General features: G+C 43.0%; 2 protein-coding genes across 14 annotated transcripts; one reads left to right on the top strand and one right to left on the bottom strand.

The window, feature by feature from the left end:
* Positions 1–11,752: 11,752 nt before the first annotated feature.
* CELF3 (CUGBP Elav-like family member 3) lies at positions 11,753–29,645 on the top strand. Of its 12 annotated transcripts, none has more exons than XM_021005396.2 (13): positions 11,753–12,570; positions 13,871–13,953; positions 19,584–19,632; positions 20,073–20,201; positions 20,432–20,511; positions 22,140–22,283; positions 22,599–22,740; positions 23,170–23,319; positions 23,408–23,473; positions 23,777–23,893; positions 24,529–24,672; positions 26,762–26,899; positions 28,892–29,645. In XM_021005396.2, the coding sequence occupies exons 1-12, from the start codon at positions 12,426–12,428 to the stop codon at positions 26,887–26,889; spliced, it is 1,377 nt and encodes a 458-aa protein (XP_020861055.1). In that variant the 5' UTR covers positions 11,753–12,425; the 3' UTR covers positions 26,890–26,899; positions 28,892–29,645. The 12 variants fall into 12 exon arrangements, with proteins under 12 accessions (XP_020861055.1, XP_020861062.1, XP_020861065.1 ...); XM_021005403.2 differs by having other exon boundaries at positions 23,780–23,893; XM_021005406.2 differs by having other exon boundaries at positions 20,076–20,201.
* Positions 29,646–42,975: 13,330 nt separating this feature from the next.
* SNX27 (sorting nexin 27) lies at positions 42,976–116,699 on the bottom strand. 2 transcript variants are annotated; one of them, XM_021005271.2, is made up of 12 exons: positions 116,381–116,699; positions 94,156–94,387; positions 68,098–68,290; positions 66,449–66,513; positions 61,866–61,970; positions 60,706–60,784; positions 57,685–57,848; positions 52,315–52,404; positions 48,737–48,886; positions 48,260–48,388; positions 47,823–47,882; positions 42,976–45,186 (listed from the first exon to the last, which is right to left on the bottom strand). In XM_021005271.2, exons 1-12 carry the CDS (start codon positions 116,680–116,682, stop codon positions 45,109–45,111), a joined length of 1,647 nt encoding a protein of 548 aa, XP_020860930.1. In that variant the 5' UTR covers positions 116,683–116,699; the 3' UTR covers positions 42,976–45,108. The 2 variants fall into 2 exon arrangements, with proteins under 2 accessions (XP_020860930.1, XP_020860926.1); XM_021005267.2 differs by having other exon boundaries at positions 42,976–47,041.
* Between the last annotated feature and the right edge of the window lie 27,480 nt (positions 116,700–144,179).

The following is a 144,179-nucleotide window of genomic DNA, read 5'->3' on the forward strand; positions in this document are numbered from 1 at the left end:
GTTAAGTGACTTGACCAGGGTAACACAGCTAGTGAGTCTGAGGCAGATTTGAACTCAGGAATGAGTCTTCCATATTCTAAACCCTGATATGAGGTTGTACCTCATGGTTATTTTAATTTAGCTATATTAATATTAAGTATTTTTCAAATTATTATTAATAATTTGAATTTCCTCTTTTAAACATTGTCTATATTATTTGACCATTTAAGTGACTATATCTTCCTTATCATTGAATCTCTCTTTGCTTCAAGCATAATGCCTAGGATATAGTGGATGTTCAATAAATGTTTGTTAAATTAAATTGAGATAGCCCATTCTAATGGAGTATAGGTGATTTTTTAAGATAAAAAGAGGAGAAAGTATCCTTGCTAAGTGGAAGCTTTATTTCTTTTTGGATAAAGGCTATCTAGAGGTGTGGGAAAGTATTCTATATTGAGAAGGTATAACTGTGACAAAATGCAGAAACCAGAAGGGAAAAGCATTATAGAGAACGCTTGAGAGTAAAGATAAATTGAAGGAGAAAAAGATGTGAGTATTAGCCACCTAGGCAGAGGAAATAGATAAGGAATTAGGGAGATGAATTATAAGCCTAGTGCGAAAGCATGACATAGTATAGTAGAGATGGGGGACTCCGATTTTCCCGACATCTTTAATTATCTAGAAATAATTCTCCTCTTTCTCTCTTTCCTCTGAATCTCCCTCTCCCTGCTCCTCTCCAAACACAAAATAGCTTATAACTTCTTAACTTGTCTTAATGAAAATTTCAACCTTAAAAAACTGTGGAAAACACAAAGAGAAATTCTACTCTAGATCTGATTCTCACTAACAAGGAAGAATTGTTTACTAGAATGAAAATGATAGGCATACTGAGAAATGATCACTCCCTCCTAGAGTTTGTGGTAGAAGAAAGGAAAGCTAGACATAGTCTGATATGTAAATTATAGTCTAGGAAAGTAGATTTCAAAGGATTCAGGAGAAGTATAGATAAGATCCCATGTTCTAAAATTTTTACAAGAGAAATCATCCTAAGAGGGGTGGGAAATTCTCAAGAATGAACTTTTGAAGACACAAAGGGAAAATTACAGTACAGGGGTAAAACAGGAATTGTCTGAAGAAATAAATGTAGATGCACAGAGAACTCACCATCCAATCTAGATTTTTTTAAAAAGTGTGTGTGTAGGCAGCTAGATGGCACAGTAGATAGAGCACCAGCCCTGGAGTCAGGAGGACTTGAGTTCGAATCCGGCTTCAGGCACTTGACACTAGCTGTGTGACCCTGGGCAAGTCACTAAACCCCATTGCCTAACTCCCCCCCCCAAAAAAATAGTATCAGGATTTCAGAAGTTCAGAATGAGCTGAAGCTGGTGAGGGAAGCAAAGGACAACAACAATCCTTTTTAGCCATTTTTGGGAAAGTAAGAGGATCCTAGAAAAGATGACTTGCTCAGAGTGGACCCTTCTTCCAAACTTCCATGTTCCCGTTAAAGGCACCACCATGCTTCTAATAACCCAGGCTGCAACCTTGGCATTCTCTTCGGTTCCTCTTGCTGACTTCCCATATGCAGTCAGTTGCCAAATGTCATTGCGACCTCTGCAGCCTGTCTCCAGTCTGACCCCTTCTCATCACTCCCTCAGCCACCGCTTTAGTTCAAGCTGTCGGTGCCTTTCACCCACCATGGCACAAGTTTGTGCCTAATTGGTCCCCTGGTCTCAAGCCTCTTCCCATCTCAATCCATCCTCCACAAAGCTCCCAAAGTGATCTCCTGTAAGTATGGATCCAGCCATGTTACCTACTCGTTAAACTTCCCTTTGCTTCTAGGATAAAGTGTAAACCCTGTTGGGTGGCTAAAGCCCTTTTAACCTTATGTATGATTTCCCTTCCTATACTTTGAGGCCTCCTTGTGGTTCCTCACACGGACTCTCCCTCTCCCATCCAGGGCCTGTGTGCTGGCTCTTCCCCATGCCTGGAATGCCCTCCCATCTCACTTCGGCCTCTAAGAGCCTATTTTTAACTTCAAGACACAGCTCAGGCACGACTTTCCATATGAATCCTTTCCTGATCCCTCCAGCTACGAGAACCCTCCCTTCCAGACCTTTTTGTTGTTTTATTGTTGTTGTTCAGTCTTTTTCAGTCGTGTCCTACTCTTCGTGACCCCATTTGGGGTTTTCTTGGCAGAGATACTGGAGCGGTTTGCCATTTCCTCCTCCAGCTCATTTGACAAATGAAGAAACTGAGGCAAACAGGGTGAAGTGGCCTGCCCAGGGTCATACAGCTAGTAAGTGTCTGAGGCCAGATCTGAACTCAAGAAGGTGAGCCTTCCTGACTCCAGGCCAGGCATTCTATCTGCTGTACCACCTAGCTGATCTCTTCCAAACTACCTTGTATTTTTTTGTGTATCTTCTGTATATCCTTCTATGTGTACATTTCTCCTCTAATAGAATGTAAGCTCCCTGAGTAAAGGAACAGTTTCATTTTTTTTCTCTTTATAAGGATGACAGTAGATTGAGTCAATCAAATCACCTCATTCTGCTTAAAGTATCACAATACTATGCCCTGATACCTTATAAGAACACTTACCTATTAAATCAAGCAGTCATTGGCTTACAATAAGTTCAAAAGGGGCTGCTAGGTAGTACAGTGGATAGAGCACGGGCCCTGAAGTCAGGAGAACCTGAATTCAAATCCAGCCTCAGACCAAACACTTGACACTTACTAGCTGTGTGACCCTGGGCAAGTCACTTAACCCCAATTGCCTATGGGAAAAAAACAAAGAAAGAAAAGAAAAGAAAAATAAGTTCAAAAAAGTCCTTGATTAATTTAGAAGTCCTAAAAAGCCATTGGATGAACTGGTTGAGGAGGCTTAAAATGCCATCCTAGAGGGTTTATATTTGATCCTAAAAGAACTAAGGAGACACTGTAGTTAATTGCTTGGGGGGGGGAGGGTGACATACTCAGACCTATGCTTTAGGAAACATTTTGCCAGCTTGTGGAGAATGAATTGGAGCAAGGAGACCAATAAAGAAGCTGTTGTAATTGTCCAGGAAAGAGGGGAAAGGGTCTAAATAAAGGTGATAGCCATGTGAGTAGAGAGAAGGGGATGACTGCAAGAGATGTTGTGGAGGGAGAAATGTTCAGGTTTGTCAGCAGAGTGAATATGTGGGGTGATGGAGAGTGAAGAACTGAGGCTAATAAATACCATGGGTAACTGGAAAGATTTTATTACCCTTAATAGGAACAAGGAAGTTTGGTGGAGATGAGGAGAAAGAGAATCAGTTCTGTTTGAAACATGTTGACTTTGTGATGCCAATTGCACATACAACCTGAAAAGTCCGCTGGGCATTTGGAAGTGCATAACTGGAGTAAAGCAGAGAGTCTAGAATGGGTATCTACATCTAGGAGTCATGTACAGAGATGATAAGTGAACCATCAAATGAGAGAGAAGAGAAAGCGAGCCTGGGACAGACCTTTGGCGGCACCCATGGCTAGGAGAGAAGAGATGGACGATGAAACTAGTAAAACAGACCCAGACCAGCATGTGAAAAACCAGCAGTGAGCAGTGTCAGGAAGTGGAAGCAACAAGAGTAGAGACAGTCTCGGGGCACAGCAGGATCTAACAGCTGTTCCGTAAGGAGACTTGGACATCAGTGAAGGAAGCCGTGGACAGGGAGAGATTGAACATTAGAGAAAAAGGGAGATAACATAGGGGCCATCTGCCTGAAAAGAGGATGCAGTGGGATCAAAGGTACATAATAGAGAAGTGTCATCTTTTCATCAGAGACTGAAGTAAAGGAGAAAACGGAGGGTGATATCAAGGGGGTTTGAGATGTGGAAAGGAGGAGAAGAAGGAGGTCACAGCAAATTGTTTCTCTTTTTCTCAGCAAAATATGAGGTAAGATCTTCAGCTGAGAGGGTGGGGGAGTCTTGAATGGGAGACTTAAGGAGAAAAGAGAAGGTTTGCAACAGCCTCTGAAGGGAATGGACTAAAGAATCATTTAGGGACGAATAAAAGGATAGTGAGGACAAAGATGAGATTAGCTAACATAAATTTATAATGGACGACCCAGTCAAGTTGATTGTATGACTTCCTCCAGTTCTGTCCAACAGCAAAGGAGACATGGTTAGGGTGACCCAGGATTTTTGTTGTTGGTGTTCTGTCATTCAGCCATGTCCAACTCTCCATTACCCCATGGACCATAGGATACCAGGCCCTTCTGTCCTCCACTATCTCTCAAAGCCTGTCCAAGTTCATTGTTTCTATTACACTATCTATCATCTTATCTTCTTCTGTCCTCTTTGCTTTCAGTCTTTCCCATCATCAAGGTCTTTTCCAGTGAGTCCCATCTTCTTATTATATGTCCAGAATATTTAAGCTTCAGCTTCAGTGTTTGACCTTCCAGTGAATAGCCTGAATTAATTTCTTGAAGTACTTACTGATTTGATTTCCTTGCTGCTCAAGGGACTCCCAACAGTCTTTTCCAGCACCACACATTCGAAGACGTCGATTCTGTGGCATTCAGCTTTCTTTATAATCCAACTTTCACAGCCATATATTGCTACTGGAAACATCATAGTTTGGACTCTGCAGACCTTTGTCAGCAAGGTGATGTCTCTGCTTTTTAGTGTGCTGTTCAGATTTGCCATAGCATTTCTTCCAAGGAGCAAATGTCTCTCAATTTCCTGGCTGCAGCTGCCATCTGCAGTGATCTTTGAGCCCAAGAATATAAAATCAGACACTGCTTCCATTTCTTCTCCCTCTGTTTGCCAGGGATTGATGAAACTAATTGCCCAGATTTTAGTGTTTTTGGTGTTAAGCTTCAAGCCAGCTTTTACACCCTCATCAAGAGGCTTCTTAATTCCTCTCCACTTCTTGGCGTCAGAGTGGCATCGTCTGCATATCTGAGAATATTGATATTCCTTCCAGCAATCTTAATTCTGGCTTTTGATTCATCCAGCCTTGCATTTTGCATGATGTATTCTCCATATAAGTTAAATAAATAAGGCGACAACATACGGCCTTGTCGTACTCCTATTCCAATCTTAAGCCAATCAGTTGTCCAATGTTTGGTTTTAACTATTGCTGCTGCTTCTTTTTTTTTTTTTAGGCAATTGGGGTTAAGTGACTTGCCCAGGGTCACACAGCTAGTAAGTGTCAAGTGTTTGGTCTGAGACCGAATTTGAACTCAGGTCCTCCTGACTTCAGGGCCAGTGCTCTGTCCGCTGCGCCACCTAGCTGCCCCCTTAACTATTGCTTCTTGACCCACATACAGATTCTTCAGGAGACAAGTAAAATGATCTGGTACTCCCAGCTCTTTGAAGACTTGCCACATTTTGTTGTGATCCACACAGTCGATGGCTTTAGTGTACTCAATGAAGTAGAAGTAGATGTTTTTCTGGCGCTCCCTAGCTTTCTACACAATCCAGTGAATGGCGGCAATTTGGTCTCTAGTTCCTCTGCCTCTTCAAAAACCAGCCTGCTCCTCTGGGTAATTCTCAGTTCACATATTGCTGAAGCCTAGCATGTGGAATCTTAAGTATAACTTGGCTGGCATGTGAAATGAATGCAATTGTTTGATAATTTGAACATTCCTTCAAATTGCCTTTCTTTAGGATTAGGACATAAAATGATTGTTTCCAATGCAGTGGCCACTGCTGAGCTTTCTAAATTTGCTGGCATATCGAGTGCGGCACTTTAAAAGTGTCATCTTTTAGGATTTTAAATAGTTTGGCTATTTATCCATCAACTCCACTAACCCTATTGTTAGCAATGCTTCCTAAGGCCCACTTGATTTCATTCTCCAGCATGTCTGGCTCCAGATCAATAACCACACCTATTGTGGATGTTGGTGATGTTAAGAAGATCTTTCTTGTATCGTTCTTCTGTGCATTCTTGCCACCTCTTCTTAATCTCTGACAAAAGGTGATCCACTAGAGAAGGAAATGGCAAAGCACTCCAGTGTCTTTGCCAGGAAAACCCCCTAGACGGTACTAAAATAATAAAAGAAATGGCATTGGAAGATGAGCCCCTCAGGTGCAAAGGTGTCCAGTACACTACTTTGGAAGAGCAGAAAAGAGCTACAAGTAGCTGCAGTACTAATGAAGTGGCTGGGCCAAAGCCAAAAGGAAGCTCAGCTGTGGGTGTGGCTGGTGGTGAAAGGAAAGTCAGGTCAGTATTGCATAGGAACCGGGAATATACGATCTGTGAACCGAAATACGTTCGATGTGATCAGACAAGAGATGGAAAGGTTAAACATCAATATCTTGGGTGTCAGTGAACTTAAATGGATGGATTTAATCCAGGTTATCACTGCATAGACCGTTGTGGGCAAGAATGTCTTAGAAGGTGTGGAGGAGCCCTCAGAGTCAATAAAAGACTGAGGAAAAGCAGGAGTGGAGGTATCACCTCCAAAGACAGAATGATATCTGTTTTAATCCAGGGTTGGGGTTTGGCAGAATGTAAGAGAATAATTATAAAAGAGAATTGAACTCATTAATTATAGGATAGAGATCAGGAAGGAAGAAGGTGAAATTAGAGGGTGGGTGGTAGCCCAGGAAAATCTTAAGGGAATGAACGGATTGGAGATCCCAGGGAGAATGAAGAATAGGTTTAGAAGTTTTAAGGTGTATAAAGAGATGGAATTATAGGAAGTTATGACCTGATAAAGGAATTGTACAGTTTTTTGGTCATGGGAGTGGAACACTTATGGTTGATGATCGAACAAAAACATGCCAGCTAAAGTTGTGGAGGGAGTAGGTCATGGGTGTTAAGAAAATGGTGGAACTTGGAGGTTCAGATATTTGAGGGGACACATCAGTATTAATAAGTCCCTACTATAAAAGCAAAAGTTGGTATGGAGAAGGTCATGGTGAAGCAAGAATCTAAATTCCCTGAGAAAAGAAAGCTAATGACCTGGAGGCTGGTAGACAGCACTAGAATCTGATACAAAGCCAGCTGGTATAGCTAACATAGTGGATGACAACGAGGATCCAGAAAGATTTTCACTGACTTGAGCATTGGCTTGAGTTTGGTAAGATGAAATTCACCAGTGGATAAATGTAAAATCCTTGGGATTCAGAAAATCAACTTCAGCATTCACGGTTGAAGGAGGCATTTCAAGGAGGCTTGAAAAATATGTGGAGGTTTATTTAATGTACTGCAAGTCCAACATAGTGCACTGGGGGCACCAAAAGAAAGCTAATGTGTTTTTCGGGTTGCATTAAAGGAGGCATAAGGAGCTGATCGTTTTGCTGTCCCCTATCTTGGTCAAACCATATCCAGACCGTTGTGTTCCATTCTGGGAGCCATGGAAGGGTATTGAAAAGCTGGAAAGCGCCCAGAGCGTGGAAGGCTCTTGAGTGTTTCTCACACAAAGAACTGAGCGGATTTAGACTGGAGAGGCGAAGACTCCGAGGGAACATGATCTCTGGGTGTGAAGGGTTGCCCTATGGGAGAGGTGTTCCATTTGTTCAATCTGGCCCCAGAAGGCAGGGCCAGGACGGATATGAGTTAAGGGGAAATGGAAAATGTAGGATTGGTGCCAGGAGCAACTTCCCTCCCAGCTGTACAGAAGCTGAATAGACTCCTTCAGTGGCTCTCCAGCAGAGGCTGAGTGACCACTTGTTGGGCATGTTAGAGTGGGGCGTCTTCTCTAGGTAGGGAATGGAGGTTGGCTGCTGAGACCCCTTCCAATTCTAAAATTTGGTGAGTCTGTGCTCCTCTGCTTTCTAACAGTCCTCTAAGTTCCTTAGAGGAAAGACTCCTTAACTGAGGGACCATGAATTTGAATGGGAAAGCTTACATCTTTATTCTACCTAATTTTTTGCTGAAATTTAGCATTTCCTTCAGTTATTAATTTTTTTAAAAAATCATCTGAGGTGTCCAAAGTCTCCTCCAGCCTGCCAAAGATGGCCATGAGACAAAAAAGGTTAAAAACTGCCCTAGGGACTAACTCCTGTTAAAGTCCCTTCCTCCAGGGCCTAATATGTATGCCAGATATCTCTTCCACAGAGTCTTCCCTGATTTCCTAAGCACACCAGCACCAGCACCACCACCCCCTGGTGAAAGTTGTCTTTCCTTCCTCAGATTTCTCATAATACTTTGTTTGGCTTTCCTTGTATGAGACCTGAATGGCCCACATGAAAGTCTGGAGGTGAGAGATCTGTCTAGAACCCTCCCCTGGTCTTCCTTGCAAAGAAACCTTTCACAGGATGCCTTGGAAATGACAGGTATTTTAGCCAGCAGTTCACAAGAGGTAGAAGAAAGGTCAGGGATTTCTTCAAGGTCATCCAGTAAATAAGGACAATCCTGAACTAAATCCAATCCACATTGACTCCAAGCTTTTCTCTCCTAAAACCTTCCCCACAGACTGGAACATCTAATGACCTCTTTTGTGGACCTCAAACTAGAAACTAGTGGCTAGTCTGTCATCCTAGAGCTGCCTTCCCTATCCTGGTGACAAGGGTAGGGTTCATCATCGTAATTTTTTTGGTGAAACGTTTAATATCTCATTTAAAATGATTAGCAAAAAGTCTGTGTGAGTATCAGAGGGGCACATCTGTTGACAAGACCTCAATATTCCAACTGAGATCAGCAGAGTTTTGGGGTCCTCCTGGCCCCCATCCTAGGGGATGTGACCTGTTTGCTGTCTCCATGAATGAGAAGGTCAGAAGGCCAGATAGGTGGAGGTGGGGAGAATGGAAAGTTCCTTTCTTATCCTATTTCCACTTTCCATCTGCCTTTGTGCCCCTGGCCCTCTGTCTAGTCATGGTGCCTTGAATCACCAGCTCTGGCACAGAGGGTTTGGCAAAGACATCTTTCTGGTAATGAGTCTTAGGCAGAATGAGGCAATTAAGATTATAACACTTCCCCATACACACACCCATTCCAAATACCAATGCATGTTTCCCTTCCACGGAACACATGCTCCAAGGATTGGGTGTCAGAAAAAAGGGAAAGAGCATGGTTTCCCACTCTGTGGCGTGGGTGAAGGCTCCAGAGGGGCTCCACTGCCCGTGGCATGTCAGTTACAGTGCTGAGGCTACTGGAATTATGAGCATGGTTGGCAGCCAAAAGGAAAGGGGAACACATTTCGAGGAAACCGGCTTCGCTCCAGAGTAGGGAGAAGGGGGCAGGAGGGATGTGCATATCAAAAGCCTGGCTAGACTCTCAGTGGAAGGCAGGCAATGGTAACTGCTGCTGAGGGGTCTAAGGGTCCCAGGAGGACACCCGATTGTGGGGTGATAGGTGAGAAGCAGCTGGGAGCTCTTCGGAGGAGAACGAGGGGACTCCCCTTCCCTTCCTCTGCAGTGCACTTAGCACGTGTTAGCATCACCTGTCCTGAAGTCTGATCCCTCTGCTACAGCTGGAGCTCAAGAAGGCAGGGACATGGTCTTCTCTAAACTTGGCCTCTCACATCACATGGCACGATGTTCTGAACGCATAGTCTGCTTAATTAAGGTTTCATGTAATTAGATAATTCACATAGGGAAAGGGTCTAAGAGCTAGAGAACTGACCTGGCAGTCAGGAAGACCCAGGTTCCAATCCTGCCCGTGCGGGCTACTGGCCATGAGGCCCCAGGCAAGACACTCTCTTCAATGTTATGTTTCAGAGAAGGTGCTGGCTTGCAATGGTAGAAGCAGCTTCTTCACCTGGAACCAGTGAAACCACTGCCCTGACACACATATACTTAGCACTTTCCTCATAATTCTGTGGTGCAAGTGGTGCAAATATTGTTCTCTCCATTTTATACATAAAGAACCTGAGGCTTAGGGGAATTAAATGGCTCATTCAGGGTCATGGTGTCAGGACACATTAGAAAACAGGTCTTTCAGCTCTAGGTCCTTGAGGGCAAGAACTGTCTTTTGCCTTTCTTTTTATTCCCAGCTCTCAGCACATAGGTGCTTCTTATTGTTCAGTCACGTCTGACTCTTTGTGACCTATGGACTTGTTCTTGAGGTTTTCTTGGCAAAGATGCTGGAGTAGTCTGCCATTTCCTTCTCTAATGTGTCCTCATTTTTACAGATGAGGCAAATAGGGGTTAAGTGACTTGTTAAGTCACACAGGAGTAAATATCTGAGGCTGGATTTGAACTCAGATCTTCCCAAGTCTACACCCAGTGCCTAGACTTGTAGCACACTACAACTACTAGTACTTGTGCTTGTACTAGTACTAGTATGGTGTCTTCTGTACTAACTAGCTTAATAAATAGGTGCCTAATAAATGTTTATTAACTAAAATCAGTGCTCTTTTTACTATAGCTAAGCTGCCTCTCAGAATGAAAAGCCTTGAAATAGTCTAAAGTCATAGAAATCAGTCAGAGTGTTTGTGGGGGACAGGAGTGATCCCAAATTTATCTCCCACATACGTTTTTGTATCTGGAATGGAATAGCAGATTCAAAGAGGCTTAGCTTGTAGTCAGGAGAGTTAGTTGGATTCCAATCCTTGACTCTGATGCCCAGTAGCTATGTGACTCAGGGAAATCACAACCTCACTGCACCTTAGTTTTCTTATCTGTAAAACAGGAAAGTTATATTTGCACCATGTATTTTGTATTGTCGTTTGGATAGTACTTTGTAAACCTTACAACAGTATGTAAATGTAAGCTATTATTATTTGATTTAACTTGGGAGTCTCACTAGAAGAAACTTTTAAAAGGATAAAGTCAGTCGATCAATAAGCATGTATTAAGCACCAACTGTATGCTGGACATGCAAAGAAAGGTAAAAGACAGGATAAAGTAAAAAAAGGAGCAGATCAGTCTCTTCGCAAAAGCTTTCAGAACTGTTATCCTCCCCACCATCATAGGAGCCCCTCACCCAACTGCTTCTTCCCAGATCATTCATTCATTCATTCATTCCACAGATGTTTGGTGTGTGTGTGTATGTGCTAGGCACTGTGGGAAATACAAAGATGAATGAAATAATTCCATCCTTTAAGGAGCTTACAAGAATAACATTTAGAAAGCAGACAACTTTGGTTCTTCTGTCTCATTTACTAGTAAAATGCAATGCTTTTCCTGCTTTCTCTGATCTCCTGATTGTGCCTTCTCCCTCTCCCTAGATTTTCCCTTTCACCTCATTTTCTTCCTGTTTTCCCTAGTCCTTCTACTCTACTCCCTTGTCCCCACCCCCTTCCACTCCCCTTTGGCTTTCAGCCTACACTACTGCTACCCGGACCTTTTTCCTCTCCAAGATTTCCCTCCCTGGCCACCTCTCTGGTTCCTCTCTCTCCTGTTCCCTAGACTCCATGCTCCTCACTGTCTCTCTTCCCAGCTCCCCTCTCCAGGGCCTTCCTTTCCAGCACCAGGGACAGCTCCAGCCCCGGAACAATGGACCCTACCTTAGGGTTCCTCTGTAAACTCTCTTTCTTAGACAGACATCTAACTGCTGATGGGGAAGGAGAAGGAGGGGGTAATTGTCAGTAGGACCAGCTGCTCTGCTGGGGGTAGTTGGGAATAAGAGAGACTTGAGATAGAGGGAGGGTGTGGCTCATGCCTGATTATTCGTTCCTCTCCAGGGTAGAGAGTTTGTAGTCTGCCCCTGAGGCTGACATCACCGATGTCAGGGGAAGGGAGGTGGGAGTGGGGGGTGTGGAGGGGGAGGTTTTTTGTTGAGGAGAGAACAGCCGGGGAGCAGAGCTCCAGGACCCAGGTGACTGGGAAAGCGGGCAACCCCAGCGGCTGGAGCAGCCGGGAGCCCGCCTAGGCCCGGGGACTGGGGGTGGGGGTGGGGGGTGGGGTAGGGGCAGGACTGGGGGGAGGGACAGGGCAAAGTGACGCCCTGGAGTCCTGCCGCCATCAAAGATCAAGAATTGGGCATCAGGAATCATCGGACCCACCAGAAGGATCAGCCCACAGGGGAGCTGTCCGCCAGGGGGGAAGCTAAGGAAGGACCTGCCTATCCCAAATCAGGAATCCGGGGGTCTCCCCCACTGACACTCCAGGCAACCCAACAAGGCCTCCCGCTCCTTAAGCTCGAGGGCCCCCCTCCCCTCAGGCCCTCCTCCCCACAGCCAGCTCTTAGTCTCAGTCTCCAATTTCTAGCCCTCTCAAGCCCAAGCACTCAGTCTCAGCATCGTGCTGTCCAGTCTCAGTTCCCAGGTTCTGACCCACAAACACCACTACAACCACCAATCCTGGGACATCTGCCAAAATCTCTAGGAGGGAGATCAATCCTTTGGGCTATGCCCCCTGGCATAGCAGCGTGAGCCCAGACCCCTGACCCCTGGGCTCTCAGGATTCCTAGCCCTTTCAACCTCCTTTGTGTGAAGAACACCCCCTTCTCCCAGGAAGTGTGGTTGGGGGCCAAAGGGGGAGCCAGCCCCAGCTGTGCCCCCGGCCCCCACCACCTCCCTCCTCACCGGGAAGCACCCCTGGCCTTTGGGCCTCTCTCCCTGGCCCCCCTCGGCCCCTCCTCCTGGGCCGCCCCGATGAAGGAGCCAGATGCCATCAAGCTGTTTGTGGGGCAGATCCCAAGGCACCTGGAGGAGAAGGACCTGAAGCCAATTTTCGAGCAATTTGGCCGAATCTTCGAGTTGACCGTCATCAAGGACAAGTACACCGGGCTGCACAAGGGTGAGGGGCCGAGGGGCAAGCCTCGAGGGGAGGCATTAACTAGGGAGTATGTGGGGGATGAACTGGAAAAGCTGTGGGGGATGGGTCAAGGAAGATGGAAGGTGGGAGAGCGCCAAGCTGAGAATATTGAGGGATCAAAAAGGGAGACTTGGGGGTTAGAGACTGTAGACGGAAGCATGGAGTAGCCCAGAAAAACTCAGCTCTGGTCAGGGGTCCAGAGAGAGAGGCTGGAGGGTTACAGAGAATCAGGATCAGAGCTAGGGAGGGGGTCTGGGGAGCTGAGAAGATAAGAGGACAAGAGCAATGGTGCTAGGGAAGAGGATGAAGAGCAGCAGGGATGAGATCTGGTTTGGGAGGGGAGGAAGACTAGTGGAGGAAGAGAGAACAGAGGCAGCTTGAGAGTCTAGGAAATCCCAGAGTATTGGGGAGCAGGGAGAACGAGGGTCAGATCTGAATAACTGAGGTGAAGAGAAGGAGCTAGAGGGAGGGCCACCCAGATTAAGAAAGGAGAGCCTGGGGTTGGGCAGTGAGAACTGGGGGTATCCAGGACAGCTGGGAGAGTTGGGTGAGGGCAGAATGGTCTCCAGGCTCATCCAAGGGGAATCAGAGGCTGGGGAAAAGTTTGGAGGGCCAGGGCCTGAACCACAGTGAGCATCCAAGATCAGGGCTTGGCACCCTCTCTGGTGTCCCCAGGCCTGCCCTACGATGAGGTTCTTCCAGGCAACGGCTTCTTCCCTTCCTTAGTCCTCGGGTCCACTCTCCACCCACCCACATTTCTTTCCATGGGAGAGACAAAGAGGGATCTGAAGTTGGAAAGTAATTAGGAAATGAGGAAAATCTGAAGACAGTAGGATGGTGGCAACAAGAGAGAGATGAAGAGAGCTGGAGGAGACAGAAAAAGAAAGGGAAAGCTAAGGGAGGGGGAGAGCGACATTCACTTGTCTGGAAACTCCTCGCCCCTTCTTCTCCCGAATCCAAGGCCTCATCTCCCCTTTCTTAAGAGTTTTTCTTTCATCCCCACCTCCCTCCCTTTGGGGTCTCAGCCCTCTTCTCCACCCAGATCTGCAACATCCATCTCTCACAACTCCCTGGAAACTGAATGTGCCCCTCAGTCACCTCCCCATCGCACCACATCCCCAGCTAGCCAAAAGATGTCAAGAAGGAAAGGGAGGAACTTGCCCTGGCTGAGAGAAGGCCTCCTGCCCTCAGGACCCCGCACTGAGAAGCACTTGGGGAGGGGAGGGAGGAGAGGTCGGCTGACTCACCCCCCCCTATCTTTTTGCCAACACCCCACCCCCAGGATGTGCCTTCCTGACATATTGTGCCCGCGATTCAGCCCTGAAGGCGCAGAGCGCCCTGCACGAGCAGAAGACGCTTCCAGGGGTGAGTCCCAGCCTTGGCAGGGTCACTACTTGCAGAGCTGTAGCACTTGGAAGGAGTCGGGGGACTCCTGCCTCCCCTTGTCAGCACTCAGGAGCCAGCTGGTCACAAGGGGTACCCAATATCAGGCTTGTACAAAAGGTTTTTCTCATCCCCAGTTATCAGAAAGTCCTCCCTCTGTCGAGCCTCCATCCTTCCTATCATTCCCTTTCCTGCTCAGTTTAGTGATTCTCAGGGAAATAGGCTTGTCCTTCGAGAAAGAGAAGACCCAAGCTCTGTTTCCTACTTCCCAGTTCACGCAAAGGTTATCTCCCAGAGGCTTAGCTGATCCCAGACTGGAGGAAGGGAATGTTCAATTGCTAGGATTTGCTCTCTGAGTGCCAGTTGGAATAGGCAAGAGGCCCCCCAAGGGCGCTGTATCCATGGCTGAAAAAGAAGCAGTAGCCAGAGTGAGTGTGAGGCAGAGGGGATGGGCAGTTTCTATGGTGGCCTGAGAAACAGGTAGGGAGTGTCTGTTGGATTGGCATCTTGGGGCCCATTTCGGAGCTCAGACTGGCCCAGTTTGTGCCCCCGTGACAGGCGGAGGGGAGCTGACAGCCACAGAATGCTAAGATGGGTCAGGACATGGATAGAGTGAGCCGGGGAGGAGCCTTAGGTGGGAGGGGCAGACTTTAGTCTGATACCAGGCTCTTCTGCCATTCTGAGGAACTGGGCCTGGTTTGAGCAACTATGTCCGGGAAGGCCAAGAGGGTTCGCAAAGGGGAGGCCCTGCTTCCCACTGAACAGAGATTCTTTGTTCCTCATCTGCATCAGTCTGGTAGGTTATCATACAGGGCTGGGTTGGCAACTGAGGCCAAAAAGACAGACTCTGAGGTTCATTAGATTAGCCAGCTCCCTCCCACCCCCAGTCATCCCATCCCCCTATCACCCCTTCACTCCTGCCACCCAGACAAGTGATCTCTCCTGAGGGAAGGAAATGCCTCAGTCCCTCTTGCTATATACAGTATCCCCTTGTCTTCACCCTATGCCTGCCAGAAAGTCTTTCTTGAGACCTAACTTCTCCTCCATCTGCTTGGGCCACTGCCCCGTCTCTTTCTGGAGATGGCAAGTAGATCTTACTTTTTTTCCAAGAGAGAGTGTGACCCAGTGATGATAGGGAAAGAAAGCCAGGAGGATAGGCCTGGGGACTTGGGGGAACAGGGCCCTTCTAACAGCTCCCAACCCGAACTCCTTCACAGATGCTTAACTCTACACTCCTGCATCCTTTTAATCTCATTAGCACTGCCCAGGGAGAGGAGGAGTTCAGGAAGAAGGAAGCCAGCCTCTTAGACTTTTCCCATACTCCCACCCCTAACTCACAGAACGAGCCTTAGAATGGTCACGACTCCATGAAGTTAATGGACACGACTACATGGGGTACATGGGGTGTATGGGCTTATGGGTCTGTGTGCACACATCTACATAGATGTTGTATGCACTTGCATGTGTAAATACCGCTGTAGTAGTATGTTTTAGAGAGCACATGTAGATGGGGAAACTTCCTTTCTGTCTCTTGCATTTTTCCTTTCCTTCTTTTCTCAGTGGGTCTGAGATATGCTTCATATATGAGCAGCCTCCGTTTCTGTTTCTGCCTCTGTGTGTGTGTGTATCTCTTTTGTCTCTATTTCAGGAGTCAGAGAGTTTTGGGAGGGAGAGGAGAGGAAACTGAGGGAGGAAGTAAGACTGGCAGGTGCTAAGGTCTGGGTTCAGTGTGGACCAGCCAGCGTAGGAGGGTAGTGGGCATCTGTGCTGGATCCCTCCCCAGGTCTCTGAGACTGCTCAGGCAAGAAGGAAAGGTGGGGAAAGGAGAAGCAAATAGGGTGGGGGATGGCTTTCTAGGAAAGCTGGGGGCCAGGTTAATGATTGCCCAGCATAGGCCTAAAGCACCTAGCTGAAGTGCAGTTTACCACTTTAGCCTTCATGGGGAGCATAGTCCAGGGCTTCCAAAGACTTGAGGGGCAGGGCATGAGTTAAGCACCCCTGGGGTAAGCCTTGAAAGTAAATACCCCCAACCAGGGTATTTGAGGGGTACTGACAGGGGTTGGGGGAGCAGATGTCTGAGCCCAGGGCCCTGCCTGGGTCTTTGTGCCTCCCCCTCCCCCTCCCTCAGGTCTTTTCTCCTACCACCTGCCTTCCTTCCGAGCTTCATTGTTTCCCCACAGACAGCCTCTGTGTGTGTGTGTGTGTGTGCGCACACGCGTGTGTGTGTGTGTGTGTGTGTGTGTGTGTGCATGTGTGTGCATGCTCACACACAAGAGGAATTCTGTTGGAAAGTTCTTCCTAATGTCTCCCCACTATCCCCTCCCCTGGCAGGCCCCCTTTTATGAGTGTATTTGGTTCTCTGTCTTTTCACCCAAGAATCTGAAAGAAACCAATCTGATAGGAAGGAGCCACTCCCTAGGGGTGGGTCAGGATGAGACCCTAAAGTTCTATACTCTCCTTCCTCTTTGACACACCCCATAGGCCCGAGGATATCTCCTCAGTAGTGGGATGTGGTCTCATGATGGCATCTTCACCCTAGCTTTTAGTTTGACCTGAGACTCTACATTTGAAAAATAATCTCACACAATTAGTTCACTTGGGTTTATTATTGCTAACTGTTATTACCCATAATAGTTCATATATTCTCTACCTGAAGGGCCTGAGTTTGGGCTAGGACACTTGGGCATCAGTGGGGAAGCATTTCACCTTTTGGTGAATAGACTTAGGAATATCTTGGTGGAGGGGAGCCCTCAGCATAGCCTAAGCACAGGAAGGATTAAAAGCTTATGTTTTGGTGCTGAGACCTAAGCTGTACCTGCCTGAGGTATAAATAGCCCCTTCTTTTTGGGAAGCCCTATAGAAGGCCTGTCACCTGGCTGGGGTAGCTAGGGAACAGGGGCCCCAGTGGGTGCCTGGTTGCCAGGTAAACAGGGCACATCTGGACTCCGGGGAGGGGGGCAGGTGTGCCCAAGCTGAGCTAACAAAGCCAGAGCCTCCCACAGGAAGGACTGGGGCAAAGGAGAGAAGAGAGACTGGAAATGGGAGGTTTAGGGGCATGGAAGGGGGCTGGCAGTGGAGAGAATGAGAGCAGCCTTTCCAAATGTTGATACTTTGCACTGGGGTGTCTGGAAGCCTGTATTTGTACACTTGTGTGTACATACTTCTTTGTACTATATATTTATCGTTATCAGTAGATATTTATTGTGTCTGCGAGGCATGTGTGTATTTATGTTTTCGCTACCCTATGAGGAGAGGGGAAAGTGTCTTTATTTCCTGTTTTCAGGGGTTCTCTGGATGCCTGAGTTCCCTTCTCATTCCCTCCTGCTCTGGCCTTTTTTCTGAAGGCCTCAGTTTTCCTATCTACCATAAAAAGAGTCCTTAGTATCCTCCAGTGACGGGGGCTTTGAGCCAGGAACAGGAACTCCCAGGACTCCTATTTTTAATCCTAGATCTCTCTTGGGGATGAGTGGGAAGCCTAGCAGACTGGCAGGTCATGAGGGGATCTCCTGTTTGGCATTCCTTATGTTCAAGTGAAAAGGAAGGGAGAATGGTGGTGATACCCTGTCCACCACCCATCAAGAACCCTCCCCAACCACTCCACACCCAGTAGAGGCTAAACACAGACACACACTCCACCCTCACCTTCCTAAGCTGCTTTACATTGGATAGGATAATCCTGGATTGGCAGAGGACAGAGATTGCTTGGGAGGGAGCAGAGAGAGGATTTGGGTATTTTTTTCCTATCCCCCTCCACCTCCACCAGCTGCCCTCTGATCTGATGATCCATGAGGGGGCTGGGTCTCTCAACCTCTAGTTTAGGGATAAAATCACGGTAAGATATAGGTGTTATTAGAAGTTAGGAATGTGTAGGCGCATGGGAAAAAGACCCAAGGAGAGCCTAACCAGGTGGGTTTTTTCCCAGCTTAAACCTGAACAAACAATGGGAACACTGAAGGATATAGTCCAAGGAAAGGAGACAGATAAGGGGTGGGAGACATGAGCTGGTATGGCTTGCCTCTCTCTATCAAGTTAATAACACCTGAGAACACAGGATGAGGGGCTAGAGAGAGCTCAGAGGTGGTCTACTCCAACCTCCCCATTTTACAAATGAAGAAACTGAGGCCCAGAGGGAAAGACAAGGCTGCAGTGCCACAGTCTGCAACTGGCTGCTTTGTGACAAAACCAAGACTTAGAACCCAGGACACCCTCCTAGGGCTTTTCTCGCCTTCCCATGCTGTCTCTTCTCTTTCTAAGTCTGGGTCTCCTCCACCCTCCTCCCCTCACCCTATCCTCAAGAACTCCCAAGAGATGTGAAGTTAACATGCAATCCTATATATTTTCTCTTTGAATCAACCGTTGAGGTATTGTTTATAACAAAATAGCCACAGTGCTAAGGGAATAACAGATGGAAGGGGGGCTCTAGGTATGACTGGGTATGAGGTGGGAAGGCAGAGCAGGGTCCTCTCCATGGCCAGGCATTTCAGCTCCTCGGGTCTCTTTGCCTCCCCACTGCCTTCTGAGGTGCCTCATTCCCTGTTTAAGAAAGCATCCTGTAAAGGGCAGAGACTCACCAGGGTCAAGGGACTCAGGCAAGAGAGGAGAGGATGGCCCCCATTTCCACTGAGGATTGAACAAAGAGAGAGACCACCACCAGAGGTCGGGAGGTTAGCTTTCAGGAGAACTTACTAATAGGTGGGAGATATGCTAAGGGGAGGGCTTTGAGGGAGGCTGGGCCATCTTCAAAGATCATTCCATTTGGAAGAGATAACTGGGTGTTTGAACTGGAAGAGGGAAGGCAGGAGAATGGTTAGATTGACCCCCAAAAAGGGCCTTTGCTTGTCTTTTCCCTCTGGAATAAGGAAGGTTTCCTGGTCCTCTCCCCTGTGCCCACTGCCCAGCCCCCACAAAATTTTTCACCCCCAGCATCCCCCATTCTCCCCACCCCTTCTCTGGGCGTGTTGAGCACCAGAAGTGATGACGTCACTGGTCGCCGGGGCGACAGGGACGGATAAATCAGGCTGAGTGGGCGGTTGCCATGGCGTGCATTCTCCCGTTGCCACGGTGACTGGGCATCTGCTCCCTTTGTGCTGCCCAAGATCCTTCCCCCTGGGGTCAAGGGGTGTAGGGGGGATGGAGAGGAGGCAAAGAGACCCCCAAGGGCAAGGAGGAAGCTAAGGCATCTGTGGGCTTTCCATCAGTCCAAGACTTCAATCTGGGGTCCTCTGTGGGATTTCTCAATCTGGATAATTTGTGGGATGCCTCTCTGGTCCCTGCTTTTTCAAATTGAGATGGCCATGGTTGAAAACTATTCGGTTGGCTCTGTCCTACTCTACCAGCATCATCCCTGCTCGTGCTTTCCAAATCTTGATGCTGTGTCCCCCGGAAGAATCTCCTGCCCTCATCTCCTCTGTCTCCGTGCCCCTCCAATCTCCCCAGGTCCTAATCTCAAGGGAGGAGCACGACACCTTCCTCCCTTCTTCCTGACCGAGACTTATGGAGGTGGGGGACTGACCCGGACCGAGGGGTCAGCGTCCCTCCCCCCTCTCCAAAGGCCCAGCCTCAGGCTGACTGGAGAAGGGTCCCCAGCAGCTCCATCGTTTTTTCTCCTTCAGATGAACCGGCCTATCCAGGTGAAACCAGCAGACAGCGAGAACAGAGGAGGTAAGCTGTCTCCCTAGCTATGACCTTTCTTCCTCGCTCCTCCAGCTACCTCCCGTTGTCCTGGTTATCAGGTCACCCAGAGCCTAAAGGAGTGGATGGGACATCCCCTCTGAAGAAAAACCGGGATCTCCAAAAGGTTCCCAGACCACGGCAGGAGGAGTGGTGGTTGTCCTAATTGTGCGGTCAGGGAAATTGAGGTCCTAGCAGAGCTGAGATGAGCACCTTGTCTTGCAGTCCAGCTCTTCCTTTCCCTCACCTTGGTTTTTCCTCCATTTTACATCCCATGTGGGGGTGGGGATTGGCACACAGGATAGCCATGGGGCTTAGGATGGGTTGGAAATACCCCGCCTCCCCTCTCTTCCCACATTTCCATTACAGTGGGAGGAGGGCAAGGAAGAAAACTCTGAAGGTCTTTTTCTCTCCTCCTGCCCTACTCCCAGAAGACAGGAAGCTCTTTGTGGGGATGCTAGGAAAGCAGCAGACGGATGAAGACGTGAGGAAGATGTTCGAACCATTCGGGACCATTGACGAGTGCACCGTGCTCCGGGGGCCTGATGGGACCAGCAAAGGTAAGCGGTCCAGTTACTGAGGTGCTGGCTGTACCCCTATCTTTGTGTCACCTCTGCTGCTTTGTGACCCCACGGGGCCTTCAGCAAAGAGGGGGGACTGTGGGGAGGGTCAGAGGATTCTTCTCCAGCATCTTTCCTCTGATTGGGAGGGGGAAAAGTGATGATAGAGTCATATGTGGAAGGAAGGCAATTACCCCATTACATTCTCTCTTTTCTCTCCCCTCACCCAGGCTGTGCCTTTGTAAAGTTTCAGACCCATGCAGAGGCCCAGGCTGCCATCAACACCCTGCACAGCAGCCGGACTCTCCCGGTGAGAATCTTTCACCTTGCTGCGGGACCTACTTTCTGAGATTCCTGCCTAAGCTAAGTCCTCTCCCTGGCCATCTGTGCCAATGGGTAGAACATAGCTGCTCAGAACTGTAATGGCATGTCAAGTAGCCACACACCTCCTCATCCCTCACCCTGTGTGGCCTTGACTTGGCCAACACAAGGAAGCCTGTTGACTCTCAGTCTCCCTGCTGATGGAAGGCACCTGTGACACCTGTGAGGCTTTAAAAGGGCGGATTCTCCCCCTTCCAACAAAAAGAGTTTCTGTTTGCCTCAGGCTGATGCTTCCAGTCTGCCTTCCCTGAGTGCAGAGTTGGGGGGCAAAGAAGCAGCAGCCTCTGGGGGGGAGGGGCTGGGATTATAAACCTCTACCCCAGATAATCCACAAATCAGATCATCCAGAGTTGATGTGATGATGGTGATGGTAGTGATGATGGCCATGGTAATCCCTGGAATTTCAGTGACACTTTTACTTTTCTAGTGCCTTCAGGTCGGTTATCTCATTCTTAATGTCCTTTTGAGGGCCGGGGAAGGATAGCTAGTGTGTTAGGAGACTGCAGGGCACCATAGAGAATGAATAGGCTAGAGCATCAGGTCGAATCTTGTAAGACGAAATGGCATAGGGGTAAATGTAAAGTTTTACATTTGGGTTAAAAAAAAATTCAGCTTTTTGAGTACAAGATGGGGAGGCATAGGTAGATAGCACATCATCTGGAGGGTCTGGGCAGGGCTGGGAAGCCTGCAGCCTCGAGGCCACGTGTAGCCCTCTGGGGGTCTCAAGTGTGGCCCTTTGGCTGAAAGACCCTTTGACTGAAAGGGCCACACTTGAGGACCTAGAGGGCCATGCATGGCCTCAAGGCCGAAGATTCCCCAGAAGGCAGGTTCTGTTCAAATTAACAGGGTGGCACGCCGAAGAAGCTATGTCCAGATGTCCTCTGCCTGGGTCAGAACCCAGGAGGGCCAGGGTCAGTCTGTCAGGGACAGTGATGAGCAGAGAGTGTCCAGAGGGCACCTGGAGTCTGTGCCCGAGGAAGAACAGTTACAGCAGGCTGAGGGTGAGAGTGGAGGGAGGGGCGTGGTGTCCCAGGTGTTTGAAGAGAGGCGGGTGGTCTGTTTGACTGCAGAGGCAGAACCAGAACAATGTGTGGAAGCTGCAGTAGCAAACCAGGCTTGAGGTCAGGACAGACGTTCTAACAGTCGAGGGTTCAGCAACGGCCCCGCCCCTCCAGGCAGCAGGGGGCAGGGCAGATTCTTTTTGCTCTGGGGCATGGCTGCTGAGGTCCCGTCCAGCTCCGAAATTCTGTGATTCAGAGACAGTTTCCTCTATTTGGGGCCTCTTAGGGTCCCAAAGAGGTCTGCTTATTGATCGGTTGTTGGGTGATTAATTCCAAGAGCCATCGAGCAAATTGTTTGTGGGACTTTTCCTGAGTCTAGGCAGTCCTTACTGCCTAGTGAGGGGGAGCAGGGTGCTAGCCACTCAGTTATGGCACTGCCATCCTGCTATGCTCACTGGTGAGAAAAAGCCCCAGGCAGGAAGCTAGAGGCCTGCCTGTAGGAGAGGCAGGCCCTCTGACTCTTGTCATTTGACCGCTGCTGGGTCTTTGTTCCCAGGGTGCCTCATCCAGCCTTGTGGTAAAATTTGCTGACACAGAGAAGGAAAGAGGCCTTAGACGCATGCAGCAGGTGGCCACCCAACTGGGCATGTTCAGCCCCATTGCCCTCCAGTTTGGAGCCTACAGCGCCTACACCCAAGCTGTGAGCACCAACCTCAATCCTTCCCTCACTTCTCTGCCCCATCAAATATCTCCCACTCTCTTCCACATTCCTCCTTCTTGACCCTCAGTCTCATCTGCAGTCCTGCTCTCCCTGGCCCCTAGGCCCTCATCCCTAAGCTTTCCTTTCCAGTCTGTGCCCATTCCTCCAACCTTACCCTGTCTACCTTCCTTCCTCCATTCTTTTCCTCTTTTGGGAAAAGACCAAATGCAGGCCTGGTCAGGTGGGTGGGTGGGAAGGGGTTGGGGAGACATCCAGGAGCCCAGCCCCACTCATACCCTCTCCCCACCTTCCCAGCTGATGCAGCAGCAGGCGGCCCTGGTAGCAGCTCACAGTGCCTACCTCAACCCCATGGCCACTATGGCGGCTGTGCAGATGCAGCACATGGCTGCCATCAACGCCAACGGGCTGATTGCCACTCCCATTACCCCTTCCTCAGGTAGGAATGGGCTGGGAGATGGGACAGCCACAAGAGGGTCAAGGAGGACCAGGGATGGTGAGGGGACCTGCCATAGGCCTGAGCCAGGGGATGGTCAAGGTAGTCTGCGGCAGAACTAATGGGAGAGTGTGCCGTGGCCAAACCTTCAAGAAGCAGGGGGTGGAAAGGGAGGCGGTAACCTTAGGAGGGCCTGGATGAGCCTGGAAAGGCTCAGGATCAGTGATCCCCTTGGTCTGTGAACAAAAGAGAGGGGCATTTGCCTCCTTATCCTTCCCAGTAGGACTCTACGAAATTCCTCCTAAGACTCTCCATCTGTCTCTCCTTGTGCATGTACGTGTGCATGTGTATGTGTGCATGTATGCATCTGTCTCTCTACTTCTCTTTCTCTCTCTCTCTGTCTCTCTGTCTCTGTCCCTTTCTCCTCCTTAGGAACCAGCACCCCTCCTGCCATCGCTGCCACGCCTGTCTCTGCCATCCCTGCCGCCCTGGGTGTCAACGGCTACAGCCCTGTGCCCACTCAGCCCACCGGGCAGCCAGCCCCCGACACCCTCTATCCCAATGGTGTCCACCCCTATCCAGGTGGGCTAGGTCAGAGACGTGGCTGCTTGGGCTCTGCCTCTGGGCCTTCCCGTCCAGGCTCTCACTACCCCTCTGCTGTTCTCCCCAGCTCAGAGCCCAGCAGCCCCCGTGGACCCTCTCCAGCAGGCCTACGCAGGAATGCAGCACTACACTGGTGAGCTCCTGGCCAAGGGCCCTGGTGGGCCCCCGGGGAACCCAAGGGAAGGGACTAAGCAGCTTCTAGGTTGTGGCAATTTGGGGCATTATTGTCTGTTTCCACTGAAAAACTGAAACCCCAGCAGGAAGAAATGAGGCTAGACAGATATCTGACAGGGGTGAATGAACCGTGGAGACTGAAGACTGGCTCCTCACATCTTTCAGTTCTAGAGAGACTGGGGGGAAGTGGGGAGAAGGCTGGCTGTGGGTCAGGGAGAGCCCCATTGGCTCTCTCTCCCCTCCCCTTCCCCCTCCCCCCCAGCAGCCTACCCAGCAGCCTACAGCCTGGTCACGCCCGCCTTCCCTCAGCCTCCAGCCCTGGTCGCCCAGCAGCCCCCTCCACCCCCCCAGCAACAGCAGCAGCAGCAGCAGCGAGAAGGTATCTTTGGGTGGGGGGATTTGGGAGATAGGAATGTGTCAGGGCAGGGGGAGGGCCTGGACCATGGGGGCTTCAGGCAGAGGACCTTAGTGCTGGGGAATGGGGGCCCAGCTGTCTGGAAATGAGGAGGGGAGTGGGGAAAAGTGCTACTGAGATCCTGACCTGCATTAAGTTGGGGGGGAGGTGTTACCTTTAGGCTCTGACCTGCTTCAGCCATCTGTCATTTTTCTCTGCCTCTCATCTCTCTCTCTCTGTCTCTTGTCTCTGTCTCCCTCCCTTCTTCCCTCCCTCACTACCTCCTTATCTTTCTCCCTCTCTCTCTGTCTCTCTGTCTGTCTTTGGTCTCTTTCTGTCTCCCTTCCTTCTTCTCTCTTTATCTCTCTCTCTCTCTCTCTCTGTCTTTCTCTTGTCTCTGTCTCCCTCCCTTCTTCCCTCCTTATCTCTCTCTCTCTCTCTCTCTCTCTCTCTCTCTCTCTCTCTCTCTCTCTCTCTCTCTCTCTCTCTCTCTCTCTCTCTCCCCCCTCTCCCCCCCTCTCCCCCTCTCTCCCTCTGCCCCTCTCCTCTCTCCCTCTCCCCCTCTCCCCCCTCCCCCCCTTCATTGCCCTGTCACTGTCTCCCTCTCTCCAACTCCCCAGGCCCTGATGGCTGCAACATCTTCATCTATCATCTGCCCCAGGAGTTCACTGACTCTGAGATCCTACAGATGTTTGTTCCCTTTGGCCATGTCATATCTGCCAAGGTCTTTGTCGACCGGGCCACTAATCAGAGTAAATGTTTTGGTAAGGACCACTCTCCCTCCAGGATCTCCACCCCAAAGATCCTCCTGGCTCCATCTCCTGCTTGACATGTAGGGACCAGGCCTAGTTCATACAGGGGCTAAGCAGTCCTGCTGGGTGGGGGCACAGAAGCTGTGGAATGGGAGGAAGAGCTAAAAAAAGTGCCTGTGTTAGGCCTGAAGGAAAGAGTGAAGGCCGTGAGAGCTGCCTTCAAATACTTATTATACCTCCCATGGTATACTACACTGTTTGGTGGAATGAGTTGAACTGAAGGGCTGCTACGTGAGGGAGGCCTTCTTTGTTTCTTGTTGTTCTGGAGGAAGGCACAGTTTTGGCAGAGAAGAGGCAACTCATTTCTTTCTTTTCTTTTCTTTTTGGCAATCCATTTCTAATAGCAGCATGATATGATGGAAATAGCCGTGGCCTTGCAGCCAGGAGAGTTAGCTTCTGACTGTGGTGCTCAGCGCCTAGGGCAAATCCCTTCTTCTCTCTGGGCCTGGGGACCCTGTCTCTCATCCGCACAATGGGAAGAATAACGTGTTCATTACAGACCTCACTGGGTTGTTGTGCAGAAAGGGCTCTGCAAATATTTAAAAGTGTTCTATAAATGGAAGCTTATTTTAAAAAATAATAACAAAGAGTGGAATGGGCCGCCTGGAGAGTGTTAGCTCAGTGTTGTCAGAGGCAGTCGGGCTGAAAGATCTCTCAGGGTTACCGTAGAGGGAAGTTGCCTGTACCATGTCATAAGGTGGCCCAGATAAAGTCTAAGCTCCCTTCAGTTATGAATTTGCCTGTGTTGGGGGAGTAGGGTTAGTGATGCAGAGGAGGTCGGGCTTTCCCTTTCCTTTGAGATCCAAGAGGATTCCCTGGAGGAGGCAGTCTGGAGAGAGGAAACCAGGGAGCCAGCCAGCAGCGTTGCCTCCCTGCTTTAGGGCTCCAGCCAAAAGAGCTTTCTTCCTTCCCCAGATTTTCTGAGAGCACTTGGAATGTCTCTTGTGTCCTTAGATTTCTCCCTCATGCCTAAATCTTACTCTAGTGCCTCCTTGTGGCTGTGTCTCTGGAGGGCCTCCCAGTTAGGATAGGCTTCCATAGGCCTTAGGATCTGAGGACCAGCCTAGCCCGAGTGCTGGTCAGCCACAGTGAATCAATAAACATGTATTAAGTAACCATCAGGGGGCAGTCACTGTGCCTAGGCACTGGGATTACAAAGACAAAAATTATATTGTCCCTGGAAGACACGACACTTAGACATGTAGGTACATATCACGTATGTTCGAAATAAACACACAGAATTAATGAGGGAGGGTCAGGACAGACTTCATGGAAGAGGTGGGATGTGAGTGGAGTGTGGAGGCAGCCAGGAAGGCTGAGGCCAGCATGTGCAGAGCTCTTTCTAGACATGGGCCCCGTCACAGAGACAGAAAGACCAGTCTGGCCAGACTGTGGGTGCACAAAGGAGTAATGTGTAAAAAGGGCCAACAGGAGAGGTCTCTGAGGACCAGGCTGGGAAGGACTTGAATGCCAAACAGAGGGACTTGTATTTCGTCCCAGTGGTAATTGGCAGACGGGAGTAAATTGAGAAGTGAGGCTTGGCCAGATGGTGCATCACTTGGGCAGTTATGTGAGAGATGGATCGGAGAGGGCAGAGACTGGTCAGGAGGACTAGTTAGGAAGCTATGGGAGGGCCCACACTAGAAGAGTGGCACAATTAGACTTAGGGGTGGCCGCTGCTTAAATTGGAAGTGCCGAGGGCAGGGATGGGTTTGCATTTCTTTTTTGTCTGCCTGGGGTTTGACCCAGTCCCTTGGTCCAGATCTGTGCCTTCCTTGGTGGAGGGAATTCCTGATAAGGAAATCCTCTGGACCAAAGGCTTAGCAATCATTGTGTAACCTCTAGACTTAGAGAAGTGCCTGAGAAGGACACAGCTAGAATATATCAGAAGCGAGACGCGTATCCAAGTCTGCTTAACTAAGGCCATCTTTCTGTCCACAACTCTTTGCACATGCACGTAGTAGGGGCTTAATAAGCATTTGTTGAGTGGAATTTTTGGCTGAGTCTAAATGGCCTCAACCACCCCCATACCTCCCTTCAGGCTTTGTGAGTTTCGACAATCCAGCCAGCGCCCAGGCTGCCATTCAGGCCATGAATGGTTTCCAGATTGGCATGAAGCGCCTCAAAGTCCAGCTCAAGCGGCCCAAGGATGCCAACCGACCGTACTGAGGGGCAGCAGGTGGGTTCTTCTCCCTTCTTCACCCTTCTCTTCATTACTATGCCCTCCAGCCTCAGGGCCCATTGGCCATCACTTTCCTCCCTTCTCCATTTATCCTCTGTGCCCTTGCACTCCAGACCCCCAGGAGAGTGATAAGGGGCAGCTCCCCTTCATCTCCTTGGCTTCCTCCCATCCCCCCAAGCCTCTTAGCACAGTGTCCCCCAGCACGTGCCATTCTTCCCTCCCACACAAATAAATTGCTCCTGGGGCTGTGGCCTCCAGAGCTGTATCTGTCCTCGTCTTTGTGTCCTCCCTTGCCCCCTGGGTGTCTGGTCTCTGTGTGTCCGTGTGTCTGTGTGTGCCTCTCTCCTGGTTCTGCTTCGGATTGGAGAGGAGTAAGGGTGTCAGGACTTGGGGGTACAACCCCAGGCGGGCTCCAGGACATCCCCTCCCTTTCCCCTTCAGCGTCTCCCCTTTTCCCTATTCAGCAGGAGCCGGGGGGGGGGGGTGAAGGGTGGGGGGCGGGGTCAGAAGGGGAAGTGGGGAATCCGAAGGGAGTCGTGCAGAGAGAGGAGGCGGAGCCCCGACTCTCGGCGTCCTTGGGAACAGTTGTGGTTTAGATAGAGGAGGTTCACGGCTTGGATTTCCGTGGATTTCAGTTACCCGGGAGTCTCGGTTATCCCATCAGCAGCTCTCACCCCGACCTCAGGGTCCCAGGGACACGAGACTTACTTGTATTTTTTATTGTTTATCTCCCTTGGACGAAGTCCCCTAAAATGCACAACCCAAGAACGATACCCACACTTTCTGTTTTTCCCCCTTTCCCCCCACTCCCGGCTGCTTAACTTCCCCCCCACCCTGGGGGCCCCCAGCCCAGGGCCCGTGTCCAAAGTCGGCCGACGCCCCCATCCCGGACCCCTGCTCCGGGCCCCTGTAAGTCGCATGGAACAAGCGTGTTGTCTTTGGAGCCGAATGTTTGTTATTTTGGGGCGGGGCCGCGGAAGTGGGGGGAGGATGCCCCCCCAACCCCGTGCAAGGGCTGGGGGGCGGCACGCGGGCCGTGTTTGATCAGACAGTGGTGATCGTGGTCTGTGTTCTGTTCATTTCTCTCTTTCGCTGTGACTTCCTTTTGTAAAAACCAAGGAAACAAGCCGGGGAGCTGGGTCAGGAGTGTTTTCTCCCATGGAAACCCCTGCCCCAGCCCAGTTCCCCAGGACCCCCAACCCGGCCTCCTCCTGCTCCTCCCTCCAGCGCCAGCGGGCTTGCTCTCCCTCTGTGTCTTTCTGGTCTCTTCTGACTGCCCCAGAAACACAATCTTTTGTCTCTTCCGCTGCATCCCCCCATTGATTCCTGTCTCTCTCTGTCCTCCTGGCCCTTTGGCTCTCCTTTCCTTCTCTCCGATCCTCTACATTTCTCTCTCTCTCATCTCTCTCTCTCTCTCTCTCTCTCTCTCTCTCTCTCTCTCTCTCTCTCTCTCTCTCTCTCTCTCTCTCTCTCTCTCTCTCTCTCTCTCTCTCTCTTTCTCTCCCTCCCTCCCTCCCTCCCTCTCCCTCCCTCCCTCCCTCCTCCCTCCCTCTCTCTCTCTCTCTCTCTCTCTCTCTCTCTCTCTCTCTCTCTCTCTCTCTCTCTCTCTCTCTCTCTCTCTCTCCCCCTCCCCCCCTCCCTCCCTCTCTCCCTCTCTCTCTCCCTCCCTCTTTCTCTCTCCCTCTCTCCCTCTCTCTCTGCCCCGGACTCTCAGTCTTCCTCATTTGCTGTTTGAATGTGTTCTCACTAACCTCTTGTGGTTTCTTGTAGCTTCTTTTCCTTCATTTGGCTCCTTCCCTGCCCGGCACCCTAAACCTTCCCCTTGAGTCTAGACCCCTTTGGACTGAGAGTTCCCTTCCTCCCTTGGGTACCACAAATGTTGACCTTCCTTCATCCACTCCCATATGCCTCTCCACTCTCCTCACCCCACTCCCCTTTCATCCCTTCACCAGTCTTCTTCCCCCTCACAGATGTTTCCTTCATTCACAGGTCTGGAGATGCCAGAGGAAGGGGACGTTCCCCCAATCCCCTCCTCCCCCATTGACCACCCCCAAGCCCTCTCTGCACATCTGCTCTGGCCCTTGGCTGGGCCCCCTGGGGACACTGCTTCATGGGGCCTGGGGAAGCAGGACAGACACCTCCACTTAGCCTCACCCCTCCTCACAAACCAACTTTCTTCTCCCCCGATGGCCGCCACAGTCTCAAGGGGGATGACATGACTGAGGCCCTGTAGATCACTTGGGCCCCCACCTCCTCCCCGATACCTGCTGGACCTCACAAAGGCTGCAGAATGGGAACAAGGGGGCACAGCTCCCAGAATTCCAGGGCCTCTCTTTCTCCTACCAAGGGGTGGTACTTGTGCCCTGGCGCCTCCAATGCCCAGCCTTCTCCTCCCCACCTCTCCCCATTAGGGGGATACTTCTTCTATCTCTTGAACTGTGCAGACCTCCAGGAGGGGGACAAGGGACTCCGATCCCCCCATTCCTAGCCTCTCCTCCACAATGGGTGTCTCCCAGCAGCTCTCCCCCCTCACTCCTCTGCCCCTACTAGAGCTAGGACATTCCTGTACTTGGGCCATCAGGCCCTAAAGCTCACTGCCTCCCCAAGTCCCCTTCTGGGGCTGCCCATCTCCTGCTCAGCCACAGAGACCCTTCCCCAAGAGAAAAGACCTCCCCTCCCCCAAATAATGTTTACAGTCTCTGGTGATCCCTTTCCTGTAAATATCACATTGGTGCGGTAGCCAGCCAGGCCCGGACGCTGCCATCTTTCTTTCTGGGAGTTTAGACAATGTTCCCCATGGATTTTTTTCTTTCTTAATTTTTTCTCTTTGGTTTGAAGGTCAGGGGTGGGAAGGGGTGCGGGTGGGGAAAAGGGGGAGGGCTGGAGGGGTTTATTACCTGGTCATTTTCTTTAGGAAAAGGTTTTAGGGGAAGGGGTGCGGGTGGATTGGGGAGGGGATGGGAAGGGGAGCCTGGGGAGTCTAAATTTCAAACAGTTCTCAATGCTTAACTTATTTATTTATTGCGTTTTACTTTTAATAAGTTGATTTTTTCTGTCTAAATAAAGAAAAAAACTTTAAAAGTGTCCAAAAAGAGTAGTGCTTGGCAGGTCAGCAGTGGGGGAGACGAGGGATGGGAGAGAGGAGATTGAGGAGTATCGGGGGCTCCCCCACTTCTGGAGAGTTCTCAGTCCTTCGAGACTTCTCCAGCCTCTCCTCCCACTCATATTCCCTCTTTTGCCTATTCACCTCTCGTCAGGGTTCAAGGTGGAGCTCTCTGCCGAGCTGCGGAGAAGGGAAGAGTGTGGCAGAGTGAACAGACTCCAGTCCACTTGGGGGTTTGGAGTCATGAAGCCATGACTTCAAACCCCTCCTCAGACACTTATTGGCTGTGTGACCTTAGGCAAGTTACTTAACCTGTCAGCCCCATTTTCCTGTCTATGAAGTGGGGGTAATAAGAGCTACCCCACAAGGTTGTTATGAGGACCAGATGAGATACTATACAAAAACATTTTGCAAACCTTAAAGTGCTACAGAAATATTAGCTATTTCATCTCTACCCTAATGGACCCTGAGGGGCCTTGGCCTTTCTGGACTTCCATTTCCTGCAGTCAGAGGGATGAATTATCCCTGTTTTATTCTCAGGATGATGCTGGAGATGCTGTTGAGTCCTCTGAACAGAGGAGAGCAGTTCTGTTTTCTTTGTATTGTGACATTAGCATTTGGGGCCAGACGCAGGGTGGGAGTCAGGAGGGCTGAGCTCCAGAGGTAACCTGTGACATCAGAATAGGAGCAGTTGGCTTCCAGGTAGGAAAGCCTCCAAACCTGGCATCTCTGTCCTCCTCCCACCCCCCCACCGCACAGGCCCAGCCCCAAAGTAGCTGCCCTCCTGGCTTTGCCTAGTTAAGCCTCTGGCCTCTTTCCCCTCCACTCTGTCCTGGGGCCTTGGCTTGGGGTATGTAGCAGGGTCCAAAGGGAAAGTCACTCTCTAGGCCCCAGAGGGGACCATCTCCATCTCCCCTACTCTAGATACACTCCAAAATGAAAGGAAAGGGGTCTTTTCTTTTTGAGGGGAGAAGGATCAGAACAGGATGGGAGGGATAGGAGCCAGATGAGGGGCAAATTCAGAGACCTACCCTGGAGTCTGGGTATGAACTGTGTGAGTGTGTGTGTGTTTGTGTGTAGGTGTGTGAGATATCTGCTGAATTTGTGTGGTGTGTGAGACTCGATACTTGTGGGTAAGTACGTGGGTGGGTGTAGTGATGGATGGTCATGTGGGGTGTGAACTATGTGGGTACTGACCACGTGCCTAGGGCAGGAAAGAGAGAGGGGATGGCCAAGAGCTGAGCAAGGCCTTAATCACATTTGTATTGACCTAAGAAGTAGGAATAAGAAACAGCAAGGTATGATTAGGCATAGCTGCAGGCTTCATCAGCTGCTAGCATCAGTTGGTATTAGGGGTCCTGAAGCATCTGTGAGAATGGAAGATTCAGCGAGGCAGCAGCCTCAGAAGTGTGTGCAGAGAGATTCCACATATGAACATCGCTTCTTGGAAATACAGATATATCCTAAGAAAAGATGGGTCATGTTGGTATTCAGCCAGAACCTTAAATTAAATCCTAGGATGGGGAAGGTTAGAGGGAGGAAAGTATACTGTGTGAATGACCAGCAGAGCTGGTTGTATTCAGCAATGGCGTCCCGAAGAATGCACCCAATTTGGAATGGGGAAAATTGGGCTACACTCTTATGTGAATCCTGTATGTGAATCACTTGGGTCATCCTGACTAATTTACTTATTTCTCTGGGCTTCAGTTTTTTTCATCTGGACTAAACAATCTCAAAGTTCTTTAGAGTGAAAAAGTCCAGTAATATTTGAGATCAGAGACCCTCTGATGTTCTCAGGTGATGGGGATAGCACCTATTTGCATTTCCTGGCATCTTCCATGGTGGTGATATGAGGTGGGGTGGTGTCGGGGTAGGGAAAGGGTTGGTAAAGCCGGCAGACGATTATGCAAGAATATGGGTGGAGCCCGAAAAGCCTCCCCACAAGAAGGCAGCTTTGTCATTAGCTGAGAATGAGGCTTGGAGGTTGGATATGAAGGGGCAGTTCTTGTAGAGAGCCCTGTAGGTGAATCCTAAAGCCACGGGGCAAGAAGCTACATCTCTATCTGGAGGCCATGAGGAAAGCATTTTCTTTGTGTCTGGAGAGGATCATGGGCCAAATGAGGCTAGGAAATGATCTAAACAAAATAGCTTAGTCATTTACTATGGGCTGGGTAATTCTCTCCTGCATGGAGTTCTTATTACCTCACCCTACATAATAGAAACTTTGGATTGTTTTTCACTTTTTTTAGATTAATAAGTATTTATTTTCTGTTCTTCACACCTCCCCTCACCCACGGGGGTAAAAAAAGAAAAGAAGAAAAACCGCTGCAACAAATATGTGTGTTCAATCAAAATAAGTCCCCCCATTGGCTACGTCCCAAAATGTTTGTGTCAGAATCGACACGTGGACTCCATCACCTCTGTGTCAGGAGGTGGGTAGAATGCTTCCTCATCTGTCCTTAGGCCTTATGTTTGGTTACTACGTTAATCAGAGTTCAGTGCTTCCAAGCTGTCTGCCTTTACTGTCCTTATATAAATTGTCCTCTTGGTTCCTATTCACTTCACTCTGCATCAGTTCATTCAAGTCTTCTGTGAAACCATCCCCTGCTGTCAGCATCACAGTGTTCCATTAGATTCACGCAACCTAATTTGTTCAGTCATTCCCCAATCAATGGGCTCCCCCTCTTTAGTTTCCAGTTCTTTGCTATTACAGAGAATTAGACGTGTTAAATATTTTTGAATCCTCTCTGAATGTATATATTCTCCTTTCCCTTATAAATAGACCCTAGGAAGCAGGCAGCATGATGTCTTAGTGGGCAGAATGCTTGTCTTGGAGTTAGAAAGACATGTTCCAATCCATCTTGGACAGTTGCTACCTATGAGCGACTGGAGGCAAGGCACCTAACATCTGTGGGCCTCAGTTTTCTCAATTGTAAAATAAAGGGACTGGATTTAGTTTCTGCAGTCTCTTCTGGCTCTAAATCTGTGATCTTTTTATGACAAGAATTACAGGGGAAAGAGAAAATTTATTGATGCCAGAATGAGGAAACCAGCTATTATCATAAAAGCAATCAGTAATAGTAACTGACATTTATATAGCACCTAGTATGTGCCAGGCACTGTGCTAAGCACTTGACAATTATTAACTTATTTGATCCTCACAACAGCTCTGAGAAGGAGGGGCTACTATTATCCTCATTTTACAGAGGAGGAGACTGAAGCCGAAGGCGGTTAAGTGACCTGCCCAGGATCACACAGATATTAGGTGTCTAAGCTCAGACTTGAACATGGGTCTTTCTGGCTCCAGGTCCTGTGTTCTATCCACTGTACCAAATTAGGCACTGAGTGAAGCAGATTCAGAACCCAAGGGGTCATGCTGGTTCAGGGGCCATGAAGGTGTAGAAGTTTGGGTAAATGTGAAGTTCCCTGATCAGGGAAGGTTCAAACAGTAGCGAAAGCCCCAAGGCAGCTAGGTGGCACAGTTGTTAGAGCACTGGAGTCAGGAGGACCTGAGTTCAAATCTGGCCTCAGACACATAACACTTAACTGGCTGTGTGACTCTGGACAAGTCACTTAACCCCAATTGCCAAAAAAAAAAAAGTCCCCTGAGAAGCCTGAAGCCACAGGAAACTGGGATTGTTCAGTGAGCCCTAAGGCTCTGAAGGCAGCTAGGTGGTACCATAGTGCTGGACTTGGACTCAGGAAGACCTGTGGTTAAGTCCAGCCTCAGATACTTACTAGTGTGACCTTGGGCAAGTCATTAACCCTGTTGGCCTCAGTTTCCTCATCTGTCAAATGAGCTGGAGAACGAAATGGCAGACCACTCCAGTATCTTTGCCAAAAAACAAACAGACAAAAACAAAAACCCAAATGGGGCCACGAAGAGTCAGACATGACCGAAAAACCACTCAACAACACAACAAGGCTTTGGAAATTTTGTTGGGTCATTTTTTAAAAAAATTTTTTTAGGCAATTGGGGTTAAGTGACTTGCCCAGGGTCACACAGCTAGTAAGTGTCAAGTGTCTGATCTGAGGTCAGATTTGAACTCAGGTACTCCCAACTTCAGGGCCTGTGCTCTATCCACTGCGCCACCTAGCTGCCCCATTTGTGGGGTCATTCTTGATTAAATAGAGTAACTGGCTCTACAGCCTCATTGAGGTCCCAAAGCACCCCCCCTCACCCCTCCCTGCCTGCCCCAAGCTAGCAATGGAAAGCTGGGCATGTTGGCATTCGAGACAACAGGCAATTCTTGGGCTGAATCAGTGACTGAAAAGTTCTTCATTCAGGATGGAAGGGGGCAGGGAAGAAGGGAGACTGCATCTTGCCCCTTCTGATTGATTACACAGAGCGGCTTAAACCAGGCCCTGCTCTCTTACTGCTCTGATGAGAAGCAGACACCCCTTTCCAACGCTCAGTCCCCACAACCGCATAAAGTGAGATTTCTCATCCCATCACACATTGCTCTTTTCTCTGCACTGATGGCCAAAGGGAGAACTTACCCAAGGAGAGAATGGGCTGGAGAGATGGATCATTCATTCAACAAATTTGTGCCCAATGGGATAATCCCTCTAAGTCCCTGCCTCGCACTCGTGGGCATCCAATGAGATGAAGTGTGGGAAGCTCTCTGAAGACGCCAAGCAGCTGCATCAAATTATCACCGTCATTGCTCTTGGAACACAACACTTACAGCGTGTCAGGCTTCTCTGGTAGGCGACAAAGGAGGCCACGGCACAATCCTTTTTCCTCTGGGTGGGCTGTGGTGTGGTAGAGGGATAGGGCCATTTGTTGAGGAAAGAACCTGGCCTTGGAGGTCAGTCCGTCCACAAATAAAGTACTGAGCACCTACTGTGTGCCGGACAGTATACTAAGCACTGGGGACTCAAGGAAAGATCAAAGGCAGGCCCTTCTCACTAGGAGCCCACAGTCTAATAGTAGAGACAACATGCAAACAAATTTGTACAAACAAGCTACATACAGGATAAATTGGAAATAACCAGCAGAGGAAAGGCACTCGAATTAAGAAGGACTGGGACAGGGTGTCTGCGGAAGGTGGGATTTCAGCTAAAGTCGTGTAGAAAACTGGAGAAGCCAGAACGCCGAGCAGAGGAGGGGGAACGTTCTAGGCGTGGGGGAGAGCCAGAGAATAGGCCTGGAGTTGGTCTATGGAGCAGCCAGAAGGCCAGTGTCTCTGGATGGAAGGCAGAGGGGGAGGGGAGTGAGCTGCAAGAAGGAAAATGAGGGGGTTGAGCTGGGTGACAAGGGGACTCTGAACACCAAAGAGAGAGGGCTGTGCATTTGATCCTGGAGGTGTTAGGGAACCACTGGAGATTACTGAGGAGGTAACATGGTCAGAAATGTACTTAGGAAAATCACTTTAGGGGCAGCTAGGTGGCACAGTGGATAGAGCACTGGTCCTGGAGTCAGCAGGACCTGAGTTCAAATCCAGCCTCAGACACTTGACACTTACTAGCTGTGTGACCCTGGGCAAGTCACTTTTAACCCCATTGCCTAGCCAAAAAAAAACAAACAAAAAAAAGATAATCACTTTAGCAGCTAGATGGAGAATGTCTGCGAGCAGAGACTGGGGGCCAGCAGATCCACCCCTCAAGCTATTGCAATAGTCCAGACAGGAGGTGATAAAGGGTGGCAGTGTCGGGGGGAAGAATGGGGGTGTCTAGAGAGGGGGTGCTCCTTTGGGGCCTTCCGGTTCTGGACCTATGGTCCTAGGATGTATGGTTCCTCTAACTCTGGAGGTCCTAGAGCCTGGCTAGACAAGGGAAGCTTGAATAGGAAGGGATCAAATAATTTTTGTTCATAAATATCCATTTATTATTTTAATTTTTAGATTTGTATTAAACATTTTAAATTTTAAACAATGTAAAATAAACTTTATTTTTCTTTATAAATATCCATCTATTAAAAATCATAACTAGCATTTATGTAGCACTTTAAGGTATGCACAGCATTTTATGGATATCTCACTTTATCCTCACAACGACCTTATTAGGAAACTGAGGCAGAAAGATTTAAGAGCATGGTATCTGAGGTTAGACAGCGATATGGGTCTTCCAGGATTCCAGATCCAGCGCTCTGTGCGTTATGGCGCCACCTAGCGACCACTGCGTTACTTTTAAAAATCTGTCTTCAGCCGTCACCGTGTCACTGACACCCATTGCAGCCGGCACAGGAATAAAAGATTTCAAGAAATGGGAAGGGGGCCGGTACACCAAGAAAAAATAGTGTGCTGCCTTCCCCCAATTAGAGCTCAAAATGAATGCCCTCAACACAGTAGTTAATATCAATGATAGTATATAGAAGGATAGGAACTGAGTTTACCAAATGGATAATCATTCACATAAGTAAAAGAGAACAGGGTTTAGAATCACAGATTTGGAGGTGGAAGGGGCTTTAAAGGTCATAAAACCCAACCCCCTTAGGAATCCTTCTTTGGTCCTCCCTGAAAGACTTAACCAGCAGTGTGACCAATGGTTCAGTCTTTCCCAACTCCTGTGGACCACGGCACACCAATACCGTCCATGAGGTTTCCTTGGCAAAGACACTGGAGTGGTTTGCCATTTCCTTCTCCAATTCATTTGACAGATGAGGAAACTGAGGCCAGCAGAGTTAAGTGACTTGACTGGAGTCACACTGCTAGTAAGAGTCTGACGCTGGATTTGAACTCAGGTCTTCCTGACTCCAGGCCCAACACTGAGCTGCCTCCTTACCTAACCTAAATTCTTTTTTAAAAATTTTTAAAAATATTCTTTTAAAAAAAATTTTGAGTTCTAAATTGCCTCTCCCTCCCGCCACCCATCAAGAAGACAAGCAACATGATATCAATTATATATGTGAAGTTATACAAAGCATTTCCATATTAGCCATGTTGTAAAAAAAAAAACATAAAGTGAAAATGTATGCTTTAATTTGTACTCAGAGTTGATCAGTTCTCTGAGTGCGGACAACATTTTTCATCATGCTAACCTAAATTTTTTTTTTTTTGGTGAGGCGTTTGGAGTTAAGTGACTTGCCCAGAGTCACACAGCTATCTGAGGCTGGATTTGAATTCAGGTCTTCCTGACTCCAGGGCCAGTGCTCTGTCCACTGTGCCACCTAGCTGTCCCTTGCTAACCTAAATTCTTTAAAAAAAAAAAAACTTATTCATTTTGAACTTAAATACAAAAAGACAAAAAAAACATTTCCATGTACACAGCACAACATAAGAGGATTCAATATCAAACCATCAATTTCCATTTCAGTTTACTTTTTTTTTCTTTTTTATATGAGGCAATTGGGGTTAAGTGACTTGCCCAGAGTCACACAGCTAGTAAGTGCCAAGTGTCTGAGCCGCATTTGAACTCAGGTCCTCCTGACTCCAGGGCCATACTCTATCCACTACGCCACCTAGCTGCCCCTCAGTTTACTTAAAAAAAAAAACTAATAAATACTACACATTGTTTTCAGAGCTGCCCTGCTTTTCTGTGCTTCTTTCTAAGCTTTTTTTAAAATTCTCTGCTATACACTTTTAGCATCTTTCTTCATAGGTCCTTAGTAGTTGATTTGAGTATTTATAATATTCAATGATTTAGTTGCTCAAAGTTTTTCTTAGAACAATATTGCTGTTACTAACCTAAATTTCTTGGTGGTTTTTTTTTGTTATTTTGTTTTGTTTTTAGGCAACTGGGGTTAAGTGACTTGCCCAGGGTCACACAGCTAGTAAGTGTCAAGTATTTGGTCTGAGGCCGTATTTGAACTCAGGTTCTCCTGACTTCAGGGCCGGTGCTCTATCCACTGCGCCACCTAGCTGCCCCACTAACCTAAATTTCTTAATAATAATTGCACTACCTACCTCCTTGACTGTGGAGTGGAGAGTACTTTGCCAAACTTGAATGGCTATATAAATTGAGATAATCAGATATTTGTGTAATTTGAGATACTAATCACCTTTATATGTAGCCTTTTTAAGTTTTGCAAAATGCTTTGCTGACCACCCTAAGTGGATGATACAAGTGTTATCTCCAATTTATGGGTGAAGAAGCCAGGCAGTTCATCATTATTACTGAGGAGAATCAGGGCAGAGTCCACAGTGAAGAGGACTTCTCTACAGAATCTAGTAAGGGCCTCCAGAGACTCCTGTTTGTGGATGATACTGTGCTGGTGCGTCATTTCAAAATATCACAGTACTTCCTAGATGAAACTCATAACAATCCACAAGAGTTTGGACTAACCATCCAAACAGGAAAACCAACTGGATGAAAAATTACTTGTGCAGACTACGATGTGCAAGTAGAAGGACAATCTACAGAGCCTGCTTATCAGCACCTGAACAGATATATTGGTGAATGAGCTCTATCCCCTGTTCATCTAGTTCTGTGTATATTTATGTATGTGTGCATATTTGTGTATACGTATGTGTATGTATGTATGTATGTATGTATGTATGTATGTATGTATGTATGTATGTATGTATATACAGAGAGAGAGGGAGAGAGGGAGCTAGGTATCACAGGAGATAGGGTACTGAGCCTGGAGTCAGGAAGACATCTTTCCGAGTTCAAATCTGGCCTCAGACATTTACTGGCATTGTGACCCTGGGCAAGTCACTTCACCCTGTTTGCCTCAGTTTCCTCATCTGTCACATAAGCTGGAGAAGGAAATGGCAAACTACTCCAGTATCTTTGCCAAGAAAACCCCAAATGGGGGTCATGGAGAATCGGACATGACTGAAAACAACTAAACAGAAACAACTATACATACACACATACATACATATATGTGTGTGTATATATATATACTAATACATATACACATACATACACACACATGTATGACCAGCACTACAAATGGACCATTAAACAGAAGGAAAGAGTCAGGCAGATTATTTTAAGAAATTGCAAAACTTTTAATGACCTCAAACTTCTCACAGAAACAAAAGCCCATGTTTTTAATACCAATAATCCATCTATGCTGTTGTGTGGCCGTGTCAGAGAGCACTGGAGAGGCACATGCTAGGAAGGCTGAAGCAAATAACAAATAAGGAAATGGGGGTGGGCTGGTCACAAGGTAAGAACAAGGAAGCCCCAGCGCATAGCCAATGTGCTGCGCTGGTGTCTTTATAAGATTTGGAAAAACTGAGGAAAGCCAGCAGGATGTTGGGTAAATCCCCTGTAGCAAATTAGTGAAAAGGCACGAATAAGAGTTACCCAGGGTGGGGAGGTATGGATGGATCCTGGGTAGATCTGTAAATTGATAAATCAAGTCGTATAATCATTTTTACTACGTTGGTGCAGCCTAGCCATGAGCTCTGAGTATGTCTCCAATTATTTAAATTGCTCTTTGTAAATGTATCTGGAATGTGTCATTTTGTAGTTATTTGTTTGAGACTTATTGTTTTCTCCTGATCATGTTATTGATACACATTCTCTTATTTCCTTCTGATGCGTATTCTGTTGCTTTTGTGAGTTAATTTTGTACACTGCTTCTTTACTGAAGCGATTTCCTTAGTTTCTTTGCTGATTTTCTAAGCGAACCATCACATTACCAGCAAACAGGAATGGTTTTGTCTCTTTATTTCTATGCTTTTGATCTCTCTGTTTTATCAGCATTTCTAGAACACTGTCAAATAATCTCGGAGAAAGGAAGTATATTCTTGCATTACTCTGAATTTATTAGGAAAGCTTCTAGTGTTTCCCGTGGAATGTAATACTAGTTTTTTATTCTAGATGGACATTTTTATCGTTTTAAGAACAGTTCTTCTAGTCCTGTGCTTCGTATATTTTTAGCACAATGAGTGTTGTGCTTTGTCAAAGGCTTTTTTTGCATCTATTGATAAATTATGTGGCTTTAGATTTTTTTATATGATCATGTGTAAGTTTTCCTAAGGACCTAATGGTGAGGTGATAATCAAAACAAAAAGATGGTAAGAGAGCACTTAGCCACCCTTGATAAGTTCAAATCAATGCGCCTACATGAACTACATCCTTAAATGGCTAGCTGAAGGATTGCTGGGTTTTGTTATCTGATATTTGAAAAGACGTCAGAGAATGGGAGAAATACTGCAGGTCTGGAAAAAGGAAAATGTTTCCCAATTAAAAAAAAAAAAGAGAACAGAGTCTGTACCTTATAGGCCAGTGAGCTTGATTTTGATTACTGGCAAGATTCTAGGACAGATTATTAACCAGATTACTAGTAAAAATCTAGAAAAGGAAGCAATGATCACAGAGCAAGCATGGCTTCATCAAGAATACGTCATGCTAGGGGCAGCTAGGTGGTATAGAGCACTTGCCCTGAAGGCAGGAGGACCCAAGTTCAAATCTTGGCCTCAGATGCTAGCTGTGTGACCTTGGGCAAGTCACCTAACTCCTACTGTCTCAAAAAAAGGGGGGTGGGATGACAGGGCATGCTAGATGAACCTTATTTCCATTTTTGGACAGGGTTATAAACCTGGTGTATCAGGAAAATGCTGCAGATATCGTTTTCCTAGATTTCAGCCAAGTGTGTGATAAAGTATTTCACGCTTTTCTCATGCAAAAGGAGAAATGTGGACTAGCCACAATTAGATGATTTGGAATTGGTTGAATGGGTTATTAATGAGTTGATGTCAATCTGGAATGAGGTCCCCATCTGTGCATGGCTCTCTCCTGAATAACATTTTTATCAGTCAAAAAAGACATATTGATCAAATGTACAAAGCTGGGAGGGATAGCTAACACACAGGATGAATTACAATCCAAAAAATCTCGACAGGTTTGGGCACTCAGCTGAATCCAGTAAGATGAAATATAATAGGAATAAATGTAAACTCTTACTTTTGGGTACAAAAAAATGATTTTAGGAGTCCACAACAGAGAAGACATAATTAGACCAAAAATCTTGACTGTAACAGCCTACAAGGTAACTATGAGTCAACAACTAAGTCACAATGAGAGACAGAGCTTCCAGGAATAAGCCAGTAGTCCTGACAGCCTTCCCATGCCCTCATTGGACCACATCCCATGTCTTCTCTTCAGTCCTGGGGGCCACAGTTTAGGAAAAGGCATCGAAAGGCTGTAAGGGAGAGAGAACCTCCCTTTGCATCCTGATTCAGGCTTCTGGTAGCAGAGCTTGGTATGATCCATGTATGATAAAGAACCGAGGATATTTTAACCAGGTGAAGAAAAGGCTCAGAGGACAGGATGGCTGTCTTCAAGTATTTGAAGGGCTATTGTGAGGAAGAGGGATTGTTATTGTCCGGGACTGGAGGGAATAAATAGGAGCAAATTGGATGTTGCAGAGACAAATTTAGGAATCACCTCCTAACACTTAGAGCTGCTGAAAAACTGAATGGGAGACCTCAGGACACAGGGGCTTCCTCCCTCGCTGGACATTTCCAGGTAGATGATGGAGGCTGAGTTATATGTATGTCTTTTGGAGGACGGCAGGAGTACAAGGGCTACTCGGATCCATCCAGCTCTAAAATGATCTTGAGATTTTTTCCTCTTTTTTTTGGAGGTAACTGGGGTTAAGTGACTTGCCCAGGATCACACAGCTAGTAAGTGTCTGAGGCTGGATTTGAACTCAGGTCTTTCTCATTCCAGGGCTGGCGCTCTATGCTACCTAGCTGCCCCAAGATTCTTTTCCCTAGACCACTAGGACTCGCATCACTTGCACTTTGGACCGAGGGACTTCTCCTGGCCTTAACAATTCCAATTGTCTTATCAGAGACTATTTTGAATCCAACTGTAGCTCTGGAATTATAACCTTGATACTCCCATGTGCCACTGTCCACTTTGGTCCTCTTGTGGTTGAGGCCATCTTTGAAATTAACACTCCCTGCCCCACTTCCCCAGAATGACAATACTCATCAGATTTCAAACAAATGATGCTGAATTTCTCTTCTATATAGAAGATTACTCCTCCACAAACATGAAGAAAACATGAAACTAATATCCCTTTCCCCATTAAATTAAGCGGCAAAAACAAACAGGGTGTGGTGGTGAGGGGGAGGCCCCTGGATGGCTGTTTTACTCGTAAGCCCTTTGGGCTGGGGATGAACTTGAGCTGTCACTGAGGTCTAGTCGCTTTGGGTAGGTCCAGCCTCAATTCTGGGGCCCCTGGCATGAAAAGGCACCCTTAGAGAAAAGGCTTCAGGGCCCCCAACGGGTTGGTAACTAGGCCACAAGACCAGAGAGCCGCAGAGAAAAAAAAGACATGAATATTAAGTAACAAATGTCCTTTGAAAAGTATGACATAGCTAAAAACACTAGACAGTAGAAGCCATACCCCCTTTCAAGTTAGATCCCAAAGGGAATACTACACCCGTACAATCTCTCCACTCCTAATGCTGACTGGAAAATGGAAAGGGGTAGTGGGGGTATGTGTGAAAGCATGCCTAGGCAATGACGAGAGGGGGGTCGCCACTGCTTCACTGTGGGCCACTCCTAGGTCCAAATTGTGTGAGACTGAAGCAAACCCTAAACCCTTCTTCCGCACTTAAATCTCCTCCCCTCTTGCTTCTCTTATGTTTCCATCTTTGGATATCTCAAACTAAATTTCTGGCATGATTTCCACATAGATCTGCCTATAGGCAGGAACCTGGAACAGATAAGTTCTCCTACTAGCTCTAGAAAATTCCAGTGGGGAAAACGAATTCTCCAAAGGGAATTCCAATGGAGATGAGGCAGGGATTTTAGATGGCCCACAGCATTCAAAATGCTGCCCTGTTGGTCCTGATCAGAGGCACCTGAGAGTCACAAAGGGTCTCAGCCCATTCCTTGAGCTCTGAGGGTTTGTTTTTTTAAGGCAATTGGGGTTAAGTGATTTGCCCAGGGTCACACAACTAGTACTGTCAAGTGTTTGGTCTAAGCCACACTTGAACTCGGGTCCTCCTGACTTCCAGGACCGGTGCTCTATCCACTGTGCCACCTAGCTGCCTCACTGAGGTTCTTCTTTATCCCATATCCCAACTCCAAGAAGCAGCAGAAGGCTGAGCACTTTCATCAATAAATCAATTTATTTAAAAGAATATGTTACAATTAATTACACTAAGTGACATTACCAAACAATTTTAGAGTGGTTAGCTCTAGAACAAGGAATGAAAGAAACACTGTTAGCCATTGTGTGTTTTCTCTTCACATTTCTTAAATCACAAATAAAAAATACAAGATACTGCAGTGAAAATACAATTAGAGTTTCTCTCAAATAAATTAAAAGAGTGCATGGCCTGGGGAGAGCTGAAACCAGATCCTAAGCTGGAAAAGGGGAACATGATACAACATTGGTTTCCATGTCAGCAGTTGGCCCCAAACTTCCCACCCCACATTCTCCCTCTCTCCTTTTAGGGTTCCTTTCCATAGTTCTAACTGTCCATGCATTCCAAATTATTACTGTGGAGAGCAAGCCAATGCTGTCCTGGGATGAATGAGGCCTGAAGACATGCCTGGATCCGGGAGAGGATGGTGTGGAGGGACAGAGGAAGTGGTACAGGAAGACTGGAGGGAAAGGGGAGCTCAGTATATCCCCAACACCCACCACTAAGGTCAAAAATGTCCTCTTCCTATATGCACACCACATCTTCCTCATCCCCAAGATAAAGTGCCACTAAACATGGAAAGGAATACTAGGAGGGCATAATGAGATTCAACCATAGGGCCCTCACGTGCTAACAATCAAACTAGCCCACAGCCTTAGGGTGTGACAATCTCCTGAACAGAAGAGCAGCCACAGCAGGTCTACAAGTCACCCAGGACTGGGAACCCTTGGGGAAAAATGCTGCCCAAGAGCCAGGCCCCTAGGCTGATGGAGTCAGGGAATGGGACAGAAAAAGAAAGCCCTTCTGAGGGCCTCAGCCTGCTGTTCCAGATACTGAATCGGACCTAAAAGGTAAGCCTGTAAGTGGCTCACCTGGAGCAGTCAACAGAAGTTACTTAAGTAGGCCAGGGTTGGGGCTTTGGACCTTTGATTCTAATTTCTCCATGAGAGCTCAGGCCAAGAAGCTAACACGAGCACCCCTAGATCTGTACCGTAGCTGAGCCAATTCCCTATGGGATTTAGGAGTGAGGATAGGAAAAGCATGAGACCATTAAAAACCATCCGATGCTTAGGCAAAGAATAAAGTCAGAGACTAGCTAAAGATCATGGGCCTTGGGAGACGGGAGGCCTGGCCAAAGGGCACCTCCCTAAAGTGCAGGAGTGTGCTGAGGTCTGCTCTTTTCCTCTGTTTCCCCACAGCTCTCAGCACTTGTCTCAGAGAACAAAAACTACTCGGGAGCCAAACAGAGTGGGAGGAAGTGGGAGGGGACCGGGAAGACCCTGCTGGCTCTAGTTGGGGTACATATAGGCTGTGCCACCCTCAAGACGGAAAGCAGAGGGAACTACAAATGAGAGGGAGGATGTCAGGCCTAACACGGGCTCGTGGAGAGATGGGCTCATTTTCCTAACCTACAGGATCCTGGGGCCACGCTGACCTTTGCCACCAGAAACCTGAGGTACAGTGAGAGGGGGAAAGGTCAGCACAGCAGACAAGGTCTCTTCCTCTCCACTGCAAATGGGATGCTTTGTTCATGACGCAGCTTCAAGAGGGGACTGCCCACAGACCATCACATCCAGCCTTCCTGGCATCTTTCCCTAGGGCTCCATTCCCTGAATGCCCAAGCATAAAGGGATAAACATACAGTGTCAGGAAGGGACTATGGCAGCTGCAGCATACTGTAGAGATGGGGGGAACTCATACAGAGGGGAAACTGAAAAGAAAATCAAGAGTACATTATCTGGAAGGCATGGATACCTCACACTTCCTCCCCAATGTTGTCTTTATATTACCATGCAAAGAGGGCAGACAAATCCAAATGACATTAACTATGTCTCTCTCACTATTCTGCAGCCAGCAATTCTGCCATTCGAGGATTCTCTGGTTGGTCTGTCCCTCCCCACGACAGAGAGGGGCAGGTTTCAATCATCTTGAAATGTGAACAAAACTCTGGCCAAAAACCCCCTAGTGGCTTGGAGGAGGAGGCCAGCATATTCTCTTTCCAAAGCTTTTGGCTCAGTCCTAAGTTGGTTAAAAACCAAAATGAAAAAGACAATCTTGTATAAAAGCCTTCAAATGTGGATTCACTTCCTGCAACTTTAAACTTTCAGCACATTCTTGAGCTCTGCAAAGTCTGATTCCCAGTCCACCTGAGTTAGCAGTGATGGAGAGGCGTTCTATGCAGACCCAAATCACCAGGTGGGCAGATGCCAGGAAGACAGGGTGGGAAAGAGAGGAAGAAAAGTAGACTCACAACTTTCTGCAAATATATTTCTGGTTTTGAGATACAGATCACAAAAAAATAAATTTCAAACCCTTGGCAAGCCCTGCTCAAGAGAGACTAGGAGCCTCAATTTAGACTTACTTTCCATAAAGCTGACCAAGCCACCCTCATGACTTCAGAGTTTGTTTTTTTAGGAGGAGGAGAGAGACTGAGAAGTGTGTTAACAGTAGCACCCCATGCTACCCTATCCTAGTGTTTTTAATGTAGCCCACACAGAGCCCCTTTAAAAGCAGCTAGCTTGTCTCAAAGGTCTAACAAGTCAGAACAACAGGCTCTGTGGGTGGAAAAGGTTCCCCTTTTCACTGTGTCTCTCAATTCCAGTCATCCACCATTTCTGATAGAGCTCCTGCCTTGGATCTCAACTGATCTCCATGGTGAAGGTTGGGGTTAGTTAGCAGAGCAAAGGGCCAAGGATCTCAATTATTCATAAAACCACGAACAAATCCCTCCCCCTAACACTGCCGCCCTATGAAGCTATTTTAAAACCCATGACGGTGTTCTAGTTGGGTGAAGTGCTTATATATACACAGGGTATGACTTCCCTTTTCTTCCTCCATACAAAGCCAAGTTTCATGTCCAAAGCTGTCAGGTCTAGAACCATTCCTTATCACTAGTTCTGGAGAAAGTGATTCTGAGGGGTGGACAGAGGAACATGACCACCACAAGGCACGTCTGGGTTTTCTGGAGGAAATGGACCACACACAGAACAATCTCCAGTGCCCACCCCACATCTGTACTGCTTAACCCCAGGACACTGGTGAAGCCTGGGAGAGCTCCTCAGAGAAGCAGAGGCGTGAAGTGGAACAGGGCTGGGGAAAGGTGAGGAACGAGAAGGATATGGAAGCTGGGCATCTTTCTCAGAGCCAAGAGGCAGCCTTGACCAAGTCTTCTGGTTAAGCACACTACCCCTGCCAGACAAGAATCTTTTCCTCTCCCCAGCATCTCTGCCCTCCAGCCTCCTGGAAAGCAAAAGGAACCACGCTTCTTGCCTTTGAGGCTCCATGTCAACCTCTAGCCAGAATCCGCACCCAACACAAATAAAGGGAGAATAAAAACCCAAGCAGGTTGTAAACTTTTCAAGTCCTTCATGAGGAGAGGTATTTTCCCTGTAATTTTTTTCTTTTTTTTTTTTTAAAAGTTTGTTTCAAAGGAAAAAAAAGAACGAGAGAGAGATAAGAGTAATGAAACCTGGTGAAAGGTGTGTAAAAATGTAAGCTAAAAAAGGTACTGCCGTCAATATGAAATTTAAAAAGAAATATATATGTATATACGTGCAGCTAATTTGTGTATATATATATAATTCTTTTTACATACATACATATATACGTTTGAACAGTGCAAATGGATGGAGTCCATAGTTCCAGTTTTAAAAATAGAGTCCAAGGAGAGTCTGTTGGTGGGAGGCCTGGGCAAAAGACAAAGACCCCTCTAGCGGCTGGGCGGGGCGCATTGGCTTTCCAGGTGACCACTTGGTTGGCTTCTGGTGCTGACCATCCTATGTTTTCTACCAGCTCAATTCCAGACATGAAATTCACAAAGGGGATTACTAATATTCAGTTTAGGGCTTTTTTAATACAATGACTTTTTTTTTCCTTTTTCTCCTCTTTTGTAAGTGTTAATGGTTACTCTGACATAGGGAGTGGAAGGGGGGGAGAAAGAACATATGAAGGGGGAAGAGGGGAGGGAATGAGGGGGTGGGGCTAGGTGGCCATATCCCTCTGCTGTGACCTGGCCATCTGGAAAATGTTCTGAAAGGAAAAAAGAGAAAAAAAAAAAGCCTGGTTATGAGGGAGCCTTGGGAGCCCCACACACATTTCCAGTGTGGAAAACCCGAGACACAGAAGCTGTGCAGGTAACATTTGAGGGGGGGCAGCAGAGCATATCTCCTCCCCATGCCATCCACATAAATGCCCAGACCCAGGGCTAGGGCTGACATCTCCAGACGGCCTCTTTTGTTACATCAAAATGCCTCTTTTCATTCCATAGGCTGAGCTGTCCTTCCTAAAACCCTTTACGTTCTTTCTGAAGAGTAAGTGGCCAGCTACAAAAGCAGCTTCCTAGGAGATGATGCCCAGCACCGGCTCAGATAAGGACCGTGAGAGAGGCAGCAAAGCACCTGCCCACCCACGAGGGCAGAAAATCTTGACCAAGACTCTGTTCCCGATCAGTGCCCTGCTCAGAGCCACGTCCCAGAGCCAGCTCTTGTGGGCCCAGGGTCCTGATTCAGGCCTGCCATACTGGGAGGTAGGGGGCAGAGGGAGGAGAGAAGAGATCAGAAAAAAAGACAAGACAGCACAGGCTCTCAACAGCCACTGCTTGCTGGCTTAGCCCGATTCCCACCCAGCACATACCAAAGTGTCTCTTGGAATACTTTCCTGGGCTGTGTGTTGTCTGCAATGGAGACTCATGGGGGGGGGGGCGGGAAGAGCAGTGGGAAGGAAAGGAGGAGGCAACTGCAGGGAGCCAGGCCACTGGCCCAACATCCTCTGTTCAAAGAAGCAAAGACCAATGAGCAGAGCTCTGAGTTACCTCTTTCCTCCACTTGAGTTCGCAGAACACCCTCTCGAAGCACTCGTGCATGTAATTGAACTGAAAGAGAAGCAGCCGCACTCACCACCCCTTCACTGCCAGGCCCCCTCCCAGGGTCCACCCTTCCCCCAACTCCCTTAGGACAAGGATAAAGGGGGCACACAGGTGGAGAGCAGCCAATGGGAAGCCCTCCCCAGCTCATCCCCAGCTCTCTGGCTCCTCCTTGTGGCTGACTGAAAAGAGGACATGGCTCCATCTACCACCTTTTCGGGGCCAGAGGGACAAGGGGAGCTTGACTCTGAAGGACCAGCCTGGGGTTCTGCGCCCCAGACAGGTGCAGAAGACAAGAGTATTCCCACTGTGCTCCTCAGCTGGCTGACTCTCAGCTTTATGTCCATTGAGCTTTTCCAAAACATGCAACCCATGTGACCACTCACATAGGGTGTGAAGATTTTAACCCATCGAGGCTTCTTCTCTCCTCGCGCATATTCAAAACAGAAAGCCATTCCCTCTTCGTCAGTGTCCCATCGCTGCATCTCATCCCACTCAAAGGCTATTACCTGGTTCTGAACATCAGAGAGCAAAACATCAAGGGAGGGCTGAGGATGGGAGCTGGACGGGGTCTGGGTCAGCAGCAAGGGCAGAAGGGATGGAGAAGTGCAAGGCCAGGGCGGGCCAGGAAGGAAGAACAGAACAGCAGCTGGACAACGAAGATGGGAAGCAACAGAGCTCTACTGCCAGCTCGCCAGGCCCAGCCACACGGTTGTGCTTCGCTTCTCTTCCAAGGAGAAGGGCTCAACGTATGGCCAATGGCTTTGGCATCAAGTCCATACCAAACATACGTCTTCACTCTCGTGGAAGTCTCGCTAGTGATGTCTCCCCTCATTTCCCCCGGCCTTTGGCATGGCTCTCACCTCAAGCTGCCCTTCTTCCGTGCAGGCATGTAGCTTAAAGTGCGTGATGCTGATGGCTGTGATGACATGTCCCTTCCGCCTAGAGTCACAGGAACAGTGGGGGAAGATAATCTCATTGTAGCCCTCACAGGTCCTAAGCATGTTGAGGTACTGGGGAAAGGAAGGAGGAAAGCGGTATCACTAGGAAGTCAACTTCCTACAGAGAAGCTAGGAAGAAAGAAAAGCACAAGAGACAGAAAAGGTTATGGGGGGGGGGGGAAGAATGCCCCACCCCTCCAGCACCCAGAGACCTGCCTCTGCATCTCCACCTCTTAAAGGAGGGGAGAAACGACCGCCTCTCTCACTGCTCAGAAGGGGCAGGAGGGAGGACAGCAGAAGCCCTCACATCATTCATTCCTGTGCCTTCCTTTCACAGAGCCCAGACCCACAGGAATCTAGATACCCCTTTATTAAGGGGACCCAGGAAAGAGAGCTTGGCCGCCTCTCTCCCCTTTCCTTCTGCCTCAGGGAAGGTAGCAGTCTCATCCCAAGGAGGTAGGTGGTAAAGGTCTTCTCTACAGGAATTTCCTAAAAATACTTGGGATTAAAATTTAATGGATTGCAATAGACAGTAACGATCACTGACATTCAGACAGCACTTTTTAAGGTTCACACAGGACAAAGCCCTCTCACTTAAGCCTCACTGAGGTGCAGAGGTAAAAAGATCTGACCCCAGTCACACAGCTCCTGACTCCAGCACTGCCTACTACCCTGGGCTTCTTGGGATTCACACGTGGTGCCACTCATGAATCAGGGCAGGTCTCCTCTAGTTAAGGAGGGCCTATGGATCCTAACCTCAGGTGTTTCCCATGCCCTTTGAGTTTGCAGAGGAAGGTAAGGAGCGCTGTATGAAAATCCTGAAGAATGGCTTATGGATTCTGTCCTGAACTCCATAAGAGGCCTCCAGGAAACATTCCAATAGCCTTGAGCCTTCACACTCTCAATCACACGTCATCAAGGAGACAGGGAATATGGGGGGATGTTAACAGAGAGCCAAAGATAAAAGCACCCCCCCAACACACACACACCCCTTTTAAGTTCACTAGGCTGGCAACTAGAGTGGAATGTCCTGTGAAGCTGGCAGCTCGAGGGGAAAAAAGGAAACAACAACTCTAGAACGGTAGGAGGAAATTCCTGCTGGACTTTGAGGCCAACAAACGGTACCAGAGACAACAGATGCCACCAGGGTTTCCACTAAACAATAAGAGAGCCCTAGGCAAATCACCTAATGTGCTCCCTCCCCTCCCTTAACATTTCCATGCAGGTTAAAAAAAAAAAGCAAAAATTAATCATAAAGGCAGCCTTAGAGGGCAGAAGCAGCCCCGGGAGCAAAGGGCCCGGGAGGATCCCACACCCTCCCACCCAGCATTGGCTCTGGCTTCCACTCTCTTCCCCACCCCCCACCCTCCTCTGGTACCCACAGACACAGCTGAGCCTTGAATCTAGGGAGAAAGAGATTCAGCCTCTCAGCATGTTCATCGGAAGCTCTCCATGGGCTGAATCAAAAGCGGATTCAGCTAGAAAAATGCTTTGGTAAGATTTCTACAATTCTCAGAGCATTTTTGGAGCCTTAAAGCTGGTTCTTCCTGCCTTCTTTTGTCACTGAGAAATGCTCAGTACAAACAGGGACAGCCCTAGAGTCCGGAAAGACCCGAGGCCAAAGTCCCTTTGGATTCGTCCCAGTTGTGTGACCACAGAAGGGCCCATAACCTCCTCATCTGCAAAAGGACAAAGCTAATTAATCCTTGTATGCCCTACCTCAGAGGGCTATTGTAAGGAAAACGACTGTTCAACCTCAAAGTGCTCAATGAAAGGTGAGTTATCACCAGCAACAACCCTTTAGGAAGTAATAGGACTTAGGAAGACATTTTAGACCATAACCTAGATGAAAACCAAGATCACCCTGAGCTGGGTGAGGAGGCAAGGGGAAGTCTCAGGGGGTCAGTTTAAGGCCAGTGATCCCAATCATATTGATCTGAATCTCTCTTTTACGGGGTACATGTTTGAGGATAGGGAGAGAATGACCTGAAATTGATGGCATGTGATTTTTCATTAAAGTTAGAGAGGGAAGAGATGTGGGTTTGGTCAACGGATAAGAGGTTTAGAAATGAGACAAACCCAAAGTTCCCACACAACAAAAGTGGGACTTTGTTTACAACCATATCCAGGTTAAGAGTCATAGATGTACATTTACAACACATGGTTATGAGAGCGTTAGCCTAAGGCACTGAGAATGACATTCTTTGCCTTAAACACTATTTAAACAGGTGCCCCTATCAAACAAAACAATAATAGCAACTCACACGACTTACAAAGCACTTTCCTCAAGGTGAAAAGTATAGTAAGGGTCGTTTCAAGAGTGTTCAATATTCATCAAGGTAGGCAAATACAGAATTAGAGGAATTATTAAAGCAGGGACTCTGGGCTTAACAGAGCAGAACGCTTCTGGTGAGCACGACAAGGTGCACTTTGGAGGAATGTAAATTCCCCAAACAACTTGCCGAGGGTCAAACCAGGTATTAAAAGGTGCCCACTAAGCACATTCCCCCCATCTAACTCACAGACTGACATGGAAATCCCTGGTCTGTCAGCTCTGCAAAAGAACACGGAGTCATGGAAAAGCCCAGCATGCACAGATACCGTCTAGATGTGATTTCAGTCTCTGAGTGCAAGTCAGGAAGCAGAGCACTATCCCACATTCCACCTTCCTTTTTGTTGGTGGTGCTGGTGGTGAGGCAATTGGGGTTAAGTGACTTGCCCAGAGTCACACAGCTAGTGAGTGGCATGTGTCTGAGGCCGAATTTGAACTCAGGTCCTCCTGACTCTGGGGCCAGTGCTCTATCCACTGCGCCCCCCAGCTGCCCCTCCTGCATTCTACCTTCAACAGAAACTGAAATTCAGTCCAACTCAGAGAACTGGAAGGGGACAGGAAAGCAAACATGTATTTTTTTTTTTTTTGCTTTTTGGTGAGGCAATCGGGGTTAAGTGACTTGCCCAAGGTCACACAGCTAGTAAGTGTTAAGTGTCTGAGGCTGGATTTGAACTCAGGTCCTTCCGACTCCAAGGCCAGAGCTCTATTCACTGCGCCACCTAGCTGCCCCCCAAACACGTATTTTAATGCAAACCCTGGCAAGGATGTGAGCAGTCCTCTCGAGGTTTTTGGCCATCCCCTTATGCATTAAGTTTTAGGAAAGTGTCATAAAACCATACCACCTGACTGGAAGGACCCTATTACGATGCATAAGAAGAGATTTTTGGAACAGGAAGCGTCACTTATACAAAGCTTACTTTTTCCTGGCAGTCTGAATATCTCTACTGTGCAGAGGGACAACTCAAGCACACTGAGGGGGGGTCAATGAACTACCCCAAATCTTACAACAGATGAGGAGCAGGGTCAAGGCAGAAACCCAGCTCCCAACCCCCTTGTTTGAGCTGTGTCACCAGGACTGCATTACTCCCCTGCAAATGCGCTGGGGTGAGGGGGGTTTTTTTGCCATGAGGGAAGTTCAACCCCAGATTTAAGGGGAACACAAACCTACCATAACCATCTTCCTCTGTTCACACAGCTTCTGCAACTGGTATGATTTTTCCTCTGCTTTGATATAACCTTTTTTCACGTCATCAACAGCCTAATATCCAAACATAAGCAAAAAAGAGAGGGAAGGAAAAATGATTGTTAACATTAGGTCTTTAGAAAACTGGAGGAACAGATTAATTTCCAGAGTTATTCTATTCATTCTGACCATTATTTGCTTCATGAAAGACTGCTAGGTACACTGATTCAACAATCACCAGCTACTAGATAAAAACTCTCAACTTCTTAGCCTAACACTCAAGACCGTCCGTCATCTGGCCCCAGCCCATTTCTCCAGCTTTATCTCACACCACCCTCCATCACATTGTCTAAGCTTCAGGCAGGCTGAGCTATTACTCACCTTCTAAGGAACACGCCCCTCCTTCCCCATTATCTCCATCTATCAACATCATACCCAGTCTTCAAGGCCCAGCTCACCTCGCAGTGATCTCTTCATTATATGCTGCCCTAGAACTCTATGCTCCTCATATATTTATCACATTCTAATCTGCATTTTATTTATCTATGTGTATGAAATAATAATTAAATTCAGCAAACATATTATTAAGCACCTATTAAAACGCAAGGTACCATGTTAGTTGATGCAAATGCCAAGACAAGAAAGAAACAAGGAACTTAACAGTCTACTGGGAGGAAACAACATGCCTGCAGATAATCACATACAAAATAAACACATTTCTATTGCACTTTTAAAGCTTTATCAAGTTTTCTTCTTCCAAAACAACTGTATAAGGTCATTTCATAGACGGAAGAAACTGAAGCTCACAAATCATATGACTTGCCTCTGGTTTTACTGTTACTAAGTATTAGAATGCAAATTCAGGTCTTATGACTCTAAGTCCAATACTCTGTCCATGACATCATGGCTACCTCCTAACATATAAATTCACTCCTATAAGATTTTTTAAAAAAAATTTATCTGGCCTCTGAAATATCAATGTAGGTACTTCCTCTACCAAGCAGATCAGCATCTTTGTGCCTTTCAGTTGTAGAGAGCTGCCTGGGTCACTCAGAAGTTAAGTGACTTGCCCAAGTTCACAGAACCAGGCTGACACAGAGACCAAACCTGAACCCAGGTCCCCTGATTAAGAGTCTGGCTCTCTACCCTGTCATGCTGCCTTTAGAGATTGTAAACTTAACTGCAGAAACTGAGCATTGTATCTATCTCCCCACCACTCCCCAGCTGCAAAAGGCTTTGTTCTTCTACTTCAGTGGACAGATGAGCCAGGAATATGGTCCTGATGCAAATGGCCCCTCATCAAAACCAGCCTTTTCCACTTTTCTGATCTATGTCCATGTTTACCCAGAAATCCTCCACAGACCACCGACCCTCTAAATCTTTAATACTTTGTTGGTACAAATGGCTGTGCACACAACACCCAGGATTATCCACGGTGTTGCTCTCTCTTGCTGTATCCCCCACCTGCTTTTCCAGTTCTGTTCTGGCTCACACCACTGGTGGCAATATGCTGCCACCTGCTAACAACCATCACGTCTACTTCTTTTACCTCTTGGTCACCTGTAATTTTGATTCTTCTGGAACCATAGTGTTGCATCGCACAACCTTACGGTATCACTGAGCAAATACTGACGCTGAAAACATAAGCTTCTACGTCAGAGAAGAGCTTGGGATCGCTGAAACGGCACGGCTTCGGGTTTCATTAAAGAGATCTGCAGTATTCTAGTACTCTGTTATTCACAAAGGAGCATCTGCAATATCTCGCTGTTGAGAATGAATTCCTCTTTCTTTTTGACACTGTGCAAGATATCCTCAATAACAATGAAAAACATTTTTACCAAGCCTGTCTCTCCCTGATTTATACTTTGTTTGTAACATTGACAATTAAACGATCTTTAAAATTACATCTTACATTGTCTTTTTATATATATATATATGAAGGACACCTTGATGGAGAACAGTCTTTAATACTGTATTTTAGATTTAGTAAATCAAATACTTTTCTGTAATCAAACGATAGTTATAGTAGTATCTTATATCTCTACACTACTTAGTCAACTGTGAGACTAAAAACTGGTCTACTATAGAAAACTGGCTATGAAAGCCTGCTTCTTCTCTCTCATGTCTTCATCAAGGAAGCCCTCCATATGTGACTAGACCATTCTCACAAAATTTATATGGATGAGAAAGTAGTCATATGGGTTAACAGCTGCAAATGTCTTTTCATTTAATTTTATTTTGGTATTAATACCATCAGTAATCTTTTCTATTTTCACAGATATCTTGAAAGTCCATCCCCAAGTGCCTTCAGTCCACTGACCTAATATTTATCAAATCCACCTTTCTTATTCTAGTTTTGCTTGCCAGTACATTCAATCTTGACCTCTTGCTTTGCCACTGTTTTTCTGGCTAATTACCTTATCCCCACTGATCTTCCACCGTTTTAAACCTGTGAATCCATATATCCCTAGGTAACCCCTGCCACATGACTTCTCTCTTAACTCTCCAGGACTTAGCAGGAGAAAGTTGCAAAATTAAGCTGATTTCACGCACTAAAAAGCAATGGTGTATAACATCAGCTGGGGACTTGCTGATGCACAATACTTTTATTCTATCCTATCAACTCATCTCATTCCCCAGACTGAATGTCCCAGATCTTTTTTCTCTTTTATTGCAAGTAACTGCACTCCTACTTCACTGAAAAGATCCAGACAAAAGTTCTTAGCTGTCTGCCTTCATTCCTTAAATGTTTTTAGTATCATCACCCATTTTCTTCTTTTCCTTCCAGTCAAAAAAGAAAAGGTATTCTATTGCAAAGGCTAACCCTTAAGAACCTGCAACTGTAAACCTATTATCTCCATCCTCCTCCAAGAACCTAGCCTGGCAGCCACCTTTCTCTCTCACATGCACTTTCAGAATTTCTTTTCTCTGACTCTTTTCCAATTGCCTTCACACATGCTCAGGTCTCCCAAATATTTTTAAAGCCATCCTGTGACAATCTCACCAGCATGCTGCTAATGGAAGCCTTATGACTAACCTCCCTCAGCCTCTTCTCTCTTCTCATTAGAAGGCTTGGAAGGCAGAATACCAAACTCCTCCCAAATATTTTTAAAGCCTTCCTGTGACTATCCAGATAGTCTATTCCACTGCCACCCCATCTCTCCTCCCTTGCTACGCTCCTTAGAAAAGTCTTCTCTACTTTTTCTCTACCCACCTTCCCAACTCCAAACAATATGGTTCCAACTCTACCACTGTTCTGAAACCACTCTAAAATTAACAGTAGCTTCACAGTCAACCAAATAAAAAACTCATCAGCCCTCATTCTCCTTGACATCTCTGCAGCTTTCAACACTGGTGACCACGCCCCATCCCTACTAGTTAGTCTATACTTTTTGGGGACCAGTCATAGGATCACTGAATAACAGACCATAAAGAAAGGACCATAGAGACCATCTTAACCTATTCCTCTTATCTTACATTTGAGGAAACTGAGTCACCATTCTTCTAGCTTTCGCCTTTCCCTCTGAACTATTCCTTTTTCATCTCCCCCCGCCCTAGTCCTCATTTCCTCTTCCCAAACATTTAGTTAAGGTGTTCTCCGAGAGTCTGTCTTTGCCTGCCTTCTCTTTTCTATTTCTACTCTCTTAATAATCTTGTTCTGTGACATCAACCACAACCTCTATGCAGACAACTCAACTCTGTATTTATCTCTGAGATATCTCTCTTTTGTGCTCCAGATTCAAATCCAAAAGGCATCCAGATGCCTACCTGCCTACCAGCACCCCGAGTAAAATTCAACATGTCCAAACAGGCACTTTATTAATTAATCTCCCTCAACAGGTCTACTCTTCATCATAACTTCATTCATCACGTCAATGTCAACAGCACCGCATCTCATTTTAGTCCCCACTTTTGAGACCTGGGGATCACAGCTTCAACGCTTTCCTCTCCCTAACTGGTGATAAACTGTCAGCTACTAAGTCTTATCAACTCACAATAGCATCTTACTGCCCCCTCTCTGCTCCCGCTGGTACAACCTTAGTCCAGGGCTTTATCATCTGGGTACCTATCCGGACTGCTATAATAGCCTCGTAAAAAGTCTTTCAGCAAAAGACTTGCTTCCCCATCCAAACCTACCTTGCTACTGTTGCCAAAATAATCTTCTTTGTGAACAAATCTGGTTATGTCACACTTCTGTTCAAAGCCTTTCAACTGCTTATCAAGGAGACTTCAAACATTTTTGCCTGGCATTCAGGGTGTCACATTACCTATGTTTAACCCTGTACTTCTTAACACTTTTATCAAAGATTTTAATAAAGGCATAGATGCCAAGCTTCAGTCTTTATTACCAATTGCCTATTGGATATTGCAGGCCAAATGTCCCTGACAATCTTAAATGAGGCTCCCAAAATAAAGGTGATCAGTGGAATCTCTGCATCTGCTGCTCTGCCTGATGGAGCTGGTCTTAACTCCACAAACAAGATGCCCCTCCCAGGATAAGCTCATCACTTCTAATCTCACCATCATGCTGCTAATGGAAGCCTTATGACTCTCCCTCCCTCAGCTTCTTCTCTCCTGTGATTCAACAGCTTGGAAGGCAGAATACCAAGCTCCTCCCAATGCTTTCCTTTAGAGAGGGCAGAAAATTCACACTCTTCACCTCTTGCTCTGCCTGGTCTCTACTCCACGGAACAAGATGCCCCTGGTCCCCCCCGGTTTCTCCCCTGCCTCCTTACTGTATTGTTTCCCCCTCTCCCATTAGATTTTGAAGTTCTTTGAGGGAAGGGACTTTCTTTTTATTATATCTCCAACGCTTAGCATAGTTCCTGGCACATAGCAGGTGCTTAATAAATATTTATTAGATTGGATTCTAGACACTAAAAGTCTATTAATATAGCCAAAAATCAAAAATCAAAATTGGTTTTGTTTCTGCAACATCACACTGCTGACTCCATGAACTTGTAGTCAACTAAGCCTAAAAGTCTTTTTCACAAGATGTTTTCATCCATTCTTTCCCCACACAGTTGATATTAATTACTCTAACCTACTGAGACTGACCTGAAATCCTATTCTATCATGCAAAGTGTCACTAAATAAATTCACTCATCCCACAACATTTATTAAATACCTAAGGTGTGCAGATGTGCAAAGCACTAGGTCAGTTGATGGAGGAGATCTAAAATGTAGATAAGCCATGGTTCTGGCCCTCTGAACTTAGAGCCTAGCATTAGCTATCCTTTGTCATTTGCCAATTGTGATAAACAGGCTGTCAACTAGCCAAAAGACTGAAATTATTATCTACCAATTACAAACGAAAAGAAAGTCTGAGCCAGGCAAGAAGGCCAGTGTACCCACCTGATGGAAGAAGTAGGTAACTGCGAGGTCGTTATCATTCAGAAGAACCTCCTCTTCTGTAGTAAAGAGCCATTTTCGGATAGTCAGGCAGGTGCCTGGCACAGCTGATGTGTAGTTCTGGACATAGAGCTTGTGAGGGAATTCATTGGGAGCCAGCTTACGTACTACAAGGTAGAGAAAAAACACGAAGCTCATAGAACCAGGGGGAAAAGATATAAATTTTCCTGATTCAGACTGCACAGACCAAATTGGGAATGGCAAGCTATTACCCAAATGGGATTAGACTACCAGCACTTCAAGAGCATAAATAAGCATTTGCCTAGACAAATCTGTCTCTCTCATCCTTTCAACTCTTCACAAACTGACTGGCATTCCTTTCTCTGTCACCTGATCAACAGGTGACATGCTAATTAAGTTAACATGCCAATAGCAATAGCTGCCTCCAATTCCTCTCCAGCTAAAATATCTGACCGACTCTTTGGTCAATTACATCCCAGCTGCTGTCTACAGAACATATTTTAAAAAGGCTTTCCTTCATACAGCTAAGTATTTTCAAACTCTCAGGTTTCAATTCTCAACAAGTTATTTTCACTACAGATGGGTGAAAAGTTCTCTACCAAAGTGAATCCTAAAATGCACTCTTCAAAATTACATATCTTCTGAGAATTGCTAATTCCCATGCCTAATAGTATATAAGCAGGAACTGCAAAAACCACTTTTAGTTCCTACAGTGTCTTTCTAAAGAATAGCCAAGAAAATTCCTCCTCGTGATCTGCCTTCATCAAAAGATAAAGAATGAAGTTAAACCCTTTCTATCTGACAACATAAAAAAAGCAAAATCTGGAGAAGAAAAGTAATTTGCCTATAGGACAAAGGCAAGGTTGGGATTAGAATCCAAGTATCCTGGTGCCCCCTTTGGGAGTCTTTTCTTTTTCCCCTTTCAATTCAGTTTGTTTTATTTTCAGTTCCAAATTCTCTCCTTCCTTCTTCCCTCCGCCCTACTCATATTTAGAAGGTAACAAAAGCAAAACCCATTACAAATATGTATAACCACACACAAATTCCTACATCAGTCATGTCCAAAAAAAAGAAAGAAAAGGAAAAAAAAATGAAGACAAAAGAAAGAAAGAGAAAAGAAAAAAAAGATCCTTTAATATGCACTTGGGGTCCATCAATTCTCTATCTGGAGAACAGCAGAATGTTTCATTATGAGTCCCCTGGAATTGTGGTTGAACATTGCGTTGATCAGAGTTACTAAGTTTTGAAAAGCTGATTATCTTTACAATATTGTTGTTATTGTATAAATTGTTCTTCTGTTTCAGCTCACTGAATTTTGCATCAATTTATACAAGCCTTCCCAGGTTTCTCTGAAGTTATCCCCTTCATCATTTCTTACAGCACAATAGTATTCCATCACATTCATTTACTGTAACTTGTTTGGCCGTTCCCCAATTGATAGGCATCCCTTCAGTTTCTGAATCTTTGCCACCACAGAGATACTACAAGTATTTCTTGTACATATGGGTCCTTTTCTTCTTTCTTTGATCTCTTTGGGGTATAGACTTAGTACCTCTTGGGACCTCTTCCTGTCGTGGTGCCCTGCCTCACCCTTCTTTCAGTCTCTGGGCACTAGAATGCTACCTACTGCTGCTAAATTAGTCATGCCCACCATCCCCTCCCTCCCCACACTGATCACGGACCCTTCTGTCCACCTCAAAAGCTGCACTTGGCTAGAATAGTGAAGCTTCCGATCAGAATTCAGTCTGATGCATTTTCGAGATCTTTGTCAAACAGGCGTGTTCAGAGAGCTAAGCTAAAATGCTTCATCTCATACCACCCTGACTCCACCCCTTGGGAGTCTTCATCAAATGATTCTGTCTTCCTTTCTAATAATGCAAATAATTAATCCATGAGCTATCAACTTCCTTGTAATCTTATTCACATGTGTCTCTATAAGAAGTTCAATAGGTCAAACTGATCTAGGGACAGAAAGAGAACAAAATAGCAGGCGGAAAATAAACTTGTTCTAGCTCTGAGACTAGACCACAGGCCTATTTGTTGTTTGTCCTTTGTTCTCGAAGATAGGGAAGGTGATGCCATGATTTGCAAGTGAATTGGATTTCAGTGAGGGAGGGCTGCCAAAGTCACCAGCCTCAACTTTCTCTCCTCCAGAGCCGTCTGGGTCCAGCAGCCAGATACAGATCAGGATGACTGGGGATGGCCTCCACGGGCCTATGTAACTGAAGGATGAAGGATCTAATCAACCAACACCATCCATGCTCTTCCTATCCTCATTCCCGCAATTTCAGTGCTGACACAGAACAGGACCATGCTTAGTAAGAGATCAACGTCATGTAAGAGTGAATCCTCTGACTTCCTTTCCAATGAGTTACTGGGAACCCCTCTTCCCCATCCCATCATACCTTATTACCCACTGGAAGAATGTTTCTGAATGCCTGAACTTCTCAAGAACTTCTTAGGAGGGAGTTTAGGAATCAAGAGTGTTGATTCCTCCACTGCTGAAAAAGTCCCCCCTCCCCCATCCCAATTAAACTTTGTGGAAAAAGCATTTAGAATCCTAATTAAATTTAAAAATTTACTTCTTCTCAGGACTATTCCCATAGAAGAACAAAGATTTAAAATTTTAGTTTGGAGAAAAAAACTAAAGGTAGACACAATGTCCAAAACTGTGCCTAATTCACTCAGGAACAGCAGACAGCATGTAACTGTGCCAGAAAGAAATCAGGCATCTGCCCTAAGATGCTGTAGAATAATCTGTATTTTGAAAGAGGAAGGTAGCAGCAGTGACCTAACACTTCTGAAGCTGCTGCTGAATGACTAAGCCTCAAGGTCTACATGCCTGACAAAGAGGATTCCAAATGATGAGATTTCCTTTACTTTAGGGTCCCACCCCCCCCACTCCACCCCACCCCCTGCCCCAGTAGGTTATTCCAACCTGACAATTTACTAAAAGTTTTGAATCCCAAAGTAAAATACTTCAAAGCAGTTGCTGGTACTTACCAAAGGAGTGATTAATCACCTCAAACAAGGCAAAGTAATTCACGGTCGTGCTGTCCATGCCAACCTTTGCTGCGATAGCCTAAAGCACAAGTGGAAGGACAGGTCAACATGAGGGAAACTCAATCTGGCAATGCTTAGAGTGGGGGTAGGGAAAGCCCTCTGGCCAATACAAAAATTCACAGCTGGAAAAAATTAATTCCTAAACACTGAGGTCACAGAGTTAAGCTTTGTGTGAACACAAGCACAAAATTTTAGCCATTCAACACAAAGCACCTTTTGGCAATGATGATTGTGCTACTAAAACTGCTTTCTTGGTTTTCTAGGTGTCACAGAGTCCCCCAGCTCCCTCACCCCAGCCAGCCTGGCCAAAGTCACAGGTAAGTTCCCTAAGAAATCATCATCAAGCTCCTCATGAAAACGGCGAAATGCTAGGGGCAGGCCTCCTTCTCAGTCAACCTGAATCTGAGCAGAAGGCTAAGGGGGAGGATGTTGCACATCACACACACTGCCTCTCCCCACTCACTTGAACATTCACTCACACCGTTCACGTGCATTTCTAGCTGGGGTGGGGGTAAGGGTGGAATCCGTAACACCACCGAGCTGGCACACTAAGTCCAGGACTCAGGTACAAATGGCAGGGGCGCCATAGTGCTCAAAGTGACGGGCCTAGAGTCTGGAAGACCTGACTCGTACTAGCTGTGTGGCCCTGAGCAAGTCACTTCATCACCTGTTTGCCTCAGTTTTCTCAACTGTAAAAGGGAGATAATGGTACTGCCCTCCCAGAGTTGTTGGGAGGATCACATCAGATAATATTTCTAAAGTGCTTAGCACTAGAATTGGAACAGAGCAGGCACTTTATAAATGTGTATTCCTTCCCCCTCTTTTCCAAGGCTGGCTGTAAGCTGGGGGTCTCAGAAAACAAGGTCCTTGCAGGAGAAACAGTGAAAGAAAGCAAAAGACAGTCTGTAAAAGTGCATATTTGTTGCCGCCTCTTGTCCACAGTATAGGCACAGAACAAGTGTGGTCCCCCAGACAATGTCAGAGATAAAGCTCCTGCCACTAACAAGGTGGGTTCTGCACAACAGTCCCATTCTTACATCCCCAAGGACGGTCACAGGTGTCCTTGGACTGATCTCGGTAACAGCATGAGCTCCATTTACCTGATACACCTGGTCTGTGGTGCTGTTCTTTTTAACTCGGACCGTCACTGTGGTAGCATCTGGCAAAGCCACTCTCAGTTCGACATCAGAGACGCCATTGTAGTTCTGGGGGAAAACAGACAGAGAATGTGTAGCAGCACCATAACTCTCAGCCTGGAGCACGTGAGTTCAACGATAACCTGAACACGTGAGAAACAGTAAACCACCATTCTCCTACACAGAAATAAGGGAAGTCGTAAAGAGAGGAAATGAAGACATGCTAAAAATCAGTAAATGACAAGCCATGAAGGAGTGCCCTTCAAACTATGGCACAATTCAATCTCAAAGGTCCTTGGAGGAGGGGACCTTAAGGAGATAGGTCAGCATGTCTGCCTCCCTCTTAAGTCAGACTACTTGTAAGACCCACAGCCCCGGGGGGGGGGGGGTCTGTTTCCTTTTTCCAATCAGTTCAGAGCCCAACATTAAAGTAAAAAAACCTCCAGAGGGATTGCTTCAACAAATATTGCTGAAATGCCTGGGTGAGACTTGATGAACAGCTAGCCATATGAACCTGCTTGACCATTAAACAGTGGTTCTTTTAAGGGATTAAGAACTGATATTTGCACATCACAAAATGCTTTACAGTTCCCAAAATGCTTCTGTCCATATTATTCCGTTTAAGACTCACAAACAACCCCATGAGATGGATGGGCACTACAAATATTTTTATCTCAATCTGAAGAAACTAAGGAGATTAAGTGACTTACCCACAGACATATGGTTAATAAAGGTCAAAGGCAGGTTTTGAACCCAGTTCATCTCAACTCCAAGCCAAATAATCCATCCACTATTCCACATTGCCTCAAAAAGGTGAATGAACACTCAGAGATCTGAGCCCTTAAAACATCTGTTCTGACAAAGTGTGGGGAGGAATGACAGGGTGCTTGTGCTTGGACTCCAATTTCTCCCTGGCCCCAGAAACACTCTCTTTGGCAGTTTCCCTACATCCCAAACACCCTATCTTTGGCAATGACTCATAAGTAGGTCCATTGAGGCAAACCATCTCTCCCTGTTACAAGAACAAGGTGACCTCTATAGAATTTCCATTGCATTATCTTGTAAATCTTCCGTTGTACTATCGTGTACTGATTCCCACAGTTATCGTGTACAATCCAAGGGTCAAATTACAGACATCAACTCCTCAAGCTATCTTGTCACAGACATAACAGACCAAAAATATACCCCCTTAGGAATCCCCTCCCCAGTTTCCAGTAGTGAATGACGCAGTTGTAAGTTATCACCTAATTAGCATACTTGGCACATAATCTACTACTTTTCCCATTTAAGCTTTAACATCATTCTTGTTAAGTTGCAGGTTCCTTAAGAATCCTTGCCCAGTGAAAAGAGTAATAATAAACTTTTGCCAATTCAACTTAAAGATTGTTAGAGTTTGTAAATTCATTCCAGATGACCCCATCCTATACTCTGGTCCTTGAGGGGTCAAAATCTCTTGGACCTCAACACTATCTTACCCTCCTAAATTCAAAAGGGACCTTTCTCTACTATAGCTTTTAATGATAATCAACAAATTATTCTACAACTCCATCCTTTAGCTTTTTGTTTGTTTTTTGGGGGAAAACAAAGACGGTATGAGTTCCTTAGTGCTTTTTGTAGCATAAATTAATTTCCCTAGGCTTGGCCAGTAAGACTCATTAACTATTAACTCCTTATTTGTATACTATCAAAATGTAAGAGGTAGATTAAACAGAATTCACACTGTCTCACTCTTCCCCTAACAGAGGAACATGGGGAAGATGACACATAACTAATGGGAGGGACAGGAGAGGGGAGGAGGGGGGAGGGAGCAGTGAGTAAGATGGGAGATCACTGAGAGCTGGGGAGGAGAAAGGAAATGCAAGTCTCTTTCTGAAGTGCTCAGAAGGATTCCTTCTCTTCTGGTGCCTCTTCCCCTAACAAAGGCAATGAGGTTGTCCGTAGCCCCAGCTCTCAGAGTTGGCCAGCCCTTCCTAAAAAATGCTTGGAACAGCAAGAAGTAGAACATGCTGAGGCCCACAAGCATATTGTGGGGAATACCAGTACTTTGGAGGAAAAGGAGAAGCCCATTAATGACCAGCCAAAAAGGTCTACCAGCCCAAAGACACTAATATCCCAGTAAAGGGATCAGGCGATCCTTGGAAGCTGACGGTTTACAAGGCTGCAGATAAATGTGGGTACAAGAGGATGTCATGGCAGCCACAGTGGACAGCCGGGAATGACCTGATTTTCTTGCACTGCGATCCCCTTTGCTGGATCCACCCAACGGTCCTTGAACCCCATTCACTGATGCCCCCTACCCTTCCCTGTCAATGTGATTAACATACCAACAAGGGTTGTCCCAGGTCACTATAAAAGGAAAAGGAGGCGAGGCAGGAGGTGGGTTAAGGAACCCACAGAGTACGTAGAATAAAAAGATGGTGTCACTTGGGATGAAGCTAGTGACATCAATAACAGCTCACTATGCTCATTAATTTGGGCTTTCAAAATATAAATGGTAAAAGCCTTCCAAACATGAATACCTACATCACTGAAACAGCAAGTTGCATTTGAAACATAAAACTGATCTGGAGAGTAGATGGGGAAAAAACACTACAGCTTTCAAATAAAGTAAGGAAAATATTAGGAAAAGGGCCAGAAGCTCTTTCAGCTATCCCAATGGAACTAATCTACTGGTAAAATTAGACTAAAACCTTTAAATTCAAAAATTTTTATATTTCTACATTTAGTTTACCTTTTGCCTTCCATTTTTTTCCTTTAAAACCCCAATCCTGTATCAATTGAACTAAGGAAAGGTCTCCTATAAGACCAGGGGGGTCCGAGTCCTCCTAAAGTTAATGTGTGGAAGGGAGGAGCCATGGAAGAGGGGAAGATGTAAACTCTACAGCTACCTCCATCAGAACTGGGGCACAAGCCCCAGAAAGTGCAACCTCTGGTTAGGGAAAGCTGTGAAATGGCTGGAAATAGGGTTCTTCTCTTTTCACCTGTGGTATTCCCTTTTGGCTTCACTCACATTTAGTGAGTGCCTACCCTCAGTATTCTTGAAAAGAGTGCTGCTGGACTCAGAGTCTGGAGTTCACACTAGTTAAGTAAGCCAGGTCACTTACTAAGGATGTGGCCCCCTCAGCATGCTATGTAACCTCTCTGAGCATGTTTATTCATCTATAAAACGACAGAAGAAAGCATCTAATCTGCCTAACATACTACTGGGAAAAGCAAATGACAAAATATTTTGTCAACCTTACAATTTTAACAATTATTACATGAAAGGTATCAAGGTGTAGCAGAAAGGGCTCTGGTCTTGGAGCTCACTGAGTTCTGGATTCAAACCCACCGAACTGGGGATCTTGGGCAAGTCACTTAACACCTTAGAGTCTCTGTTTCCTACCTCAGACACCTGCCTCTCAGGGAAGTTGTGAGAAAAATGCTTTGACACCTTGAAACACTGTATGAAATGGAGTTATAATAGCTAGCGGAGTAGTATAATAGCTAGGAGAGTAGTAGTAAACCAAAAAGGATTGGAACATGACTACGTGCTTACCATTGCAGGAGAGGCCAAAGGAAAGCTTAAGCTACATCCCACACTCACCAACAAGAGCTAACAATCTTGTTGGAGAAATAAGACACATATGGACTTTTGAGGAGTTGGGGAGGGGAAGCACTAGATGAGGGATTATAAGACAATCCCAGTGAGGAAATCCCTCTACCTGGCAGATCAGCACTTGCTCTGCACCTGGGAGCCTCAGAGATTTGCCTGTGGGCATCGAGAGATTAAAGGACTTACCCAAGGACACACAGTCAACATGTGTCAGAGACTGGACTTGAACCTCAGGTCTTCCTGATTCCAAGACCGGCTCTCTATCCACTATGCCACAGCTGCCTCTTAATAAAATAATCAGAAAATATGGAATATACATTCTCCACTAAAATTCCACTCTAAGACTTCATTATGACAAAGGGATGATATTGATTTCAGTGTCTTAAAGGTAATGCCAGTAGAGCACAAGCTTTGGCAGCTATCACCAAGGTGAAAAAGATTTAGGTAGGGGTCATGTAAGGGACTGTGCTTTTGTTGTTCAAAGATCAGCCCAGCAAAGTTAAGACAAGCAAGTCACCAGAAGACTGGCCACCTGATTAATTTTTTGGGGGAGGAAACACAAAAATTCATAAAGGCTGTCTATTAAGAGTTCCATAGATGGATACCCTCACCAATAAAATTACAGGTCTGTTGAAGTACTGCGACGCATGCACAGTGGATGCTAATATACTAAAGTACTGATCAGTGTGGTGAAGAGGATGTCAGTAAAAAAACAAAGTATTGAGTGTGTGATACAGTCACAGAGAGAGGTCTATGTGGTCTACAGTTGTTAAGGAATGCTTCATGGGTGTGGGGCTTGAGGTGAGCCTTGAAGAACAAGCAGGAGACTGATAGCAAAGAGAGGAGACTGGAGTAGTCTGGGGTATTTTTATAGCAATTATTACAATCCAAAACTGTTATCATGAATTTTTTTTTAAAGAGTGGAGAGTCACTGGGGAGGTTGTCAACCTACCTCATCTGACTCCGAGAGGAACTCTTGCATGATGTCACTCTCACCAATGACTCGTATCGAACATACTATGGAACACAAAGACAGAGCTTGGCATGAGGCCCTGAATTCCAAGGGGAAAGAAACCAAGAAGGCACTTGGGTTTGGCTATGAGGCAGCTCTGGGAGCCCCACCTGGGCAGACAGAATTTTAGAGATGGATGTGGAGCTCCCGGTAGACAGAACATAAGCTTATCTATATGGCTTACAGTAGTCCTGAACATAGAGGAAATGAAATTAGCGAAGTCTAACTTTTCTATCCTTTGCTAGCTATTAGTGAGCTAAAACAACAGGGCTCAGAGAAGAGGAAAAACTAATTCAAGACAAAATTGAAAAAAGGAGGCGTGAAATTCAATTTCAGCTATGATCAGGCTGCAGCCAGAGAGCCCTGGGCATTCAGAGCTGCTTTGCACAAGCACACTGGCCGATTAGGTATGCTGTTGAACGTATCCTTTCACCTAACTTTCTCCTCAAAGCGGAAGGAAAATCACTCCATGATTTAAGGAAGATAATTTCCTGACTCACTCTCATGTGGCTGGTAAATTACCCTGATGATTTTATTCTGATTCGATTAGGAAACTGAATTTGCGAGGCTTTTCTATCAATTATAAGGCAGCTCTATGCCTCATTTTAACCCTTTCACATTTCCCAAGAACCTAGTTTAGAGGCTATTCCATTTTAGAAAAATGATAATGGTGACAGAAATTCACCACCTTCTACAGAGATTTTTCCTCTAGGATAACAATTCACTGTAGAAGTAAAAAAGAAAAACCCAAAAGAAAAAATCCCAACTAGGTCAGTTAGTTCTTATACAAGAATAAAAAAAACTACCATTTACTAAGTAAGACTATTATTCTAGCAATTCTTTAACTAATTTCAAAAGAAAATCCAGTACATAGCTAGCAAACTCTGCAACTCCATCTACCACAGTTGCGGGGGCGGGGGGGAGCAGACTGGGACACTAGGACAGGGTGGAAGTGAGGAGTAAAGGGAGGGACACGTTTAAAAAAAAAAAAAAAGCAAAGAACTGCTTTATATGTTGACTGAGGGCAACAAGGGTTCCTCTAACAGCGACCCAACAGTATCTCAAGGATAGCCACTTTTCCCTTGCAGAATCAAACTGTGTATCTGATTGCATGCATATGTGAGTGTTTGTTGGCAAATAATATAACAAAAGTCCTTCATGCATTAAAAACAAATGTGTGTTGTTGTTAAGTATTTGGCAAGCTAATAAAAACACACTATTAATCATACCACCGAGCAGACATTTCAGTCATACTTCAAAGCTCTCATCATTAAATTCAGTTTAGAAATGTGCTACAGCATATATAACCTATATCAAATTGCTTACCATTTTAGAAAGAGGGGAGGGAGGGAAGGAGAAAAATTTGGAACTCAAAATTTGTAAAAATAATGCTAAAAATTGTCTTTATGTACAGTTAGAAAAAAAATAAAATACTATTTAAAAATGTGCTACAGGCTCACATTCACTGGAGGCCACTGCCCACAGTCTAGGGAGCTAGTTATAGAAAGCTCAGCTGGGGTGCATGAAAGCATCAAGGTGACCCCAAGCTATGTGGAAGCTCCAGACGTTTGTCTTGAGAACCATCCTACCTTTCTCCAGGTACTCCTCTAACCCACGACGTCGGGCATCCAACTGCTGTTCTGATAATGAAAACGGCCACTTCCCTGGCAGGCGAGGAAAAGTAAAGTTGGCAAACTCTCGTTTAAGGTTCTGGTGCAGGATTGCAAACTCCCGGTACCGCTTAGAGCACAGCTGCCTTCCCGCCATGTAAACATTGTACACCTGGTCAGAGGAAAGCAAAGGAAAATGCATTTATCACAAAAGCAAAAAAACCAGTCATGTCAGAGTTAGATTGGTATTGGCTACATCCAGCCAACCTAGCACTAGTCACCAACAGCGCTTTCTTTATGAAAGGCAGGCTTCTCCATCCCTTTACAATATGGGAGCAGATCCAATAGCGACAACAAAACCCATGTCAGTGGTCTTTTCTCAGTCCTCGTTTTCCCAGCATTTGACGCTGCCTGACCACCTCCTTTTTGTTTTATTCTTTTTCATCTCTTGGTTTCACAGAATACTATGGGGTTGAGCCAGTACTTCTCAAAGACCATCTACTCCAACCTTTCTAGTAATACTTGTACTTTTCATGGTTCTTTTCCTAGCTCTGATTGTTCCATTTCAATCCCATCCTTTTCCTCCTATTCCCTTAATAAATATGGGCAACCTACAAGGGTCTGCCCTTGGGTCTGTGCTCTCCTAGCTCTAGTCCAACCTGATTGCCTTTACTTCTACAGCTTCAAATCACCTCCATGCACATGAACTTCAAAATCTGTATCCCCAACTTTTTATCTCCCATGAGAGATATACTCCCACATTTCCAACTTTACGCTGAACATCTCCACAAGAATGTGTGTCATGCTGGCAGCTCAAACTCAACACATACAAAACTGAATTCATCACATCCCCACCTATATTTGCTTCTTTTACCTTCTCTGTAGACTGTTGATAATGCCACTACTCTCCAGGTCACCCACACTTAAAACTCTGGAATCCTCTACCACTCTTCCTTCTCCCTAATTCCTCACACCCAATCAGTTCCCAAGTTCTATTAATTCTGATCCTGCAATCTCTCTCACAGTCTCTTCTCTCTTTTAATGCAGACCTTCATCATCTCTTGTCTAGGCCCCCTAACTGGTTTCCCTGCCTCCAGTTCTCTCCCATTCACCCACCCATTCACCCAAGAATCTCCTAAGACCCAGGCCCATAAACCTGGCTCACAGGCCTTCAATGGCTGCCCAAAAAAAACACACAAATGCTGCCAGGCATTTAAGGCTCTCCATAATCTAGCTCTGTTCTAGTCTCCCTGGCATATTTCACACTATTCCCTACAATTCCTCTATATGACTACTAGCCATTCTGATTTAGTCCTGTCCTTCCCCATTCCTCTGGGTTTGCAAAGGCCATTCATTCCTTGTGCTTGGAATGGACTTCCTAACACCTCGCTACCTGTTGAAATCCTTCTGTCCTTCAAGTTCAAATGCCAACTCCAAGATTTCACTGATCTCCCCCAGGCAGAAGTGATCATATCTTCTCTGCAATTTTTCATCCTTCTTGAACTCTTACACAACAATAACAGCTGGCATTTATACAGTGTTTTAAGGCTTATAAAGCATTTACACATACCATCTCAAAACAAAGCCTCCAAACAACCCTGAGAGGTAGATGCCATTATCCCCATTTTACAGATGAGGAAACTGAGGCAGAGGTTAAGTGACTTGTCCAGGGTCACACAGTAAGTGTCTGAGGTAGGATTTGAATTCAAGTTTTCCTGATACCATGTCCAGTGCTCTATCCACTGTGTTACCTCACTGTCTAATCTGTATCATAGATATCTGTCTTCTGTATACAGCTTATCCCTTCACTAGACTATAAGCAATCTGAAGGCAGGGTTATACCATTTCTTAGTATTCCCAAGGTCTACTACAGGGACCTGCATATAGTAGGTACTTAATAAACGTTCATTCTGTTAAATTATATAATACAACATTGCTGATTTTTTTTTTCGGTCTAGTTTGGATGTAATTGTTTTTGAGGCCGTGTTCATATTATGTAAGCTGGAAGAGCAGCAGCCACTCACAGGCCCATTCCAATGTGACTGGCCTGGAAGCTTTGCCATTCCTACTCCACTTCCAGTTCATCCCCCCTTGGGCAGCCCGGCTCCCAGGGCCAGTGTACTATACGGGTGCCAGACTTAGCACAGACACCTGACTGGCCTAGGCCACTACAACTTGGAACTCCCAAGCTCCACAAAATCCACAAGCCTTCATCTCCCCAGCAGCACAGATGAGATGTAACACCGGGCCTAGCATGCATGATTTTTTTAAACAAATATATCAGAATGTACACAACCAAATGAGTGTTACATTCTAGTATGCTACATACTTAACTCTAATCATTAAGGTTCTAAGGATGCCTTGATATTTTTTTAACTGCTTTTTTGAAACCACCAGTTGTGTAGCAGCTTGACTATCTCAAGCAACAGCAAATATTCATTCTTTGGAGGTAAACCCACTTTTTAGAAATGGCCAAGTCAGGTAAATAAAGGCAGGTTGTTCAAGGTTGATAATTCCGTTTTGAGTAAACAACACATTCCTTGAGTGCAAGGAACGTTTTGGTTTTTCCTAGTACCCCTAGCACCTAGCATAGTGCCTGCCACACAGCAGTTACTCAATAGATGCTTGAATTGAAATGACATAATAAGACTTATTTTGTTATATGGCTTATAAACTAGCGCTGGAGACAATTTCAAAAGTTTTAAAAAGTCTTGAGTAATGGCAACATGGTTAAGTATATCACCTCCCAAAACGACTTACTCTGAAAGACATATCTCATTTGGGCATTAAAGTTCTGGTACATTCTTCAAAAAGCCAGACCCATTATTTGATGGTCACAATTCATGTAATAAGAAAGAACTTAATGGTAGCCTGGGAATAGTTTTATCTGAAAGATCATGTAGGAATATTTAGTTCTACCACCTAATTCAATTACTTGAACAATTCTTGAAAATCTCAAAAGATTATACCAACTCCTTTATAGAAGACTATTCTAGAATTTTACAATCCCAACTTTAAACTATAAACTACTCTAATGCATTTCATTTATTAATCCAATCCTTATATGCTTAGTAAAATGTCACTGTGCCACATGTGTTAATGGATGATAAAGGTGGTAGCTATTAAGTTACTGATATTCAAGAAGGCGTAAGTCCTAAAGTCCTCCGTTCCCCAAGAGATTATGGGCATATTTTGGTCAAATTCAAAAAGCAAACCAAGCCTGCCAGTTTTGTCTGAGGGCTATAAGATATTTACTCACGAATCCTGACAAAAGACTTTCAAACAAGAATGCTCCTCAGTTTAAGGATTACCAACTAAGTCACTGAAAGAAGAGATGATCTGTCCTTTACAAAATAATGAGCGCAATCAGACCGAGCTGAGGCCACATCCAAAACCTGATCCTTACATTAGCCTTCTTCACAGCCAGTCCCCTAATGCAACACATACACTTCACAGGCCAGCTGACTACAGAAGGCAACTCAAGCCATCTTCTGTATGAGGCTGGATTCCTCCAGCTGCTAGGATCGTCCCCAAAGTTACCTGCTAATTGTTTTATATGTACCTACATATGAGAAAGTTAGCTTTACTGTTAAAACATAAGATCTTAGCGGAAGAAAATCTGTTTCACTTTTTTCTGTGTCCTCAGCACCTACCCCAGTGCCCAAGCATTTAATAAATGCTTGCTGACTAACATGGACCAAGGCCTCTGACTCCAAATCCAACGCTCTGGCCATTGCACATTTTCTTTCCTGTCTTTACTTTGCTCTAAAATAAAGAAGATGCAAATTGAGGCCTGTTATCAAGTGAACCATTTTTTTTAAAAGCCTTTCACATTTTCCCCTTTGTATCTACAGTACTTAGCACAGTGCATGACACACAATAGGTTGTTTTTGTTCAGGTGTGTCCAACTCCATGTGACCCTGCAGACTTTTTTCCATGGGGTTTTCTTGGCAAAGATACTGGAGTAGTTTGCCACATCCTTCTCCAGGGTGTCCCATTTTACACACTAGGAACTGAGGCAAATAGGGGTTAAGTGACTTGCCCAGGGTCACAGAGCTAGTCATTGTCTGAGGCCGGATTTGAACTCAAATCTTTCTTACTCCAGGACCAATGCTCTATCCACTGTAACACCAATTAATAATAAATGTTTACTGATTCATTCCTCCAATCACATCTTTGTTTCCATTTCCAAAACTAAAGTCAAGTCTAGTTAGCAGCTCTATGTGATGCCCACTTGCACCACTTTTGTAGTATTGGAAATTCTAGCAATTATAAGAAGACAGGAAAAAAAATTAGAGAAACTAATATTAGAAATAAAGAGGTCAAAATAGTAAATCAACTGCTTCAACCAAAAAAAAAATTAAGAGGTGGTGAGTCCAGCAAAATCAGAGGACACAAAGTTAGCCCACAAAATCATCTGCATCCCTACTTAGTAATAATTAAAAAATAATAGAAAAGAAACCCCACTTATAACAACAAAAACCATCAGATATTTGGGAATTAACCTACCTAGAAATATCTTCGTAAGGACAATTCTAAAACTACAATCACCAAAAAAGGGAAGACAAATAAATTCAATGCTTATAAATGGGTCTGATTAACATAGTAAAAATGACAATATTTCCTAAATTTATGTTTTTAATGCAACACCAATCAAGACATCAAATGGCTTTTTCATAGCACTAAATTAAAACATACTGAAATGTATATGGAAAAACAAGTGGAAAAGAAAATCATGGGCAAAATTAAGCAAAAAGCTGATGGAGATGATGTTGTGTTCTCCAGACTTCAAAACATACTACCAAACGAATTATCACAACCGGAAGTGTCAAACATAGCCCACAACATTCCCTAACACAGCTCAACTAGATTAAAATATAACTGGGAAACACTTAACAAAATAAATAAAAATAAAACAGACTATATTGATGTGCGGTTCTCTAGGTCAATCTGTAGCCCACAGGGATCCTTACACAGTTTTGGGTGGCCCCTATTTCTATTTGAACTTTGTATCACTGATCAAAACTATTTTTTTCTGTATCAAAAAAAAAAGGAATGGATATATGGACCAGGACAGATCCACCAAGCCACTAACTAAAGATATACAAAAGCTTGGTTGGCACCTCTCATCAGTGGTATAGAAAGCTGATGGGCAACGGATATAATTTGGGTCTCACAGACTTATGTGAAAAGGGTAGAAGGCAAACATCAAGTGCCTATGCACCATGCACTAGGCACTGTATTACATGCTTTACAAATTTTATCTAATTTGATCCTCACAATAATGCCACGAGGAAGGTGCTGTTATCCTCACATAACAGTTGAGGAAAGTGAGGCAGACAGAAATTGGGTGACTTGCCCAGGGTCATCGAGCTGGTTGGTGCCTGCTACAGGATTTGATCTCAGGTCTTCTGACTCCAGGCCCAGGACTCTGTGCACCATGGCGTCCCCTAGTGCCACTGAGAAGTTAGGACTCTTGCTCACAGGCAATGTGTACCAGAGGAGGACCTTAATCCTGCCTCATGTTCCTGGCTCACGACTGCCTTTCTATTCACTACCTCATCCTACTGCCTTTCTAAAAGAGATTAGAGAAAGTAATGAATCCTTTCTCCAGCTTCTATCTAATCAATATACTTATGGAAATTATTTAGCAAATTGGTGGGAAACAGACTCAGAGCTCCATCTTACACTACATACTCCCAATGAATTGCAGCGGGATGATAGACAAACATATAAAAAGGAAGTTACGAAAAAAGAGAAGAATACAGAACAAAACATTGCTCTTAACTGGAAAGTGGAACAAGTATTTTCAATTCAACAAACAGAATCATTAGGGAAAGATTGCTGACTTGATGAAAATAAAAAATTTCTCAACAAAAACAAAAGAAAAAAAATAAATTGGGGATAATATTTATAGCAAATAAGACAAGTAAATTTGATATCTAAAACATACATATGAGTATCTGTTAAAAAACTGTCAAAGGATATGGACATATACTTTAAGAGAAAACATTAATAAATCACCTGAAAGAATAGTCACCTTCCCTAATAATCAAAGAGATAAATTCAAACAATTCTCTGGTACCACTTCACACCCACCAAATTCACAAAAATAATTAAAAGCAATGCAACCATACTAACTAGTGGGATTGTAGGGGAACAGGTATATCCATTCATTTGCTGTTGAAATTGCAAATTTATAGGATCCTTTTGGAGAAAACTTGGCAGTACAAATAGTTACAAAAATAAACATGCCCCTTTACCCAACAAGCTTGGAAACGTGATTATGCTATCAAAAGCAAAAAGGGGGGAGGGGCCTTTCTGTTTAAAAAAATAATAGTAGCATTAATACGTGGAGATTATGTACTATGTATATTATTGCATATTATATAACATATTACTGTATATAATGACATATTATATATTATGTAATATATATATGAGAGGAAAAAAGTGTGTTTTTGTACAAAAGGTCCTTTTTTTTTTAAGTATTACACAGGTCAGACTCAGGCAAATGTCTCCATATGTACGGAATGGAATGAAGGTGGCCTCTAGAGAGTAGTTCGCTGTGACACAAGATAACAAGAACAGGCCATTGGTCAGCAAACATTACTTAAGCACTTAACTATGTCCCAGGCTGAATTTGGAAAGGGGAGAGAGGCTGCTCCCAATAGCAGTCACTTCCATGTCAAAGTTGCCTGGCAAGGTCAGTCTCCTATATCACATCTTTCCATGGGACACCTGAAATATCTTTGGCCCAAGCTGGGCCACGCAGCTATTGTTCATTTCACCAGCTCCACATTTTCTGGGTCGACATGTACAGAGCTTTGGCTGCTCAATGCCTCAACTCCATCCTCTTCCTTATTTTCAACCCTCCACAGAGGGATCAATCAGGTGTGTAACCTTAAGGCCTGTCCCAATGAGGTCAGCTCTCCTCCTCCTTTCTGCCCAGGTTCACAGGCTGGTATGAATCATCTGTTGGGCTACAATTGATGCTACAATTCCCTGTTCTCCTGTAAGGCCCTAAGGCCACCAGATCCTCATTCTGGTTTGGGAATATTAGTTCCATAATTTTTCTTTCTTAAATAGAAACTACTGATCTTCTGTTTTTACATCAGGAAAACTAATCGATACATCAAAATAGCCTGATGTTATTTGCAATATTTCACGTAGTTATCCCAAGTATATCTCTCTTTTCCCCTCCCCCTCCTAGAAAGCCATCCCATGTGACAAACTTTTTTGTGGACCTCCACAAAGGGAGTAGGTTGAAGGTGTCCTCTCATATCTTTTCATTCAAGACTTGCTTGATGTTTTTAATTTTGCAACATTCACTTTTGACTTTTTGGTGTGTCAATCTTTCCATTTACATTGTTAGAGTCACTGTGTATATTGTTTTCTTGGTTCTGCTTCTTCACTCTGCATTAGTTCATATAGATGTTCCCATGCTTCTCTGTATTCATCACACATTTCTTACAGTGTAGTAATATTCCATTATATTCATGTACCACAATTTGTTTAGCCATTCCCCAGTGAATGGTAATCTACTTTATTTCCAACTGTTTATCACAAAAAGTGCTGTTATGAATATCTTGGTGTATATAGGGACTGTCTTATCAATGGCTTCCTTGTGGTGTAAGCCAAGTAAAAGTCTGATTCAAAGGTCATGGACATTTTAGTCACTTTATTTGAATAATTTCAAATTGCTTTTCAAATCAGTCATATTATTTCACAGCTCCACAACCCCTTCAACATTGAGTATTACCATCTTTGCAAAATTGCAAGGCATGGGGTGAAATCTGAGGGTTGTTTGGACTTCCATTTTTCTTATTAGCGATTTGGGGCATTCTTTCAGATGGTTGTGAATACTTTGCAATTCTTTGGAGAAGTGTGTTCATATCCTTTGACCACTTATAGATTGGAAAATGACTTTTAGACTCATTTATTATTTATTCATTTTTTTTGTTTTTGTGTATCTTAGATACCAATCCCTTATCAGAGAGCTTTGATACAAAGATTCTTTCCCCCATTCAACCACTTTCCTTCTTATCCTAGGTATGTTAATTTTGTCTGTGCAGAATCTTTTTTATTTTCATGTAATCAGTTATCTATAAATTTTTTGTAATTTCCTCTATCTCTTGTTGGATTAAGAATATATGTCCTTCCCATAGAAGTGAGAAGTATTATGATGTTTCTCTTAATATTTTTACGGAATGATATTTAGGTCACATATCTACTTAGACTATATTGTGGAATATAGTGTAAGGTATTGATCTAAACCTAATTTCTTTAGTGTTCTCAGTTTTGTTAGCATATAGCTATTCATAATACGTTTTGATTACTCTTTCTATTCCTTGGTCATTTGTTATTTTACAGATAAATTTTTTTTTTGGTCCTTCAATCAGATTAGCTAAGAGTTTATCAATTTTATTAGTCTTTTCAAAAGACTAGTTTTGTTTTATTGTTTCCATGGGGTTTTTTTTTTTTGCTTTCAATTTACCTAATTCACGTCTAACTTTTAATCTCCTCTTTTGAGGTTATTTTAGGTTTGTTTATTGGCTTTCTAATTTTTTAGAATGCCCATTCAATTCATCAATCCTCTCTTTTTCTACTTCATTAATATGTTTGCAGGAATATGATTTTTCCCAAGGGTTGCTTTAGCTGTATCCCAGAAATTCTAGTATGTTGTTTCATCATTATCATTTTCTTTTACATAGTTATTGTTTCTATGATTTATTCTTTGGCCTACTCACTATTTAGAATTTCACTATTAAGTTTCTGTTTGGCTCTGTATCTTTTGTTTGTGGTCCCTGAACCCATTACTATTTTTATTATATTACAGTTTCTAAAGGATGTATTAACTATTTCTGCCTTTTTGCATTTGTCTGCTGTATCTCTGTGCCCTAAGTACATGGCCAGTTTTTGTAAAAGTTCCATGTGGTACTGAGGAAATGTGTATTTATTTCGCAGTCCTATTTAGAAGGCATCACAAGTCTTCAGCACTAGCTTCTACAGCAATTTGTTCAGCTCCATATCTCCTTTTGTTATATTTCAGTTAAATTTACCTAAAACTGAGACAGATATTGAAGTCTTCTGTCACTATTGTGTTACTGTCTATGTTTTCTTGTAGTTCAGACAGTACTTCCTTTTATGAATTTGGATGCCAAGACATTTGAAAGGTATGAGTTTAAAACTAACAGTGATTTGTCGTCTACGGTTCTTTACAGTAGTTTCCTTGTTTATTCCTTTTTAGTTTTTGAACATTTGCTCTTGCTTTATCAGATTGCATGACAGCAACTCTTGCTTTTTTGTATTTACCTGATGCACGGGAAAAAAAATTTTCCATCCCCTCAGTTTTATTTTGTGCATATCTTTGTTTTTTAAATATTTCTTATAAGCAACAGATCACAGGATTGTGTTTTCTCACCCAATGTCACTGTTTTTCATTTTATTGGATTATTTAATTCATTCACATTTGAAGCCATAAGAGTTTAGTTTATATTTCCTTCCATCTTTCTCTAATATTAGAGTTTTTTTAAGGTATGATATTTTTTCCCCTCTTCCACTGTAAATACAGTACTATGTTGCTTCAGTTACTCTACCTTAAGCTTTTTTAAGGTGGCCCTATTCCCACTGATTCTCTTCTTCCCCCATCCCTGATTCCCCTTCCTCTCGTTACCCCCTTCCCTTTGGGGTTTTGCTTATTAGTTCCTTTTCCTCTCCTGATTTTATCTGGTTATATAATTCTTTCCCCCTCTTTTTTCCTCTCAGTCCCCGTCCTCTTTTACCCTTGAGCTAGTCATTTCATTAGCTTTTTAAATTTCATTTCTGAGCCCCTTTTCAAAAAGAATTTCACTCTATTATCCATCCTTTCCATCTATTTCTAGATGGATACATCACTCTGTGATTTATGACTCCCATAATGAAGTCTCTGATTATGTATCCCACCCATGATCTATACTTTCCCCTGGTTACCTTTTCTTCCCCATTTGCCTCAAAATCTTCTCTTCTGGTGCCTGTCCTCCTAGTTGTCAGCTGTCCCCAAGAATTACCACTCTCTTCCTCCCAAGGTAGGTAAAGTGGACTTTTCAAACACCAAATGCCACCGACCACACCCAGCACAAGGTCCCAATCTCCCTTCACAGACAATCTCTCTTTACCCATAGCAGCATTCATCAGTGGAACTCTCCCATCACCAAGTCAGGCCTCCATCCTTATCTCCACCCCTTTTTCAATCCTTTCCCCTCCCTCCTCAACCTCCCCTGTAAGTTCATCTCTTACTGAGACCACAGGGGTCAACTTGCCCTCACTGTTAGCATTCAATTTGACCTCAGCACATTACACATTCCTCTCTATCCCCCTGTTCTTCTCCCATGTTATAACATAGTCCCACAAAAGGGAAAAAAAAACACATTAATTTACCTGTAGGCAAAGTGTCACCATGCTCTGTACTTAATGCCCCAGGCTCACCTCTTCACTGTTAAACTCCACCAGACTTCTGCCTTCACTCCTCTCTCCTCGAGCACATTTAGAAAGAAGTCTCTTACTGATCTCTCTGGTGTCATTCTGTGGCTGTTGCCAACCTTGGTTACTGCATTTATTTACTCCTGCATTTCTGTTGACTAGGGTGTTTGACAGGCAAGTAATCTCTTCAGTTTTTTATTACTGAGCATCCGTCTCTTCACATTTATAGTCAAGCTCAGGTTTGCAAAGTAGGTAACATCTGGCTGTATCCTGAGTTCCAGTGCTCTTCAGAACACATTCTTTCATTCCCTCCTATGTTTTCTAGTGGAAGCAGAATAGTCTCGTGTTATCTCAATTTCCTTTCCTTTGTATCTGAAGGTCTTTTTCCTGATCACTTGCAGAACTTGTTTCTGAACTGATTTGTTAAATTTAACCACTATTTATCTTGGAGTTAGCAGCCTTTTTTTCCCCTGGAGGTAATCTATTTTGGTATTTGTTTTTATGTTCAAAAACTCTGAACAATTCCCCTCCATTTTCTAGATTATAGTGTTATGGTCTTTTGTCCTATTGGGTTCTTCTGCGAGATCGTTAGGTTGTCTCTGTGTATCCTATCTTCAAGATCAGCATATTTTGCTTACATAGCCAGCATATTTTCTTTTAATGGTATTGTTTTTTGCTTCACTTCTTCTAGATTGTCCTTCATTTTTGTATATTTACATTCCTAATCTAGTGTTTTCTCTTTTTGTTTCTTTGGTGAACTTTGCCGTCACAAATTTTAGTTTTTTTCTTCCACTCATTATTTTTGCTGTACAGGTCATAAATTCTGCCTTCATGATTCTATTTATCTTTTGAACCACTCAGTTGTGTTTGTGCAGGCTGTGGTTCCATGTTCTCACGTTCCACAGGGTCCTCTCTTTCATCAAGTGCTCAATCATTTTCCTTTGTATTTCCTTTGCAGTATTTATTCACTGATATGTAAACTCACTGATTAGATCTGGAGGCCACATTTCCTTCTGCTGTTAATGTTTTCCTTGTTGGGCTCATCTGCAAGGTCTTCAAGTTTTCTTCTTGAGATCTTTGGTAATTTCAATTTTCCCCCCTTTTGCTCACTTTGCAACTATCTCCGTTTTGATGGTGGTTTCCTTGAAGGCTGGATCTCAAAACATCTCAACCTCCTCCGATGTTTGGCATTTCACAGTTGACCAGTCTAGGTCTCTGTCCCAAGTGACTTAAAGGAAAGAACCGGCCCTAGCTGGACACACTCCCTCCCTTCCTCAGTTCTGTGTCCTGGCACTGACAGTTCAGAAAGTTGCTGCCCTGGCTGCTATAGGGCTGTTTGCCCCAGCACTGGCAGTTCAGAGCTTTGCAGCAGTGCTGACTACCACTGCCTCCAGCAGTGATAGTCAGGAGAGCTGCCAGGATAGCTGGCTGTCACAGCCTGAGTAACTTCTTTCACCTGGAGCTTCTCCCCTTTTGTTCTGATCCTTCTTTTAGAACATGACTAATGTGGAAATGTTTAACATGACTGCACATGTATAACCTACATCAAATTGCTTGCTATCCTGGGGAAGGGAGAGGAGAGGAAGAAAAATTTGGAACTTAAAATTTTACAAAAACGCATGCTAAAAACTATCTTTATATGTAATCTGAAAAACAATAAAATACTATTACGGAAAGAAACTTCTACCTGGAGTTGGGGTCTCCATAGTACTGGAAAGTAGGGGAACCAGAGTGGGGGGTTAGGTTTTGCTGCAAGCTCATGTGTTGGGTCTTTATGTCTACTACTGCAGCCTTGGTGCCAAGTAGCATGAGAAGTTGGAGATAGGTACTCAGTGAGATGAAATTAGGTATCAATTCACACCTTTTTTTTTTAAACCTTCTTTTTGGATTCTAGGTATCTCAGACTATGGAGACAACTGAAGCTGTTTATCTTTGGCACATACTTTCTGTCCTGGAATGGTTCAAGAGGTGCTGAATCAGAGAAAATGTACAGTACGACAGCTTGTTGCTCAAATGACCAGTGGTTCCCTGTTTCACAAAGTCTAGTTTTTTTCATTTTTTTTATGGTGGCTGTCCTCCCCACTTACATCATTGTAGCCTTTGAAGACACACACCTATTTCCTAGCTCTACTGACTTTACTTTGTATCATTCTTACAAATCTTTCTACATTTTTTTATTTATCACTTATTTCTTAATACACAATCATTATTCCTTACTGCATAATAATATGCCACAACATTTACATAATTTGTTTGGCTACTCCCCAATTGACAGTTATCAACTTTATTTCCAGTTTGACCCTCAAAAGTGCTACTATACATATCTTTGCATCTACAAAACCTTTCTTTTTGTCAATGATCTCCCTGTAGCATTTTGAGGACCCATCTTTCTTTCCCCAGCACTACTGCTGCCATGCAGACAAAGTCTATAGGCAAACCTGTACCCTGACTTGCAAGGCCAGAATCATGGGATCCCATTCTATGCAACTGCAAAAGGTTAGAAACAATTTAGATGCTCAAAATTATGGTATAATGTACCGGAAAATTATAACGTAATTAATACAAGCAAACATAAGAAACAGGGAAAGAATTTTATGAAATAATACAAAGTGAAAAAAGCAGAATAAAAGGCACACTACTGTTACATAAAAGGAAAAGTTAATAAGAATGAAGAAATTAGGAAAAAATCCCAATAAAGAATTAGAAGTGCCTGAACAAAATTTACCGAAATGTGTACAGTTACTATGCAAGTTTAGTTGGTTATTCTGATGTTCATGGGTTGCATGATTAAAAATCTGCTCATGTGTTAAGAGTAAAGGATCATCACTGGGCAGCCTGACTGTTCCACAAAGTGTCAGGAAAACTGGAAGAAGGTCCCTGGCAAATTGGAAGGACCTCTTATGGTGACCTTACAGAAGGATATGGACAAAAGCAGCACAGGACTGCAAGTCATGGGTGTATTTGTGATCTACATCAACAGAGAGACTCCATACATCAATAAGATCACACATAAATTGGAGTACTTGAGTACTGATGTTCAATCTTGTTTTGGGGGGTCCAGATCTGTAACATATATATATTGTATGGAACTTCAAGTGTGGTAACTCCCTCCACTGATGTAGAGAGCTACCTGGGATAAGATCATGTCACCTTCCCACTGAAGTCAATATCCAGAGGCTCCTTATTAGTATCAAATACAAAATCCTCTCTGCCATTCAAGACCTTTCACAACTTATCCCCCCTTTAATCTTACCAGTCTTTCACCTCATACCCCCAAATTTGAGATGCAGTCACACTAGCCTCTTTCTTGTTCCTATACAAGTCTCCATCACCTGCCTCTAGGTATTTTCCCTGGCTATCTCCCATGCCTGGCCTTCTCTCCCTCCTGGCTTCCTTCAAAATCCACCTTCTACAAGAAGCTCTTCCTGACCCCTCTTAATTCTAGTACCTTTCCTCTACTGATTATTTCCTGTTCATCCTGCACACAGCTTGTCTGTCATAGCTGTTTGCATGTTGTCTCCCTCATTAGACTCTAAACTTCTTGAGAACAGGAACTGTCTTCTGCCTTTTTTCGTATACCCGGCACTTAACAGAGTGATTTTCCCAAACTAGGCACTAAAATGCTTACTGACAATGTAAACTACCCATGAGCAAACAGGTACTATGTGTCAAGGGCAGGCCTCAAAACAAGTCTTCCTTACTCTCTAAGGCCAGCCTCCTGGAAACAATACTGCTTCTCAGAATTTTTTTTGTAGGGGAGGAGAGGTCATGGGGGGGGGGGACATTTTACTGCCACAGTCTGTCTTTGTCACAGTCACTTCTGGAAAAGAACAATCTCGCCTATGCCCACCTCCTTGCGAATAACACTCAAACAAAAACATTTGACATAGTGATTGCATCTGAAAATGTATATAATATTCTGTCCTAGTAGAGCTCTACCTCTCTGTCATGAGGAAGAAATGCTTCATTATCTCTTCTTTGGGACTTCCCCTGAACTTTCATTTATTCAGATTTCAATTTCCTTTAATACTTTAACTACTTTAATTTGCATTGTTGTAGTAATTGTGTACATGTTCAAAATTTATCTTCCCCTCTAGACTCAACCCTCTCCTGATCTCTCAGATAGGGCACCACCATCACCCATGTTCTTAATCTCTGCTTTAGCCTTGATTCCTCATTCTGATTCATCTCACATATCCAAATCTTGTCACTTCTACCTCAACATCTTCCCTACCCATGCCCACCTCACACCTCTCACTTGGCCTATTTTGATGGCCTCCTACTCTGTCCCTTCTCTAATCCCTGCTCCACACACAGCTGCCAAAGTGTTTTTGCTGAAGTGAAGATCTGACCATGTCACTTCCTTACCCAGTACACCACAGTGGCTCCCTGCTGCCTCTGAGGTCAAATAAAAAACTTCTAAAAGTCTTTCCTATCCTGGCTAATTTTGACATTATCCCAACCTAATTTTGACAACCTCATTATATGTGATTTCCCCTCCTGAACCCTGCAATCCAGCCTCACTATTGTTCCTCAGACACAGCTCTCCATCCTCCATGCCTGGAATACAGTACTTCTTCTCATCTCCTTCGCAGAGTCCCTTACTTCCCCCCCCCTTCTTGTTTTTTTTTTGGGGGGGAGAAGGGGTTAGGCAATGGGGTTAAGTGACTTGCTCAGGGTCACACAGCTAGTAAGTGTTATATGTCTGAGGCCGGATTTGAACTCAGGTCCTCCTGAATCCAGGGCCGGTGCTCTAACCACTGCACCACTTAGCTGCGTGCCCCCCCTCCACTTCCTTTAAGACAGCTCAAGAACTACTTTCTACAAAAAGCTCTTCTTGATCTGCCTCATATCTGCTAGTACCATTCCTCGATTACTCTGCATGTCTTTGGAACTTTTTCTGTATCTACTTATATACGTACATTCATCCTCCAATAGGCAACAACCTCCTAACTGTTCCTCCTCACGTCTCTCATCGTCCCAGTCTATCCTACACACCACTGCTAAAGTAATTGTCCTTAAGCACAGATCTGACTATGTCTCCTCTACTCAGCCAACTCCAGTGGTTTCCTACTGCCTCCAAGATAAAATATAAACTCTTCTATTTGGCTTGTAAAGCCCTACACCACTGAGCCCCCACCTATTTTTCCAGTTCCACTAGCTATTACTCCCATTCCTTTTCCTGCAATCTATGTTCCAGACAAAACGGCCTCTGCATCTCACACACCGATCTCCTGCCTTCACGCCCTTGACCTAACCATCTTCCTTGTCGGCAATGCATACCCTTCTAACCCTATCTTTACAGAATCTTTCTCTTCCTTTAAGGCACAGCAAAGGCACCATCTTCAGCATGAAGTCTTCCTAATCCCTCCCAATTAGTGTCCCAATTTTTCCACATCCCTGTCAACATCTGTTGCTTTTCTCTTCTATCATTTTAGCCTATCTGATAGGCATAACATGATATTTCAAAATTATTTTAATTTTCATTTCTCTGATTGAACGATTTAGAACATTTTTTTCATATGACTATACAGTTTTGATTTCTTCAAAAAAACTGCCTGTTCATAGCCTTATCAATTGGAGAATAACTCATTCTTATAAATTTGATAAAGTTCTTTATATAAGATGAGACCTTTATCTGAGAAACTGTCTTATATTTTCTCCCAATTTTCTGTTTTCCTTCTCATCTTGGCTACATTGCTTTTATTTCTACAAAACCTTTATTAGTAACAATGGGCATCCTTGTTTCAACATTTTAACCTAGACAATAACTCAAACCCCAATTTGAAGTTGCTGATTTCCAAGGTATGAATGCTCACACTGAAAATTTTACAATTGACTCGATGGAACTGGCTCTAGCACACCTCTGCTTTCTAGCCAAACCAACCTATATTTAACCAGTTTGTATATATTCATATTTACTAACCTTATATTTATTTCTCATCTTTTTATATGCACTTGCCTCTCCCATAAATCTAAGTTCCCTGTAAGTATGGATTTTTTTCAATCCTTTGTGCTTGTATTCCCAGTGTCTATTTTGGTAAGCATTTTTTAAAACACATTTCTATATTAGCCATGTTGCAAAATATAAATAAATAAAGCAAGAAACAAAGAAGGTGAAAAAAGTCTGCTTCATTCTGCACTCAGAGCTCACTAGTTTGCTCTCTGGAGGTAGAGAGTATTTTTCAGTATGAGTCATTTGGAACTACCATAGATTATTGTCTTGATCACAACAGCCAAGTCTTTCACAGCTGATTATCCTACAATATTGCTGCTATTACTATATACAATATTCTTCTGGTTCTGCTCATTTCACTTTGCATTGGTTCATGTAAGTCTTTCCAGGTTTTTCTGAAACCATTCTGCTCATCATTTCTCATAGCACAAGAGTATTCCAACATAATCATACCACAACTTATTCAGCTATTCTCCAATTGATGGTATCCCTTCCATTTTCAATACTTTGCCAGCACAAAAAGAGCTGTTAAAAGTATTTTTGTACATACAGGTCTTTTTCCTTTTTCTCTGATCTCTTTCGGATACAGACCTAGTAGTGGAATGCTGGGTATCAAAGGGTATGTACAATTTTGTAGCCCTTTGGGCATAGCTCCAAATGTTCTCCAGAACTGGATGGTAAGCACTTTTGAAAAATATTTGTTGACTGGTGGAGTGTGAACTCCCTCACAGCAAGGGCCTTTTCATTTTGGATGACAGATCCCTAGCATAACATGGGACATAGGAGATGCTTAATAAATGCTTAGTGAACACCTGATTTTTAGCTCTGCTTATTCTTGACTGGCTTTCAGAAATCTTGTCAATGGCACTTTCAATCTGACACATTCACTCTCTTAATGGTATAACAATATTCTACCACATTCATGTCCCATTTTTGTTCAGCCAGATCCCAGTTGTGGGTAGCCACCTCATTACCAGTTCTTTTACCAGTACAAGCTATTATGCTGGGCTGCTATGAATATTTTGAGACACCAAGATGGTATAGTGGATAAAGTGTTAGACTTGGAGGCAGGTAGACTTGAATTTAAATCCTGCCTCAAACACTTCGTAGCTATGTGACTATAGACAAGTCACTTAACTTCTCTTGGCCTCAGTTTCCTCATTTTGAAAATAGCGATAGTAATAGTAACTGGTTGTTATAAAGACCAAATGCCATATGTAAGGTTTGCTTTGCAAACCTTAAAGCACTTTATAAATTCAAGTTATTATTATTATTATTATTATTATTATTATTATTATTATTATTATTATTATTACATGTAACAATAGCTAACATTTATATAGCACTTCTGTCAGACACTTTGCAAATATCATCTCATTTGATCCTCACAACAACCTGGAGAGGTAGGTCCTAATATCCCCATTTTATGGCTTGAGAAAACTGAAGCAAACAGAAGTTAACTGATTTGCCCAAGGTCACACAGCTACTAAGTCTGAGGCTACAGAACTGAATTCAAGTCTTCCTGCCTCCAGGTGCAGCATTTTATCTACTGCACCACTATATACTGCTCCTCTGTATCGGTAGATTTGGGACCTTTGTTTCTCTCATTGAGCTCCTGTTGTTGTTTTGCAGTATAAACCTAGGAATGGAATTGTTGTGTCAAAATTTTAGTCCCGTTTCTTGCATAGCCTCAATTGATACACAGAACAGCTAAACCAATTCATAGATTCCTCTATAGTATACCAGTAAACCTGTCTTCCCAGAGGTTCTCCAACATGAGCTGTTCCATGTTTTTTAGTCATCTTTGTCAGTGTGCTTGGTATAAGGTTATTTTATTTATTTTTTTAATCTTTTATTTTTACATCACCTGAATTTTTCCTAGTATCTCTTCCCCTCCCATCCCCCGCCCCCACCCTGAGCCCCCTAGAAAGCTCTCTCATAAAAGAATATTTTTTTGAAGAAGAAAAGAAAAGAAAAAGAGGAAGAAAAAAAAATCACCAAAACTGATCAATATTTTGGAATGGTCTGAATAATATATGAAATGTTCTATACCTGCAGAATTCCCACCTACAGAAAGGAATGGGAGGCAGTGTCTCCTGAGTTATTTAATGTGTATTTATTAATATTAATGATTTTATTTATTATTATTATATATAATATTATATAATCATTTACAGCTTGCAAATCTTCATTTGAAAACTTCATATTCTTTTACTACTCATCTACTGGTTAATGGTTCAAATGATATCTATGTGATCAATTCCTTGTATAACCTTGGATATCAAATTCTTCTCATTGATATTTGATACAAATATCCCTTCCCCTTAGTTTTTCTTCTTATTCTATCTTCATTGATATTATTAGCACAAAAACTTTAAGTTTTATGTAGTCAAAATTGTCTATTGTATCTTTTATTATCCCTGATTAGTTAAGAATTGTCACTGTGGCCATAGTTGTGAAAAAGATTCCTGATCTGGTTCTTCTAATTTTTTATTCTATAACATTCCTCTCACGTTTTTAAATAAACCATTTTTTTTTAAAGTCAAGGCTAAGTGGAATGATGGTTTACAGCTCCTTCTTGGAGGACCAAATAAGCCCAAAGTAACAAGAAGCATCTTTCATGGGACCCTAGGTCAACTCACAAAAAAGAACTAAAAGTGATAAGCAAACAGAGCCCTAGGATGACAGGGGCAGCTCACGTGCCAACAAATGCTACAGTGGATAAATAAATTGAGAAACTGAATGAACTGGTGACTTCAATGTCAACATGGATACAAAAACATGGCAACAACTAAGCTAGAAAATATGGCTCTGGATCATGAAATCAAAGAAGACAGAATGTGCACAGTACTCAGAAGCCACATACCTAGTGGACTTTTATAAAACATCTTCTTTATATAATAGCACTGTGTTAGGTGCTATAGATACAAAGATAGAAAAAAAAAGCTCCTGCCATCAACAAGCTTAAACTTTACAGGGGCAATTGGGATAATGTGAAGCTGAGTATAATAGAAGAAATAAAGACAAAATGTTTTAGGATAATTTGAGGAGGGAAAAGAGTTCTAGCCAGTGGATTTGATCCAGGGATTCATGAAGAAATGGCACCAGAACTGAATCTTGAATAAAGCTATAGATTCTAAAATTGGGAGAGAGGAGAGTGTATTATTTTCTAGAAATGGAGCATGGCACAGAGGTGGGAGAAGGCACTGGGGTAAATCTAGTAGTCTAGTCTGGCTAAAACACAGAATTTGTGAAGGGAAGTAAAGTAAAGGTAGATTGTGGACCAACTGTGGAAAGCCTTAATGGCAGGCTAGGGAATTAATATTTTATGCTAGAGGAAAAAGGGAACCACAGACATGTACTGTGATATGATTATCCAGACAGAATAATTTTGATTATATGAAATTAACAGGCTTTTGCAAAAACAAAATTAATGCAAGTAGGATTAGAAGGGAAGTAGTCAACTAGGAAAAAAAATTTTATATCAAATATCTCCAATAAGAGTCTGATTCCAAGATACAAATCCAACTAACAGATATATAGAACCAAAAGCCATTTCCTAATAGATAAAAGGTCAAAGGATAGGAGTATTTCTCAAATTATTAACTGTATGAAAGACTACTCCAAATCCTTAATAGAAACATAAATCAAAACAACCCTGAGGTTTTACTTCACACCCAGCAATTAGCAAAAAATGAAAAAAAGACAGGAAGAGTCAATATTGGAAAGATGGGCACAGTAATGATTTGTTTATGGAGCTGTAAATTGTTTCAACTGCTCTGGAAAGCAGATTGTTTTCTATTACGTAAAGAAAGTGACTAAATATCCATATCCTTTAACCCAGAAATCTGCTAGGCCTATTACCACCACCATCCCATCTCAAGAAGGTTAACAACCACCTCCCCCCCCCAAAAAAAAGCCCCACCACCTCCCCCCCCAAAAAAAAGCCCCACATGTATCAAAATATTTATAGCAACATTTTCTGTGGCAGCAAAGAACTAGAAACAAAGCAGATGCTCAACGACTGGGTTATGGCTAAACAAATTGCAATACAACGTAATGGAATATTACTGTGCTGTAATGAATTATGAGCATGATAAATAGAGATGCATGGAAAGACATGAATTGATTTAAAGTAAAGTAAGCAAAACTGGGAAAACGATACATACAACTATAATAACATAAGTAGAAGGAATAATAATAACAAAACAATTGAATGCTATGAAAGTACATAGACCAAACTCGGCCTCAAAGAAGACAGAGAAGACACATCTGCCCCTGCATCTTTAAAGAAATGGAGGGACATGGATGTAGGGATACTGCACAGAATGTCAAACTTTTTTGATACGTTTAATTTTTCTTTCTCCCTATCTTCATACATCATTATAAGCAATAGCTCTCTCTGGAAAAGGACAGGGAGAAATACAGTGGAAAATATTGCTGATGAAAAAACAAAGATACCAATAAAAGTATTTTTTAAAAAGAAATTTAAAAAGGAGAATTCTTTAAGCAACTGAGTAATGGCCTGGTTAGAGAAGAGGAAGGCCTGGTAACAGGAAGAACAAGCTGGTAGTACAAACAGGGAGGAGGATACACAGGGAGGAGATGCTGCGGAGGCAGAACTGGTAGTTGGCCTGACAAATGTTTTTTTCCAAGAGTAAGAAAGCACTAGATGTAATAAGATCATAAAAAACAAAAATGATTCTATAACAAAGACACAGAAGCCATTTCGATATCAGTTGTCTAAATACAATCTGTTCAACAACTAGCCAGAAAAGCAAAGTATTACCAAATTAGGAGAATGAATAAATGAGAAAAAGATACCTCCACCATCATCAGTCTCAAAAAGATTCTGATTAAAATTTTTGGAAAAATGTACAAAAGACAATGACTTTCCCTATAATTTTTCTTAGAGAAATTTTCCATCTATTAAGCCGTCACCACAATGAGGAGACAAAGAACCTAGAAACAAACAGATTCAGCCAACAAATACTTAATGCCCTTGGCGACCAGAAATACCCGACGGCCAAGGCCATATCAATTTAGAGTGAAAACCACGGTAAAAGTACAAGCTCTGCTTTGATTTGCAAAACATCAGAGGATGAAAAAAAGACTTCAAGCAACACTGCCTTTCAAAACAACAAAAAAAGCACTGAATACAAAGATAATCATTGCACCATATTCCCCTCACTAATAATAGCGAGTAAGGTTTGCAAAGCATTTTATATAAACAACTCTGAGGGGCAGGAGCTATTATCATTATCCTCATTTTACAGAGGAAGAAACTGAAGCACAGAATAGTTAAGTGTGTCCAGGGTCACACAGCTAATAAGTCTTGGAGATAGTATTCAAACTCAGGTCCTCTAACTCCAAACACTATACTCTGACCACTGTGCCACCTAGAGGCCCCATTATACCATATGGTTTAGGTGGCTCAGTGGATAGAATTCTGGGCCTAGGGTCAGAAGACAAGAGTTCAAATTCAGTACTTACTAGCTATGTGAACCTAGTTAAGTCACTTCACCTCTGTTTCAACTTCCTCATCTATAAAACAGGGATAATAACAGCATCTACCTTCCAGGGTTGTTGTCGTCAAGATCAAATAATATATTTGTTAAGTGCTTAGCACAAGGACCTGGCACATAGTAGGTGCTTAATAAATGCTTATTTCATCCATCTATCCATCCATCCATCCATTTCCCTTTCCAAAAAAAAAAAAAAATCAACACTAACAGAAGATTGCTAAGGACAACTATGAGAGCTACCAATAAAATTTTTTCCTTTTATTTTTACCCTAAATTACAGGTCAAAGTAATATGTCCCTTATTTTTGGCCTACAGGTTCAGGGTATAATCCTTTTACATCCTTGCCACAAGTGTTTTTCAATGCCTCTTAAGAATGTTCATGGGAAGAGTGATGGGCTAAGGAAAGGGAAACAGTCTTCCCTTGGGTTGGTAGTACCTGCCCTTTTTATAGGGACTCTGAAGACATCTGGTCCAACCAATCATTAGCCATAAGACTTCTCTTTCCAAACTGTCAGCCTGAGGCTACATTCTGAACATTCTCAGTAACTTAGCTCTTCATGTGCTTTAAAAGCACAAAATTCTACTAACACTGTTCATAGAGTTTCTCATGAAAAGAAGAAAAAAGGAGACATCAAACTAGCTAGTACAGGGGTGGGGAACCTGCGGGCCTCGAGATCCTTGGGTGTGGCTTTTTGACTGAATCCAAACTTCACAGAACAAATCCCCTTAATAAAAGGATGTGTTCTGTAAAACTTGGATTCAGTCAAAAAGCAGCACTCAAGGACCTAGAAGGTTCCCCACCCCTGAGCTAGTAATATTCCTGGCTCAAAGACATCTTTAACCTTTTCAGTGACCTTAAAGTAGGAGGTCTTCTGAGTTTGAGCTTCCTCTACACTCTTCAATTCTCTTAATTTAGCCCTCCTTGAGGTCAGATACACCAGGATATACCTGGAGGGCAACTCGGATTCATCTTTCAACGCCAACAAGACATTTCTTAAAAGATGCAAGACCTATAACTTTAGATATTCATAAAACAATGTGATACGGAAGCTCCCAAATGAAATAAGTTTGTTATTTTCACAAATGTTAAAGTTTCAGATCCAATAATCTCTTTATCATGTTCTAATCCCCTCAGATAATGAGGTTAAGAGCAAAAGCACCAGCAGATGTAGGGAAAGCTGATATGAATGTTTTACGGCAGGTAGGTTGAGTTCTGCTAAAATCCAAACAATTTTTAAAAATATCTAATGATCCTTAAAATGAACTGTTTAATAAGGGAAGAACATATATGCAAGAGAGTCATTACAATGCCTATTTTCTTCTCTAGTCCTTAAAATGAAGAACCAGCCCTAATCATTCACTTAACGTTTACACACTCATCTACAAAAGTGACTAATTCACTAAGTTTCTGTTTAGGGCCACTGACAATAGGCCTACGTGTCATAGTCTCCACAGGAAAATACTTCCCATCTCTGGACAGGAAGAGGGAAAATGATTTAATGTGAGCTAATTCATCACTGCATACTAAGAGATCAAGAGAGGCAGGCAGTACTTTCGGGACTTGTTCAGTTCAGCTCGGTCTTCAGCCTGAGAGCATTACTAATACAGTCAGTCAGTGACCACTGCTCATCTTCCCTTTCCTTTGTTAAGACCATCTAACTTTCTCTACCAGAACCATCACGCTGACACAGGCTAGTGGGCCAACTGCCTGAGGCTGAAAATTGTCAGCATGCCTGATTCCCTACCTGCTGTAAGGAACACCAAGAAGCGAGAAGGGAATATATGGGTGGAGGCAAGGAAAAACTGATCTGGTCAGTGGGTCTATTTTTAAATCTTTCTTCCTGTAGTCTATAAGGCAAGAGTTTCAGTTTTCAGCTTCAAAATGATTTGTGAATTTCTCAATGTCTAAATAGTGAAGGTTCATGCTGTGCCATTTCCCTTCCCCACCCCCATGACATAGTTCTAGGGGATGAAAGCCAGGAGATGGTGACTGACAACTGCCTAGAAGGAGCGCAAACCAGTGGCAGAAAGAAGCAAGATCCCAGAAGTATCTATCAGGCTTCTCCCTCCAATCTCAAACACTGGCTCTCGAAATTTCTAAAGTTGTTGTTTTCAGATTTCTTTCTTAGCTTCTAGGTGGGAGACGCTTAGAATGTTTTACTCTCCCTAAAGGCCAATGACACTCCTGGACACACAGTGCAAGACAAGTCCCTCTCAAGTCTAAATAACCAAGAGAAGGTAGAGAAAACTGGAGCTCTGTCATAGCAACAGCCTCCAAGCTTTATCTGGCACCCAAATGGACCCTCTGCCGGTCTGAACGACAGTTGCATGTGCCTGATGACCAGCAAAACCATTCCCAATGCCACATGACTGTAAAAGCCACAAAATCCACTAAAGGGCTGAAAACTGGCCTTCCTGTTGACACTTCTGCTTCTCTAGGCTGCCATTCACAAAGTGATTGTAAGGACAACACAAGATGAGGTTATCAGATGCTTTGGGGAAAACTCCACGAAATTAGTTCTTAGCATATCTTGCTAAAAGCTCCTTGAGAACTTAAAAGGATGAGAGAATGAGACCAAGAACATATTTTCAAGCAACCTGGGTCCCTAACCTAAAATGGCGAATGAATGAAACCATATTACTTCTATAGTCAATAGGAACAACGAGTCAGGATTAAGCATTACCAACTGCTCAGGCACCACTAACCAAAAACGGGTTGTTTTTAGATGTCAAGTCCGTTACCTTTTCTGAGTAGAGATCCCCCAAATCCTAGGCTTATCCTCAAAGGTTCTGGTTTCTGTCCAAGTCTCCCTGACCTAGAATTTGATTTCTTGTGTCTTATCACCATAAAACAAGAATGTAACAAATCTCCTGATTGAACCAACTGCAGTACTTGTAAAGAATAAAACTCCATAAAAAGCCAAACTTTGAACATGTGGCCCCAGCAAAACATGGAAAACATACTGCCATGGAACCTATGTGTTAATACATTTCACTGAGCTACAAAATTCTGCCAAGAATAAAGTCATTTCTCTCACTGTATTTTGAACTACTACCCCTGTCACCAGAACAAATTCACCAAAGTCTATAGATTCATTCCCACAAAATGGTTGATTCCTAGGCTGAGATGCAAATACAGCCATCAGGCCTTCTTAAACGTATGTGGCCTGCTTGCCAGCAAACAACATAACCCACTGCATTTCCCACAAAGAATAATGAATATTTCTCATTAACACTACCCTTTCCTTTGATCACGGGTAAATAAAGTATAATTGCAGTCAAGAGAAAAATCAAGAAGATTAGGCTATCGCTGACAATGAGATTTTTAAGAGCAAACAAAGACACCAGGAAATGCACTGAATACATCACCCAGGATTTGGGATGAGCTTTCTACATCTCTGGAAGAACAGCAACAGATTGGAAATGTATAAAATAACTCATGTGTGTTACATTTACAATGCAATCAGGACTCTGAGAAAACCCAGTGTTAAATACTAGCAGTCCCATATTGCCAAAAGGAAGACAATGAAAACTTGATGAGGTTATTCAAACTAGAAGGATAAGAAGCAAAATGGCAGTTCTGAAACAGTTAGGGCTGTACTGCCTTGATAATCTAGGGATACCACTGTTTTTTCAACTGATCATGCTTTACCCACTTGTAGACAAGAGGAAGGGAAAGCCTACTTTTAAGTAAATAGAAATTCCAATTTTAAAATCCTACAAATATTTACGAAATACCAGAACACAAGAAAGCTAAGAGCTATTTGGGACAGGAAAAAAATCAGAATTATACTTACAGAGAGAGAGAGAGAGACACACACACACACACACACACACACACACACACACACACACAGAGACAGAGAGAGAGACAGAGAGAGAGAATTATTCTCTGCCTGTCTACTGAAATACTCCCAATAACAGCAAACCTGACTACTCAAGGTCTATTACTTCAGTAGGTACCACTTTCTTAGAAGGAAACCAACATATGTCCGAGACAGATATTACATATTGTTGTTCTAAGAACATCAAAAACAACAAAATGGAGGAAAATGAGGTATAGATGCTTGAAGATGAAGTCAGGCTGACACTTACCACAAACTTCTCGCCATTCTGCTCCACATGTTTATATGTGGGGACTGATATGGGCACCGCTTGCTTTTCCGTATAGTCGTAAAAGGACTGTCCCAATGAGTCATCACTGGGATCAAGGTTATCTGCCTCATGAGGAGGTACAGATAACACTGTCAAGATCAATTCCTTTTCACCAGCTCGGATCAGATCCACCACCTGCTTGTGTGTTGCCCCTTCCACATTCACGCCATTCCTGGGGGGGGTGGAAAGAGGAAAAAACAAACCCATGAAGCATAAGAGTCCATGACTCCTTCCCAGGTCCCTCCCAAATAAAGGCAACAGAAACAGAAGGAAACTCTAGCCACATCCATGTGTTCTGCTATGGACAAAATATCTCTTACTATCTGTTATAATACAACCTTTTTCTAGTTACTTGGAACAGATTTAATCCATTAAAGATTTTTTTAAAACTGGGTTTGTGTGTAAAAAAATTTGTCTTTAAAAAGATCCCGATATGAAAACAACTGTCAGAAATCCAACAGAAACAGGTGACACGCCTGCAATCTTATAAACAGCTTTATAGCATATCAGAAACAGGGTGAAGCCAAGGGGGGAAAGCAAAGCTTCTTAGGCTAAACAGTCCAATTTCCTCATCTGAACTATTCAGATACAAAGCCCAATCCAAGTGTCTCCTGCCACTGGAGCCATTTGAAGAGAATGATTGTCCTTTGTAACCCCAGGGGAATTTTGTTAAATGGAATTTTTTACAAATTAATCTCTTTAGTTTTCAAAGTACAGTTTAATGGATGTACTTTTACATTACTCTGATTTGTACACATATCCTCCAAATGGCCTGCCCTTCTCACTGCAGTACTTAATTTCTTCTAAAGGAAACAATTTCCTTAGGAATTAAATGAAATTTCTCTTCATAACAAATCATGTTTTCATTGCATCATCTGGTACTGAGATTGAAAGAAAATTCCTACCTCACTTGCTTCATTTCCCCCACCTATTCCAATTCACCTTATCTCCCTCCTATGTGATTTCTATCCAAAGCCTGGTCTTGTCAGTCTGAACTAGAACACACGTATCTCTTTCACTTGCATCCCATAGAAGAAGCCTGTGTCCTCATTCCTTCACCAATGTCAGTATGTACATAGAATTGGCAAAGAAATAAACCACAATATCCAGAAGTCTAAAGCTTTTGTACAGAAAGTTTCCAAGTCCTAAAAAATTTACCCAACAATCAAACTTACCAAGAGGAGGATCCAGCCAGTAAAAACCATTGGGCAACTGGCCCAAGGGGAACCACCTCCTATGGATGTCCCACAAGAGTCAAGACACACACATCTGGCCTCTAACCAATTTGATATTTGAGCCTATCTCCAAATAAAACTGACCTCTCTTCCAGTTCTGACCCAAATCATCAACTCTTCCTTCCTGAAAGAGGTGCTAAGGTTAGTAACAAACCTCCCATAAGCTTTTCTGTCACTGGAATTATCTCTGGTAGCTAAAATATGTATAAACAAGACAGGAGATCACTCAGCCTGCCTGGTTCATCAGTCTGAGTGCACTGAACTACAGTGCCAGTAAACATACTACTTTATATACACAGAATCAATCCCAAAGAAAGCCAGCAATCATATAAGGATAATTCTTGGAAAAATTAGAGAAGTTCTTACACCTCTGATTAGCTGGAGATATAAATCTAGATTGGGTCAGTAATCAAAAATATAGTCAACTCCATATTCAGTGACTTGTAATTCTGTTTTTGGATTATTAAGGATTTCTCCTCTCACTTTATAAGATCACACAAATTTAGTACTGAAAAAAACCTCAGAGGTCATCTATTCTAATTCTTCCAGTTCACAGATACTGACATTGAGTCCCACAGAGATTTAAATAACTTGCCCCTCATCACACAGGTAATAAATGGCAGAGAACAACAATTCAAATCCAGATTCTGAGACTCTAAAATTCAGCACTTTTTTCTTTTTTTTTTTTAATTCTGAACTTCAACAAACACCAAGTGCACACCATTCTTTCCACTGCACCACATGGCTTCCTCTATCTTGCTGCCTGTGACTTGGCTGTGTCACTATCAACACCTTCATCCGAAGGTACAGCATTGAAATCAAACTTTAATAGTGTACTGATTAGCACCTCTAGGGAAAGGTAAGATAGGAAAGAGAAAAATGTTAGGTAAAACTGAAGCGAGACAAATCAAGGATGGATTTTATTCACCCATTCCATCCTTGGTCCCCATCAACATAGATATCTGAAAAGCTGGCTAGGAATTTGGGGGGTTTTTTGCTTTGTTTAAACAGCTGGAAAGGAAAAGAAGATGAGGCTCTTCCATGCAACGATGGAAATTTAAATAGTAACATGTCTGAACTAAGACCAATAGATTTTATTAGGCATGTAAGGGAAATTCACTTTGTGGGAAATTTACAGGAGCAGACACCATGTAAATCTGTTCAACGGCCATTTCTTAACTAATTTAATTTTTTTCTTAATTAAAAGAGTACAACATCTTTCACAAATTAAAGTGTTGGATGGTTCAAGGTAAGGAGCCCAAAGTGAGACTCCAGGAAAAGCTCTGCAATCAGACCATTTGGATCCTTTAGCCTCAGCTGCAGTGTTCATCTTTGCTTTTCACATAAAAAGGGCAAGAGGACCACCCAAAATGTCAAACGATGACAGGAAAGAGTTAACTGTTACATTCTAAACATATATGCTAACATTTACTTGGTTCAGCTGTGGAAGGAGTATATTCCACAAGTCAATGCAAAAGTGGACATTCCTTCACTTACAAAAGAATAAAGAGGTCAAACCTAGGATGGCTGACTTTATAAACAGTCCCCTCATCTTAAGAATTAAGAAGTCTCTGTGATCACAGGAATTCACAAAACACCTTCATCTCTCTAAGACTGCTACAGTTACAGTGAAATTACACACATCCCAATTGCTGAGGAAATTTGGGAGACAAAAGAATATTAAACAAATTCAATGATAAATGGGGCAGAAGAAAGAAATCTGACAGTATTCTATTTTCCTTGCTAGTATAACATTCCTTTGTTCAAAAACTTTCAACAATTCCCTACTGAACACAAGTCCTCCTTAGTGAGACATTCAAGGGTCTCAGCAACCTGCTCCAAATCACTTTTTCAATCTTATTTGCTTTCATACATCACACAATCTAACCAAGTTAGATAATTCACTATCCCCCAAACATAGCATTTGCTTCCCACCTCCATGATTTTGCTTACAATATTCTCTCAATCTCAACCATTTTTCCAATGGCCAATTTGAACACTATCTTCGCTACCAAATTTTTCCTTTCCCTACTCCATGTGAGAAGCGATATCTCTCTCTCTCTCTCTCTCTCTCTCTCTCTCTCTCTCTCTCTCTCTCTCAAACTTGACATTACTCTGTTTATTCTCTAATAAAGTTAATATCACCTTTTGCCTTGTGTTGTATCTATTAAGGTTCAAGGTATCTTCACTCTCCGTATTAGGTTTGTACACTCCTTTAAGGCAAGAGATAACTATCTTGTTCATCTCTGTACTCATTCATCCAATAAATATTTAGTAAATGCCTACTGTATGCCAATGGTTTGGCCACTAAATGAATGGGTGGGGAGGAGACAGTAATTAATGGAACCATGTACTAAGGTATTCTAGTGTGCAGATCTATGAGGAATTTGCAGATCTTATGAAATACTTAAATAATAAAATAATTAAAAACTACGGTTACAAATGCCCCACAATGGTTTAACAAAGTACCTTACACTGGTAAGATACTTTGCGGATTCATACTCATTCTCAACTGCGTTACCTGATTTACACATAGCCCCCTCTTAGCACCCATTTCTCTCATTTTTCCTACTATCCCATCACTTCCATAAGTCAAAATTGGAATCTTGTAAGGCCATCTATCTACAGGCAATAACTACTAGAAATGCATGATGGATCCCTCCAATTAAAAGCTTTGAGGGGCCAAAAGATGCACTGATACAATGGCTTTTCTTACGATCAGCAAAGAAACAAACTTCCCAAATCAAAACAGAAAAAAAAACATAAGTCAATCTATGATATACCATTTGTGCTTACTCAAAGAGAAACTGGCGTTAAAAGCACAATTTCCCAAACCTTCAACCCCCTTCCCTCCCAAAAAACCCTCTCACAAAGAAACCTAAAATATCATCCCGAAACAACTGGCTATTGCCAAATTTACTTTGTGTCCTCAGCCTCACCAGAACATTTTATCATGTTAGTGAAATTCTTCCATCATACCTACATCTCCTCCCATGGTAGTTAAGTGGCAGAAGTGCTGGTCTGGGGTCAGGAAGACCCAAGTTCAAAACTGAACTTAAGACACTTGCTGGCTGTGTGACCCTTGGCAGGTAAGTCATTTAACTTCTTTGCCTCAATTCCCTCCACCGTAAAATGGAGATAAAATAATACCCACCTCACAAAGCTATGATGAGGTTCCAATGAGATAAAAGTTGTAAAGCACTAAGTGTAGTTCCCGGAACACAGTAGGTGCTATATAAATGCTTATTCCTTTCCTTTCTCTTCCCCCCGGGATGGATACCTAGGCTGGATAATAGGAGCGGCTTCAAGTAAGACTCTAACTGAAGTTAGCCTAGCCAGCTGAGCAAAGAGCTAAGCTGATTTAAAGCCTTGCTGGGAGACAAAGAAAAAGAGTTTGCATTGAGAGATTAAAGAGCTGATAGTAATAGAGACCATTATTCTGAATGAAAAAGCAATGGCACAACCACTCAGTCATATGTATTACAGCAAGGAGCCACTACATAGTCTATGCCATACTACTATGTGTCATTAAGTCGTTAACTGATCTCCAGGAGATAGCGCAAAATACAGGCAGGAAATTCCTATAACTTCTAGTAAGGAGGAAGACTTTAATAAAAGCACTGTCATTAAGACCCAAAGACTGAGGCAGACCTGAAACACAAAGCAGTCATTTTAAGGTCCCTGGAGAAGGAAGTCTGGCTAATCAGAAACTTTTTCAAATCCTTCCAAACTCACTTTAGAGTGGGATTCAGCCCCAACCTACTTTTTATTCTACAACTCGAGTCCCATGCCACAACATCTATCCTGTAAAAAGGAGAATGGAGAAATTTTATAGTAGCTTCTTCAGTGACAGAAAGGTGAGGGAGGGGGGACAGGGGTGGTGGGGGTGAGAGCATTAACCTTCAGAAATGTGATGTATAATGCAACACCCACAACACTCCTCCTGGAGAAGCCACACACTGCTTTCTTCAAGCACTCAAATCTTCATGGGAAGTCAATCCAATCTGGGAACCTTTCCCAATTCCCCTACCATTTTCCACAGAAAGTAGTTGGGCTAAGAATTAGTGTTTCTGATTTCTGCTTGGCTTTATGTCTCAACCCTCTATTAAAAAAAAAAAAAAGACATACAATCCAAGCCTTCTAATGACTAAGAAGGCAACAAAGTTGACTACAGAGTTAGTCCAGCACCTTCTTCCCCCAAGAAGAGACAGAGGAATGAAAAAATCCCAGAGCTGGAGTCAGGAGACTTGAGTCCAGGGTCTGGCTCTGCCCCTCACTTCCTGGTGGTATGAACTTAACCACTCTGAGCTGAGTCAGTTCCTTGTCTGTAAAGTGGCGTATTTACCCCCACCAACCTCACAGGGTTGTTGTGAGGATCAAATTGCAAAACATAGGAAACTACTCTGTAAAATGCTATCCAAATGGAGGTGATATTAACTGTATTGAACAGCAAATCTGATTCAAACTGTTTCTGGAAGGCCTAGATTCCTAATTTTGGATATAAGCATATAAGACTTTAAAGCATTCTACTCTGATAGTCTATCTTCAAAAATATTTTGTAAATTGCTTCCCCCCGCCCAACTCTTCCTACAAACTGGATGAAAAGACCTCACAATTTAGGGAAAAACAGACCCCCGGCAGCACATTAGGAAGCATTTCCTCTGCCTGTTTATTGGCTTTGTGACAGGTTGGAAGAGGCTAGCTAAGAATGAAGATTAGACTATTAAAATAGAGACTGCCCCATCACTTTACCATGGAGTTGTCTTTTTAAATCTATAGTTAAGCATCTGAAAAACAAAAGATGGCCTCCCTTTCAACTATCAAACTGTCCCCCATGAATCACACCTTATTTAGGCAAACACCTAATACACGGAATAACAGAAGTCACAGATATAAAATTAGAAGAGACCTTGGAACTCTTCTAGGCTTATCCAGTACAATCTCATCTCCTCATTTTATAGAGGAAACTGAGGCCCAGAACAGTTGTGACTTCTTTGTGATCATCCAAGAAACTGGAAACAGAGAAAGGAGTTGAACCGGAGGGCTCTGACTCCAAATCCAGTGCTCTTTTCCTTCCACTCAATGAGTGATTCTCTCAAAATCCTGCTGCACTTTGCCCTTGACTATCCTACTCTTGTGTCATGAGATACAAGCATAAGGGATAAACATGGTCAAAGATGGAGCAGCGCAAGCTTGTTAGTAAAACCTCTTCTGCATTCCAACACATTAGCTTTCAAGGGCTGTGCTTTGACTGTTTCAGTCAGATAGTGTGCATTTCTCTCCACTTAGGACATTGAACAAATACTAAATAGTCCTCAGTCCTCCCCAAAATCAGCCTCTTTATATCCAGTTTACATATGGAAGGCTCCTAGGTCACAGAAATACTCCCAAACTTTCTGATCAACTGCAAACCTAAGCTACCCCTCTAACATGTTGGGTCTGCCTCTCTGGTCCCTACTGAGATCTTACATCACTCTAGAATGAAAGAAAGCTCTTAATAAAAATACAGTCTGCACTAAAAACACAAAAACTCTCCAAGTCAAAAGATCAGGTAACAATCAAGACACCTACCAAAATTCAATGGCAAAATATGGCGAGTTATTCCAATTGCTCTATGAAGGAAAAAAATACCAGCAGAAATCTTATAAGAAAAATATCACTTCTTTCTCCTACAACGTAACTCTCTTGTTCAACCAGTTACTACTCAAGAAAAACTTAAAATTTTAACATTTACCCCTGCCTCTCTTCCCACTCACCCACATAAATTCAGTGTACTTTTCAGTCAGAAACAAATAACTTACCAAATACAAAACATAAGCAGAAAACTTTTACAAGATGACAAAAACCCCCAAATTACAATCAAATGCTTGTTGAATGTGTAGGAAGTAATTTCATCTTTCCCCCTCTTCTTGCCTTCTTATGACAGGAGTTCTTAGCCTGTAGCTCCTGAACTTGTTTTTTGTTTCTTAAGGATTTCGATAACTGTATTCTAATATATTTGGCTTCCTTCGTAATCATATGTATTTTTAAAATATGATCCTAAGAAGGGGTACACAGGGCTTTTCCAGATGGCTAAAGGAGTCCGTGGCACACAAAACAGCAAAGAACCCTTGCCTTATTAAATATTTTAGATAACTCATAGAATCATTATTCTGCAACATTATTTTGTTGTGTTTCTGACAATTTTCTACCTGTTGGGGACAAGAAGACTGAGAAGTAAAGTTTCTAGAAAAAGAAATCTCATATTCTAGGCCTGTTTCCTGATACACAACAAAAGCTGACCTCAAAAGGATCAAATTGTACAGATTTTCATCACTCTATGGAACCCATTCAACCTCAAAAACAACTAGTGACCCAAAAGTTAAGACTCCTTTTCTTACCCTCAGGAGAAAAAATAAGCAAGACTGAGAATACATTTTTTAAAAAAAGAGTAGCAAGTGAAAGTTACAACTCATCTATTAGAGACAAATCTCAAGCTCTTGGCTGAGGCTGAGAAACTGACAAGTGTCTATTCCCTACTAGTCAGCTCTCTAAAGGGGAGAGAAAAGACCAAAATAGCTAATGAGCTGCTCCCTGCTTAAGATGCACTTTAACCTGTGACTTACTGTTCTCCTCAACAATTAGGAGGCACAGTGAGATCAACATAAATCAGACTCATCTGTCTTTTGTGCTTTACCATTTCATCCAAGAGGAACATGAAAATAGGGGAAAATCCCCAAATCTCAAAAATCTTCCAATACAAAGGCAGAATGAACTATAAACATTCTATAATCCTAAAGACAAAGAATTTCAGTTAGATATAGTATTTTTTTAAATATACCTAAGCTTTTAAGGAGTTTATTTTAAAATATACCTAAGCTTTTAAAGATATAGTATTTATTTTAAAATATACCTAAGCTTTTAAGGAGTTAGTATGCACACATATATGTGAGGGTGCATACATAGGCAACTGGGGAAATGAGAAAGTTCATCCATTTCTCTTTTAAAATAAAAGGCAGAATCCTAAGTCTCTGAATATTAAGGTCATCTAAAGACTCGATGATACTAAATTTTATGGTACAAGAGGAAAAAGTGGGTTTGGAGTTTAAAAAAAAACCTTAGTTCAAATCTGAGCTTTACACCTATTTACTACCTATGTGACTTCGGGCAAGTCACTTGTGTGGGCTTCAATTTTCTCATCTATAAAATGAGGGGTTTAGACTAAATGATTTCTAATATCTGCATAGTGGATAAAGTGCCCAGACCCGAAGTAAGGAAGACTCATCTTCCTGAGTTCAAATCTGGCCTCAGACACTTACCAGCTGTGTGATCCTGGGCAAATCACTTAATCCTCTTTGCCTCAGTTTCCTTATCTGTAAAATGAACTGGAGAAAGAAACAGCAAACTACTCCAGTATCTTTGCCAAGAAAACCCCAAATGGAATCAGAATCATTCAGACACAACTGAAAATAACTGCACTAGAAAATACTTTAAAAGAAAAAAAAAACTCATACTGGTTCTACTACTTCAGGAAAGTACTAATATGCTATGTCCTAAACTGTTCAAGTACAGTATTATGACAGTGACTACTTTGCTTTCTATTATGAGCAACAAAATTACATGTTTAAAATTAGAATGTGGCATTCAATATGGGCACAATTAAAAATAAAAGTTTTCTTCCATTCAAAAGGCTTAAAATTTAAAAATAAACTAAATTTGTTTTTAAAAGGATAAACATATCCCAAGCAGCTCAAATTTATGCCAAAGGAGAGTAGGAAGGAAAAGAATAAGAAATAACCATTTTGATATTAAAAAAAAAAACAAGCCTTTATTTCAGGTGAATTCTATGAATAATCACTTGCCTTTTTCCAAAGATAAAGATAACAAAATTCAAGCCCCAAGCCCTTATCACTTCAGATAACATAAAACACAAGGTACAATAGGAATTTCAGACGTCTTCAAGGTGAAACTGCCAAATATCTACCACTAGGTGATCTTTTCTGGTCTTCAAAGACTTTCTACTGCCAACCCAGCAAATTTGGACTATTCCCCTAATTTTTGGGAGAAATGTCCAAGGTGGTAATTCCAATAGGGGGTAAAAAGGTAAAAAATCACCATGGTGGTTTTCTGAACCTTACTTTCTTCTTACTTTCTTATGTTGCATTACCACTACTACCACTCCAGATGAAAAGTCACTTAAAAAAATATAACTAAGTACTGAATCTTTATACAAAAGCAGCTACAAATCTAATTTAGAGGTCTGACAGAAACCTTGATTTTTTAAAAAGTTCTGTGTCACTAAATTTTGTGGCTAATTAAGTCAAGGTCATGGACTCAATTCCCATGAACCACTTAGTTTGCTCTATTCAATCTATAGCCACAGTCCTTTAATCCCAGTCAGCCATCTCCCAAATTGTGGATCAGGGCAAATCTATCCACATCACTGGAAATCAAACAATTATCTACTGGTGACAAGTTAGCCTTCCTGTGTGAAAAATAGCACAGCACAAAAAAAGAATTTCTCCCAAAGAGATCAAGGAAAGAGGAAAAGTACCCATATGTACAAAAATATTTATAGCTGTTCTTTTTGTGGTGGCAAAGAATTGGACATCAAGAGGAAACCCATCAATTGGGGAACAGCTAATACAACCGCACTATAAGAAATGATAAAGGTGGGATAGCAGAAAAGTCTGGGAAGACTTCTATGAACTGATGCAAAGTGAAGTAAGCAGAACCAGGAAAATAATTTATATAATAACAGCAATACTGTGAAGATAATCAACTTTGAAAAACTTAGTAAGTGATCAACACAATGACCAACTACAATTCCAAAGGATTCATGATGAAATATGCTATCTCCAAATAGCAGATGAACTGAGTACAAATTGATTTTTTTTTACATAGCTAATGCAGGAATTTCTTTTGCATGATAATACATATCTGTAAGGGATTTTATTTTTCTTGCTTTCTCAATAGGTGGTAGGGGGAAGGGAACAGGAAAGAATTTGGAACTGTAAATTAAATTACAAATAAAAAAGAATTTGATATTTTTAATGTAGTTGTTTAATAATCAACTTTCAGTACAAACTTAAGTTGAGCAATTAGAGAGGATAACCACGCTCTGAGGGACGGAGGCACATACTTAATATGACTAAGGTATAAAACCATGAGGGACACAAACATATCACAGGCATATATAAATGCTAATCAGAACATAAAGAGCTAAGCTAAAGTAGCCCATCAGTCAAGTGATTCTACAAAGGAAATTGAGTTTTTATTTTCACTGAGATCAACACAAGTAAAAATAACACAACTCAGGATGAAATTTAGATAGTACAATGAACAAGAGGTAGTTTCTAAATGTGGGAAACTCAAAGTAACCAAAATGTGAGAGAAAAAAATTCCACCTTTTTAAGAGACAACATATAAACCACCACCCTACCAATCCACAGATTGCTGCATGTTCCACTGCTACTCATTCAAACATTTATTAAACACTCATTATGTGCAGAACACTATGTGAGTCTCTCCCCTTTAGGGAGTTTACAGTCTAGAGCAAGAGGATAAAATACAAACACAAATAACCTTACATTATTTATTAATTAATATTAACCTATATAGTGTTAGAGGCATGCATTAAAGGTTTACAAAACAGAAGGTAATCTGAGGTCCAAAGAAAATATCATTATCAACAGGGTACCACGAAAATTTCATGGAGAAGGCAGCATCTGAATTGGGTTTCAAAGAGCAAAGGAATCCAACAGGTGTAAATTGAGGAGGGGAAGGTATCCCAAGCCCAGGGAAAAAACCACAGGCAAAGTTAGGGAAGGAGAAAAGCAGAGAGTTCAATTTAAGTGAGGCTGAGAATGTGCCAAGGCACAATATAAGCCTTGAAAAGTACAGCAGCACCCAGATATTGAGCACTTAAGACAAAAAAGCCTGAAATCCATCAGGTAGGCAACAAGAAATTAAAGAGTTTTGGAAAGAGAAATGACCATAACTAAATCTCTTTAGAAGGAAGACTCGTTAAAAAAAAAAAAAAGAACCTGTGGCAGTATTAAGGATAGATTTAAGAAGAGGATGCACTCACTACGTGCATCCTACAAGCAGGGAGAACTGATGAAAGGCTACTATGTTATAATGATCAAGGCTGACCTAGAAGAAAAGGGGAGACTCTACTTACCAGAGGTGGGGGGCTATGGACATAGTATGCTGTGGATACTGTTAGACTTGGCTAATCTGTTAGCTTTGCTAAACAACTTTTTCTCTATATCCTTTTTATTCTGTTACAAAGGATGATTCTCTGAGTTGGGGAGAAAAGGGAGCTATATCTGTTAATAAAGGTGATATGAAAGCAAGAATTCAATAAAAAGTTAAAAAAAAAACAAAACAGGAGGCTATTACAATAATTAAGGCAGGTACTTATGAGATTCTATGTTTAGCTGGTTGCAGTGGAATAGAAACTGAGGATGAGAGGGCAAAGACATGGAACTGATAGGAATTGGTTAACTGATTGTTTATGGATTAAAGTAGAGGGAGGAGTAAAAATGATCCCCAAGTTTTGAAAATGGAAAATTGGATTAATGGTGATGCTACTGGCACTGACAAACAGTAAGGTCAGAAGGTGAAACAAGTTTCAAAGAAATTAAAATAGAGCTCTGGTTTGGACATGTTGAACTCAACATTGTTATCAGTGGGACATCAAAATGGAGATGTCCCGCAGGCAACTGGACACACAAAAGTGGAGCACAGAAGAGGTCAGGGCTATAGATACATATCAGAGCATCTTTCATTCAGGTGGTAGTAATGAATGTAATGAATGAGATTAACAAGGGAAAGAGAAGGCCACAGACTGACCTCAGAAACATCCACATTAAGTGTATGGGAGGCGCATAAACGGCTAAGAAAAGATATGTGTAGTTAGAGGCAGAAGGAGAATCAAGAGAGATGGCTATGTCTTTGAATTCAAAGGAAAGATGACTCTTCAGTAGGAAGAGGTGAAATCAGTATCAAGTTCAGAAAGATCATGAAGAAAGGTCATTGGTGAACTTTGAGAAAGCAGTTTCAGTAGAATGACTGGAATAGAAATTATGGTAAAAGACTGAAGAGAGAGAAGATAGTGAGGAAATGAAAGCATCTGTTTGGAGGCTTCTAATGTTCTAAATTAGGTTCTCTTCTCTCTCAATACTATCCCCTCAGTCATCACCTCTATAAGTTCACCATAAGTTCAATTATCTTCTCTAGAGAGATGACCCCCAAACCTAAGACTGCTCATTACCTGACATTACCAATTACTAATCTGATATTGCTCTGATATCACCAGATTTTCCACAAGAATTTCAAACTCAAACATGTCTACAACATAATACATCCCCTAAACTCAACCCCTTCTAAACGTCAACATTTCTGTTTAAAGCAATACCATCCTTTCAGTCCTTTAGCTCTGTAACCTCACAGTTACATTAACTCTCCTGCCCTTACAATGCCCCCTCACATTCAGTTACCAAGTTTTATTGATTCTACAACCCTGTCTATCAAATCCAACCTCTTCTCTTCACTCACACAGCTACCACCATCACCACCACTGCACTTCAGGACCTCTTATCTGAATCATTACAACAACCTCTCAAATGGAACTCCAACCTTCCATCTAGTCTCACCCTGTCCAATCTATCCTCAACACAGCTGCCAAAATAATCTTTCTAATATCTGACCATGTCACTCCTTTCCTCAAGAAACTTCAATGCTTCTCTATTGCTTTTAGAAGAGAATACAAATTTCTCAGCCCGTAATTATACCCTTTAGAGTCTGACTCCATTCTACCACCTCTGTCTTACACTCACACTCATCCCTCTCCACTGTCTCACTATTGCCTTCAGGATGAAATATAAAATCCTTTGGCATTCAAAGCTCTTCATAACCTGGCCTCCCCTCTACCTTTCTATGGTCCTTCCACCCCTCCACATACTCTGACATCCACTGATACTGGCCTCCTTATGTTCCTTTTTGTCCCCTCCTTATTCTTCCTTGAACAAGATACTCTCATCTGCCAACTCTAGGCATTTTCATTGGTTGTCCCTTGTATTACCTGGAATGCTCTCCTTCCTCATATCCCTCCTGACTTCTCTGTATTCCTTCAAGTCCTGGCTAAAATCCCACCTTCTACAGAAAGCCTCTGTCTTAAATTCAAGGGCCTTATTGATAGTATTTCCAACTTAACCTGTATCTATCTTGTTTGCACAGCGTTGTTTGCATGCTGTCTGCCCCATTAGATTGGGAGCTTCGTGAGAACGAGGAGACCGTCTTCTGTCTTCTTTGTATCCCCAGCACTCAGTACAATGTCTGGCACACAGATGGCACTTAATAAATGCTTACTGACTGACCAACTTCCCAGGCTTATTGCACAATATGCCGCTTTACACAACTTGGATGTTGTGACACAGTGAACAGAGTGATGGCCTTGCAGTCAGGAAGGCCCAAGTTCAAATCCTACCTCAGGCACGAGCTGTGACACCCTGGACAAGACACTTAACCTCTGTATGCCTCAGCTTCTTCATTTGTAAAACGGGGATAACAGCACTTACCTCTGGGGGCTGTTATGATGATATGTGAAGATTATGCGAAATGGTACATGTAAAGCATTTTGTAAACCTTAAGGGGCTACTTAAATGTTAGCTATGTTTATTAATATTTTTTAAACTTTTGGGGTTTTTTTTTTTGTTGGTTTTGTTGCATTTTTTTTGATGAGGCAATCGGGGTTTAGTGACTTGCCCAGGGTCCCACAGCTAGTAAATGTCAAGTGTCTGAGACTGCATTTGAACTCAGGTCCTCCAGACTCCAAGGTCGGAGCTCTATCCACTGCACCACCTAGCTGCCCCTATTATTTTTAAAAGCTGTGGACACTGGTACTAAAGTTAAATTACATATCCTTCCTCTCTTAATGAACAGCCAAGTACTCAAGGGTAAGGCTTCACGGGTTATCAATTGCAATTACTCTTTTGTTCTCTCCTGTTTTCAAGGATTCTACACTGTGAGGGACTGAACTGTATATCTGTCAGGGTTTATATGATGCACTGAAACACAAAAACTTTAGCAATGAAGAATAGAGACAGGGTTGTAGTTGTATAGGGCAGAAGGGTCAAAGAAGTCTTTTTTAAAGTTTGGAGTGACTTAAGTAGGTTTGTAGGTAGGTAGGAAAAAAATCAATGGAGAAAGAAATTGAAGAAACACAAGTGGGTGGGGGAAGAGGTAAGGAGGAGGGAAAGAGGGAGAGAGGGGAAGAGGGGAAGGGGATGGGTAAGAGAGAAGGAGAGGGAGGGGTGTCTACCACAGCAACTTTCTGGAAAAATGGAAAAGAACAGGATCAAGAGGCACTAAATTTAGTACGTAGTAGGGATACTTCTGAGAGGGGAAAAAAAAAGAGAGAGAAACTAATGTTATTAAGAAGCTCAGGGGAACACAGTAGAAAAAGTGAGGAAACGTACATCAAATGGCTGCTCTGCAGGAGAAGCTGGAAGCCAAATGTTTTCAAAACTTCCATTCTCAAAATCAGATAGTGAACAAAGTGTTTTCATTTAATAAGTCTCTTTGCTTAAACATACCAGACAACAGAACTCAACGCAGAATATTCACAGTACCTTCCAAAAATACCCTAACGCTATTTTTTTTTAAAGTCAACGTAGTTAAGCTATTGCATATTTCTGTAAGGTGACTTTTTGGCAGACAGCCCTCCTTGCAACCAGCTAAGAGAATAACTGCATAAGCAAATGCCACCATGCTCCTGTAGGTCATTCTGTACTTTTCCAAAGCAGAATAAGCTTATCACTTATGTCTCAAGTCCACAGAAGATTAAGACCTCTTTTTGAAGTCTTACCATGAGGTCTGACAATCATGGCTGAAGAGTTTTCAGGTAGCTTAAACAAAAACAAATCACTAAAAGGAGATGTTTCTCTAACAGTGAAAGTTCATAGGTGAGAGGAAAACAGCTGTACTCACACAGAATTCTTTATTTCTTGCTCACGTCATTAAATATCCTGCTGATTAAGTATTTCCTCAACTATTATAAGAATATCATTTAGTTGGCAGGGACCAAAAGAATTAGTAATTACCAATGAATTCCAGATATATGTATATTACTCAGTACTTGACTCATTCCATACTAGAAAACTTCACCTTCTTAGTATTCTGGATGACATTTCAATCAAAGAGAATTAACTTTATTGTCATTATTAATCCTTGCATTTGTTTGAAGTGTTTTTCCTTGACTTGCATTTTGAAATTGAACATGGCAGGAGGAAGTGACCCTTGGTATTAAAAAAGATTATTTTCTGTCTTTAATTCCTTTAACTCCCACCAATATGCAACACACTAAAAGGAAAAGGATTAAAGGAAACACTTCTGCATTAAAGATTTAAAAAAAAAAAAAAGAAAGAAACAGATCCACAGGGCAGTCAGCAGAGATGTGACAGAGCCATGAGGGGAACAGGCACCAGATCCTACATCTGCAGACTCAAGATGAGACTGACAGCTTACTTCTATTCCTTAGGAATTAAAAAATCAGATTATAGTAATTTGGGGCTTGAAACATATCGGAAGACTCCAGTTGCTCTCCACCAGCTGCCCTCTTAAATCGAAGTGTCCTTTTTTTTAATTTGAATTTTTCCTTTTTCATCAAAAAAAAAAAAAGCCAAGGAAATAAAACCTAAGACAACACAAGAAAACAGACATCAGAATTTTTGAATCTGGTTCAGTCTTGAGAAAGCTACTCAGCCTCCTAATGCCACAATTTCCCTTTCTAGTAAAAAAGAGACCAATCCCCTTCCCGGATATCATTACATCTGAGCACAAAGAGCCATGTTCTGCCATTCACGTACAAAATAAATGGTAGTGAGCTGCCACTGATTCCTTAAACAAACATTTACTAAGTGCCCTGTGGAAACTCTGTGATAGGTGTTAAGAAATATAGAAAGTTCAGATTAAGACACATTTCCTGTCCTTATGGAGCTTACAATCAAGTAGAGGAATAAGACAGAAATCCAGATGACTAAAATACACAATATTACCTAACTACATTAGAGAGTTACAAAATCAACTGTTAAGTAAGGTCCAAGGGGGGAAGGTCATCACCAGATGCAATTCAGAGAAGGGTTTTAGGGAAGAGGAGGCATTTCAGTGGGACTTAAAAAGATGGATAGTAATTCAACAGGCTTAGCACAGTAGGGAGAGGGGAAATAAGGAGGAGAAGGAAGAGAAGACATTCCAGGCATAGACAACATGGGAAAAAAAGGCAGAGGTAGGACACTACAGGCTGTGTTCTGGGTTCAAAGCAATCCTGTTTGAGGCAAATACAAGTACAAAGAAGAGAATCATAAGGCTGGAGAAGGAGGATGACAAACCACACCATTAAAGGAGCCATGATGAGCTGTACTGCCCACATCCTGACCAAGAGGTCCTGGACTCAAAAGGAGGCATATTTCTGAATATGGCTAAGGTGGGAATTTGTTTTGCTCGACTATGTATGTGTTACAAGGGTTTTGTTTTTCATTTCTCCCCCTCAAGGAGGAGGGAGAGAAAATAAGACTTTTGTTCACTGAAATCACCTAAAAAAATAAAGGTAGGACAGCACCAAATTGTGGCATGCCCTGAATGCCAGACAAAAGAGTCTAAATTTGACCTGGTGTGCAACAGGGAATCACCAAAGACTTGAAGCCAAAGACAAGAGAGACCGGAGATGTGCTACACAAGTGCAATCCAAAGGGCTTGTGCAGTAAATAGATATGAAAACAGAGTAAAAAAGTACAAGGTAACCCCAAGGTTTCAAACATGAGACGCAATGACTGATAAAATCCAACAGTCAGAAATGAAGAAGTTGGAAAAACAATCAGGTGTAGGGAGAAATGGTACAAAGCTCACTTTAGGAACCGAGCTTGAGATGCCCGAGGACATTTAGGTGGAAATATCCTGTAAGAAGATGGAGGTATGGGTCTGGAGCTCAGAAATGAGTTGCAGACTGAAAACAGAGGTATGAGAGTCAATTTCTATGAGGGAGCAGCTGAAGCCATGGGAGTGAATTAGAATGCTAAGGGAGAGAATATGGAGAGAAAACAGGACCACTGGATAGACTCCTTAGGGAAGCTGGTAGAGTATCTCCCTTGAGCTATTATTCTGGTTGTGAGGGTATAGGGCCATATACCTAAGGTATTTCTCCTGTTTGCCTAACAGTTTCCACTTTCAGAGAGTCAGCCAGAATTAGGGGTACAGTAAAGTGAATCTAACTGACTCAGATTAAACCTGAGATTCATTAATACTAAGTTCTAACCAAATGAGCTTTAACAGGCACAGACGGAACCACTGTAGTTAAATAGCAATGATGTACACAGGTTTTAAGCATCACAATGAATTCATTGTGTCAATTAAGTCACTGTACTTCTGTGTCGGATCATAGGATTTCCCAATGAGACTCATTTCAAAGTAATTTGTGGCCTCAGGGGATACGTTAACAAGTCCACATCAGAAACAAACGTAGACACCATCTGAAAGCAAGGTGTCCCAAGCCAACATGACTGGAAAGAGAACTGGTCCCAGAATACCCACCTCATCCATACACAGAGGCAAATGTGTATGTATATTCACAAAGGGCCTCCTCCTAGTCTTAGCCCTGCTATGTGAGCTGCTTCTGAAAGGAAAGTATAGGCTATTTCTGGATTTAGTTTTATTGTTTTCCACTCTCCCTACAAAACTAAGTTATTTCCTGGGTTTATAATTATGATATAGTTCCTTCACCATCAGTCAGTTGAGTAAATATAACAAGGACACAAAATATCTATTAAGTCATCTATCTCACACAACTTAAGAGAATAATTAGGAGGATAAAGACATAAACATAAAGCTATTAAATTATCTGACAGTATCTGGTTGCCCACCAAAATTCTCCTCCTACCTGAGTTTACAAAAACACAGTTGAACTCCAAAGAGGTCAAAATGGCATGTCTTTGGAAAGAATAGTAGGAGAACCAAATAAACCTACTAAATACTGTGTCGCCATTTTTCTAGAACTTTTCTAGGAACTTTGTTTAGAGTAAAATAAAGAAATAAGTTGATGGGTGCAGCATCTTAAATCATGGAAGTGATACAGGTAGAGCTACAAAAGTGAAGTTAATCTTGATACTACAGTCAGTCTACTATCCCATTCTATGCAATATTTAACTGCTTTTCTACCCAGATTAGAACACAGGAACACAACAATTAAATCAATTTTCTAAATAGAGCCTTGGTTCCTTTCCCATAGTGAACATGACAATAAGGACTGAATCCGGAATCCCAGTCGTATAATACACAGATATTTCCCTCTGTCAAAACTAACTGGAGAGCAGAATCATGCCATGCTGGAGAAAGCAGCTCTTTTAAGAGGCCTTAATCAGTTAAGATTTTGTTCTTGAACTTGACTTGCAATGGACACTTCTTGAAGAGCCATCTTTTCCTCCACAGACATTCTTATAGAATAAAGCCAAAACTATTTATGACCTGGAAATCCTCTTTAAAAAGTTATAAAAATCAACTGATTTTCAGTAGGCATTTTCCTAATGCTTTAACTTTTGTTTAGGGGCTAAAGATCCAAGATAAAAGGTACATTTTCCTATGTACTACCACAGACAAACACTATGGTGACTGGCAATTGCCCATCTCAGTGGGACTCCAATCAACCTAATCCAACATGACAAAGCATTAACACGACCTTCACTTACTATATTAACAGACCTACTGACTCTGAAAGCTGGAAACTCTACCCCTACAAGACCAGATCTACCCAACACATACCCAAGAGACCAAGACAAACTCACCAAGTGTCAAAGATAAGCCCTCAAAAATATAGAAGAAAAATCTCAATTCCATATCCAAGCCACAAATTCCATACCCAAAGCCTTCCTCAAGGCAACAAGAAAATCAGTCCAGAACCTTGAGAAATACATTAATCCAAAGAAAATTACCCTGAAGTCAACAGTTCTTTTCCATACTATAACAGTGCAAAGACATAATTATTTTGGTTCAGTTTTTTGGATGCCCTCTTCACTCTTTAAACTGTGGATGCATTCACAACAAAGGACACACTTTCAACACATGTTACATTGGGAAAGATTACAAGTTTGCTAAACAGGAAGGCTTTGAATCTGAAGATTTAGAGCCCAGGAGACCTACTGGTACTTCAATTACCAAACCCTACAATAGAACAATTTCCTAAATCAGATACTGTTTTGTAGAGAAGGAGTAGAAAGTGAACCATTCTGGCTAAACTTAACCCAAACACTATATTACCATATTCCAGTGTAAAAAGAGCCTTTGTGAATAGATTTTTTAAAAGTAATTTCACTTATATCCAAACTTGCACACCTTTTAGTCCTAAATTATAAGTTCCTCTGCCCACTCATAACACTATAAACTGTCCAAACAACTGTACAAAGTGGAAAAACACAACTGTAATTCTTTCAAAAAAAAAACAAAAAAAACCCCCTATAAAACAACAACTTAGTTACATGGAAATTCACAGGATCAAGATGTAAATGTAAGCACAATTCAAACCACAGCTACACAATGATTACCTATCCTCAGCCCTGACCCCGCTCGAGATTTCAACAAGCAAAGCTTTTCTGAGCAAGATATGATAAACCAAAGAACTCATCTGAAAGATAGAGGAGCTCTCTTAAATACTTTACAGAGGAAGAAATGGAATGCTTCTGGGAATAAGCATATAAACTTTTATAGGAAAAAAAACATGTTCACCAACCATGATCAAAACCAGGAAATGAAATCTGTGCTGGGCCCTTCTTCCTCTAGCAATCAGAAATTACCCTTTAGAAGTCAAATCTCCCCATATACATCAAAATATTCATAGCTACACTTTCTGTGGTAGCAAAAAACTGGAAACAAGGTAGGTTACCATGAAGTAGAAAAGAGCTAAATAAAATGTGGCATATGAACGTAATGGAACATTATTGTACCATGAGAAATATTAACATGAATTCTAAAGAGCTTGGGAAGATTCATATTAACTGATGCTGACTCTAAAGGAAGCAGAATCAGAAAAACAATATATGTGATTAATGTTATGTAAATGGAAAGAACAAAGACAAAAAAAACTGAATGGTAAGTGATTATGACTAAGCAAGGTCCCAAAGAAGAGATGAAAAAATGCACCTCTCTCCCCTTTGTGGAAATGTGGGACTATATGTGGAAGAGCACATACACAGTCAGACTCAGTTGAAGTGCTGGTTAATTTTGCTGAACTGTTATTTTTCCTTTTTTTAAAAAAATTCTGTGCTTAGAAGGAATGAAGGAGGTTTATATTCAGAAATGAAGGAGATATAAAAACAAAACATATTAACTTTTTTTTCCCCAAAAAAGCTGGAGGAAAGTCATGTCTACCTAGCAATTGATTTATTACTCTTACTCAGCATGACCAAAGAAAGTACAAGAAAGAGCAAAATTTGAATTTGGAACAGGGGAAGTTGTATAGACAAGGTTTGAAGATGGTTTCCCAATTTGTTCAGTTCTGTGATACAACTGCCACTTTTTTCCATTATATGGTGCCCAGGGAAGCTGCATGGACTTCGAAAAATCAAAAATAAATGAGAATGAACCCAACATGAACTTCCACAAGGAAAGGAAACTGACACCTCCCAAGGGCCGCTGACAGAAGAGAATAATAGTCATAGATTTTCTATGGTCTGGAAAGAACAGAATTCTGGGCTCAGGTAATGGAAAAAGAAAGATCACCACTGCAATACAGGTCTTAGTGCCCTAATGCCCACAAGACTGATATATTGACACACCAAGCTGGGGAAGAGGAGAACTATCTGTAAAGCTGGTGACAGTGGAGGGAAAAAATAAAACATTCATCTATCCAGGGGGAAGGTTTCTAACCCTAAACTCCTAACATGGTAGGTCACTATCACTGAGATAGGAAGGTTGAAGACCTCTGAGGGGAAAGTACCACAGAAGGAGCCAAACATTTAAGGAGGGAGAGGCTACTCCATTCTCCAGACACACCTTCAGGATACTGTCTGCCTCTAAAAACCTGGCCTAACCAACAGTTCTACCAGGTGAAGGCCTGAAGGTAGGGAAGGATTTTTGTGATTGAAAGGAAATTTAGGAAGGATGTGAAATCAAAGACAGAATATCCTAGTAAAGGAGGAGGACGCAAGCCAGTCAGAGAAGGATGTACAAGAGAAAAGGCGTGAGAAAGACAGGCGATACAGAAAGAGTAGTGAAGGACACAAGGGGGAAAGGAATGGAGGCAATGGGAGTACTACCTACACCCAGACCCCCGATGAGCACTAGACACACACACAGACACAGAAAACAGACACACACAGAGTCTTTAAACCTTCAAACATAAATCGAATCCCCTGCCGTTCCGATCTAACACTGGACTGACAATGCAACAGCCCCCCGAAGTGTAGGGGCTGCAATGAGGCTGATGAAGTAGCGAACTTGAAAAGGCAGGGGCTGCAGTGGAGGGGGAGGGAAGGGACGAAACTGTACCGAAAGGCAAAGGCATGAAACTTGGGAGACTGGGGGGTGGGGGGACACAGGAACAGGATGTAGGGCAAGGGAACGGAAAATGCCACCGGCACAAGTGGGACCCAAGGGTGCCCAAAAGGAGGACTCCAACACAGACAAAAGAAAGCAGGGGAGAGGAGGGCAGAGGAGGGCTCCAAGGAGAAGGGAGAGGACAGCCGGGAGCCCCCCCGGGGGACACGGCAGAGCCGCTCACTGTCACGGCACCGGGAGGAGGCGGGGGGGGGCCGCCGGCACGGGGGCTCGGGTCCCGGCCGGCCGGCCCCGGGGGGGGGAGCGGAGAGGTGGGCCCGCCGGGGGAGCAGTGCTGGGGTCAGGGTGGGGGGCGCCGCAGGGACGGAGCCCCGGGGGGCGAGGGCGGGGGCCCCGATACTCACACCTCCAGGATGCGGTCCCCTTTGCGCACCCCGGCCCGGTCGGCCGCCCCCCCGGGCAGCACGGCGCTCACATGCTGCAGCGGCGCGTACAGCTCCCCGTTGATGCTCCGCAGCTGCCCGCCCTCGCTCACTTGGCCCCGCACGTTGAAGCCATAGCCGGACTCAGACTTGACAATGCGCACCACCCGCGGGCCGCCCCCGCCGCCGTTCCCGGCGCCCAGGAGCCCGGACCCGCCGCCGCCGCCGCCGCCGTTCCGCTGAGGGACTGAAGGGTGAATCCCTTCCCCGTCCTCGTCCGCCATCTTGCGAGCGAGCGAGCGAGCCGTACCCCCGCCCCCTCCCCCAAGCCCAATCCTCCCCTCCCTCACACGCTCCCTCCCCTCGGGCTGCCGAGCCAGCGAGCTAGAGCGCGCGCCCGGCCGATGGCGTTCTCTGAGCCGGACAGAAAGAGGAGGGCTGTTGGGTGGCGCGAGGCTTCCCGGGAAGTGTAGTTTATACTGGGAGCGTTCTGTGCGGGGGAGGTCGGACACGGGCCGACTGAGAGGGAGGCGAGGTCAGGCGATGACGTCACGCTGGGAGCGCAGCCTGCCGGGAGTTGTAGTTGATTGCCTTTTCCCGCCTTTTCTGCTAGCCTCAGAACCTCTTCTAGTTAGGGGAGCGTGATGAGCCACAGCTCCAGGATGGCTCATTTGGCAGCTGCTGGTAGTTGACGGTTTTCTTCGTTTTTAGGCAGCTAATGCAGGGAGTACGGTGGCTCCTGGCCCAAGGTGGTCGTGATGAGGTGGAAGAATTGTCTACAGATGAGGAAAAAAATACAGAAAATTGGGCCCTCAAGGAAACTAGGCTACAGTAGATTGTCTAGCCCTGCAGTAATAATCCTACTTGAACAAAAATCAGGTCTCTGCACTTTCACATCGTTTTTAGCCAGTAAATGTGGGAGGAGGTTGACTCCTGGTTCATCATGGTCATGATGAAAGGGAAGAATTGTCTACAGATGAATGGGGAAAAAAAATACGGGAAATTAGGAAGACCAGATTCTGCACACCTGCAATAATGATCCTACCTGAACAAAAAAATATAGGTCTCTGGGCTTTCACCTCCTCCCCATCCTACTCATTCCTTTACATTCCCTCAGCCCTTCTGGTTTCAGTTTGTACTATGGCTATGGCAACCATCACCCAGGTTTTTCTAGGACACTCTTAATCTCAAAAATAACAATTGCATTTTAAAGGACATTTGTGCAAAAAGTGATATTCTTTACCAGGCCATATGTTGCAATTTTTTGGCATGGAAAATAGGATCACTCTCAAAACTATAGTATTCTCTTTTTTAAAATTATTTTAAACGTTTTTATTTAAAGTTTTGAGTTCCAAATTCTGTCCTTCCATCCCCTCCCCCTCCCTGAGATGGTAAGCAATCAGATATAGGTCATACATGTGCAATTATGTAAAACATTTCCATATTAGTCATTTTGTACAAGAAGACTTGAATAAAAGAAAAAAATAAAGAAAGAATGCAGAAAATAGCATGCTTCAGTCTGTATTCAATCTTCATCATTAGTCCTTTGGGATTGTCTTAGATCGTTGGATTGCTGAGAATAGCTAGCTAAGTCATTCACAATTCTTCATTGAATAATATTGCTGTTACTGTGTACAATATTCTCCTGGTTCTGTTCACTACACTGTGCATCAGTTCATGTAAGTCTTTCCAGGTTTTTCTGAAATCATCCTGCTTGACATTTCTTACAACAAAATAATATTCCATTACAGTCATCTACCACAACTTGTTTAGCTATTTCCCAATTAATGGGCATCCCCTCAATTTCCAATTCTTAGCCACAACAAAAAAAAGCTGCTATAAATATTTTGGTACAAATAGGTTCTTTTCTCCTTTTTTGGGATGTCTTTGGGATATAGACCTAGCAGTGATATTGCTAGATCAAATGGTATGCACAGTTTTATAGCCCTTTGGGCGCAGTTCCAAATTGTATAGCTCTCTCTTTAAACTAATTCATGCGTGTCGGTTTTGTCTTCACAACTACATTGTAAACTCTTTAGTGAGCCAGTCAATAAACATTTATTAAGCACCTACTAAGTTCCAGACTAAGTGCTAGGGCTATAAAAAGAGGCAAAAGATATTGTGTCTGCCCTCAAGGAACTTACAATCTACTGGGTGGGATAACATTTGAACAAATAAATACAAAGCAAGCTCTATACAGGATAAATAGAAAATAATTGAGAGGAAAGGCACTGGAATTAAGAGGGGTTAGGGAAAACTTCCTTCCAGAAGATGACATTTTAATTGGAATTTAAAGAAAACAAGGAAAGGCAGCAGGTGTAGATGAGAAGGGAGAGTATTCCCAGCCTGGGGAGCATCCAGAGAAAAGCCCGGGGCTAAGAATGGAGTGCTTTGTTTGTGGAACAGCCAGGAGGCCATTATCAGTGGATCAAAGGATATGTGGTTGGGAATAAGGTAAAAGAAGATTGGAAAGGTAGAAGAGGGTTAGGTTATGAAGGGCTTTGGATGCCAATAATAGGATTTTGCATTTGATCCTGGCAGTGATAGGGAGACATTGGAGTTTCTGGAGTAGTGAGGGTGACATGGTCAGAACTGTGCTTTCTCTCCTCTCTTTCTTCTAAAGCCACTACATTATGGCTTCTGAACTCACCATTCAACTGCAATTGCTCTCCAAAGATACCAACAGTCTCCTAATTGACAAATCTAATGTCCTACTCCGGATCCTCATTGTTCTGGACCTTTCTGCAACCTTTGAAACTGTCACCTATATCTTCATTCTCTCTCCTTTCTCAGCTTTCATAACATTTCATAACATTGGCTCTCCTCCTATTTCTCTGACCACACCTGCTCAGTCTCCTTTGCTAGGTTGGTTCCTCCAGTTCACACCGTTTAACTATGGGTGTTCCCTAAGGATCTGTCCTTGGCCCTCTAACACAGTAGTTGCAGACATTCAGTAAATGTCTGCTGATTATTTGGTTGAAGAGGAAAAAAAAAAAAGCAGTTTATAGGAACCCCTGGCTCTGTTTTTTGTTTGCTCTCCACCACCTTCTGCATTTTTCCCACACTGAACACATGAATATTTAACTTTCAGTTAGCTGAATAAGATCAGTTGCTCTTCAGAGAGAAGATAACCATCAAAGTGTAGAAGGTTTAGATGAAGTGAGTATTATATGTATAAGAAAATCTTTGCTACTCCACATGTAGCTATCCCATGAATAAGATCACACACACAACAACCACCTTTGTGGGGTGTAAGGTGATACAGGGTGTGAGCAATACTTCTCAGGTGCTCTTGAAGACAAAAATCCCCAAACCCCTCCCCTTAACCTGCTTATTTGATTGTTACCTTTTAATTCTCTCTCACTGGGTTCAAAGGCAATCTAATAGGTATGAATGGGAATTACCCCAGAAAGTATTCAAAAATGCAAAATCTCTCATACTAATTATTGATTATCTCCAAGCTGTCACCTTACTTTATAAGAACAACAAGCCTTTTTATACTTTTCATACAAGCTTTTTCTACTTACTGAATCTCAAGCTCTGGTCTCGTGGTTAGACAAGCATCGATATTACTAGCTACGTGATCTATTAACAGTAACAAATAATACTAAGACATAGATAAATATTTCAACGATGTTTCAGCTGTGAGAAAGGTCACAGCTACAGTCACCTTTTTACTAATGGCTGCAACAACTTCTGACTTCTCCAAAACACTGGAATCTCAGGCCAATAATTCAGTTCCCTGAGGATAGCAGTTAAAATCTCTAAGGAATTCTTGGGATGTGTTCTCTACAGGATAAGAAGTAAACTCAGTTATCTCAAAAATGTCTCTTCAGACCCCCCTCAAAGATGACGGTTGATTCTCTGAGTCCCTCAGAGACACAAGCTCTCTTGGTAGTTGACTGTAGTCTTTCAGAATCTTTCACCCGAAGTTAACTTGACAGTGAAATTGAATATGTACAATAAGTGACAAAACTGATTTTTGACCCAACAATTTCATTGATTGGACTTTATCCTAAAAATATAATAGAAGGATAGGGACCAGCCTCCTGTTTTATTGTTACAGCAAGTTCCCTGGTGAAGAAGCTCTATTAATGAAGCCTTGTTAATGAAAAAAAGGAGACATGCAACAGTTAATCCAAAGAGATTCATTTATCCGTAGCAAGAGAAGGATATGGAAGGAGGACAGGAACTGAGGATACCTCAAGTTGATTTAGCTAAGAGAAGTATCCTCACTTGAGCTGCCCATCATCATCCATCAGCCAACTATCTGAGAACTCCTTGTGGGAGCTTGATACTCAGTTGACTAGGAAGCAATGTTAACAGCCTAAGACTTTAGTCCCCTGAGCCAACCAACACCTTTAAAGGAAAAATTAGCCTAACTTGCATGAGGGTTAGGATATTGCTCCTACCACAATATAACCTGGAAAGAAGATGGGCTGATCATGTAATTACAACAAAGGATGATAGATGGAAGCACAAAGGCTTCAATGGTACCCATAGAATGCAAAAAGACCTAGGGGAAGGCACCCGGCATGTTGGGTGATTCTTTTAGGGAGTGTTAGGGATCTGTAGGACGTTGAGGACCACAGGCTGTTCATGAGACTTCACTGATGGGCGAAGGCCCCTCTCGGGTGTTAGTACATGAACAGCCTGTGGTCCTCAGCGTCCTACAGATCCCTAACAAGGGAGGTTTTATGAAAGAGCATGCATAAGAAGGCGTGGATGGCTTATTATATGCACTATTGGAAAGAGTACCTATGTTGATAAAATCACAGCACCACAGACATATATTAACGTAATGTAATATTGTGATGCTATTAAAATTACTACAAAGCATACAAGGAAATATGAAAATAAATCAAACCAACATGAAAAAATGAAAGGCAGGATTATTAGAATCAGAACTGCATGCACATTCACTAAAACTATATTTGGGAAAAAATAAAGACAAAGATAGTGAAACTTCAGCTGAACTTGGAAAGAGATGCAAAGCAAACATTTTTGTTTATTTTCTGTTAAGTTTTTGGTTTTATTTTACTAAAGTACTAAAGATCTTAAGTAAGATTTTTTTCCCTCATTCTGTATGTTTCCTTGGTTATTTGTCCTTGTTATTGGCTATTAACTTTATAATAAAAAATTATTTGTGTATTTGTTTTGTCTCCATACCACACTGTAAGCTCTATGAGGGCAGGGACTCTGTCTCATCTAAAATTCACATCGCTATTAGTGCCTACCATAAGGATCTGCACATAGTGAGTGCTTAATAAGTGTCTCTTGAATTTAAATAAAGATATATGAGGAATAGATACAAATGTATAAGAAACCAAGGGCAGCTAGGTGGTGCAGTGGATAGAGCACTGGCCCTGGAGTCAGGAGGACCTGAGTTCAAATCCAGCCTCAGACACATAACACTTACTAGCTGTGTGACCCTGGGCAAGTCACTTAACCCCATGGCCTAGCCAAAAAAAAATTAAAGAAACCAAAAGATATGTGGTGAAACAAGCTTTTCTAGTATTCCATCAACCTGTCAAAAATGTGTTTTTTTTTTTAACACAACAATCTCTTCTCAGGACCGGCAAGAAGGTATTTACATATGTCTAAACAGATATTCTTTCTTAAATGTTCCCTTCATCTTTACTCTTTTCCTCAGTAACCATCACTTATTTCCTATCACATTAACTCTAGAAATGTGAAGGAATGGAGAGGTAAGAAAAATTTTTTTTGAAAGAGAGGGGACCCTTTCCTACATCCAACCTACTAAAAAGTATTCCGCATTTTTAGGGGGGGAAAAGAACATACATAAAAAATAAAATTCAGAAATAATACCTTTCTTCTCTAAACTCTTTTTGCTTCAGTTTCAAAGTCTTCTATATAATCTGATTTTGTCTTCCACCTCCCTATGCTAATTAGGCTAGTCCTCTCATTGCAACATGGAGCAACGGAAAGAGCACAGGATGAAGACCTGGATTTGAGACCTAGTTCTAGAACTGGCTGTATAACCTTGGATAAGCCACTTCATTACCCAAGGACTCAGTTGGTTCATCACTAAAGTTGGTTCATCAATAAAGTGGGAGTATTATTATTTACAATCCTATACCACAGGGTTGATATGAGTAAAGTGTCTTATTAACATTAAAGAGCTATATAAATGTAAACCACCATCTTTATTCCTATAGAGGATAGAGACTGGACCTAGGATTTCATTGATACAGAGAACTCCTAAATGAGTAAACTCAATCTATCAATACAAATTGGCACCTTTTTTGCAATTTGTAATCTTGTGCTGCTGACTAGAACAGTGACAGATTAAGTTAATTTGTGCAAGGTTGCCTGTTGATCATATGTATATCATATGTTGATTGCATATCAAAGGTACCCACACAATCTGTGTACATTGCATACATTGTCCTGATCACACGTGCATCACATCACATCACATGATCACCATGTGTAATCAAGTGTTGATGGCATGTACACTATACACTCCTTGCGTGTTGATCATACATCACATGAATGGCATGTGAGCAACATTTATTGCTCTGTGTTATGTGTACATTACAAGTACCTTTCTGTAGATCGTGCGTTGATCACAGCATTATAAGTCAAAGGAGTTTCTTTGTTGGCCTATTGTGCGTGTCATGTGTTGATCAGTGAATGGCATGTATTGATTATTTGTATATCACAATGCCTAGCTTAGTCTATCCTTTTTGTCTGGGAATGGGAGATTCTAAGGGTAGGAAAGATCAGGCAGTCACCTTGAGAAAGAAAAATGGTGTAAAAAACCAGAAACGTTAATAAGCCAATCACCTCCCCGTCACATAAATTCGAACCAGTGGGTTCACTGGAGGACAAGAGGTCCTTTCCCATTTAACACATAAGCAGAAAGGGCACACAGGGGATTAACTGTCTTGGAGAAGGGTGGTTCCTCGACAAAAATGATCTGCAATGCACTTGTCTTGTGATTTGAAACCTTTTTCAGCCTTGCAGTCCACTTTGGAATTAAAAAGCACTTGGCTTAGTGATCTGGCTCAGTGCACAGCCCTGGCTCAGAAATGCACTTGGTTGGATGTGTAATGCAATCTGCTTTGAATGTACACTACCATCCCCTCACCCACCCTCACCAAAACCCCAAATATCAAGCACACCTCTTCCTCCAACCCTGGGTCTGAACTTTGTCCATTCCAGACTCTTCACTATTCTTAGTTTAAACTTTGCTGAGAATTCATCTCATCTCCCTTCTCCCTCCATTCTGTCTCCTTGTCTCCTGGGTGACCTAAAGAGGACTATCCATTGTGATCAAGTGGCTCCAGAACCCAGATAGCAGCTTCAGACCAGACCATGGAGGTGAAAGTACCCACACTAGTGGTCTTTCAGCTGGAGCAGTGGTGATCTGCAGCAGGGGCCAAGTAGGGGCTTAAGTCACACAATGACTATGATAATGCAAGGAACTTCAGAAAAACAATGAAAACAGTGTCCATTCATGATTTCAGAATCCCTTTGTAAAGAGGTAATAAACGGGAGGTGCAGAAAGAGAAGTGAAATTTTTTAAAAGGCCAGTGGATTGATTTGTTTTGTTTGATTCTACTTATTTGTTACAAGAGAGGACTTTTATTTAGGAGAATGTGAATTCATGGGTAGTGATAGAAATGCTAAAAAGAGCATTCTTTTAATTGCACAGAAGTAAACAAGAGGAAGTGCAGAAGGGATCCTAATAGAGCAATGTTGTTAAAACTATACATAACAAGTTCACAGTTTGTTATGCAATCTTCTTTCTTCTTTGTATGTTGAAATGACTATTAAAGTCATAATAAAGAGAAAATTTATTTTAAAATAACCAATAGAATGAGGGGAAATGTGAATGGTTGAAACAGGATCTCCCAGCTATTTGTTAACACTATATTAATAATATCAACAATAACACTAACTCCTTCTCCAAGGATTGCTGAGATTCTTACTGAGTGGGGAGAGTAGGGAGGTGGCAGTCAGGACTCAGATCTTTAGTGCCACACCTAGATGCCATTCACCAACTGGGATTCCCTGCTATTTTGTAATTTTAGCCACCAAGACCAACTGCCACTTTCACTTTTAAAGTGCCCGTCCCAATTGTGATTCCCACCATCTTTCCAGTTCCCTTGGCAATAGCAATGCTACTGTTGTTATTCCCAACTTTTCTACACTATTATTTTACCCAAGGAAGAGAGGAGAAAGAGAAGAAATGGGTACCCAAGACAGGGCACACTCCCTGTAAAGTGGGAGGAAATGGATAATAATCCAACAAGATGGGAGAAGAAACAAATAAACAAGGGGAGGAAAATCAGGAAAGAGCAGTAAGAAGGGGGCAGTCAACATATCAAGAACAATAGAAAGGTCAAGGAAGACAAGGATTAAAGAAAAAGCCATTGGATTTAGAAATTAAGAGATTATTTATAAGTTTGAAGAGATTAGTTTCAGTCCAGTGGTGGGATCAGAAGCCAGATTGCTTCAAGAAGTTGAGGAATGGAAGATAAAGAAGTGGAGGCGTCCAGTATAGAATGGTCTTCCTAAGAGTTTGATGATGAAAAGGAGAGATATTAGATAATAGACCAACAATTTGGAAGAGCCAACCGAAGGATTTTTTCCCCCCTAAGGATGTAGTAAACTTGAGTATGCTTGTAGGCATCAGGGAAGGGGCCAGAAGGGAGAAACTGAAGATGAGACACAGACAGGAAATGATTAATGGGGAAAACTCCTGAAGGAGACACAATGAGGTGGAATTGAGTGCACAAGTAAAAATGGTAGTCTTGGCAAGGAGAATGGCTACATAGCCTCTTCCAAGAGTAAAGGAGGAGAGGGTGGGTGAAGATGGAGAGGGTTTTGAAGTGTGGAGCAGGAGAAATGAGGGAAATGAGGGAATGGCTAATTTTTATTTTCTCAGTAAAGTAGGAGGAATGGACATCTGAAAGAATATAGCGGTGTGGGGGGGGAAGTATTGGGAGTTTGAGGAAAGAAAAGAAAGTTTGGAATCATTCCTGAGGGAAATAGAATAGAGAATCAGTCAAGGCAGAAATTTTTTGTTTATTGTTGTTGATGTTGTGGGCAGTTAAGGTTTCATTAAGATTAAATGCCACGAATTTGTAATGGACCCAATTAGTCTGGTTGTATGACTTCCCCCTCCAGCAATTTCCTCCCCTGTAAAGGTAGGGCTCTAAGGACTACAGAGGTTAACTTTGGTAAATTCAATTCAATTCAATAAACATTTATTAAGCACCTATTGTGTGCTGGACACTATACTAAGTGAATGCAAATAAGGAAGAAGACAATCCCAGTCCTCAAGGAATTTACAATCTAATGGAGGGAGATTACTCACAAAAGGAAGTTGAAAACTAGAGGGGGGATCCAGGATATGCTATTTTGTGGAGTCAAAACCAAGCAGAACTGCTGCTGATGAAAAATGGAGAATTATCAGTAGCTGAGTTAGGATTTAAATCCACATTTTTTTTTAAACTCCAAATCCAACCTTCATTCTTTCCACTATGCCGTGATGCCTTCAAGTTGAATTGGTCAACTGGTCAGGATTGTCAAAGGAAGAAAGTGAAGCCAGAGCAGAGATAGTAGACATGTGGGTGGGGAACCTTCAGCCTCAGCCTCAAGGCTACATGTGGCCCTGTAGGTCCTCAAGTGGGGTCCTTTGACTGAATCCAAACTTCACTGAACAAATCCCCTTAATAAAAGGATTCGTTCTGTAGAACTTGGACTCAGTCAAAAGGTCAAACCCAAGGACCTAGAAGGCCACATGTGGCCTCGAGCCCAAAGGTTCCCCACCCCTGACAGGAGAACAGAGAGGGGTGGAGGTTTTAAAGTCAAGCTGAGGACAAAAAAAGTTTCAGGAGAAGTTAGACAGAGATATGAAATGATCATCAAAAGTGGGGAATTTTAGAGTTTAGAATCTTGGAAGAGGCTCATGGTAATCATGATATATGAGGCAGGACCATTTCTTTGAATGGCTGAAGCATCCTATATTTGGATATATTTGTAGGTTCACATAAAATGTTTATTACTTTGCAAATATGCACACACCACTTCAGATACAGAAGTCACGTTACAGGTATGTAATATTAAGCATCACATAACAAAGTCATACATGTGTATCCACACTGAGGTGATATGCAGTACATGATATCATATGTTGGGGTTACATACATAGTATACATTACATGGACTTGACTAGTGATCGCCATCTGTTAATGTGTAAGTATTCATACAGCATGGCATCTCGGTGGCTCAGTGGTTAGAGCACCATCTAAGGCCTGGAGTCAGGAAGACCTAAATACAAATCCTACCCCAGCTGAAAAAACAAAACAAAACAAAACAAAACATTATAGCCATTTTCCAGTACTCCTCATCCCCACAGAATCCTGCCTTGTAACAAAGAAATAAAATTATACCTTTACAAATGGGAAAATAAACAGGAACATCGACTGTATCTGACAACACATTCCTTTTTCTGACATGTAGCCCACTACCTCTGTAGTGAGGGGAAATGTTTCATCATCAGTCCTCTGGAGTCAAGATTAGTCATTACATTGATCTGAGTTCCGATATCTTTTAATGCTATTTTCCTTTTGGGATCTTTGTGCAAATTGTTTGTTGGGTTTTTTTTTTTTGAGGCAATATTTGGAGTATAATAAACAAGACAAGTTAAAGAGCTTAATATAAAGGGTGTTAAGTGTGACCACAGAGATATCACTGACACTTTGTATAATGTGGCAGGAATCAAAGCACTAGCTATGTTTCTAAGTCCTTTACACTTCATCCTCCCACCACTGACTCTCTACAATTTCTGTTTTCTTGGCAATCAGGAAATATAATTCCTGCTTCAGAGTCCACAGCATGGCATAAAATCTCTTCAGTATTCTCATTATCATAGTGAATGGAATGTCACCATGAAGACTTCTCAGTGTAATTAAAGTTCGGGATAAGACTATCCTGGATCTGGTGATGGGTTCAGGAGGTACAATAGGGTTAAGTATAGATTTCTGTAAGTTATCATTTTTTTGGTGGCATATATCAGTAGTTAAAATTTGTCTAGTGGTTAAGCCTTAACTTACTTTTTAATCTTATTCAGATGTGCCTTTGTCCCTAAAAACAATCTGGCTCCAGAAAACCCTTAAAAGGTTCCTTATCTACTCCCCTTATCTCCCTTTGACTGGACCTTACTCAGATGTCTTCCAGTTCTCTTCATTGTCTGTTCAATCATATATCAGCAGTTAAAATTTGTCTAGTGGGTAAGCCTTAACTTACTTTTTAATCTTATTCAAATGCACCTTTGTCCCTAAAAACAATCTGGCTCTCTAAGACCTTTCAAAACAATTGTAAATTATCTTTTATGGTAAACTGGTTCCACAGTACAAAGTCTAGCCTAACTGCACATTTTCATTGTTTCTTTGACATTATCTCAACAAACTAAGAAATCTAGAGATGTATGCTCTGTCCTTTGTCTTATGTTAGAGTCCCGAGTGTGAGACTGTGAGCTGAATTAATGGACAGTTGGGGGAGGGAGGGGGAAATTCAACCATCAGGGCTATTTAAACTGACTTCTGCTTCTGTGTGTTGTCTTCTCTCATCAGAACCACTGGTATGGGAACACCCAAATCTCAAGATTTGAATAATAATAAACCCTTAATTTTCTGTTTCTACCTTGAGATGCCTCTCAGTTTTTTTAATTTGAGTCTCATACCACACAATAGGCTGAAATTATTACTGTAACTCCCCCCCCCACCCCATCCCAATTAATGTCCTTATCCACTTCCTCCTACTTCCTACAATGCTAAGGGCAGCCATCTCTGGACTAGGCTGAGTTATCTGTGTTACATGATAATAACAATAACAGCTGCCATCTATACAGCATGTAAAGACTAGCAAAGCATTTTACATAGGTCTGAGCTCAAGCTAAAGCATCCTTAGACTGCCTTAAGCATCTAATTGAGAAGTTTTCTATTGGGTTTAAGTGAAAAAGGGGATGGGAGAGAGACAGAAAAGAACCTTCCTTAACCTTGGCAGGAGAAAAGGAAACAGGAAGGCCAACCGTTGAGGACCCATGAAAGAAAAGAGAGGTTAACTCTGCAGACAATGTAGAATTGAGCAGCGCAGAGGTCTTGCTGGAGCTTAAGCTAGGGAGATCTTAAGCTAGGGAGTCTGAAGCTAGGGCAGCTGCCTAACACCAGGGGTTTGGAGTTGAGGAAATTCCATTCTTGCTGCCTGACAGGTGAGAGGGGGTAAGACAGAGTCCTACTACAGGGATGAAGGGTTAATGGAAAGCTTCCAGGCAATTTGCAAGGCTCTGGTTCCAGCTGTCAGGGGATGACAAAAACTGAAAGGATTCTCTCACCCAGCCTAAATGAAAGGGAGCAAAAAAAGGACCCACTGCTCTGCTCTAACTGAGCACAACCCCTTTTGAAGGAGCATGCCTGGAGCTGCGTACCTCCGAGTACTGCCTGTCTTCTCCTTTTTGGTGGCACATTTGCCTCAACCCTTTCTGGTGAACTAATTGATAAAAGACATGCACAACTAGAGGGTTCTGGTTAGTCCTTGCCTTGCTTTCCTCCCCCACCCCCACATCATGGTGTATATAGAGGTAGGGGTATCTGTTGCAGCAAGAACCTCTCACTCAGTAGACTTTAAAGGGACAGTCAGTTTCCACAAATTTCTTCTTCTCTTCTGAATACATGGCTTGGAAATGGGATAGTTTTAAAGTTCAAGGCATGGAGGAAGTTTTTCTCCCTTGCTCCAGCTATGGCAGCTGGCTCTTTCCACATGGCAGGAGAGTGTGAGCTATTCTAAGTGAGCCTTTAGCATCATATCCCTTTCTCTGAGCAGAGGTGGCAAAATAGCAATCCCCAGATGGACAATTCTAGTCTTGGGGATGCAAGAGATCGAGAGCCAGTCAGTCCAATAAATACAAATTATGTGCCAGGCACTATGCTAAATGCTGCAGATACAAAGAAAGGCAAAAGATAGTCCCTGCTCTCAGGTAACTCACAGTCTAATGGGGGAAACAACATGCAAACAACTGTGTACAAACAAGTTACATGCTGGATAGATTGGAGATGATCAACAGCAGGAAGGCATTAAGTTAAGAGGAATTGGCAGAGGCTTCCTATAAAAGATGAGACTTCTGCTGCAACTCGAAGGAAACCGTGGATGCCAGGAGGTAGAGATGAGGAGGAAGAGCATTGCAGGCACAGGGGACAGCCAGTGAAGATGCTTGGAGCTGGAGATGGGGTGTCTTGTAAGAGGAACAGGAAGGAGGCCTGGAGTAACGGAGAGGTCCAGACGACTGGCAGCAAGAGATGCTTCCTGCAGCTATGATGATGCTTCTCAGAAGAAACAACTATTACCAGGGGGATGAGGCCAAACTATGCCCTAGCTTTCCAGAAGATATGTAGCCAAGGGAGTTGCTCATTCTGGGCAGAGACAATGTGAAGGTGAAATGGTTGTTCAATGGTCCTGTAAATTGTTTCATGTCTTGATGTTTTAAATGTCAACCTCCTGAAAGAGCATAATAGAACTTAAGGGTTATTATTTCATGTTATAAGTTTTTATCAGTATGTGCTTATGAGTCAAGTGTGGCAAAGGGCTGTCCCCCACATGTAATGTTGTGATGTATGGCTGAAAGGGAGGCAGAATAGACATCTCTAGTCTTTTCTCCTCCCCCCCTTCTTCAAGGGAGACTCCAAGGCGGTGGAGAGCCAAAAGCTTGTCCACTCTGTACTCAGCAAGAATTGTATCTACATGTTTGCTTAAATTATTAATCTATGGAATGTAGTTTTCAGGTTCAATCTAACTTCTGATCACTGTTTCATTAATGTGGGAAGCAGGATCCCAAGCTTTATATCCAAGGCTTTACTCTCTTCTTACCAATTGCCAGTTTCACAATGAACACATACATATTAGTTAGCAAAAAAAACCTCATCTATCCAAGTCAATAGCAAAACAATAACAATAACAGCAAAACCAACTCAGAAATCAGAGAAAGTATACTTAGGAGAATATGTACCAGACAGGAGAGAGAGAGAAAGAACTCTGACATTGGGAGCATGTTAACTTAGCTCATCTGAGAGTGAGAGGCCTAGATACCATTCAAGAGGTAGTTCCCTGAAATCTCTAGTGTAGCAAGCCAGGGATAGGAACATGATGGAGACTGCCAACTCCTCTCAAGGCAGCTTCTTCCCAGAGCCTTTTCCTTGAGCAACTTGAAATGAGGTTGGCATTGCCCATCTTCTTTCTTGAAGCTGGAAGTCAGAAGCACCTGAAGTGACCATAGAGGCCAAAGAGACTCTCAAAGATTCAAAGAAAACCGAAGAGCTCTCTTCTCCCCTCAGCTCCAGCCTGACCCTCACTTAGGTGCAGGGCATGGATCTCCAGGAAGAAGATAGTCCTATGCCAATGAACTTTGGGCCTCTGGTTATGTAAGCATTTCTTTTGGGGTGGAGGAAATAAATTTACTTTGTATACTGAGTACTTCTCTAGAGGGCACATTATTGATGACCCCTTTTAGGGAGACCCTAGACATGAGTCACACCTAATCTTTAAGTGATCCCCCTCACCAGGGTTCTTGGGTAGGGGCATAAAGAGACAATGACATATAATTTGACCCCTTTCTCTAGAGGTCAGGCTCCATAAGGCTAGGATTCCATCCCTAAATGGGAGAGGGAGTCCCAGCCCCCTGGACCTTTTTGCATTTGGAGACTTATTTGGGATCTGAGGAACTAATTCCTATCAATCCTAAGTGCTTAATCTCTCTCTCTCTCTCTCTCTCTCTCTCTCTCTCTCTCTCTCTCTCTCTCTGAGTTTGCTTTCCTTTTTATCTAAATCTACTAGTCCTATGATCAAGTGAGTTCAGATTTCCATTTTGGGGTTTTCCTAAAAAGAATTATCAAAGTCCCTTCTAGAAAGGGTCCCTTCAGTGTGACAAAATAGATCAAGTATAGGACAACTATTTATTTGAACATAAAGTCACATGTTCAGAAGAAAGTGTGACAGTTACTTCTCTTTTTTTATTATGAACTTGAAAAACATCAATAAACGGGAACGTTTCCGTATACAAAGAAGAAATGAAAACAAAGATTGTGCAGGAAATCATGATTATTTAGATCTTGTTTTTAAACACATATTTTAATTTAACATTATTAAATTTTAAATGATAGTACTAATCTGTCCTGCCTGACTCTCCTTTTAAAGTCAATTGAGAGAAAGATTCTTCTTGCTCAATGACCAATCTCTTGGGGTGGGGGTGGGGGGCTATGGTATGAAGGGCAGGCAAAAGTCTACGTGGCGACCAACCAAAAGCTGCTATAAAGGGCCAGGGCAAATGTATCATTGGGAGGGGTCTAGCTCCAGGGACAGCACATGTGACCCTGGAAGGTGCTTATCACTAGACAAGCTCCCAAGAGGGAAGAGTGCTCTAGCCAGAGCAGAAGGAGCAGGGGAAAATCATCACATTTATCTATTATTGTCCTCATTACATATATGTCAAAGGAACAAATTTCCACTTGTGGGAGGGCTGGCAATTTTTTGCGGACACGTTGCATTTGTGAGAATTCATTCTCAACAGTTAAAGAATATTTTTTAATGTTATGAGTTAAACTATGGCTACCTGCACTAGCCTTGCAAGGATCAACATGAGGGGGGTGTGTGTGCGTGCGTGTGTGTGTGTGTGTGTGTGTGTGTGTGTGTGTGTTCGGGCACACACAGAGTGAGAGCGAGAGCAAGTATGAGAGAGAGGGAGAGAGAGGGAGAGAGGGAGAGGGAGAGAGAGAGGGAGAGAGAGAGAGAGGGAGAGGGAGGGAGAGGGAGAGGGACAGAGAGAGAGAGGGAGAGGGAGAGGGAGAGAGGGAGAGGGAGAGGGAGAGGAGAGAGAGGGAGAGGGAGAGGGAGAGGGAGAGGGAGAGGGAGAGGAGAGGGAGAGGGAGAGGAGAGGGAGAGGGAGAGGGAGAGAGGAGAGGGAGAGGGAGAGGGAGAGAGGAGAGGAGAGGGAGAGAGGGAGAGGGAGAGGGAGAGAGAGAGAGGTAGAGGGAGGGAGAGGGAGAGGGACAGAGAGAGAGAGGGAGAGAGAGAGGGAGAGGGAGAGGGAGAGGGAGGGAGAGGGAGAGGGAGAGGGAGAGGGAGAGGGAGAGGGAGAGGAGAGGGAGAGGGAGAGGGAGAGGAGAGAGGAGAGGGAGAGGAGAGGGAGAGAGGGAGAGGGAGAGGGAGAGAGAGAGAGAGGTAGAGGGGGGAGAGGGAGAGGGACAGAGAGAGAGAGGGAGAGGGAGAGGGAGAGAGAGGAGAGGAGAGGGAGGGGGGAGGGAGAGGAGAGGGAGAGGGAGAGGGAGAGAGGGAGAGGGAGAGGAGAGAGAGAGGAGAGAGGAGAGGGAGAGGGAGAGGAGAGGGAGAGGAGAGAGAGGAGAGAGAGGGAGAGGGAGGTAGAGAGGGAGAGGGAGAGGGACAGAGAGAGAGAGGGAGAGGGAGGGGAGAGAGAGGGAGAGGGAGAGGGAGAGGGAGGGAGAGGAGAGGGAGAGAGAGGGGAGGAGAGAGAGGGAGAGGAGAGGGGAGAGGGAGAGGGAGAGGAGAGGGAGAGGAGAGGGAGAGGGAGAGGAGAGGGAGAGGGAGAGGGAGAGGGAGAGGGAGAGGGAGAGAGGGAGAGGGAGAGGGAGAGGAGAGAGGGAGAGGAGAGGAGAGGGAGAGAGAGGTAGAGGGAGGGAGAGGGAGAGGGACAGAGAGAGAGAGGGAGAGAGAGGGAGAGGAGAGGGAGAGGAGGGAGAGAGAGGGAGAGGGAGAGGGAGAGGGAGAGGGAGAGGGAGAGGAGAGGGAGAGGGAGAGGAGAGAGGGAGAGGGAGAGGGAGGAGGGAGAGAGGAGGAGAGGGAGAGGAGAGAGAGAGAGAGGTAGAGGGAGAGGAGAGGGAGAGGGACAGAGAGAGAGAGGGAGAGGGAGAGGGAGAGAGAGGAGAGGGAGAGGGAGAGGGAGGTAGAGGGAGGGAGAGGGAGAGGGAGAGGGAGAGGGAGAGGGAGAGGAGAGGAGAGGGAGGGGAGAGGGAGAGAGGAGAGGGAGAGGGAGAGAGGGAGAGGAGAGGAGAGAGGGGAGAGGGAGAGGAGAGGAGAGGGAGAGGGAGGGAGAGGGAGAGAAGGAGAGGGAGAGGAGAGGGAGAGGAGAGGGAGAGGGAGAGGGAGAGGAGAGGAGAAGGAGAGGGAGAGGGAGAGAGGGAGAGGGAGAGGGAGAGGGAGAGGGAGAGAGGGAGAGGGAGAGGGAGAGAGAGTTTGTAATTTAACAACAGCTTGATTTTTTCCAGTGCAAGCCCTATTATCAATCCAGGCACTTGACTGAAGAAAACAGTATAAAACTGTTTAATGTAACAACATGTACCTTGCTGAAATGACATTGCTACCACAACTACTCCATAATTGAATAACTAGGGCTCATTAATGAGACCAGACCCTCATCAAGAATTCTTAATTTGGAGGAGAGATACTCAGAGAGAATGATGATAAAGATACTGAATGGATCTTAAACCATACTGTAGATGCTTTGCTATGGAATTAATCAGATTCCATGGCAACCAGGAGAACAAGAGTGGTGGACGCTCAACCAACAGTTATTAGATGTCTAAATAGATAACTACTACCCACTTCTTGTTATTCAAATAAGTACTAATAATACTCCCAAAAGAAAACTAGAAAGTGTTTCTAAAGATTACAAAATTTTGGGGGAGAAACTGAGGACCATAGGGACACAGGCTGTATTTTCCTCCCTGCTGTACATTGAAAATCATGGATATAGCAGAGAAAAAATTGTTTTGGGAAATTAACAGCTATCTGCATAGGCATGACAGAATCCTAGCCAGGAATGTAAATACAGAAATGTATTTACCTACTGTGTGAGAAAGGGAGAAAACTACATAGAGATATGTGTGTATGTATATATGCATATATATATGCATGTATATGTATATATGCATATGAACATATATGTATATGTATGTGTATAGAGAAAGATAAAAAGGAGAGAGAGAAAGATCCCTTTTTTTTACATGTTTTGTATCATTAAAATCCCACCCCTGATGGATTTACCTAAAGCTTAGGTTTGACTCAAGTACAGAGTCTCCCCGAATGAGGGAGTAGAATGGTAAAAAGATGTACAATGTAAAGCAGGTGTGGAATGCTATTTATTTCCTCCATACAAAAGAAAAGCTAAAGACAAATACTAAAGCCGAGATGCTAAAAGGCTCTCCCAAGAAGGCACTGACAAAAATTTAAATAAGAAGTGGGTAATAACTACCTTTATAGTCTCTGAAGAGGTTGAAACATGAACATTAGAACATAAAGAAGTTTTCAGGATTGCTGATTAGGCATGACCATATTTCACCTCACTTTGCAGTATGCTGCTGAAGGTAGGTGTCTTCTGGCAAGCCAGGTCAGGAATTAGGCTCATCTAAAATCTGGTTATCATCTTCTCTAAGATCAGAAGCTTCCCCTGCCACCAGTCAGCTATGATCAAGGGACCCAAAATCTCCAATCTCTCAATCTCACAAGGTAGTTTCTGAGACAAGATGTTTCCATTCTGGGATCATTGTTCAGTCACCTCTATCCAGGAAAGGAAAAACAAAGCAGAAAAGGTATGTAGAGCTCCAAGGCCTAGACATAGTCAAATGCCAGCTCTAGCTATCACCTGAGAACTGTAGGACCACTGACATTTATGCCAGAAGGAACATTTATGACCCAAGATAAGTAAGGGCATAGTAAAACAGCACCTGTTTGCCCTTGAAACACTTTGCAGGATTGCTAAACAGGCACAGGATTGAAGTCACCTGACTCAGATGAACTACATCCTTGCGTACTGAAAGAAATGGCACCTGTAATTTCTGAGGCATTGTCAGTGATATTTGAAAAACTGTGGGAAATGGGAGAAGCACCACAGAACTGGAGAAGGGAAAAAGTTGTCTTGATTTTCCAGAACGGAAAGAGAACAGAGATTACAAACTAAAGGGCAATGAGCTTGACTGCAATTTCTGGGAAAATTCTAGAATGGATTATTTAAGAGAGAGATGTTTGAACATCTAGGAAAAGATGATCACAAAGAACCAACATGTCTTTAAGAAAAGGTATGGAAGGATACTAAGAAAAAAAATCAAACACCTTTTTAGTTTCTCTAGAAATAGTAAGAAATACCATTTATTCAGCCTAAAACCAATTCCAGAATTTTCCCTTTAAGGAAATGGGAAGAACAAAAGCTAAGGTCTTTCTTTGCCATGGAGTAAGGGTGATAATCAAATTCAACCCTAGTCTAGATAAGATCATTACCCCATGTTCAACTGTGATTGTCATGACCTTTCCAACGATAGTGTTTTCTCTTTTGAATTTGGAGGTTAAGATATTGATCTCAGGATGGAACATTTTTCATTCCTTAAAAGAAGTGGTCCAGGAAGAAGCTGAGCACTTTGGATGCTAACTCGAAAACTATATTTTAATTATTATCTTTTCTTTGTTCAAGATCCCTTTAAATGTTACTTAAAGTCGTCTTGGACAGAGAGAGTCATGTCAGAGGACATGGAGGTCTATGTCAGTATGGAGATTTTTAAATAGTATTTTATTTTTTCCAATTATATGTAAAGATAGTTTTCAACATTCACTTCTATAAGATTTTGAGTTCCAAATCTTTTTCTCCCTCCCTCCTCTCCTCACTCCCCAACATGGCATGCAATCTGATATAGGCTCAATGTATATAATCAATATGGAGATTTTCAAAGGAGAAATCATTTAGGTATAGACTAATGTTCAGTTCAATAAAAATTGTTTCTGAAAGATGAGCCTAAATTGCAGAGTACATTATTAGTATTATTTTTTTCTCTCAACATAGGGCATTCTAGACTAAGCTTATTTTCTTTTATAATAAGGTTATTAAAGCAGGGATTGTTTTGTTATTCAGTCATTCAATCATGTCTGACTCTTCATGGCCCTGTAGAGTCCTACTATGGGTGACCCCATGGACCATAGCATGCTAATACTGTCCATGGGCTTTTCTTGGCAAAGATGCTGGAGTGGTTTGTCATTTCCTTCTCCAGGGGACTAAAGCAAACAGAGGTTAAGTGAATTGCCTAGGTTAGGGTTGGGGTCACACAGCTAGTAAATGTCTGAAGTAGGATTTGAATTCAGGTATTGCTGGGCAAGTTACTTAATGAAGAAAGAAAGAAAGAAAGAAAGAAAGAAAGAAAGAAAGAAAGAAAGAAAGAAAGAAAGAAAGAAAGAAAGAAAGAAAGGAAGGAAGGAAGGAAGGAAGGAAGGAAGGAAGGAAGGAAGGAAGGAAGGAAGGAAGGAAGGAAGGAAGGAAGGAAGGAAAGAAGACATATGTGATCAATGAGAGATTTGAATTAGGTATTAACTAGACCCCCTGCACACATGGACACATAGGACAGAAAGTCTGTTCAAATTGTTTGGGGAACTTAGTTGAATCCTAAGGGATTTGCATAATACTAGCAAGCTAATTTGTAATCTGAGATTCCAGGGTATTGTAACCTCAACCCTAGATTACTTCATCATCTTCCACTCCTACTCACAAGCTGCTGAAGAGTGTTGTAGCAACCTTGTTAACTGGATCCACTACAAATTTATGTTTTCTAATCTCAACTAGGTCCTCATACTTCCAGGCAATTCGTTTACCCATCTGTCATCAGTTCTCTATCACATTTCCCAGTGGCTATTCCAAATCTTTTCTCCTCTCTTCAATCCTCTCACCCTTGTATTCACTGTTCTACCAAGAGTGCATTTGGGCATGTGCCTGTCCTCCCACAGCTGCTCCAACAATTGCCATTTTCCATTTTTTTTTTGTTATCTATCAATCTTATGAGTGTAAGGTGGAACCCCAGAATTGTTTTGATTTGTATTTTTCATAATTAATGATATGGAACATTTTTTTCGTACGTTTGTTGTTAGCTTGCATTTCTTCTTTTAACAATTTCGTATCTTTTGACCATTTATCTACTGGGGATCAAACATTACCTTCAATAAGCCTTTCCTTCTTACCCTAGTTGTTAGTGGCCAAATGAGATAATGGGATGATATTTGTACAGCACTTAGCACAGTGTCTGGTACACAGCGGGCACTTAAATAAATGTTTGTTCCCTTCTCCTTGTCTTCCTCTGAGTTCTTTGGAATTTACTTGTGTGTATTTTATATCTAGTTTTATGTGTATACTTGTTTCCCTCAGTAGAATATAAGGTCTGAGGACAGGGCCTGTTTTTTCTTCTATATCCCCAGGGTCCTAGAATGATGATAAGAAAAATATGTGGCATGCAATGGAAACAACTTAATTCTCAACAATTTGAACAAGTAAATAAAATTTTTAAATTGGAATGCCAATAAGACTGACCCATAAGCCCATTCTCCCACTATGTACCAATCTTTTCAGAGTTGTCCATAATACACTAATTGAGTAGTACATCCTTGACTTGAGGGTATAAGTAAGGAACAAGCAGGCTTTTGCAATGATAGTCAACAATGAGCCACATCTTTACCACTTCACAATTAACTGGAAGATGAATCAAACATAAGATCCCATTCTACTTATAGTTTGTCGATTATAAAAAGGCATTTGTTTCAGTGGAACACAACATCATCTTATAGGTGCTTTTAGGGCAAGATGTCCCTACCTTTATATCAAAATCATTCACAATTCCTCGGAATATATAACAACAGAAATAGGCCTGCTCAATGACCCTCTTTATAATAAACATCAGGTAAGGCATACAACAGAGACAAATGCTTGCCAAAGGTATTCACTGCTGAGATGGAAGAGATACAGCACAGTCTTTTTAAAAGAGGGATGCTCTATGGATGTCAAGGCCCTCCAGTTGCTATTGGTAAATGACATGTTGCTAATGTCAATAAGCCCCAGAACACTAAAGAGCCTTCAATCACTCAAAAGAGTCTTGCCCATCCAATCACACAGCGTAGACCAAGGGGATGAAGAATGACTATCACCCAGATTTCAACATGCATTTGGATGGATATTCTATAGAATCTGTCCAGAGTGTGTATATCTGGGATAGACAGTATCAGTGGGCAATAATCTGGGACCAGATTTGAACAGGAAAGGGAGAGCAAGCTATATTGTCTTTAGAAAACTGCAGAACTCTTATGTTGACCTCAAGTTCCCCGTGAAAGCATTTTTTAATGCAGGGTACCCAAAAGTCTTTGTGCAGCTTTAAGCTCTAATAACTTCAGAAAGTAGAAAAGCTACAAACTTACAAAAACAACATTGGAAAGGTTTAATTATTTCAATTTTTTAAAACATTAAGGTGTGTGTCCCTTCTCATTATTAATTGATATCAGTTAGAGTTAATTAGCTCTTAGAAACAGGTACTTTTTAAGGTGATATAAGAATAGTTGGTACAAAGCAAAAGTCCGGGACACACTCTCCCATAAGTACTTACAGAGTCAGAGGGAAAGTGGGCTCAAACTTAGAGAATACGTGTGATATGGGGATAATTTCATAGCTCTTAGATGCTGGAAGTCCTTTTTCTCACCCTCGTGCAGTCTCAGGAAGTTCCCATTAGATACGATGTAGCTTTCTGATGGTTTCCTCATAAGAGTCCTAAAGCTTCCTTTTCTCATTATGTTTAGTTCCTCCTCAGCTTGATATTAGGACACAGATACTAGCCAAAGTTGTTCCAGAGACACTGCCAGGATACCCACATAAAGTACAAAATCTTGCAGCCTTTTGAAGCTCAAAAGATCCCTTGAAAAAATAAGGAAATGAGACAGACAATCTTCTCTACTAGACTCCACTCCCCCACCTCCCAAGTGCAATAGGTTCCATTCTAGCAGCTTGGTTGAAGTAGCTTTCTCAGTCTAGTCTACCCCTGGAAGGTTAGGTTCCAGACTGACTTGTCTCCCAAAAAGTGAATGGATCTCCTCAAGCAGTGAGGCATTTTAGTGGCACAGCACATAAGAATACTGGGCCTGGAGTCAGGCACACCTGAGTTCAAATCTTGCCCGAGACACTTACTAGCTGTATGACCTTGAGTGAGTCACTTCATCTCTGTCTGCCTCAGTTTTCTCAACTATGAAATGGGAATAATAATAGCATCTACCTCCCAGGGTTGTTGTGAGAATAAAATGAGGTGATATTTTTAAAGTGCTTAGCATAGTGACTGGTACGTAGTAGGCACTTAATAAATGCTTGTTTCCCCTTGCCCTCAACCAATCCCAGTACATTTTCCATGTAGCATCATTCATTTCATCCAATAATTTTCAATAATTCCATCCAATAAGTTTCCTAAATTGAGGACTTTTTATACCCATTTGATACCACCACAGTGGATAGAGGGCTAGCCCTGGAGTCAGGAGTACCTAAGTTCAAATCCGGCTTCAGACATTTACTAGCTGTGTGACCCTGGGTAAGTCACTTAACCTCATTGCCTCCAAACAAAAAATATAATAATAAATAAAGTGAGGTAGGGGTGATTAATTGAATCAGTCCTCTCCTTTATTATTGTTTGGAACCAGGGTTTAAAGTCAGAAGACCTGGGTTCAAATCTCTACTCTTTGATTTACTTGGTCTATCACCTTAGTCACTTAACCTCCCCTAAGCCTCAGCTTCACGTCTGTATAATGAAGGAACTGTACTCAATGCTCTCCAGGGTCCCTTCCAGCTCTGAAACTATGATCCTATGATAAAATTATGAACCTGCTGAAGTATAATATTAGTGTTAGCAACGAAAGTTTTGGACTTTTCCCCACTTCTGTTTGTGGGTAGTACATTTCCCAGCCTCAGCTATCATATCGCCTATACTCTCCCCAAGCCTCCCAGAAATGCATATGTCCTTTTCCCCTATAGCCACAGTTGTTTTGAGTAAAGAGGAGCCATGTGTAGTAGCCACAAATAATATCCCAAAACATCGTCTGGGAAAATTCCTGCCTTGGATAAACTCTACCGTGAAGTGCTAGATCTGGAATTGGATGAAAGTGAGTTTCGAGTTTTGATTCTATTCTGCCACTTGGGTGTCATGTGTCTGTGGGTAGGTCACTTGACCTTTTGGGGTCTCCATTTCCTCACCCATAAAATGAGGGGGTTGGGCTAGATGATCTCTGAGAATCTAATTGTAGATCTATGATCTTATGTTCCTTATGACCCCCTGACTTTTCCTCTTGAAGGTGACTGAATCTTACCCCGTCTCCCTTAGCCTTCTCTGGTATTCTTTACAGATGACCAGCCCCTCCATATCCCCTTGTCCAGAAACTTTTGCATCCTAAGCATGCCCTGGAGATGAAGACAAAGAAGCAGGGAGAAGTAGGAGCCCAAGGCACCATTGGATGTTGGCAGCTCTCACCAAGTCTGTTTACTGTCAACACATATGTACTAATATTTACAAATCTCACAGCTGTTTGCAAATGAAGCAAAGCTGTGAGGGGGACTGAAAGAGAAGAAATGGCAGCCCTTGGTGACTGCAGGAGTCCTCACTTTTCTGGTAACCAATGACCAGGGGCCAGTTAAGAGGACTGTCCCATTCCTAGATATGAATTTGAAGTCGAGGCTCACCTATTTTCAACAGTCCTATTGCCTCCAACTTGCTTTACCAAAATCATACTTGACAAAGGGGTAATTCCTAGTCTTAAAGATTTTCCAGAAAGAGATTCTACCACTTCCCTGCTCTCTAATCCCATGGTTTTACCTCTCTCAGGAAGCTTTTTATATCTAGCCTCAGTCCCTCTTGTTGCAATGGAAACAGATGCTAGCCTTGAGGCATCTTCCAAAGCATGGATATGTTTTTCCCCGTGTTGCCATAAGCTGGACATTATTCTCATACTTATTTACGTCTTGCTTGGCAGATGTATGGTGCTAATCCAGCCAAGGTGATAGACTGTAACCTGGGCTTGATCTTACTTCTTCCTGTTTTGTGATAAGCACTGTATCCCTACCTCTGTCACAAACATTGATGCTGATGGTCACCAGCTTTCTTCAGTTCAGCTGTTCCCTTTTACATTCCGTCTTTCCCAGTCCAGGCAATCAACTAGCCTTCATGACCCCTTGGTGATCCCAGTCTTACTTAGTTGTGTTTATCTCTAAATATATTGTGTTGGCTTAAATTAGGTTAGGAATGGATTTTCAGGTTTCTGTAAAATACTTCCTGGGCTCAAGTCTGATTTATTTTAGGCCTAATTTTAATTAAGTACCTTCTACATGTTAGGTACTATGCTAAGCATTGGGGAGATGAAGAAAGGTAAAAGAAGTCTCTGCTCTCAAGGAGCTCAGTCTAATGGAGGAGACAACATACATACAAGATCAAGACAGCATGAATTGGGGGTAGTCTCAGAGGGAAATCACTGAGATTAAGGAGTACAGAAGGTGGGCTTTTAGCTGAGACTTGAAGGAATCCAGGGAAACCAGAAGGCAGACGTGAGGAAGGAGAGAATTCCAAGCCCAGGGGATGCTCAGAGTCAAGAGATAAGGGAGTGATGAGTGAGGAAAAGCAAGGCCAATGTCATTGGATTTCAGAACACAGGGAAGGCAATAAGGTGGAAGAAGACTGGCATGGAGGAAGGGAATCGATTACAAAGGGCTTTAAGAGCCAAAGAGGGGATTTTATATTTGATCCTGGAGGCAACAGGGAGCCACTGGAATTTATTGACTAAGGGAATGTTATGGTCAGATCCATACTTTAGGAAGGTTACTTTGACAGCTGAGTGGAGGATGGACTGGAGCGAAGAGACTTGGGGCTAGAAGACCCCCCCAGTAGGCTTTTGTAATAAGTCTAAGCATGAAGTGATGAGAGTCTGCACCAGAGTGGTAGCAGTGTCAGAGGACAGTAGAAAGCATATATGAGAGATTGTACAAAGGTAAAATTGCTAGGCCTTGACAACAGATGGGATGCGGAGGAGTGAAAGAAAGGAGCAAAGAAGGACCTCTAGGGTGTGTGCCTGGGTCCCTGGGAGGGTAATGGTGCAAAGGATATGAAAATGAAGAAGTGTGTCTACTCAGGGAGCTTATGTTCTACTACAGGAAACAATGGCAATGGATTTGGAGTCTGAAGACCTGGCTTCAATCACCTTGAGCAAATCACTTGTTTCCTCTTCTGTAAAAGGATGTGGTTGAAGTAAATTTCTTCTACAGTCCTATCCAGGATACCTCAATGGCCCCAGCCTTTCTTAGTAGTGTTACCTCTGAATAAATTCAACATCAACTTGAATTAAGATAGTAATAGATTTTTGGTTTTTCATAAAATATTTGCCAGGCTCAAGTCCAATTTATTTTAGGCCTAGCCTTAATTCCTTGTGGTCCAAGGGTTAATTTGAGTAATTTGATTTACTTTCTTGGTTGCCTTTTTGTATTCTTAAGAGCTGAGCTCTGAGGTTTCCTAAGAGAAAACTCCAAGAACCTAGGTTTCAGATAGAGGCTTAAGGTATGACTGGCTAACGCTACACCTTTACCCAAATGCCCAGGTTGTGAAGACCTGTCGCCCTCTAGTGGACACAATCTTGGGTAGTAGTAGCATCTCTGCTACCCGAAAGGATGCAATTAAATAAGAAAAAGGAATGGAAGGAATAAGCACAGGCAACAAGGAAATGAAATGATCATTATCTATAAATGACATGATGGCTTGTTTGGAGAAACTTAGAGAGAAAACTAAAAAAAAATTGATATAAGTACTAACTTCAGCAAAATCTCAGAATATAAAACAAGCCTGCATAAACCATCAACATTTCTGTATATTACCAACAAAATCCTTGACAAAGATATAAAAAGAGAAACTCCACCTTAAATAACTACAGAATGTATAAAATACTTGAGAGTCTATCTACCAACACATATAGAGGAAACTTATAAGCACTCTATAGAAATATAGATCTAAATAATAAAAAAATACTAATTGCTCATGGGTAGGCCAAGCCAATAAAATAAAAATGAATATGCTACCTAAATTAATTCACTTATTCGGTGCCATGCCAATGAAACTACCAAAGAATTACTTTATAGGTTCTTTTTTTTATGATGAAAATCATCTGGAAGAGCAAAAGAGAACTCTAGAGGAATATTGAAAAATGGGGGGAAGGAAGAGAGCCAAAAAGTACGAGATCTCAAACTATACTACAGAATGGTAATCATCAAGACTACTTGGTACTGGTTAAGAAACAAAGAGATTGTGCAGTGGACACTTATTAGCTGTGTGACTCTGCGTAAGCCACTTTACCCCACTGCCTCGCCAAAAAAAAAAAGAAAGAAAAACAAAAAAGAAACAGAGAGATCAATCAGTAGAAAAGATTAGGTATACAACATATAGAAACAAATGAACACAGTAGCTTTTTGTTTAATAAATCAAAGATCCCAGTTACTAAGATAAGAATTCACTATTTGACAAAAACTATGGGAAAACTTTAAAGCAGTCTAGCAGAAACTAGGTATAGACCAGTATCTCACACCATATACCAAGATAACCCCTAAATGGATACATGACTGAGACATAAAGAGTAAAATCATAAACAGATTAGAGACTCAAGGAAGAAATCACCTCAAATCTATGGATGGGGACGAGCTCATGATCAGACAAGAGATAAAGAGGGAAAGAAAAGATAAAATGGATAATTTTCATTATGTAGAATTTAAAAGTTTTTGCACAAACAAAAGCAATGCAGCTAAGATTAGAAGGGAAGTAGGTAAGTGAAAAAAATCTTTGCAGCGATTCTATCTGACTAAAGTCTTATTTCCAAGATATATAAAGAAGTGATTCAAATTTATAAGACAAAGAGCCATTCTCCATTTCATAAATGGTCA

The sequence above is a fragment of the Phascolarctos cinereus genome, unplaced genomic scaffold (assembly GCF_003287225.1).
Source record: "Phascolarctos cinereus isolate Bilbo 61053 unplaced genomic scaffold, phaCin_HiC Scaffold_5;HRSCAF=322, whole genome shotgun sequence".
Taxonomy (NCBI): domain Eukaryota; kingdom Metazoa; phylum Chordata; class Mammalia; order Diprotodontia; family Phascolarctidae; genus Phascolarctos; species Phascolarctos cinereus.

Bases quoted from the DNA above. Each gene is read 5' to 3' on its own strand.
- CELF3 (XM_021005372.2), top strand. From the start codon at position 19,227: ATGCCTCTCTGGTCCCTGCTTTTTCAAATTGAGATGGCCATGGTTGAA. The intron at 20,202-20,431 runs GTAAGCGGTCCA...CCCCTCACCCAG, and splicing joins GCCTGATGGGACCAGCAAAG to GCTGTGCCTTTGTAAAGTTT. The intron at 23,894-24,528 runs GTATCTTTGGGT...CCAACTCCCCAG, and splicing joins GCAGCAGCAGCAGCGAGAAG to GCCCTGATGGCTGCAACATC.
- SNX27 (XM_021005271.2), bottom strand. From the start codon at position 116,682: ATGGCGGACGAGGACGGGGAAGGGATTCACCCTTCAGTCCCTCAGCGG. The intron at 52,405-57,684 runs GTGGGTACACTG...TTTGGATATTAG, and splicing joins TTACCTACTTCTTCCATCAG to GCTGTTGATGACGTGAAAAA. The intron at 45,187-47,822 runs GTAACTCAGAGC...GGGTCTGCATAG, and splicing joins AACTCAAGTGGAGGAAAGAG to AACGCCTCTCCATCACTGCT.